Source organism: Centruroides vittatus, unplaced genomic scaffold, assembly GCF_030686945.1.
Source record: "Centruroides vittatus isolate TY-2023 unplaced genomic scaffold, ASM3068694v2 contig_1154, whole genome shotgun sequence".
NCBI lineage: Eukaryota > Metazoa > Arthropoda > Arachnida > Scorpiones > Buthidae > Centruroides > Centruroides vittatus.
In genome coordinates, this window is record NW_027120741.1 from 1,050,463 (window position 1) to 1,184,237 (window position 133,775).

The 133,775-nt window shown below is 26.5% G+C and overlaps 2 protein-coding genes and 1 long non-coding RNA gene across 5 annotated transcripts; 2 read left to right on the plus strand and 1 right to left on the minus strand.

The window, feature by feature from the left end:
* Window positions 1–2,243: 2,243 nt before the first annotated feature.
* LOC136978822 (muscarinic acetylcholine receptor gar-2-like) lies at window positions 2,244–65,887 on the minus strand. Of its 2 annotated transcripts, none has more exons than XM_067274643.1 (2): window positions 65,795–65,887; window positions 2,244–4,597 (listed from the first exon to the last, which is right to left on the minus strand). In XM_067274643.1, the coding sequence occupies exon 2, from the start codon at window positions 4,490–4,492 to the stop codon at window positions 2,384–2,386; it is 2,109 nt and encodes a 702-aa protein (XP_067130744.1). In that variant the 5' UTR covers window positions 4,493–4,597; window positions 65,795–65,887; the 3' UTR covers window positions 2,244–2,383. The 2 variants fall into 2 exon arrangements, with proteins under 2 accessions (XP_067130744.1, XP_067130752.1); XM_067274651.1 differs by lacking the exon at window positions 65,795–65,887 and adding an exon at window positions 6,894–7,053.
* Window positions 65,888–100,014: 34,127 nt separating this feature from the next.
* Window positions 100,015–109,451, plus strand: LOC136978837 (patched domain-containing protein 3-like). Of its 2 annotated transcripts, XM_067274667.1 has the most exons (5): window positions 100,015–100,829; window positions 101,308–101,368; window positions 106,417–107,447; window positions 107,519–107,842; window positions 107,929–109,451. In XM_067274667.1, the coding sequence occupies exons 2-5, from the start codon at window positions 101,322–101,324 to the stop codon at window positions 109,296–109,298; spliced, it is 2,772 nt and encodes a 923-aa protein (XP_067130768.1). In that variant the 5' UTR covers window positions 100,015–100,829; window positions 101,308–101,321; the 3' UTR covers window positions 109,299–109,451. The 2 variants fall into 2 exon arrangements, with proteins under 2 accessions (XP_067130768.1, XP_067130760.1); XM_067274659.1 differs by lacking the exons at window positions 100,015–100,829; window positions 101,308–101,368 and adding an exon at window positions 104,345–104,620.
* Window positions 109,452–114,125: 4,674 nt separating this feature from the next.
* On the plus strand, window positions 114,126–127,017 carry LOC136978451 (uncharacterized). The gene is made up of 2 exons (XR_010881227.1): window positions 114,126–114,488; window positions 126,684–127,017. It is a non-coding gene; the product is annotated as an uncharacterized lncRNA (long non-coding RNA).
* Window positions 127,018–133,775: the final 6,758 nt, after the last annotated feature.

Below are 133,775 nucleotides of genomic sequence, written 5' to 3' on the forward strand. Positions count from 1 at the left end.
GTGCGTGTTTGTTATTGGAAAAAGATAGGATCAGTACTGAAAGCTACACTTATCTACTAGGATTTATTTAAAGATCGTTATTTAAATTTCATCCAAGTTTTCTTCCTATAAACAAGCTTAATCTTGTTTAGGAATTTATCTTTACTGTTGCTTTGTTATCTCTGTATAATTTTTACATAATTTTTCTAATAAATTTTGTATTTTTTAAATTTGCATACAAACATAAAATGATCTTTAAAATTTTTTATTATTATTATTGTAAATATTAAAGCAATTAAAATTGGGATTATTTCAAAACTTTTCTTTCTTTTTTTTTATTAATTGAAATTTATATTTTATTTAAAAATTTTTATAGCTAATTTTGTTAATTTATTCTTACATGAATTGTCTTCTATATAAATTAATCTTTAAAAAATACGAAATAAGACAAGAGAACAAGAATATAATTAGGGCACGCTTGTTTGTTTTCTCGAAACGTGCAAAGAAAATCTGAAAGTGTTTCTTTTCTTTGACATTTTTCTGCTTTTTTCCCTCATCTTTCTTCCATTTTTTTTTAATTTTGTTATTAAATTGCAAGAAAAACTGCTGGCGTTATAATTAAATTTTTGTTAATTAAAAACTATGTTGTACCTAAATTTATTTATACGAATCAAATATTTATAACAAATGTACGAAACAAATAAACATAGATTTAAAAACTATAAATATGAAGTCTTTATAGTTTTAAATCTATTTTAATGAATGCTTTAAATTAAAATAACAAAAATATTCATATATCAACCATTTATTAATTTCTTTATAATTTCTAAAAAAAATCCATTGATTTATAATTGTTTAACAAAATTTTTATAATTAATTTTATGATACAACATAACATCTAACAGAAACTTAATTATTATTATTTTAAAACATTTTTATCATTAAAATTTTTACAGCTGTACAGAAATGTTATTAAAGCAAACTTTAATTTTACTTTAAATTTTATATTTTTAGTAGCTGGAAAATTTTACTTATAAAATAATATTAAGTAACAACTTAACAAAATAGTAACATTATCATCTTTGCTATGAGCCATTATTTTTGTTTCTAAGAAACACAATTAAACAATAGTGCGTGCAAAACAATTGTGTACATACCAACAAACAACTACACTTTATGTATATGTACTAATACCATATAACACATATAAGAATTAATCTCCGAAACGAGATATGTTTAGTACGATAACGATACTGTAATGTATTGACAACTGTTTTTCTTCACGTTTATTATACAGGTACTGTTGTAGCGCAACAATTACAACCATTTTTAATTAACAGATTAGATGAAATTCCATGCTTTATCTATACACATGTACAGTACATATACATTGAATTAACTGAATCTACGAAAATACAACCCATACAAATTATGTTTATGTGTAACAGTTATATCACAATAATCTGAAGATTTTTAATAATTCAAAAAAAAACTTTTTGTTTGCCAAGATTCAGAAAGATATGTTTGAAGATTGTTTTAAATTTTTGTTTATTTGTTTAAAGTTATTTAGAGAAAATTCATATAACATTTTAGATATAATATAGATAAAGATTATTTTCTTAAATTGTGCCAAAGATAATTTTTAAATTTAATATCTGCTTAATGAATTCTGAGAAACAAACGTGTATTAATGGAACATTTCCATAGAAATCCAATACTCTAAATATGATATGTCACTGAATTAATGGATATGGAAGACGTTCTACTTTCATAGAGTTTTAATTCAGCTGTGATGTGATATATTATATTATTAGAGTTATTTAGACTCTATGGAGTTTATAAACTATAAACAACGTTGACACAAAGTTGATACTTTGATTCTAATGTGAACATTTAGTCACATTTAGTGCTAAAATATGGAAGCACAAATCAGTTTTTCTATATAATAATCTAAGCTGAAGTTACCTGATCTAAACAATTATTTAGAATTAATTATTCTTTAGCTTCAATCTTTTTTCTTTTGGTTCGCTTTCAATTGATAGTACAACGCATTGGTGATTAAAAAGAAAAGATTTTTTTTTGCCTTTTTTTACGAATTTACGGTTTAAAGATAAGTATAAAGTTGTTCCCATATTTGCAGAAATTTAAATCTGACAAAACAGTTCTAAAATAGTCAAGAAAATTGCCTACTATGAGATAATTTTATAATAATAATAATAATAATAACATTCGTTTACATAGATTAGTAAATATGATTTTTTTTATTTTTGAAGAAATATTCTCATTTTAGGCATATTTCTATAATTTAAAATGAAATTTATATACGTATATATACATATTTAATTAAGAAATAAAATAAAAATAAATATATACGAGATAAATGCATATTTACTTTAATCATCAATCATGTTTTATGAAAATCACCCCTCATAATTCTGTAGAAAGTCTTTTTGAATTGCTGATTGGCCATAGCGTAACAAAATGGATTTATGGGACTATTGGCGTAACATAAAAAGTAAGTGAAATAGAAAAGATGATGGTTTACACATCCATTTGGATCTGTACAAAATCCCTGTACCAATGCTAGAATGTGATATGGTGTCCAACATAATACAAATGCTCCCAAAATAAAAGAGATTGTCCTCAATGCTTTTCTGGCACGATTCTCCGATTTCGACTTTTGTCTTCTCTCTCCTCGTTTCTTTTTTCGACTGTTTTTTATTTTCTTTCCCAGAGAACTAACTAATGTCCTTCTGGACTGCAAGTAATCTTTAGCAAAGGGCACTGTTTCGGGATCGACCGTCGATAGCTTCTCGTTTGGTTTAGCTAATCTGATAACCGCTCTGGTTCCCTTTTCGGTGGTATCAACGATGCTATTTCTTTTCTGATGAAGATCGCTATCTTTCAACGCTTTCGTCGACGAAGAGTGCTCGCCTGACTGAGAAGTACCAATTAACATCGTACCGTAAGTAGAAGTTTGAAGTGATGGATTCTTATCAGCGGGAATGGTAGACGAGTCGGATGTGCGATCGATACACGACTTTATTTGTAAAGAATTAGGTGGAGTTGGTTTATCCTGAGTTGCTGCATCTAATGTATTTGGTATGTTAACTGTATTTTGTGTTTTCTCTTCTACGTCCATTAAGTTTTGCACCGGTCGGGGGATAGCTATAGTTTTGAATGGGTCCACTGGCGATCTAGAAGGTGCTCTTGGTGGAGGATTAAGTTTTGGTATTGGTTCACCCGTAACGGGTGATGTGGCAGAAGGTGACTTGGAAAATTTGGGTTTTTTTGTTTTAGTTTTTGTTTTGCGCTCTTTTTTCACGGATTCTTTCTCGTGTATTGTATCGTCGTCGGAATCAAAAACAGGACTACTCGAATTATCATTGTCTTCACTATTTTTCTTTGAAGAAAAGCTTGTTGTTTCCGTAATAGCTTTATTAGTAAGTAGTTTATCAGTTGAATCTAATCCCGAATTTTCTTGTCTGTCAGGTTGTATAGAAAGAGTGAGTGCTTCACCACCATCTACGAGAGAAACGGAGGATGCTTCCTTGCACGATGCAGATTTAGGCTTTTCTAACTTTAACAATACACTTTGAGTATTTTTTGAACTTTCTTTTTTTTGATCGACGGTATTTTTACTAAGAGCAACTAAAGATTGCATTTTTCTTTGTTTAGCTTCCGCTCTCTTATGCATATCGCTGGCTGTTTTATAAATCCCACCGTATAAAACAATCAAAACTACTAACGTAGCGTAAAAATAACCAAATATAAGTGACGTATTAAACACTGGATCCTTCAAAAATTGCACAGCACATTCTCCGGGTGCTAAATCTCTATATCCGATAAAATGTTCCCATCCCATAACACTGATAAAAAATACTAACGATGGTATTATCCACGTTATCACTAATAAAAACATAACTTTAGTTTTCGTTCTCCAGCTTCTATACTTTGTTGCTATTTTAACAGAACAATAGCGATCTATGGTAATTAAAAGTACGGTATAAATAGACACAAGACAAACAGTATGATCTGTTGCTAGCCACAGATCACATATGATTGGTCCTAATTCCCATCTACCGGCTAAAACATACACAGCATAAAACGGCATAGAAATAAGTCCAATAAGAAGATCCGAAAGCGCTAGAGAGCCAATAAAGTAATTACTTGGCTGACGTATAGCACGTTCCACAATAAAAGCAGCCAGCACTAGAATATTCCCAGCAACTGTTAATATAACACAAATTCCAATAAGAATACCAATAACCACCGTCTGCCATAGATTAAATGGCATTGTCCATTGACCTTCAATACGTCCTTCATTTTGCAGAGTAACGTTGCACGTAAGTGTACTATTGTAAGATGTAATATTATTGCAAATCACTTTACCAACTTTCAGAGTGCTATTGGGTACTTCTACCCAACTTACATTGGGTTCAATCATTTTTTCCCAAAGTACGTATACTTCGTCCGTAGTGCTTTCTTTTGAATTTTCTGTTGGAAAAATCATATCACTGCAGTAAAAATGCGTTTATTTTTTGTCCAAATTCATGAAATTCTTCTCGAAATTTTCTTCTTTATCTTCAACTTCTCATAATGATCAAGAATCTATCCCCTGTACAGAAAAATGTTTCAATTACTATAATTATATCTTACATTAAAATGAAAATGCATTAAATATTAAAATATATATATCACATAAAATTTAATTTAATCTACAATGAATTTTAACTAATTTCAACCTGAGATTTAACAGTAAGAAGTATTATTCAGTAATTCGTAATTAGTTCAAAAGGTGGAAATAAGCGTAGTAATACTCCCCATTTAATTATCGCTTCACTTACAGGCCCATTATTTTAACTGAAGTAACCTTTAATTACCATGCAGGTAATTAATTAAAAATCAGATAAAACATTCCTATTAAAGTTCATAAGTTTAAGATAAGTAACAATTTTACAGCGATATAATACAATAATTCGTACATAAAACAATCAGAAAGATATACATCAATAAATCTAATTGTTTAAAGAGAAATGCATATGCAATCTTTAAATGATATATAAATCTTTAAGTAGAATTTTCAAAAGTCTGTACATAAATAAAAGAAATTAAAATATTTTAATAAAAACAAGGATATATAAACTAAAGAAATTAAATCTGGAATAAATAAATATTTAAATGAAATAAATTTTTAAAGATAAAATTACTTAAAACAGTAGATTTAAACGGAGAAAGAAAAACGTTATCAAAATAAATTAACATTTTAAAATATAGAATATAAAATATGATATAAGAAGTATAGATTATATCCTGCATTTGAAGGAAGAGTAAACATTTAAATAAAATAAATTGATATATAGAAGATAATATATATTACTATAAAATATTTTAACACAACGTGTAGAATTTAATCATAAAATATCCAAAATTAAAATAAATAGCACAAAGGAGAAAATAGAAAAAGATGGATAGAAGCATAAACGTATAAGAAAAGTCGATATTTTAAAAAAAAAATTAATCAGAAGAATGTACAGTCTTGTTTTATAAAAGGAATAATCATATATCAATTTAACAGTAGACATTTTAAAAAGAAAGTGCTAAAAATCTAAACATAAATGTTAACATTTCAGTAGATAAAATACAGATAAGATTAAACTGAAGAAATATATCTAGTGATAGAAATTGATAATTTAGATAACAGTTTACATGGCATAAAAGAATATATTTAAACGAAAGAAATAATATACCAGAAGCTGACTTATACAGGATATAAAATGTTTTAAAAACAAATGAAATATTTAACAAAGTATGTTGACATTTAAAATAGCAACATCCTACCGAATCGCCCAAAAGAAGAAATAAGCATTTTAACAAAAAAATATTTTATTACGTTATAAACTTATAACGTAGAATATTTTAAAATAACAAAATTAAATATTTATAAACGAAAGTGTAGTTATAATGAATTCTTTTTTTATCCCAGGAATTTATTTTCTTGCTTCTATTTACAGCTGACGTTCAATCTTCAATCTAAGTTAAGCTTTATCTGGATTACACGAACGAACTGTCGAAGATTTCATCTACAGATTGGAATATTATTCAACGAAAATAGAATTTCTATTAACCTAAACATACAAAAGTTTCATTTAATTTTCTTCTTATTGTTTTACCGCAAATAAATTTCAAAATCACGTTTATAAAACTTCGCAATAGCAAAATTACTATACAGGCCCTATATATTTTGGATTTAAATAAAATAAAATAATTTAAAAATCGATCAAACATAAAAGAATAAATAAAATAAGCATCTACTTAAATTTAAAAAAAAATTATTTATTTAATATCTTCCTTTTTAAGGCAGACTCTCTTCTTAAATTATATGGTAATGCACTGAACATTTTATGAGTTAATTTTAGTAAATATTTACTTTAATAATAACAATAACAAATATATAATAATACACTTTTCGTTTAAATTATTAAATTATTATAAAATTTTAAAATAATAATTGGTTAAATATATTTAAACTATATTATTACTATTTGTAAATAACAATAAAAACGTTTAAATGTTATTTAATATTAAATTATTGCTAAAAATAATCCGTATAAAATAGTTTTTAAAATTAAAAAATTTCGTTTTTATCGACTCTTTAATATTTATTAAAATTTAAATAATATTTCTATAAATGTTTGCAATATAAAAGAAATGTTTGGGGAAATTTTTAAGAAAAGGAGAATACATTAACGTTTATAGAATTGTGTTTTTTTAATTAAAATATTAAGCAGATTTTATTATTAATGCTTCCATTGAGCCCATAATATGTTTATTTAATAATCGTACTATAAATTTATAATAATATCACTTAAATATTTTACAGAATAAATATAACATCTAAACATAGTCCTTACTGTGAAATATTGATTATCCAATTTTATTCTAAACAGCTTATACATCATTTCAAGACATTCATTATTCATTTTTGTTGCTTAAGACATGCTCCTAATCATTATTAAACTTAACATAAACAAGTTTAAGCTTAATTGTTATTAATTAAACTTAATAATTCCATTTAAGAGTAACAATTTACGAATTTCGAATTGATAGTCTTCAAAAATCGAAACTTTATTTAAAGATTACAATAAAAATCATATTATTTTTATTAGCTCTTATTTAATATAAAATTAAAAAATTTAGAAAATATATAATTTTATTATTATTTTTTTTATAATCTGATATTATTACAGAAATGCTCTGTTTTATTCCATTTCCCTTATAATAAATGAGATTCTAAATATGTATATGTTTGTTTCATATATTATAAAGTAATTTAAAGTATTTTATAAATTTAAAACTAATTTTTTTAAATATATCTTTGACAATTTTTGTAAAATTTTTACGTTAATTTACATATTACTTGAAACAATTAACTAATACCATTACATTGTTAAACGAAAACTATCCAAAGTATTCTCTCTGTCGTTTTAATTACATTTTTGCATTTTTAATGGTAATAAAATGATTAATAATTAAAATTTCCTAACGCTTTTATTGGTTAATTAACAAATAAGTCAAATTATTTAACGACTAGAAGAGTCAGATCATCCGCAAAACTTCTCTTCTATTTCTTAAAGGCCATTGCAATGCTGTAGATCAGCGCCTAATTTTAACAATCTCATTAAATGTATGACGTAATATTTATTAAATTCTAGATTAACAACTTTATTAAAATTAAACATAAGTCTTCTGAGACTTAAATTTAATTTGTAAGCAATAAATCGAGTTTAATTGTGTCTGTAACAAAAATGTACATCTTTGAAAAGATATTAAATTATCCATTCAAAGTAATCTTTATACCATAGAATAATCAGCAATATATTTAAAATTAACTTATTTTATTAAAATAAAAACAAGCCTCTAAAAGTTAAAATTGATTTTTCAGTTTCCATTTTTCGTTTACAACAAAAAATGAAGAGGGTGCATTTATACAAGAGAAGGGGAAAAAAGTACAAAGATTTTTATATACTATAAATAAATATAATGAAGTTTGGCTTAATTTTAATTAAATGAACAGGTTGTCAAACACGATACTTGTTCACATTCTTCATTTGTTTGACGTTAACACGCAAATAACTCAGTCTAGTTGACAACACCGAATATTAATGCTTCATAGCAGTTTTTACTAAACCGAAATGATATGTAGAAAAAAGAAATAAATTATAGTTTAAATTTATATCAAAAATTATTTATTTTCTAGAGAATAGCGTGACTATAATACTGTTGTCTACACGAATCTTTATACCTCTTATTACTTGATTTATGTCAATACAACTTCCGCGATTTTAATATATGTCGTTAATAATTTCATTAATCTTTCGAAAGGAATTTAATATGTCGAAAAGTCCTCCAAGAAGTAAATGATTATACCTGTAACAATAACAGTACTTGAAAAATAATTCATTCGTAACATTATACTCTTGAATTATAACTTGTAATTATGAATTCCCCGATTGTAATTTTCTTTTCACTGCTTTACAGATTTAATAATAAAACAATAAATTTTATCTTTTAATTAAGATTTCGTTTTATTTTAAAGTCAATTTAGAATGAATTATTTTTCAAATAAAGAAGAGTAAAAGAATGCTTTATATTTTATTATGATTTTCTAATAGTAAGTTTTAACCGAATTGATTAAAGAAACGTTTAATTATAATAAAGAAAATAGTTACGCAACTTATTATTCTATCACAATTTTTCTTCTACATGTCTATCTGATTATTTAAGAATATTCTAAAGAGATATTATTATTTTTTAAAGGTATGTAAATAAAAGTACAATTAAAAATAGAATATATGAACAGGATATAATTATAATCGTCTTAGTTTTATAATTAGCTAAAAGTTTTGCTCTTGGTTTAGTTTGGGAATACATAGGCTAAATATAATTATTATTGGATATTAATAATACATATTCCTCACTGAATTATACGTATTATATTTAATATTACATTATTAATTTTGAACAAAAAAGAAATCTCTAATTTTAATAATTATTCTATTTTTTGCCTTGAAAAGATGTATTTCTTTAATTTTACACAGCACAAAAGTGAAAAATAAGATTTTAATTACTCTTGTTAAAGATAAAATATAAAAGTTTTCGTGATGTGCTGTTTTTTTAAACATGTAAAAATGCGGAATTAAATAAAGAAGTAGTGATTAAAGGTATAAAATTACATCTTGACCCTTCATTAATAGGAAATGATGTGCCCACTTTAATATTAACTGTCATCAAATAGCCACATCCTACAGATGAAGATAGGTTAAATGATGTAAATAGATAATTAATTAAGTAATTACTTAGTAATTAAATCAGATCATAATTTTAGAAATTATGTTCTTGTATTTCAAGTATACTGTATTTTGTTCTGACCACACCCAATATATAGTGCAATATCAAAGTTATTTCAATGTTGTGAAGTGCAATTAAGTTGTTACATGGACAAGGAAATCGTGTCGAAATACAGAGTGACATAAATGTGATCCACACTAAAATCAAATAAGAAATAATGTTGACATTTTTTTAAATGTTTCAGAATATTAACTTAATTATAACACTATATTAAAAATCTAATTCATTCTAAATTATTTAAATCGTTAATTTATGGAATTTCAAATATTAAATTAGGAATTTAATGACCTTAAAACTAATTTACAATATACAGTGAAGCGTCGAAATACGGATTCGGCCGTCGAAAAATGGATATTAACTCCTTTCAATGATGATTTCGTTGATTCCCAACACTCTCATAATTCGTATTTTTTAAATTTTTAAATCGATTAGCGTATTTTTTGTTTAAACATAGTAATTCTGTAAATTATATTTTGAATCTTTGTTTGTAATCCAACATTCCTTGTGAGATACTTGGCTGTAACTTGGCACATCTAAACTTGATTTACTGTGTATTTGGAGTTTACAGTGATGAAAATGCTAATTTGCACGTATATTTGAAAATTCGGACCGGGTTCGGCCCCAATTAGTTTGGATTTCCGACGCTTCACTGTATTTATGTATGCCTAAACGATTGCTGAAGTGTAATGTTACGTGTAAATGAACTGTAATTCGTTTAGACATAACATTACAAATTTCTGGCATATTTAACTATAAAATATTAAGGTTATTTTATTGACTTAACTACTATTAAACTATGTAAATTACAATACATTAATGTTAATTATGCATAAAACAATTAAACAGCATAACTGATAAACTAATGCAATGACTTAAATCTCGATAATAGCATAATAAATCATTAAAACTTATAATCATTTAAATATAAGAATTAATCAAAGGACAGAATTCACAATGCACAGAATGCTTTTAAAAGTTTTAAAGTTTAATTTTTAAATGTTTATTTCGCGTATAATGCTAATATAATATTAGATATACTCTCATGTTTATAAATAAATATTATTCTATACTTTTTTCAATAGAATATACCTTTCAGGTGCTGATACAGTACTTTTCATTTCAATGTACAGTATAAATATATTCTGAAAGTTGTAAAAAAATTTATATCAAGAAACTTTGAAAGTTTACAAAAATAAAAAATGCACATCTGCATTTTCTTTAAAACATAATTTACTGCGTTGTCTCTTCAAGTCAATACATTATCTGAATACACTTTTTTTTATAGAATAAATCCTTTCTTAGCTCTTAAAATATATTAAAATCAAAAATGATATTTCTGGTAATTATAAATTAAAATTGTAAACGATATATTAATGTATTTTATAGAAATTTAACAAAATAAAAGTCGATACGTCGCTAAATTTACCTTATAAATATGCTTTTCTTGGTAAATGAATTATAATTGAAATTATAGAAGAAAGTTAACATTATACCTTCGAGAGTACAATAACAAATATACTGATTTTATATAACATAATTTAAAATTTCTAGAAAAATTTATTTCGATTTAATATTATATAAGTTTATAATTAAATGTTATATAAGTTTGCGCAGAAAATCAATCGATAGTTCTGTAAATATTCCAAGATATTTTCTAACATATTATAAATTTTTATAATAAAAATCTTTAAATTCGATTCAGTATTATTATTAAATAAATTTATATATTTTTTAAAATATATATTTAATTATGCGAGTTTTACAATGCAAATTTAACGTTTTTGTATTGCATATAATATCCGTTTTGCAAAGCATTTCTATCAGTGTTAGTCAAGCTTGTATTAACACAAAACAAATTTTCTGTTTGGAATAAAGTGATACGGTGACAGATCTAGTTTACAAACCTTTTCTACCAAATCAAACAATGTGTAAGTAATATAAAAGTGTTACGCCATTCGATCTGAATAGTCTTTTCAACAGTACTATGTATACTGCGATAAGAATGTAGCCTTGTTTACATATAGAGTAACAAGCAAAACTTAGAGGAACAGAGAAAATTGACACTATTTTTTCTACTTTAACCTAATTGACTGCTTTCTTGGCAAAGTAGTTATAATAAAAACATATTTTCAGAAATATTCCACGATGTTTCTTCAATGCCTAAATCATATAAATTTACACCAGAGTATAAAACTTTATGATATTTTTTAAATAATAAAAACCATCGTTTAACAGTTTTTCTCAGTTAAATTACAATTTTCCTCGGGATTTATTGTAATTAAACTGTATAAAAATATTGAATATTTCAGAGATTTAATTCTATACTATTTCTGAAAAATACAGATATAATACTAAGAATGTGGTTATTTAAAAATTATACACGACAAAGCCATCTTATATACTGAAAACATTAAATAACGAGTAATACGAGTAATGATTAACAAGAGAATTTAGGCACGACTACGACCTTCTAAAATTAGCTATTAGTAATAGAAATTACGAATTATTGCATTATAATAAAGAACAAAAAGAAATATCGGTTGTTTAACTATGAAATAATTAAATTTTCGTAGAAAACGACGCGGTAACGTTTTGCATTAAGTAGACAATTGATTTTAACACTTAAGTGAATTTTCTTCTATCTTTGTAGCTGTAAACATCTTTGTCAACTTAATTGTTTCTTCAATAAGATACGCTTTTAAATATTCAAATAAATGTTCTCTTTTATTATATATTTGCTAATTTAATATCTATTAATACATATTTTATAGCAATCGAAGTTATATTTATTCATAATTCATTATTTAGCTACCTTGCTACCTCACAACTCTCACACAATGTAATAAAATGGGTGTTAAATATTTAATATTTGAATTGTTTTTAAATATAACAATTTTCAATTTTAATTTTAATAAGCTTGCTAACTATTACAATTAATGAGAAAAATTCATAAATAAAATATAAAATATAAAACACAAACCAATTAAAACTGTTTTTAAATATTTAAATAAGATAGTTTTAATCTTAATTAGAAGTTACATAATAAATGAAGTCGTAATCATTTACCATTAAAATCATTATAAACAAATCAATTATTTATATATTAAATCTTCTCTTAAAAACCTTTAAGATTTTTCATTCTTATTTATTTCTTTTTATTTTACAAAACATTAAATTACAGTTTAGTGAATCTTTAACAGCAAAAGCCAAGGCATCGAGGGGAATATTTAAAATTGCACTGATCATGGAAAAAAATCTAATAGTCGTTTTAGTTATTAAATTAATAACCTTCTTAAATAATTTCATGAAAGTAACGTAATTTCTTCATTAATGTAATTCTCATAAATGCAATAAACTTTGGAATTAGATTTATGAGCTAATTCATTTTCTTAACGTTATTTAATTAATTTGAATTTTATGCGATAGAAAACTTTTAGATTATAAATTTGATCGAAATCTTATTTATTTTTTCTTCTTCGATCGTAGTTTTTATTCAATGCATTTTCCATTTACGATGATTTATTTTTATGTTTATATGATTTATGTATGATCAGTAATATCGTAACCGTTTTAAACTTATCGTTCTGTAATAAATATTAAAAGAAAAAAAAATAATAACAAATAAAGTTTGAATAAAATCGTAAAAGGTGACTCAAGTCATAAATTGTAATGATTTAATCATTAGGTTTATAGACAAGATACAACTATTTAATCGTTGGTTTGAATAAATTTTAAGTAAATTAAATTACATTTTAACTGATTGAAATATATACAATAATACTTTTTGGTAGTAAATGCATCGAATATCATTGCAGTTTTGTCTTGTTCAATATAGATTTGATCTTTTGGACAGTGCAGTGGACCTCTTTCAAGAAAGTTTTGTCGATGAAACAGTAAAGACGAGAAACAAATAGTAACCTGAGGCTGTAGCGGCTGTAGTTGACAGCCTCTTGTATCCTTCGAAAGTTGATGACAGTGACCTTACAGGACAATTCTACCTCTTCACCCATTGACTAAACATGGGCTTCGCCTTTAAAGCTTGATTCCATTTCGTCTCGTTTCCAAATAAAAGAATTTTTATATCACAGGTAATTAATGAATACTTCTTTATAATATTTTAGTTTATTAAATAATATTTTCATCGCTAAGTAGTAATAACAGTAACAATTAAATAAGAATGTTTATTTTTATAAAATAAATATAAAAACGTTGCTAAATTAACGGTTCGTTTTAAAATTAGGTATTTGCTTTTCTCATATATAAAATCTTAAATTTTTTTCTTAAACTGTTATTCGTGTTTAAAGAAAAATCTTTAATTTTGTTAAAGTCTGTGAATTATAATTTAAGTAGAAAGTAAATGCATCAAATTTCGAATACAAAGTTAAAATGATAATTACTGGAGCTTTGTTTGATTTTACTAAAGAGAACTATTACATTGTCATGTTTGAATTGTATATTGCCACTACTATTGAACCACGGTTTAAGTTGTCATTAACGAGTTGGTCGATTCTAGATATAGTTAAAGCAAGAAAAAATTTAGTTTTTATTGGCAATAAAATTTTATTTTTATTTTTAAATAATATATATATATATATAATATTAAACTTTACAATTTAAATCGTATTCTACGTTTTTGAAGAACAGCATCATATACAATTTAAAATATTCGTAAATGAAGTGGAGATCATTAAAACAAGCAGAACTAATTAATTTAGCTTAAAAATATTAATTTTTTACATTTACATAAAATGCAAAATTTCATATTTAATTTATAATATAAATATAATATATGTTCATACTCTTAAAATTGGTTTTTTTTTTGGAGATGAGGAGACTATTTCTATTGCTCTAGTCTTAGAATTGTTAAATATCAAATGAATGAAAAAAAATAAAATTAAACATAAAAATTTAAATGAGTGTTTGGTTAGATATGTGAAAATAAGAATAAAGTTATTCGTACATCTTCCATGAATAATTTTGTAAAATTATTCATGGAAGATATTTGTGATGTTCACAAATGAATGAGCGTATTTTTATGAAAATTAGAAATAAACACATTTTTAATTAATATAATAAATAAAATTCAAAAAAATATTTGAAATATTTTAATATTCATAATTTAATTTGTAACAACGCGCTAATAAACACATGTACACTATTGATTAATATTTAACATACGTCAATCAATCAGCATTTAAAATGCTAATATAATTATAACGTTGTTAAATCATTCAAAATATTTTAATCATTATTTAAAGTACATAAAAATCTGTATAAAATTAATGCATTTCTATAATAGGTTAATTAATTTAAAAACTTTAAATAGTAGTTCTAAAGTCAATTTTTTTCTTAAATACAGTTTATGATTAAAGATTGTGAAGATCTGAAACCCACATCTTCACTTAAGAAAAGACAATTATGGCTAAGCTCTGTTGCACATTTGAAAAATAGGATAAATAAAATCTCATTTATTTTATACTATTTAATGTAATTCTAAATGTAGAAAACGAATTCAGCGTAGAATAGGATAGAAAGGATCAAACTGATAATATTTCTAGCTATAAATTTTTCCTGCTGGTAAGAATATTCAAAGCTGTGAAATTTATGAAATATTATTGAGAATATTATTATTTTATATAAATTAAATGTATCGTTAACAGATCTACTTCAAATAAATGTGAAATCTTCGAACCAACCCATCTTACTGTACTAAATAGGTTGCTATAGTGATAATCTACATCGTATAAATTATTACAATCATTACGATCGAATATAAACACGGAAACGATTTGCTTATGTTTATAAGGTGTATTGATAATTTATGAACTAACTAAATAGCATCATTTATCATTTATACGAACGCAATTTATGTCTATTTCCTTTCTTAATATATATATATATATATATATATAATTTTTAAGAGTTAAAACTCAATAAATAGTTAGTTATTTATGACTTTTTAAACGCTTAAATATAAAATATTAAGTAATTTAAGTTTTAAATAAATTTTTCTAGAAATTAAACTAGAAACAAATTAATAATAAATGAATAAAATTATAAATTCAGCTCCTTTTTTAAGCATCGCATAAATATGTAAATTATTTTCTCCTGAATTATTTTAAATTTTTCTAGTGAAAATGAAAAGTTTTCTATAATTTATTCAATTTCCTACTTTTCAATTGGCTTATTCGAATTTGAATTGACAAATTAGGATGAAAGAATATGTTCTAGAAAACTCGTATAGAACTTTTTAGCAAAGTTAAGGCGTGAATTATTCAGAAAGTTTTTAGGCGAAATACTTATAAAAAAATCTGGAGATGCTAAAAATGATTGCCTACTTTTTTTCAAATTTAAATTTAATGCATTCACTATTATTATTATTATCTTATTATATATTCTAAAATACTTTATTGAATCGTTCTAAACACAAAGATAAATTTCTTGGAGAACCAAATATATATATATATATACATATAAGTATATTCTAATCATATAAACCGATTCTCTTATTAAAGCATTGGGAACTTCAATCAATAAACTTAAAAGTGATCGAATTTTCTTGATGCAATTTTACTACTGAAGACAAATTTTCCATTACAAAAGTTTTGATCAAATAAATCGCATGAGGCTACACTTAATATTAAGAGGAAAGGGGCCTCTATCCAGCTTCATTTCTCTCTTTATAAATTGTATTTTACTATCCGAATGTTATGCAGAAAGAAATATAACATTAAAGTAAATATGCAATATTTATTGAAAAGTGGATGAACAAATAGGATTTAGTTTTCGTAAGCTAACCAACGTTATTGAACTGAGTAAGAGCATCTATATCTCTTATATTTTACTAACTATAAGTATGGAGAAGAGAGAAAATGTGATTTAGTTGGATCGACAAATTCGATTGTATCTAGAAAGATGTTAGTGAAAGTATAGCAAAAGTTGTAGAATAAATAATACCAAAAAACAAGAAGAAAGTACTGTACAAACCAAATACCGAACGAACCGAAGGCCTACTACATTACAATGTCATCATTAATCAATCTTTGAAGTTCACTTGAGTATCATTTCTTCAAAGATGATCTAACAAGAATATAGGGAATAGGTTCTATCCTCACGAAACTGAATATGATTAATATGGCATGCAATTTTAAAAATAAACACTATAAAGTCTAGTTAAATTTCAAGATAAAAATCAAAAAAAAATAAAAGATATAATTTACATTAAGTTAATCTATTATTTATATTTTAATATAGAATAAAGATAACGTTAATTTCTTTTTTTAAATTTTAACAAGGAACAAAAAGGAGTCAACTATAAATAAATACAGTTGAATAAGTATTGACACAAAAACTCTTTGCAATCGAAAATAAATCTGTAGGTGGGAATATGTAAATATGTACACGTCTTCAATTCTGATTGATTGAATGCACCACTCTTAAAATTAGGTCTTTGAAAAATATTTCACTTCTTGGTTGCAACTAAAGTGTTGGGAAATTTACGCCAAACCTATTTCACCTATAGACTGTCGGATAAAAGGAAAAAAGTCATTTGCTTTCGTCTTTGGAAAATTTTGATTGAAATATGTTGACTGTTAAAATAAACGCTTTCAGATAAATAAAAGATTTTTCGGTTGAAAATTGTTTTTTTATATACTTTTTCTAAGATTAATAAGATTTTCACCAAAGTATACTGATTTAATTAATTATTTTTACTTATCTTAGACAAAATTCCCATTCGGAATAAAAATACAAATTAAACATTAATATAATTATATAAGGCTTGTTTTGAATAGTTAAACAGCTAAAACTAGCAAACATTTACGATATTTTATATTCAAAAACAAATGTCTAATATTAATAAACTGACTTTAATCTTATTAATATATAATGAAAATATCTGAAATTTATTTTATAAAATTAGAATATATTAATGTTTTTAATATTTTCAATAATAAAAGTATTTATAGAATTTGATAAAAACAAGGAGAAACAGATTAAGAAAGATAATATATTAGATTTACAGATGATGACAATGATCTTTTATCACGACTGAGTATGAACATAAACAAAAAGGGAAAAGTAATGAATTAACAGTGAAAACAGATTGATGATGACTTATATTTACGAAATATTACAATATTTATATATTATGATTGTTTTCATTTCAAAATTAAAACTTATAATGTGATTATTTTACGACAATATTTTCAAATTTTATAATTTATTATAAAAATTCTATTTATATTACTAAATGTTTTCAAGTTCTTAAAGTTTTTGTTTTCATTATCAAATTTTACAGAAAAACTAATATAAAATGTAAGAAATCAAGTTCGCAAAGAAGATATTTGCCAAAGTAATTCACAACCGGTGACAAGATAAAGTTTGGATACAGTTTTTTTTTTTTTTCATTGCAAGTTTACTTGCATTGAGATGCTAAAGAGATAAGTTTAGAAGATCGTTCAACCTCATCAACGTTTTCCTGTTCTTTGTTTGTATAATTCATTACTTTTTAATCTTTTGTTCCGTTTGCATTATTTAAATTAAATAGCAAACTAAACAAAATTTACCTAAATTTATCTTTAAAGCAGAAAATTTAACATTAAATATGTCACGCTTTAATATTTATGAGTAATTTAATAAATTTAATTTGATAACATCTCAATAAATTCAGTTAATTGCAAAACCGTGAAATTCTTTAATATATACTATAAGTATGCTTTTATAATCGTATCTATTTTATGCTCAAATTCATAATAATTAGCCTATTTAACATATTTCGATATAAGTTAATTGATGATACAACTGTAGAAGTTAATGTCGAGTCCTGCTTTATAAATCTTGAATTGTAATGTCGTTTTATCTGCACGCAAATATATATTATTGCCACTTTTATATTTTATTGCATCAATAATTTTAAGGTCATTCAACAATTATTATTCGTAGATAATAAGTAAAGTTTATAATATATTTTATAAAAAATTTGCATACTTAACAATATATATAAAGACCGATATTAATTTACCTTAAAATGATTTTTACTGGAAAACTGTGTAAAATAGAGGTAAATAAAATAATTTATAAAGTTAAAAACAAAAGCTGTTTATTACCACAAATAAGAAAAGAGATATTTAGCAGATAAAATAGAAAGAATGGTAGGATTATTTGTTGTAGGTTTATTCAGGAGAAATTTTTATGAGCGTGAGAAAAGATCGTTTTATTGACGATTAACTGTTTCCTAAAAAAAACTATATAAAATAAAATAAGGTCTATAGAGTGCTAACCTGCAGGCTAGAAGTCAGACGGAGTGATAAACCTGTAGGGAATAGGAAACCTAATTGGATGTTTCGTGAACTAAAATGATATAAATAGTATCTTCTATTAAAACTCTAATTGGAAAGAAAACTAATGGTTGCTATCGTACGTGATTTTAAGTTTTTCACTTAACACAATTTACTTTTATAAGTTAAATATGAATTTAAATCATCTATTATGGGACACATATGGTAGCTAAATGAATAATTTCCAAACAATTTACGCATTTTAAAATTTACTGCATTCGTTAATGCCTGTTACAAATAGCTCGCTCACTTTGCAAAAATTAACATCTTATTTGATAATAAGTTTAAAAAAATTCTTATTAAAAATCCAAATTTTTATTAACTATATGACTATATTGTTATATTAAAAATTGAGTTTAGATTGCTTTGTAACCTACAATTTTTCAAAGAAGCTACTCGAAGTGTTCTCGAAATGATATAGAAACAATGGACTAAAGTGTGAATCTCAAAGAAAACAATCTCTTCGACTTAATAACCTTCGATCGAAAAGAAATTAATGATTTGTATTAAACATAAATTGCATCTAAATTGTTTTTGTGGAAAGATTGGACTTATATTAAGGTATGAGCATTCATAAATGCGTCCGGACTGTCTATCCATTTTTTCGACTTACATCTGTACAACAACTGTCATTTATAAATTGAACATCATAACCGATTGACATGTTGTTATAAAGCATAAACACCTATTTATAACGAAATGGCATATAATTACCAAAGCTACATGAAAGTTATAATGAGTCTGTTTATTCCTATATTACGATATTTAACACAATATTACGCATGCTAAATTACTTAATGCATGCAAGTTAAACGAGAATACTGTACTATATTATCTCTAAACACATTACTAAATACGTTATACTAAAAAATAATAGCTAAATTAGTAGCAATAGGAATGTACTGTACAATTAATTCTAATTCTAAATTAAATATAATTTAGTAGGTCAATCTTTGTATATCACGCATAGAATATTCTATAGTAGAAAGTTTTATAAAACATTTTGTACCTGATGTTCCTATTAATATTTTAATATATAATATTTAGATTTAGGTTTTAAAATTTAGCGAAATTATCAAGTACAACATTATAATTTTTCCTATATATCAGTTAAAAGATTTAACTTAAAACTTTTTAATAAATAAGAAAAAAATAATGCTTAACTACAAACAAAATAGTAAATTTACTGCTACTTTTGATAACAGTTCTAAAAATTATACACTTAAACGTTTAATCAATAATTTATGGAATATTTTACAAGAAACAACGAATTCGTTTTCCAATTTTCTTCAGTTTAATATTACACAAAGAATTACATTAGATGGCATATTAAAAATTCATAAACAAAATTATTTAAAATAAAACTGGCAAAAAATAAAAAGTATATAAATAGATCTTTTTATAGTCTACAATTACTTAATAAAGCAATTCTATTTGATTTCAATACGAAAATCATTCTTTTAATATTATTTAATTACTTAAAAAATGTTGTATTGCTTGTATTTCAAATAAATAAGTAAATAAATAAAAACATTCAATTTATTTACTATAGAAAAATACTGTTTTGTTATACAATATAAAAAATATTAATTATAATTATTTAATGTTTTATAAATATATTTTCAACAAATTGATCAATTTAGATAATGCAGCGACATATCTATATTTGCATACATGCTAATATAATATGACATTATCTAATTTTGATTAGTTTCGCTGCAATAATAATTTGCTGCCTTCGCTGTCGATACAAAATTGCAATAAAGGAGCTTTGAATCCTGGCAACGGTTAAGGTTTCACAGAGTTATAACAGAATAGCTTTTGAGTCCCAACAACGTTTAAGGTTTCATAGAACTATAGTAGTAAAGCTCTGGATCTTTGTAACCTTTATAACTTTATAAACAAATAAATAGTTTCCTATATAACTTTGGCCTCCTCTCCATAGTAACTGCAGCATGTAATAAAATTATTTATAAAATTGCATAACATTCTTCAAATATTATTTACTCTTTTCAGTTTAGCTACGTAAGAAAATAAATATTTTTCCTTATTTTTTCAACGAAATAAATGATTGATATAGTGAAACCGATATAGTGCAACGTTACATATTTAAATGAATATTTATAAAAAGAAAATAATTCGATCTTTTAGGGATTATTTAAAGAAAAAAGGAGAAAAAAGAAAGAATAAATATTTAAAAAAAGTCGGTCTTCTTATTATTTCCTGTTGTAAAAAAAACGGATATTTTAAATTCCGTATCAAGTTAATCATATAAATAGGATTTTCGATCGACAAAGTTGTTTGAGTAAGAATGATTGAACACGAATAAAATTAAATTTTGACTATTATCGATAGAATTTAGCAACGTTACGTTTTTTTTTCTTCAAATAGATTTTGTCATTAACTTAAAACATTTTCTTGAATAGGATGTAAAAATTCATTTATTAAAAAATTTTTCATGGAGCTGAAAAAACATACGCTTTCTCCTTGTGTCCTGTGTTATTTTGTATAAATGTAAATAAAATAAATAAAAATAAAATTAAATGCTAAAATATATATAAGATTTTTAAAATTAATTAAAACTTACTTCTTAGATGATTACTTCAAACATTTTATTATTAAATTTATATTTGTGTAATAATTTAAATACAAGATTACAATTATGAATTTATTACTTTAAAGTATTACAAATATTTCAATATTAAGAAAATGTAAAAATTACACCGATAAAAAATAAAATTATCAATTTTCATTTACTATAATTCTTTAAATTTTAAATTAAAATACAATTTATTTTTTAAATTCTTGTCTTTTAATTAATATGTTTTATGTTTTCGTTCAAATATCTACATTACATTTGTTTCCATTTATATCATTAGATCTTTTATGGTGTTTTAATTACAGTAGTATTTAAACTAATTAAAAAAAGTAATTACTTTGTACAGAAAAAAAATATTATCTCAATATCGACTGAAAAATTTTATCCACAAATCTTCAATATTCTCTTTTATCAATAACGTTTACATAAGCTTCATAAAATATGCCTAATAATCATTATTTCATTATTTTAGATACGAAATTTTTTCTATGAATTAACTGTTATAAATACAGTGAAACCTCTAAACAACGGCCACTGCCAGGAACTAAAAAATGCTCGTTCTTTAGATATAATTTTGTATACATTTCAATAACAAACATTTCTGAGAAAAGGCCACAGTTTACAGATGAGATCGTTATTAAGAGGTAATTTTTATTGGATTGCAATTTCCAAAAATTGTAGACCTATAAATTCCTACTGTCATCTGCTTGTCTGTCCTTCCTTAATCTCGAGAACGGAGTTAGATAGGTGATAATTGAGATAGATGTGAAAAGCTTAGGGTCAGGAGTTCCTGATTAACTATTTATAAACATCTAATTTCGACTGTTATTTCAATTAAAATATTATCCTGAACGGAGTTAGATAAATGACCGGCGTGACTCCATGTTAACAGGAAAAGTGTGATGTACAGGGACAAGACATTACTAAAATTGAGAGCATTGTAAGATGTAACAATAAATAACCGCTCGTTAAATGTTCGATTTTAATTTAATATTTTATATTGAAATGTGAATATTATTGTTGTGGATTTATTGATCTTATCTGCGTATTATTTTACATCACCCACATTTACTTCGATCCTCAATAATTTATTTAATATAATCTTTTCGGTTAATGTAACCCTTGGTGCCAAAATGGCGGCTCGTCTCTGATTTCAGCAAGAAAACAGTGGGTCGCACGTTCTAACCTAACCTAACCTATTCTAATAATTTGGTTGCTAATAATTATGGTAATTTATTAGAATAGGTTAGGTTAGGTTAGAACGTGCAACCCACTGTTTCCTTGCTGGAATCAGAGACGAGCCGCCATCTTGGCACCAAGGGTTACATTAACCATCTTTTCTATAAATAATTTTGCATATATATACAATATGTATTAGTTATTATTATTGTACCATTAATAAAATTTATATATAAAATACTTCTATGGAAATACTTTTCAAATTTAATTAATTTTCATAGATTAGCTTAATCATGCCAATTTTTAATGTTTATAAAATTTTTGAATTGTATATAAATATTTTAATTTTTTAAATATATAATTCGTAATTAATTTAATAAGAGGCACAATTTATAAATTTGAATATATTTCAGAGATTCCGAAGATTCGAATCATTTTATTACAGCTCATTAGCTACTTTGAAATATAATTTATGTATTTTTCACTTAGTAATTTGTTGACAAACTGTTAAAGCGAGTTTTATATCCGAGATTTTTACATAATTTTACATAAATTATGTAAATATTCGTATTGATTAAGTTTTAAACAAATCTAATATTTTTCTTAATAATGCAATTAAATATATTTTCGATGATATATGACTTATAACAGTCTTACTGTATAAATTTATATTGAAGAGATCCATCAGAGACATAACTAATTTTAGTGACACTTATTTATCAGTATGAAATGTCTTAGCCAATGCAACGGAAATTGCAATACATTGAAAAATCGATAAAATTATAGTGAATGTAATTCTTTCGTACTCGGATGCTACATCTTTCTGTTTGCTGATATAATCGCCATCCGCAAAAATGGCAGAGGTTAAGGAAAAACATTAGCTTTAAGCAAAAATGTCAATTTTGAGAAGTTTCAAAGTAAAAAATGACTATATATTGTTATTAACAACGTATCATAAAACTCGAAAATAAGTTAAAATGTATAAAATCATTTCAAAAACAATATATTTTCTTTTTATTTTACTTTTTCACACTCGCTGTTAAGATAAAGAGAGTGGTTTTTTTTGTGCATTTTAACATAATTTATAAAAAAAATAATCCAACTAAAAACGGTAATGGCTTATTAGAATTATATTTAATTTAAATTTTTTATATATAGTCGAACTTCCAATAACGATCACTTCCCAACAATGGTCCTCTAAACAGAGCCATTTTTTTATAAACGTTTCTTTTTGATACGATAAAAATAACCCCCAAATAAAATCCCATTTTCATGTTATCGTTGTTTAGAGGTTTGACTTAATATAATATGAAATTCATTATTGAAATGTTTCTGTTTATAAGTGATTAAATTGTGATATTTATATAAGATATAGAATAAAAGTACATCAGTATTTTTAATTTAGTATTTAATTCATGACTTGAATCTTCTCTATAAAGATCTGGAAACATCGAAAATTTGGTTAATTACGTAGACGTTTTGTTCTTTTTCATTTTATTTTCTATTTGATTGAAAATTTTTCATGTTCAAAGATTTTTATAAAGAAGATTTTACTTTAAATTTATATACAGTAGAGCGCCGATAAGTGGAACCAATTGGGGACTGGGGTCCTTCCAGTTAATGATTTGTTCCAGTTTCCGACTTTGTACGAAAAAAATACATTAACCTGTCCGATGTTCAAATTTTTCTCCGTTGCGTATCGCTTCCTGTTGAATTTTTCTCCGTTGCGTGTCGCTTCGTGTTGAATTTTTCGTCGATTTTAAGCCTAACGAAAATGTTTATAATAATCATCGAGGCTATCGTATCGTTAAAAATTATTTCTGCATTTTGTACAAACAAAATAAATATATTAAAGAATATAAAAAACATGAAAATTATACTTTAGAAGTAAATTTAGTATCAAAAACATTCGATTCAGCACGACACAGTCCGACTGAAAATCGTTCCACTTTCCGGCCATTCCACTTATCGACGCTCTACTGTATTTCTAATTAAATTCGGATAAAAAAATATATTCTTATAAGCATATATTATAATCTTCTCGAAGAACTTTAGATCTCGCAAAATTTATATATTGATAATTACATTCAATAGTTAAGATAAATTAACTTAAATTATTTTCAAAAATGGACTATAAACAAAAATAAAAAATAAATATAGAATTAGCATTAGAGAAGCATTAATAAATTCAAAAGTTTTTAAAAATAAAGATAAGCGACACTGCAAAAATAAAATTAAACATCGTCTTATCTCAATAAGTTCATGGTAAGTGCATAGTTGTGTTATGTTCTTTGTTAATGAGCTCAAGTAGCAAAATATGTTTAAATTATCGTAGACACACGCTAATTCAAAACTGAAAAAATTAAACATTTTCTATAACAAATGACACATTGTAAAACTCTTGATTTAAAAAATATTCATGCAATTTTGAACTGTATTAATAGATTATAAACTTTTATTTTATTCATACGTTTGAAGAATAATTTCATAACGTTAACAAAGTACAGAGAATCAAACAATTCTCCAAATAGATTATGTAAGAATATAAATTCTTCTAAATTTAGCGTAAATTTTAGAGGATAAAAGGTGTGTACATGATATTGATATATTTTCTTTAAACCTCAATAACTTTTTTTATTCTGTTTAAGGTTATAAAATAATTATTAAGGTTTAATATACAGTGCTTTTTACTTTAAATTCCAATTATACTTAATAAATGAAATTTTAAAATCAAATTCATTCCTTGTTCTTTTTTATATTTTAAAAATAAAATTCACAATCAGTTTATTATAAACAGAATAAAAATTTGTCTTAAATAAAAATAAAAAGTAAACTAACGAAGATACGATACAACTAAAATATTGTATATTAAAATGATTAAAAAAATTAAAACGTTAATTTATAAACGTAAATTTGTTAATAAAAATCAAAATTTATATTTATCAAATAATTATTTAAAGTACGATTAAAGAATTAATATTAATCGAAATATTCATTTTTCAACATTTTCTTTGATAATTCCAAGTTAAAATATCTATAAAATTGTTTTTAATTAACTTAAGAATCGTAAATATCAATACAAACGGTATCAATATTATCTACGTGGAGATTTAGGGGAAGAAAAAAAAAACTTAAAAAAATTAATAAAAAATTAAAATTCAAACCCACTCGAGGCAGTGAAAAAATTCTCTTTAATTACTTTTCTAATCATAACAACTTTATCATTTTTACATAACGATTTCTTTCTTTTTTATACAGTTTCTTTGTTAAATTTCCGGAAATTTTAAGCTGGAAATCTTTTCATCTTTACAAAAGCAATTTGTTTCAAATTTTTTTATTTTTTAGCTCGAAAATTTTAAAGATGAGATTTGATGAACTTGAAGCCTTGCTGTCAAAACATAATTCCAATTTTCTACCAAGTTCACTCAATATCTTCTCCTGAATACTAACACATAATTTTTAAATAAATAAATCTTTTAAAATATTTCTATAACCTCTTTAGCATCTCTTATATAATCCTTTAATTCGTTTTTTTTTATTCCGGAATTTATAACATATTATCATGCATAATACTCAATTGAATTTTAACAACTTATAATGACATCTAATATATTAAATTGCTATTTTTTTGAATTTTCACAGCTTATTTTAAAGCTTTTAATGGCATTACTAACCTAAAAGAAATGAAAGTCAGTTTAAATATACGTAATTTCAAGCTAAATTACTTCAATAAAATCTTCCAATTTCATTTACAGCAGTTAATATTATTCTTTAATCGGATTTCTTTCTTAGTTCTTCAGTACCTTGGGGCCAATAAATACAAACGTATAAAATTGGGTTTGCATTTTTGTTAATCTCCATTTATTCGATGAGATCTTTATCAAGAAATGATTTACTACTGCTTCATTTTAAAATGTCTTTACAGAAGATTGTTAAGATAATATTATTTATTTAATATTTATTTCTAATCCCATTTACCGACGATTAGTTTCGAGTCGTATATATTTAAAAAAATAGGATAATAAAACATGAACACGCAATTAATTTTTTTAAACTGCCGACTAATGTGTTTTCTTCGTGAAAAAATTAGAGAAAATGCAATTATCTACAGATTTTTTAGTTTCTTTTTTCTGTTATATTTTCGAACCGTTTAATCACTATTGTTCCAGATTTGTATCGATAAAGCAATGGGATAATCTGTTTAATGTAATATAAAGTTTAGTTTACGCTCGATAAATACGAAAAAAATGAATTAAAATAATCGTTCTAAGATATTGGATAAATATGGCATAATGGATTTTCCTGATAATCTTATTTTTATCCACTCCAAGCTGAATGATATAAGGTAAGTTGCAGATAAACATTATTAACAGATATCCTATATTCAATTATCATTATTTATAAATAATATTTAATACAGTATACAGTACTAAAAATTCAGTTTGTTTAAAAATATATAGATATTTTTTCCTCTTAAATATTTAAAAATTTATTTTTAGATATAGTCATGTTTATTTTATATAAAAGTTGTCACAGTAAAAAATACGCATTGAATAATAATAATAATAATAAAAAATCTTTCGCTTGTCATATTTATCAGATTTTTTCTGTATTTTGTATTGAAAATCGTGGGATGTTACGAATAAAATTCTGTCTAACAGAATAAAATTTGTCGAAAATTTATAAAAAATGTATCCTTTTCTATCTTTATTTCTTTAATTATTAAGAATTAATTGCTGGAATTTAAATTAAATGATTAAAAGTTTTATTTTTTTATGTGATAATTTTCAGTTTTATATTCTTTAAAAATTAAAAATACTTTTATAAATTTTTAATTTTTAACATTAAAATTTTATTTTAGATATTTTTCTACGTAAAAAATTAAAGTACAGAAGTATATATTAATACAATATTTACTTGTATTATTTAAAACATTTGATTTAAACCGAACATATTTTTTTAACAGCAACTTTTTAAAATAATACATTTTATATTTTTAACAATTTAGAAAGAAGCAATAAACGAATTGTTTCATTTAGAAAATAAAATAAATTGCTATTAAATAAATACAAAATGTAAATAACTAGAAGATATTTTTGTGGTTAATATACTTAATGGTTTCTTTATAACTATGAAAGTAGATCCTTATAATAAATATTAAGAAGAATTTTAAAATTTATTCTCCATAATTAACAATATTTAAGTAAGGTTAATAATGAATTAAATGCAATAATAGTAATAAGATTTTATATAGCATAAACAATAAAAATTAGGAATAAAGAAGAAATATTTGAACAAAATTTAAAAATAAACAAAAACATTTCTCAAAGGAAAAGAAATAAAACAAAACATTTCTATCTAAACCGAAAATGTTTCTTTCCTAATACAATAAGTGTTGTTTTTCACAATTCAATTCCGTGTATAAAAACATACTGTAGGAGGATATTTTATAGCATTTATTTGATAACAACATCAAACATTATTCATTTATAAAATTCGATAATAAAATTCACGATAACCTAATATTTTACATTTTTAATTATTTTATTAAAATATTTCCTAGAGTAAAGATGAAGATTCCTTCGATGAAATCAATGAAGACGAACAAAATAGAATATCAAAAAAAAGAATACAATAGTTTTTATGAAACTCTTCGGATTTACTTTTCTCTCTTCTTCCAATATTGCTTCAGAAGATATCTTCAAAAAATAGAAAATCTAAAAACCTTTTCTTGCATCATAGCTCTTTCGGGTTGTAATATTATGTCAACCATGCCACAAAGAAAATAAAATCTCCAACGTGTGTAAAGTCGTATAAGGTGGTAAGCAAAACAAAAGATGACAAATAACTTTAATAAACTCGAACAAAAACTAAAATATAAACATTCATAAAAAAATATATTGTAAAACTTCTCCTAAACTTATCAGCATTCGATAAAAATCTTGTTATTTTTTGTAATATTAAAAGAAAAAGAATATGTGTAATATTCTATTTATAAGCTATTTAAAGATTTCTAAATACAGTATACTGCTTTTAAAAAAGTTGAAAAATATGTTATTCAAATTTCTAAAGACTTGATTATATTACTTCAGAAAAATTTCAAAAGGATTCTAATTATATTGATGTAGATTTGAAAAGCTATCAAATATCTTGCTTAAGAAGATTTGTATAAAAATATAAATGCAAAATTATAATAAAACTTAGCGTTAAGCTTTTCAACTTTTTTACTTTAGGTATATAAAATATTTCAAACACAAAGGCTTCAAACAATGTCTTCAGTTTTAGAAGGATTGAGTTGGATTGATGGGATAAGACACATGGACGATCTCTCAAGGAGGAGTGTCTTCTGAGAAGAAAATGCCCTTTTTTAGGTGTTAGACACGCGAAGAAAACCCGGAAAACTCCACGCGGTTAGACCATTGGTCAAGTGCAAACTCATGACCAACTTCCAGTGTTCAGTGGTTTTATCCACTCGACCGACAGTTTTAGAAGACTTGCAGTTTTTATATCTTTCTCTACCGTAACTACAGGTATAGGCGCTTAGCGACGTTATGTTTAACGACAGATCGCATTTATGAAGGAGTTTCTATGTCTCATATCCCGTAGAAAAGGGATATAGTCGCATATACTGTACAGTACCTTTTCTATGTTACATATGTTTAACCACACAAATAGGCTGTATGTAACATAACTATAACTTAATTGTACGAGCAATATATGTGATATAATACTATATTGGTTTGTCTAAGAACACTCTACGATGTTTGTTTAACGACGTGTTTCTCGGACGTATTTCTGGTGTTCCAGTCGTTAAGCGGCGTCTGCAATGGCGCAATCTAGACAGGGACAAGGGGCGAGTGTTCCGAAAATTGTCAAAATTCAAAAAATGAAAAAAAAATATACAGTGAAATGATCAACATAATAACCAAGAATGATATAAGACTAGAAATAGCATAATAAAATTGATTAAAGTAACTGATTTTACTATAATTTTTGTTTCCTATTTGTAGTTTCAGGTTAAGTCACCGATTCCTGTATATTTGTTTTATAAAGTTTGTTTTTCTTAATGAATGAAATGTATAAAAACCTTAAGCATACAACTTTAGAAAATCTATAACTGTTTCTGGATAAAATGTTCTAAAGAAAATATTTTGATATTGACAAATATATTAAAAACTTCTAAAAATAGGACACTTTAGAAAATTTCTACAGGTGTACAGTACATATAGTATAGATTTCTAGAATTTATAAATATACTCGTACAGAAAATACACGAAAGTCTAAATATACATATATACTGTATATTCCAATAGATTACTGAATAGTTTATAAATATACTATTATAATTTTTTTAAAATAATGTTTATAAAGTATACAGGGTGAGTCTAATTACATTCGATTAATTTATTAATTTATAAAAGAAATTTTTAAAAAAAAACCCTAATTAAGGTGGAAAAATTTTGACGCAACATCACTCAGAATTTATATTCAGGAAGTAACTTTACATAAATTCAGTAACGTCGATATTAAATCTATTATAATATCACGTCACAGTGACACATTGTGCATTTCAACGTAAAAAAAACAGAGGATATTAAAGAAAGGACATCAGATGAAAAATTAAGTGACATTGCCGATGATGATGTAAAAGAATTTACTAATTTATAACTATCTGAGCGGAACGAAGTTAAAGTGCTGGATGAATAAATTGTTGAACAGAGATAAAATTAAAATTAAATGAAAGCGATAAATGTTATTTATCACTTACAATAATTATCATATTGGTCCATCATCATTATCTTCTCGTCACAGTAGAATTTATAGTATAAAACGAGTTACAACATTCCTAAATAGGAGGGGAAAAAAGAAAAGGATGACAGTAAGATCGTTAAGGGAAAGATAAAAGAAAACAGGAAGAATTGAACAAGACTTTCTATTATCTGTTCAGTAACAAGAACTGAAATTCGATCTTTTGCAAAAATTTTAATTCTTACTTTTACTATTTGTTTATACTATTTTTATTCGTATCGAAATCGACATTTTATTCCTAAAATTATAAATTCTGAATATTTCAAATGAATTATGGATTTAATATTTATTTTTGTAGATTATATTCCCTTTTTTTATAAGAAGAAAAAAGCGATTTGCATGCGAAATGTTTCTTGAATCATTCGCTATTTTATTCTTTTCCTTTTTTAAAAAATTAATTTAAAATTTAAAAATTAGATTATATAATTTCTTAATTTGTTTACCTTTTAATTAAATAAAAAAAATTATAAATTCGGATTATTTTATTACTTTATAAACTTCATTATGCAACAATTACATCATCTTTTTCAGATAAATAAATGAATTCTTTATAACTTATATTTTTTTGTTTTATTTTTTGATTGAAAATAACTATTTTAGTGAAATTTTAAATTGAAACAAACTTAATTTTTTTATACCAAAAATATATATTTTAAAAGAATTATAAAAGTTATAAGAATAAAAGGTAAACTAATGTCGTTAAATTTAATATTTTTCTCAGAAATATAATATTTTAATCTCTTTAAAATTAAAGTTTAGTTGCTTTTCATATTCCTAATTTTTATAAATTACTACGTTTTTCTTTACAAAATTCATGTAATGAATTTTTATGATTACTCATTATGATTCTAATTACTATGATTCTAATTACTATGATCTCTCATTATGATTCTCTATGTATTAATACAGTTTATTAGAATTTATTTTGTCTGTTATTGAGAAGATTTTTTTCAACAATTAAGAGATTATTTTATAGGAAAGAAAACACGAAAAATAGCATAAAACATTATAACTTCTAAACAAAAGAAGAGAGGGAAAAAATTGCATTGCAAGAAATAACACAAGACACAAAACATGTTTTCGAAGAAACTAGAAATGTTGATAATACTATATATAAAAACAATGGAAGAAATGTTTTCTTTTGCCATTTTTTATCTTGTAACCCCGTTTTTATCCTACAGTCTTAAGGGGGTGAGAGGGAAAAAAAAGAGATAAATTTGCCTCCAGCGGGAATCGAACCCGTTCCTTCTGGTGCAATTCTAACGAGCACCCGGTATGTCATCCGAATAGCTCCTTCAGTAAGATCTTGAGGAGAAGAATTATGTTTAGGTCAGAGATATGAGAATTGTTGACAGCAGCATCAAGCTACTTGGCCGAAACTATAAATAAGAATAAATTTATTTTGTGAACTATCAGTGAAAAAACAATTACTATGTTATTATGTACTTTTTTATTACTAGTTTATAATTTTCTTCTAATTAATTAATTATTTACAGAAATATTAATTTTTGAATTTATATATGAAACTTTTTAGAATAGATATTTCATCAAAAATTAATATTTAACAATTATTTATTGTGACATCGTCACAACGCCGGGTTGCAAGTTTGAATCATATTCTTACTTTATTTAATTTAAAATATATGTTCTTCAAGTCAAATTAGCAGTGTCTTGCCCCTGTACATCATACTTTACCTACCAACAATAGAGTCATGCCAGTTATCTAAGTAACTCTGTTTTGGAGAAAAGTTTTGAATTGAAGTAGCGTGACTTCTAGTCTAGACTTCATATATAGTTAGTCGGGCTTTCTTTCCCGATACTTTCCATACCTAATTTCGACTTTTATCTATCTAAACCCGTTCTAGAGATTATGGAAGGACAGGCAGACCGATTGACAGAAAGACAGACGGACGACAGTGGGAATTTATAAGTCTACAATGTTTTCAAATTGCAGACCAATTATTAATTTAAAAAATTATAATTTTGTCTTCATTATTATTTACAGTCTACAATTATTACTAGATATAATTGTACAGAAAATAACAAAGGAGCATTTAGAAGGAATTTGAATAAGTTCATTAATATTTAACGCTCACAAAGTATACAAAAATGTAATGTAGAAAATAACTTTTAAGTAAAAGTATTTATAACGTAAATAAAGTTATTTTTACACTCGAAAATAAATTAATTAAGTAGCAAAATAATTAAAATATTAACTTATAATTTAATAATTGAATCAAAGTTCTGAATTCGTATATATTTGTTTACATAAGTTTCAAACTTATCACTTAAATAAGTTAAATTTGACATTGTAAGTTATTAATTTTATACGTCATTATTAATAATAAGGGATAGAGTATATTAAATACATTTAAAAATCAATAAGAAAAGAAAATTCAAAAAAAAACTATTGAAAATTTTTACTTTGACATCGATTAAAGAATATAGATTGGAGATCTCTGCTTGTCTTTAACTTTATTATTAAATGCAAACGATTTTGTTTTTGTAGTCGAGTTAATTAACTCTCATACAACGTGTTGCAATGAATTTATCTCGAACAAGCCACAAATTAATCTTGAATGACTAAAATGAACCAATCCTTTTTAATATTAATCTTAAACTCGGTAGATCTATTAGAAAATGTAGGAAACATCAATAATTATTTTCTCAATTAAAAATTAGATTTTCTAAAGTGCAGAGCGTTAGAAATGGCAAGATGTGCTGAATAATATAATAAAATTCTTTTTATCTCCACAATATCCTGAAACTAAATTCTAATCTTTTCAAAGATTGGTAATTTTAAAAGAAGTAAGATTAAATCTCTTTCGATAATCAGTTTTCTGCTGAAAAATTCTTGGTTTTTTTAAACCAAAAAACAATTTTCCTTTACAAAAACATGGCTGGATAATTAAAAATTAGCATTAAAAGCAGCGAAAATAAATATAAATATTTATTTCATAGGCTTTTTTACTCAAAAAAGTTATAAGATTTGTCTATAATATATGAAATTAGCACGATAAAAATCGAAATTAAATGAAATAATATAGCCGAAACATTAATTGCAATTTTATAAATTATTAATAATAATAATTTGTATTAATTTTGACAATATAAGATTAATAAACTTGTGTTATTTTCTATTTATATAAACAAACTGTCCATTTAAAATTTCTTATACATCAAATTATTTAAAAAGTACATTAATATTGTATAATGTAAACGAATAAAAATTGTACAACATATGACAAATTCATGAAATTCAATTTTTTTTTTTTTTTTTTTTTTACTTCTTTACGTAATGTTAAGTTATAGAAGCACGAATATGAGAAACATTGACAAAAATTGGATTAGATAGCTTACACGCAGACTATTGATAAGTGTACAGTACATTCGAATGTATTTAAGCAACACCTGGATATAAAGATTAAAAAATATCACGAAAAAATCAATTACTTCTTACGTAACGAATGATATTTATATTCTAAAGAAAATAAAATCGAAGCATTTTTCTGCAAAAAAATATTTCACAGATTATCTGTAAAATTTTCATATCTTGAAGAAACTTATTAATTTGTACAATAAAAAAATAATTACATACAGAAAGATCTCATTTTAATTATAAAAAAAATTATTTTTAACGATATAATAACGATAAATAAAATTTTAATCAATAATATTTAAGTTTCATAATTTATAACATTTCAAATGCCGTATTTTTTCAATAAAATGTAAATAAATTAAATATTTTCGAAAAATTTTTTAATAATTTTGAACTTTAAAATTCTTCAAAACGAAATAACTCATAACTGAACTTTAAAATTATGAATCGAAAAAGCATGGACACACAAAAGAAATAAATGAAAATTATGATTTATTCCACATATTATCATATATCTGAATTTTCATTCATACCTCGTAAAAAAAAATAGAGAGAATCATAAGTTAGATGATAAGTTATTCGAAATATTTTCTATTAATTTCATTTTTTATAAAATATTTGCTGGAAGTCAATCAAATATCTGAAATAAATTAGATTAAAAAATTCATAGACAAATCTTTTTTGGAAGAAAGAAATTGAAAAAAATATATAATCATTTTAAGGATATCTGAAAAAGTATTTTCTCCATTAAACTAAATGAAGTGAATATTTCTTTCTTAATTTTATTATTCATTAATAATAATTTTTTAACCAAAGATAATAAATAAAAAAAATTGTTAGGATTATACAAATAATGATTGTAATAAAATAATTTAATACAATCAAATTTTTACAAATTGATTATAGCAATTTATTATACTGGTATAATAAATGATTATAATCATTACTAGGCAATAAATAATTTCTTTAATTTATATATATATATATATATGTAAATGCACGGAATAATAAAATAATTAGAACATTAATAATTCATAAATCTCTCTTTAAGAATACATTTTAAATTTGGTTTTTATGTTATTAAAATGGGTTTAAAGAAAAATGATATGTTATAATATTAATCAAATTAAATGAAATCCAGCCTTATCGTAATTTCTCTTTGTAAATTTAACATTTCCAGTATGTTAATTAAAAGGGAAAGTTAAGTAAATAAACAATACCAAAAATAGTTTATGGAAATCGATTCTGTAACCATAAGCTATCTTTATCTTTCTCCTCATCCAAATAGAAATGCTTGCTAACAATTCCTTTTCCATTGCCTTGCAAAGGATCAGAAAATGCAATCACTTCATTAATTGGGGTAAAATGGAATAAGGAAATGAATGCAATAATGTATATAGTTAAGAGATAAAATTTCAGGATATTAATGTAAGCGTCTTTTCTTTTATCGTAACTTAATTTATCATCATTTGTCATCGGCAGGCAATTTACAACTAAGAGCTATTAAACGTTAAAATCGTCTTTATTTTAATTTTAAACTAAACTGACTTCTGACGGAAATAGAATATGTTAAACGATGAAGTGACAGCTCGCACTATTGTTATGATAATAATGATGCCAATATACATTATGTAGTAGTTAAAAACCATCGTTTTTCTTGGAAATTGCGCTGAAATTTTACATTATATAAAAATATATGTCTTTTATTTGTTAAAATATTCAAATTTTTACATGATTTTTTTAATGTAACGATTCTGAACGAAAGTAAAAGCACGTAAATTTATGTTAATATTTAATAAAATCTATGATAATTTTTACGAGAAATTTATAGCTTTCATATTATATTATTTTCATTTGCATTTTATTTATCATTATTTATTATTTAATATTTATTTATCGTAATATGTATTAAAATGAACGATATTATTATTGAATAGATTGCTTAATTTTTAATAAATATTAGTAATTTTTAATATTAAATAAGAAATAATTTTATTGCTTGTTAGAGACAAAATATTTATATAATATATACTAATTTACTTAAGAAGATATGTAAATTTTTAAGTTAAGTTTAGTCTAATTTTTAACGTTACGTAAATTTGTTAATATTAGTAACACATTGGACAAAAATTATGTAATATTGCTAATCTTTTACTACTGTAACTTAATGTCATTAATAATTACCTTTGATGTTAATAAGGGTCTAAAATTTTCATAAATTTTAAAGGAAAAATTTGCAAAATTTATTTTACTGAATAAAATATACAATTTTTTAATGATGTTGAGTAAATAATATGCAGATTTATTAAACTATAAATTTGTGTTATTGTTGTTAGTAGAAGAAAGCAATTTATAATTTAATGATCCGGATTTAAAATTGCACATATATTTGTTCTTTTTACGTAAAAATCAGCAAAACTTTCATAATATCGATGAAATTAATTAATAAATTCGAAAGATAATAAAAATTAACTTTATTAAATATTTAACTTTTTTCATATACACTTTTTATAAGATTAAAAATATTAAACAAATATAATATTTTAATTTAATTCAATAAGAAAACGAAATGCTAAAAGTATAATTTAAGTTTTACTTTTAAAGATTTCATTAATATTAAATATCAAGCTGATAAAATATTAATATTTTCTAAAATGTTGCCCTTAATGAAAACGTCATTTGCTGAAGGTTATTTAAACCATCTTTTAATAACAATTATAATTTACGAGTCTTTTTCATTATAAAAAGAGTATTTCGTTAATTAAAATATTGCTTTCTGTGACTTTACGCTCCCGTAATCAATGTAATTAGACCAAAGCTGAATGTTAGCCTTCAGTTAAATCCTGTATGTTTAGAAGCGCTGTCGGATTGATTAGCATAACATCATAGACTACTTTCATTAAGGTAGCGGCCATTGCTTCTGGTAAACAACCTAAGCGTCATTTTCTGACAAATCGATCTGACTCCATGCTTAGCATTAGCCTACCTACTAACGCTTTAACAATATTATTATATTTGCTAAAATTTAAGTGGGCGATTCTGACTTTTAAATTTAGTAAAAAATAAAAATGCGAATAGAAACAAAATCGAATTTTCTTCTTTTGATATAAAACATGTACATTTTTTTTTATCAAGCCATAAAATATCCACTTCATATTGCAAAAGAGAAAGATTGTCTGTGTGGGAATCATCCAGATTGAATGCAAGTTAAAAGCAGTGATTCATATAACTACTTCTACTAAAGAAAAAGCTATACGAGTTGAATTTCGTTGCTGATACAAGTAGATAAAATGTATACGTGTATATTTCTAATAAATTTAGTTTAAAACTGTAAAGGAACCTTACGAAAAAAAGCATTTTAAATCATAAAACTGTGTATGTATATAAGAATGAATACAATATTTATATAACGTATCTAAAAATAAATATATACGATTATAAATTTATATATTTACCATCTATCGAAAATTGAAGCCCGTCAAATTCTGTTCAATTTTTTCTATCTTTAAAAAGTTCAATGGCACACAACTGATATAAATTGTTTAAATTTATTATTACTTCGCTGTTTTTTTATCTAAACTTAATAGCGTAGTTATAAAATAATGTGTACTTTTCCCGAAAAATAAATAAAAATTCATATGTCTTAAATCTATATATATAAAATTAAAAGAATTATTTTATTCTCTAGGTAACAATAAGATAGCCATGCTTGCTTGTTATTGTGGCAATTCACGTACAAACGATTCGTACTAAATTTCTTGGCATGGTGCCTACAAAACAAAAGATCTTTTTCTTATTATAGAGTCTCTGCGTCCTAATATTTGTTCTTTATTGCATTTACCAATTTTTAGTTTTAGTAACAAATTAATTATAGATATTTTATTTCTCTATATTAAAAACTTACGATTCTCTAGTTATATAAAATTCAATTTTTTTTCTCCGAGTTGTATCTGATGCAAGATAATAAAGTCTATAAATTTCAGTAAAAGATATATTTTTCTTCAATTTCAAACCTTTAAAACTCAATACTTTTGCTGAAATAGCCTAAAAGCATATTTATCGATTATTAGAATAAGTTAGAAAAGATCATCAAAAATTTTGAGAATACTTTAAAAAAATAATAATAAAAAGAACAGAAAAAGAGAGATCATCAACATCAAGAAAGTTTCTTTTAACATTAGGTGAGATTTCTAATCTATGTTTTTGATTCTTCAGAGATGACTTAAGTAATCTTCTTCCATGTAATAGGTATTTTATGCGAAAATAATGCATTCATTTGATAAGATAATTGTTGTAATATCACTACAAATATCCTTCAATAAATAACTTTAATTTTTATGTAAGTTAGATAATTACAAACTTATTAATTACCTTTATTCTATTTTTAATCGTATATTATCTGAAAATCATATGATAAAGATACCCGTTACAATGCTGTGATTAATTAATTTTGTATCCGTGAAGACACTTTATGCTATTGTCCCGATCTGTATTGTTCGATGAGGTAAACTACGTTTCTCTTTAAGGCTACGATCTTTTGATGTAGATTAAACGTATTCCTGGAAAGTCTGAATATCACAAATCAGAACGTGCCAATGCTTATTTATTACTATACGACTAATTAATTCTAATTACGCATCAATAGTATAAAATATATATTTTAGATTATGGCTTTCAAATAAGTGCTCGTTTCATATGTGAATTAGATATAATATTCGTATTATTGTAATCTGCTTCATTATTTTAATGTTATGGTTAATTTTATGTTTAGATGCACAGTTTCGAATGATAACTCTAATAATATTTGAAGCCGATTTAGAAATTCTTGATGGATCCACAAAATCCGGATATCCTGATTTACAGTTCGAATCAAAGGCTATTACTTCTCGAGAGAAGACTCGAATATTTGATTATTTGTGGATTATTTTCGCAGGAGATTTTTGCTAAATCTTTAATTCTTTACTTATTGATTTCTTCTGACGTTAATCTTGATCTAAACTTTTTTATACCAGAAAAATTCAATGCTGATATAGTACATAAGTAAATTCTATTCAAATAAACTTAGGTACTGGTATCCAGTTTCACGTATAGAAAGTAATGACGAATGTAAGTTAGCATTAAAATTTTTTTATAATAAAATTTCCTGCATAAAAATAGATTCAATCAAGTATATTTAACTCTGTTAGTTTTAAAGGGAAAGAGTGACTACCTGAGAAAAAAGGGGGTTTTTTTGAAGAGAAATGTAAAAATGAGATTGAATATCATCGTATGAAAAAACACTAAATTGAAAAAAACTGTATTTTTTAAATAAACATTATTGACGGAAAAGCTAGATAAAAATTATATTCTTTTTTTAATCATTAATAAAAAATAGTTACGTCTAGAAAGAATTTTTAAAATTTTACTTATAAAAACTTGCCACATTCTAGTTTTTTAAAAGTTATAAAATTCAATCAATTTAAATTGTCCGTATTGCAAATTGAAATTTTTGCATTTTCTTGACTAACTAAGAGCTTATTTCTCTTCCGTAAGTCAAGTAAACAGTTTTTCTTTGTTACTTTTATTGCCATTTTCTATATATAGTGCATATATTTATTTTAATGTATACAACAACACACCGTTACAGAAAATTTTCAGAATAGAAAGTACCATTATTCTATTTGTAAAGTTAGGACGAATAAACTTTATTTTATAAGCATGCGAAATTTTTAAAAATTCTGTAAGGAAAAAAGAGGAATTCTTATAAGCTATACTAAAAATATGTCATGTTTTTTTCCATTTCCTTTATACACTATCACGAAAAAATTTTTCTGGTATCGAAATTCTACTATTTTATTAAATGGTAAAATTTAACATTATACTGAATAAATTCTAAAATTAATTGTATTAATAATAATCGAATTTTTAAAGTAAAAATATTTCTATTTTATTTTGAAAATTATTAAAAATACTAGACTTTAAATCTGATCATATAAATTGCTGGGATTTTTAATAAAATGGACTTAAGGTTAATGTATACGAAATAGATTTGACTGGTGGGTTTAAGTTAGAATATAATCAACAATAAAAATTATGTTATAATTGGATCTGCAAATCTTGCAGCTACGAAATCTGTAAGATACTGATTTTGATCTGTTCTGTGTTTGGTCTGTTCATCTGTAAGATTGTTTAACAATTTTAAATTTCTCTATTGTATTCTACTGAACTATTGTTAGGAAACTTTTTTCATGCAATTCTTATTTAACCTACAAAAATTTGTGTAAAAAGGAAGATATCTCCGTGACTAGAGTGATTCTTTTTGCCATATCGATAGGCACAATTCTCGACTAACTGTAAGACCTTATTTCTTTTCTGCAGAGGACGGCCCCAAAAGTCAGTTAATCATTGTAAAGCCTACATTGCAGCTCGATTCAAATACTTTATTACTATAAACTTTTCAAACATCGCACAAAATGCAATCCTTCTTCTTCAATGTGCAAATTACAAAGCTATGAGACTCATAAATTGCTAACTTTCTCGTAAAAAGTAATGAATTGCTTACAAAAAGCATATTTACCTGACAGCATGTACAGTACTGTATTTAATTAGCACATTAACTTTTTTTAAAATTGTTTTACTTTTTTAAATATAACAGAATTATAGTTGATGAGAAATATAAAGAAAGATTTATCGAGAAATATTTTTAATAAAATATTTAATATTTGCGTAAGGTAAATATATTAATAATGTTGAATTGTCCTTTATTTATAAAGAAAATTTATGATATTTCTTCTCAACTAGTTGTAAAGCATTCTGACTTCATAAATGTAAATTGCATAATACTAAAGATGACTGACGTTCCTTTAGGGGGAAAAAAAAAATTTGTATTAAAAATTTGTTTAATATTATTTAATTTAGAAAAAATATATATATTTGGATAATATAATTTATCAAATAATAAACTAAAATAACTAATTTAAAAAAAATTCTTAAAATAAATAAGACTTTATATTTCAAAATGGAGAATATATCCTGTTACAAATAAATTACAATAAAAATTAATTTTAAACGTGTCTTCTTGCATAACATTCCGTCCACAGTTATTCTATTTGTGTAAAAAAAAATACAAAATTGGAAAATGAATTCCTACGGTTTTATTTCTTTTTTTAATCAAACAACTTTATAGTTTGTGTTTTTTTTTATGTTGAATTTTGCATACATGAGTACCTCCATGTCTCTATATTTTCATCATACCGTCTGCAATTGAAAGATTACTGTAAATTTTGTAGATTCTCGCGTTACACGATTCTGGTTTTGACACCACGTTCACGAAACCGAAAAATATTCAACGAGATCCGCTTTGACATCTCCTTAACGACACAGATTCCTACGGGTAAAAGATCTTTTTACATACTTTATAAACATAGATTTACTAAAAGAATTTTCGATTTGACATTAATATAATAAATTGAAAAGAAAATTAAACATTAAAATCTTTATAAATAAATATGCTTGCTTTAAAATTAATGTGTTTTTTTTTTTTTTTTTTGGAAATGATGATAAATTGTAACTAAAATTGCTTCGGTATTACGAAAAATCGAAAATTAAGGAATTTTTTTCATACATGAACAGTACAGTACATATAGATTTTATATATGAGGTAATAAAGGTAACTTTGTATTATATACAGGAAAGATTGAGGAAAGTTAATTTTTACTTTAATTTATACTCGAGAAATCTATAAGCCTAAAATTTATTAAGAAAATTATATTACGTATTTAATATAAAAGAGTTTTTGCTTTTCGATATCCTGTACCAAGAGTACTAAGCCAGGTACAGGAATAGATTATGGGTGCGCTAGCATGATGATAGCTGATTTTATAAAAAAGTCATATAGTATATATACTTATCATGCAAACGATTAACAAAGAAACCCGCCATTTCAACGTATGTTTGAAAATAGGATAGCTAGCTAAGTTTCGTACATTGGTTCTACAAACATTGTCTTAGTGCATTGTAAATACAGTATAATATACAGTTAAAATTAATTTTTTTTATAGTTTTCTTTCTGATTTAGTTGTAATTGCATTTTAATAAAAACTAAATTGTTCGCCATAAGATTTTACAAAAACATTTCGCAGTTCTTAACACTCGATTCTTTCATAATGTAAATTTTTATTTTATTTTAAAATATTAATGCAACAAAAATAGTAGTAAAGTAAGTCATTATATTTATTTAAACACTATTAAATTGAAATTTATCTATTTTAAAATGATTTGAAATAATATAGTTAATGTGGATTCTTAGATGATATTCTCTAGCAATTCTCCAGTAATTGTACGATTATCTGTGATATTTATATATTTTTTTGAATTTCTCGGAAAATCTACGAAATTTAATTTTTTTAATTAGTTATTTGAATAAGATCTAAAGTAATATTCGCTCATTTATTCAATAATATAATCTGCTAGCCTCAGTTATAAATGACTGAAATATAGAATTTTTATAGTTTATAGTGAAAATATCATATGTTAATGACTGAATAAACAATTATTTTTAAATAAAATAATTATATAATTATAGAAAAATATTTTATTGAGATTTATATATATAAATCTCAATAAATAATATTTTATGGCCTGACATACAACGAAAGTAAAATAAATAGATTTTTATATTGTTTGAAAGTAAAAACTTTTATGATTAGCATAAAAATATTTTGAAAACATATAAAATTTTAATGATAAAATAATAAAAAATGCATTATGTAAATATTACATTATTAATGTAGATGTTTCATTACATGTATACAAAGAAAACAATAGAATTAGTAAAAATTTAACATTTAAAAAAATGTTCAATATAAATGTTATAAATGTTTTATTGTTATAGAAAATTTATGCCATCACTTTATCCAATTAATTACCGTACAAGCAGGATAATTATATTTTAAACTAGATAAAGATGATGTATACCTTGCTTATATGTAGCCTGCTAATCTGCTCATAATGTATAAATATTAGTATGACTAGTTGAAATTAATATATAGAAATTTTAATAATATATTATAAAGTATTATATTTAGTAAAATATTGTCTATGTCTATAAATTTTATATTATAATATAATAAGCTTGCACATGAAAAGCTACAGTTATCGTAGATTTGTATTATACTTAATGCGCATATATATTATATATTCAAGTAAATTTTTCTTTAAAATTTTAACATGAAGTCGCCTTTACATCTTCTATATATATATATTTATAGAAGAGCATAGAAAATGATAAATTTCGAATATTTTCTTTGTAAAATTCGAAATTTACTTTTGTAGTAAGCATGTTTTTCATAAAATGATGGATTCTGATTTACTTCCAAAATAAATATTACAAAGCATTGAATAAAATCAAAATGTAAAGTAACAGATGTATCTACATGGTAAAAAATAATGCAATTTTAATTCTTTTAAATAATGATATATTAATCATTTTTAAAAATATATTATGTAGAAAAGAGAATAGAGAAAAGCATTATTAATATTAGAACTGAATGAAAGATGTCAGTAAAAAGGTCATAATTTAATTAATTCTTTATTTAATAAAAGAATTTCTACACCAGATTGTATTGATCTAATGTAAAAAAAGGAAAAAATCCATAAAGTTTTTTTTTTTTTACTCAGGATTTCAGGCTGCTGTTATTATTGAAGTTCTTTTAAAAATAGCCACAGCCTGAAATTCTAAGTTTTGATATTTATGGATAACGGATTTCTAAACTGTTATTCTAAATTCTAATACATTAATCATGTGATAAATATGCAATATTTTTCTTAGAAATGTATTTTATAAATTTAAATTACATTAATAACCATAAATTCGATTTTTTGCGTAATGTATGATTAAGAATCATTATTTCTTAATCATACATTATGCAAATAACAAATGACTTTTTAGTATACATTTACCAGTAAATTTAATATTTTTTGCATATAAAAAAATAATATTTTATTACACTTTCTTGCGGATGTTTTTTGCGAATATTTTATTCTGTAAAGTATAAAAAATAAACGTAAAACTCAATATACATGTACGTACGATATATATGTAATATATAAATAAATAAAAAAATTGGAACTAAAGAAAACTGAATTTATATATATATATATATAGATGTTTTTATTGCTGTTTATTTGTAAAATGTGTTTTGAAGTTAGGCAGTGCAATAACATTTGAAAAAGGAAACAAATCATTAAAAACGTAGCAGTGATATAAATTGTAATAAAATGAAAAAATAAAGTAAGAGTTTTAAAAAAGTACTCGAGAGAAATTGTCTGGAATTCAGCAACAAAATATCTGCAAAACTCTGTCAAAATTTATGAACCTGTTTGGTAAAAACTATAGCATTACGGATATCTTTTATCACGAGGTCATAAATTGCAAAATATTTCAAAAGTTTTACCACAATAATAAAACACAGTTTATAAAACATAAATTATATGTATTCCTTTATTTATTTTTACATAATTTAATATTTTAAATGTCTTCATAATAAACGAAGTTTAGCAAAACGTGTGCCAGAAAAATATAAGCAATTGATACTGATGAAAATACGTTGATAAAAACATATATTACATTTTCCTTTTATTTTAAATTAATATTTATACTTTTTATAAGATCTTATAGGTAATTAAACCGTACACACTTTACAAAATTTTCTATTTTCTATAAACTTCATTTATAATGTAGTTTTATAGAAGATTTTGTAGAAATCTGTTGTTTTGTGTAGTTTTTATAAGAATTTATAAAAACCCGTATGGAATGAATTTAAATATAGAAAACAAATAAAAAATATATTGGAAAACCTTCAAAGTTATGTAATTTTATATAACATACCTCTAAGTTTCTGCAAAAATCTATTCTGTTTAAATTCTTTTAAATGGTCGTTTATTGTTAAATTTGTTAGAGATCACAATGATGTAAGTTATATAAAATTATTTATATATATATATATATATTTAATTAAAGACAAATGAAAATGTACAAGCTGCTATTTTTGTTTTATTTTCTCTCTGTTTTTCTTTATAATAATCTTGTATAACTACAGCAATTTTTTTTAGTAAATGGTCACAGACGAATTCTTAGTAACAGAGCATGACCTTAGCACAAGATTCTCGTCACGCTAAAATGAGGTTTACCTTTTTAGAAACCTCGTCTCGTTTGATGGCCGCCAGCAAGTTTGCTTTTGATGCTGGCGATTTTGCAGAAACCCCGCAATGAAATGTGTGGATAAGCTACTGAAGAGTATATGAAGTATCCTAGATATCAAGAAAGAAGATATTTCGAGAGTTTAATTTCTTTTGAATGACTCTCCAACTTAAAAAAAATTAAATAAAATAAAATTTATATAAACATTTTCCAATTTAATTTATGTCATTCCACAATTTCGAATAAGTCTATTTACTTTATTTATAAACCGTAAATTCCTTAAAATATATTTTGTATATTATGTAATTAATTGATTTGTTAAGGATAAATATTAAATTACTTGTTTCTTCTGGATATATTAGATAAATATCATAGATACAAGCAACGTCATTGGATTGACAAAAGATAAAATGATGGTTATGGCGAGAACAACAGCAACAAACGTTCAATAATAGGCAGTTGCAATCATTCGATATATCTACAAAATACCCGTACCCAATACCACAGATCTTTTCAATATTTAGAAAATCGTGTTATGTAACAGTTTCTTTGTGAAATAGAAAAATATGTTTCTTTTTTTTTAAATTTTTAAAAATATTTTTCTTTCTTTCTCATACTAAAAAAATTAAATACATTTTTAAATAGCTATTAAGATAATTTATAAAAAAGTTTTTTTTAAATTATATAAATCGAACGCATTTAAAAGCATAATTGCAATTTATATTTTAACATGTTTAAATGCTGTATTTAATTGTGATTATTGTATAAGGTACTGATAGATATTAATTACAATTAAGTAGGAATTTTAGAGAAATTTAAACGATTACACTAATTGTAATTAATCATTTAAGAATAATGCAAATTAATTACAATTAATACACATTGTAACAATTAAACGAACATTAAGATCTAATTATATTTAATGTTAATACAATGAATAATTTTACGATAAAAATTAAGTTTAGTTTTATAAGTTTTTTGGGTAAAGGAAATCTTTTAAAAGTAAATTATGAAACTATATTATTGTGAAAAAGCATCGTTTTGCCGACATAAGCTGTTATTAATAAATTGAGGTTAACATAAATTTAATGTTCATGAAATATTGTTACGCTCACGATAAGTTTCTATCAGCAAATTGGATGATCATTCGAGATAAATCGATTTTGTTGATAAGTAATACGATGATAATATCTTTTAGTATAAAGTTATGGAAAATATCTCATCCAAGTTTCATGTAATGCATTATTAAATAGTTGAATATTAACGAATAGAATTGAATAGGATTGTTTTGGAACAAAAATATGATGATATTTCTAATGTTACAAATATTTAAGACCTATTCTAGGAATACAAAATGTTTATAAATAATACAAATAAAAAAATTCTTCGCCATCCTTTTCTTGGAAAGTTCGTGCTTAAAATGTTAAAAATAGCATTCGGAACGAAATGACGTTTTCTGAGAACTTAAAAATGGATAGAAAAACTGATCTTTCAATTTTGGAAAGTCTTAGAAGTTTCAAAGACTGCAGAAGGATGTCTAAAAATGAATAACAATGAGCAAAAACAATAGTTAATACCGAAATGTATACAAAACACGATTTCAATTATTTTACATTTTTATTATTTTATACGAGAAAAACTAAGTATAAGATTAAATAAATTTTTTAAAAAAGGATATTAATATTAAGGTTTATCGGCGTATAATATTGCTATGACGAGGGCGTGATAAGAGTAAATGGGTCCGGTTCAGTCACAAACGTGTGACTTCCTCTCCAGAAATCATAAAATTATATAAATAAAGTCAATAAAACAAATAAAAATAGATTTTCCCCCATACTTTTAAAAGCTATTTAGAATCACACTTATGAAGTATCTGATACACTTTCTTCGGAGTTACTTTCAGAAGGGAAGATATATAATAAAAGCAGCCCTTCATAAAGGAAATTTTCAGAAGATTAAAATTTGGAACATAAAAGAACAGAGGATTCTATTACAGTCTTGTATAAATTTCTATTTTATAACTTATATGGGTCTTTTTCAAAATTAACTTTAATTTATTATATTATTAATTTATCATACGCATATATATAGCCTATGTTTTCACATAAAAGACTAAACTTTGACATCCCTCTTTGCCTCAACTAAAGTTGCTAAATTTCAACAACTGGATTAAAGGACACTTAAAAATGATTAATGCTACCACTCTCCAACTTACACTCCATCCCGTTCCACACCAAAAAAGTAAAGACGAATTAAACGATTGTAAAAGGTAAAGTAAAATTGAATGATTTTCAGTTAATAAATAAACATTTTGTTTATATTTTTTAGATCTTGATTTAAAAATTACAGTTTTCATATTGACTATAAATATTTTCAAATTTTAATTTTAATTTAGAGCAGGGAATTCCAACCTTTTTCGTTTATCAACCCCTTTTAAGAAAAATCGTTTTCCATCAATCCTCTTCAATATTAATTATGCTATACTATATTATATATAAATATATATTCTATAGCCTCTTGCGTAATTTTTAAAAACATTTTCCTACACTTATTTAAGAGCAAAAAAACTTTTAACATTTTTAAATAATTTTAAAAAAATATATATTTATGCTTTTGTATGTTTAACACATATTCATTGCATATTGGCTAAAATATATATTTAAAAAAGTTATACAATACTTTAATTAATCAATTAATTAAATAAAAAGTTACATTTTAAAAATTTTAATCAATCTTTTAAAAAATTATTATATTTATATAAGAAAAAATAAGATAGAACCGAGCTGCAAGATTTTCTCTGCTAAACGTAAAAACGTTTAATTGCAGTCGCAATTATCATTATAGCGATAGGATACTTGGTAGCAACAAACTAATAGAAGACGCTAAAGAAATGACTAGAAGAAAATTTTCTCCTTCGTAACGACGACCAGAAGATTTTTGTTATAAACCTGCTGCTCTAATGACCGAGAAAATATTCCATCATTAATACGAAGTTAATAGCTTCAGTAATCACTTGGTTCGATGGCACGATGCTGAATATATAGAATAGCCTCGGGAGTGATGACTATGCTAATCCCAAACCTGAAGTAATATCCTCTGTTGGTCCCCGATCGTGATAGATGAATATTATCAATTTTTCTCTTTGGTTTTCCAACTCATAATATTCCTTTTTTTATATTCATTTTAATTTAAGAACCTTTTATTATCTTTGTGTTTTACTCAATGGTATGTACACGTATGTACACTTATGTTTATAAACTTAGTGCAATAATGAGATAGGGCAATAAAAAAAAACTTATTAAATTTAAGTTCGGGTTTAAAAAGTAATAATCACGTTAAAGAATTCTAGTCACTTCAGAAATCACTTCTCGTGGCAATAATATTTCATGAATACAAAATGTTAAATAGAGAAAAAGAAGAATATTATTTTCTCGGATTTTTTTTTAGTTATTAAAGTTTTAAATTTAATAAAATAATTTTATAAATTGGAATGTAATGTTTATATTTATCTTTTGCTATTTTAGCAGCCTATTGGGTTGGTTATATAAGTGAAATATTTTCTTGATTTCCAAAGTTAAATTTAAACATTTAATGAAGCATTCACAATTTCAAACCTTAATTCATTCTAAAATTTTATAAATACAAATCCTTTCAATAGATGTACTGTACTGTTCTTATTCAAGTATTCAATATAATAATATTTATTTAGAATGATAATCTACGATATTATAAATCTCATTATCTAATTTAAATATGCATTATTAAATTTCTTTTAAATAAGTTGATCGAAAAGTCACTTGATAGAAATATATATATTTTTAAAGATTATTTTTAAAACGTTTAGGAATCTGCGTTGTTATTTTTGATTAATTCGCTTCCAATGAAGCAATTATGGTTAAATGGCTTTTGGGTCACCCTTATTATTTAAAACTTTAACGCGATTTTAAGTTAAATATAATTAAAGACAAAATAATATAAACATTTGAAGTATTATGAATAACATATACTGTAAATTATTTAATATAAATGTTTCTCATTCTTAAATCAAATCAAATCTTTTGATTAGAGAAATTCTATGCATATTATAGTATAAAGAAGATGAATTGATGTTACCAATTGTAGATCATTATATACTCATTAACTCATATTTTGCTGTTTAAGAAAATTATGACGAAACTATTATTAAAAAATAAAGTGTTATCTGCTACCATAAAACCATTAACCGGTATTTCTCTGGCAACAGAAAGAAAGTTTGTATCACACAATGCTTTTATCATGTTTTACTAGCCACTACCATCATGAAAACACAAAGATTGAACGACTACAACAATAAAAATCGAAATATATAAATTAGGGAGTAGAATATTTTTCGGAAGTGCAGGTCAGAGAAATAACAAATATAATTTTTATAAAATCGATGGGGAAAAAAAAAGAAAACGTTAGAAACGATATTTATTTTTCATAGTTTGTTTATAAAATTCTAAACATGTTGACAATATGAAGCAAAATGTCAAGAGTGATGACATCTATAAATTGCTCGTGATCAATTTCTGGGTAAGCCTTCGATTTTCCAGTAGAATAAGTACCACATATCAAAAATGGTAAGTATATTTCTGGCACTTTATGCCAAAAATCTAGATTAATTTGCCAAATCTGCGATATAACAGCCTCACATCAAATTTAGCTGATAGTCTTTATATATGCCGTCTTTGACCCATTTTATATCCTTCCGTTATATATCCCATATTGTAAGCACGATATATCATTGATATCTAAAAGAGCTAATAAAATAAAGTATGATTAAATATTCTAAATGAAGACAATATACTTAAGACTAAAATACTATAAAAAAAAATTAAATTTGTGGCATAATGTTGTTAGTTCATTCAGAAACAAACAAGAATTAATTGATGATAATATTGAATTATATTAAAACTATTTATAGAATTCTGTTTCTAAGCGATAGAAATTAGCAATCTAAATATAAATTTATGCATTTTAATTGAATTAATTCACAATTTAGCTTAATTAATTAAAAATGTAACTAGTATGTTTAAAAAGTGATTATATAAGCTTTAAAAACACTTAAAAATTCTACTTGCATAAAATACATGTATTAAATTTACTAAAAATATGTATTTATGATGATTAGTTTTTAATTGTTATTGTTTTGAGCAGATACCTAAATAAAGTACTGGATTAGCATATTATTATAGGATGTAATGTACTATATTTACAGGCTATTTCTTGGCTTTTTTCGTCTTGTGAGCATTAAGGGGGCCTGTTGAATTCACGAATTGACATTCGTGAATTTAACAGCCAGGCTCACAAGGGCGGAACATCAGGGCTTTGGAGCAACCATTTTTTTTTTTTTTTTTTTTTTAGTTGCTCCGCTCCAGCTCCACTCCGGCATCAAAGTATTTGCTCTAGCTCCGCTCTGTGCTCTGCTTCATGCTCCGGTTAAAATATTCTTACAAAAATTACATTAATTTTTTCTTTGATATAAAAGTACATATAAAAAAACTTGTTTATTTACAACTAATTTATTTATTATTAAAAAAATTAACATACAACCTAAAATTTATTCGTTGATTTTAATAAATAAAATGGCAGACAGAAAATCGTCCTTCATTGACTGCCTATTATCAGTTAAAATTAATCTTAATCCGGAAAATAGACGCTCAACACTTACTTGAGAAGTTGGCATGCTTGAAGCGATTCTGCATGCTCTTCTGATGTGCTTTGGATAATGGTCAATGGTTTCGAAACATTCACCTTTAATCTCCTTACATCCTCTATTGCATTGCAGTCTTTCGCAATATGTTTGTCTATTTCGTTGTCATCTTTATTATGTATAAGGAAATTCGATGACAGTTTTCTCTTCTATCCAATTTTTTTTTCAAAATCATCGTCTTCCGAATCTATATTATATTACAGGTTGTCTGTGACAGCTCAACAATTGTCAGCTTTTCAGCCAAATCAATTAGTATTTGCCTTTTGATTCGCCGTTGGATATCTGAAAACCTTCTCTCATCTTTACTTTTTCTGCTGCACTTAATAAGATTCTATTCCTAGAATCAACATACACTCCAGCAAGAAAATGTGTGTTTTTAATAAGCTTTTCTTTCCTCTTTTTCATGAAAGACAGAATTCCTAACGCAACATATCCTCCAAATTCTTCCATACATTTTTCTAGTTTACACCATTCTTTCATAAACATCCCTGGAGTAAGATCGGCAGCTTGAAGGGCAATTGTCGAAATATTTGGTTTTTCTAAAACAGCTCTGATATCTTTTACTCTGTCCCATTCGGCTTTGCTAAGTTCCAGGTCTTTTGTCCCGGCAGCAGCTACTTGGTCGCAGTAGTCTTTGAAAAAAAAATAATGATCAAGCATGGCATATGTAGAACCTTACCTTGTTACTGTATCTAGGGATTGAGTTTTACCATACATTTTCAGCAAAACATTACGAAATGTTGGCGTTCGTAATTTTACCACAATCTGTCAAATTTTCCCTAATATCTTTATTATTTGTTCATTCTTTAATCCATTCCAAATGGGCCAGTTGAAGAGTGTGAATCCCACACCTCATTAGTTGAATTTTCATATTATCATTACACCATTGGGAAGAAACTTTAACCCACTGTTGCGAAATGTATACATTCATTTCTTCGATATCTTCAGTTTTTCGTCATTTTTATCCTGGGAAATATTTTCATGATCGCCAAGTTTATTTACAGCACATATCATGTTCGCTGTATTATCTACACAAATACTTAGTACTTGTTTGACAAGTTTGCCACATGTTAAATAATATCAGTGTTGTAAACCTAACAATGCAAAATAACTTTAATTTAATTTAATATTTAATGGTTTGTTAAAATTGTTTTTGAAAAATCAAATGTAAGAAATGAATATTAGTGCTGCTCCTAGTGGTGAATTTCTGTACTAATGACTTAAGCCACTTTCATTCTAAACAAAACAGAACTATGTCAGAGGATTTCAAACATGGACTTAAACTCAATTTTTAAATTTTATGACTTATGCCACTTCCATTTTCACCGGCTCAAATATTTAAAAAATATGCATATCGGAGCACTACAAATTTCTGCGCTCCGGCTCCGCTTCTGTTCGAAGTAAAAATCCGTTGCTCCACCTGCTCCATGCTCCAGCTTTACTCCAAAGCACTGCGGAACAGGAGCCAACACCCATAGAAAGTTCCTGAAGAGTGCTCGCACGAATTAGATCCCGGATCTCCCAGTAGTAGTAGACTGACGCCTTCACCTTCTCGGCCATCATGCTGTTATATTTATAGGCTTATTATATTATAATAAATATTAAATTAAAAGGAAAATGTGTTGTTCGTATTGATGTAATTAAGATTAATACTAATTCACGTTTAGTTGTATCATTTAAGATAAATCTATACTTTTGAATCGAAATGCAAATACTGTAGTTTAAATAATTAAAAATATCGAATATTGAAATTTACGTAAGTAATTATCAAAATTAGTATTAATTAAGTTCAAAAATTGTGACTATGATATCATAAATTTGATTAAGAAATTTTCATCAGAAGACTATAGTTTGCTCCAATTAAATGTAACAAGAAAAAATAAATAAATAAATAAAACAAGAGACCAAAGTAGAACAATCGATACCCCGGGAAATCGAACCCTTGCAGTTCGGAAAATATTTCAGTTTACTTCAACTTGTCCAAATGTTATTCGAAAATCTGGAAGAATAGCACTTGGAATATTGAACATACTCATAAAGTTTATCGATCACACGAAAATTTTTGTAAGAATTCCCAACAGACAAGAAGAAAGTTTAGTTTATAATCGAATCCTATCGTGATACAAGTTATTCACATTCACAAAAAAAAAGTAAAGTAATAATATTCATCATTTTAATGCATTTTAATTATATACCCGATGTCTTCACGCGTGAAATTATTAAAGTAGGACAGAAAAAGTTTAAAAAATTGCCATCTTTACATTTTCTACATAATTTAACATCATTTTTCTTACATTTTGCTAAATCCCAAAACGTTATTTACATAATTAATATTGTATTACTTTACATTACTATAGACATTGTTTGTATTTAGAAAAGTTAAATTTCAAAATAAAAAAAGGAAATTTATTATAAGCCAAACATTTATTACACCATAAATCTAATTACTTCACTATCTATGGCTTTCACCTCTGTCGCTGGACAACATGGAGACGAAAGAGTAAATCAACCATTACGTTCACTACCGTTTGAAACGTTGTAGCGTAATAAAAATTTAATTAAGGTTGCCAGATATTGGAAGAATTGTTAATGTTTGGTATTTCTAATCATCCGAAATAACTTTATCCCGATAAGTGCAGCTACCAAGAGAACTATTCGTTTGGTTAAAGATTTATCTTAAACTTTAAATTAACAAAAAGAAACGTAATATCAATTTCCTCTGTAATTCTTCTACTCGAATTACACTCTCAATTTGAACGAACAAAACTAGATTTTTTTTTTTTTTTGGAAAATGTTATTAGAAACGTAATAATTTAAAGTGTAATAATGATTAATTTACATGTTTTTTTCCTTGTAGATACACTTCTAAATTAATAATAATATTTTATTATTGTTTTTTAGTACAAGAGTTCCTAGCCTGATCGCTACTGACCCTCGAGAGATCGCTAGATTTATCTGGGGGATTCGACTAATTACTACGGATAGTTTGGGAGTCGATGGACAAATTTATTTTTATTATATTTTAAAATATAATAATAAAGTCTGTAAAAGGGTCAATAAGCCCTAGTAACAATATTTAGAAAATTCATTAGATATTAACATAATGTTTAGAACACAATATTAGTTATAATTTTAAACTACTTAATTGAAAAGAATTTCATAATTTTTATTTTAATTATTACTAAATATTTAAATTTTATTGATTTTAATATTTATTAAGGATACTTAAAATAACTTATTTTCAAAATCGATAACTTATAGTCTGTAAAAAAAAAATTATTCTGCAGCCTTTATATATGCCTCTTTCATTCTTTTTTACTGCTAAAGATTAAGGATAATACGCCTCATTTCTCAGTATTATCTTTACTATTTTTCGGTATAATGTTTTTCTTTCTATCTACTTTCGAAGGCTGAAGATATTATGCCTATTGTTTTCGGTATTATGTTTCTGTTTTCTTTTTTCCCTCTTCTTACTGCAGAAAAGTTGAAAATATAAGCTTCGCTATATCTACTTTTTCAATTATTTAAGCATTATTTAATAATAATATCCTGCACCTTAATGTTATGCATTTTCTGCGTGTGAAGGAAAATGTTGGTATTTCTTTTTTTTTCGTGAATTTTTAGTAGTTTTTATGTTCGCATTTTATTCATTAGCTCCCTAAAGAATATCTTGAAACTGTTTGGAATTGAAAATGAAGCCTGAAAATTTTGGTTAATTTACGCGACTCAACATACAGTTTCAGTTAACATGAAGAAATACAAGCTTCTGAAATAAAATATTTAAAAAGTTTGAATATATTTTTCAAATAATTTCATGTCTCGGTTTCCATTTCAATAGTTTCAAGCTATTCATTAGATATTTTCGAAACTCGACAAACATTGTATGATCACGAAATTTAAGCTCCTATATATTAAAAAAAAAACGTTAAAAAGTAATGGAAAAAGTTCGATTGTTGTAATTTTAAATAATTATTTACATATTTTCAATATAAATAATTTAACTCATTTACGTTTTTACCAGTTTTATTAATATCAGGAATTGTTTTTATATATTCAACTACACTGATTTGTACATTATTTGAGTTGTTTTTATTGTCATGCAGTCTATAATATTTTTTTGTTTTATATTTTCATTTACAGTCAAAAATTCAAAAACATATTTGTTAGTACAATAATTACAGATAATGTTTTGATATTCTGTTCATAATTCTAAATTATACGATTAAAAAGTTATACAAAGCTATTACAATTAAAAATCAATCGGTAAGGATTAAATAACGTTAACATCTGCTAAACATATTTACTCTTCATTTTTAGCAAGAAAAAAGTCAGAAAAGTAGAAACGACTAACTGGTATTAAGATATTTGTTCCATTTCTAACGACCGTCATTAATGTTTAGCGTGTTTTCTTCAATTCATTAATGACTTTGTATACATTTCCTATCCATTAAATGATTTTTACACAATTTATTCTTAATGTAACTTACAAATGAACAAATTAGTATTATTAGCAACAGTCGAAATTACTCCTCATTCAAACAAGAAAATAAAGTATTCAGAGTTATATTGTGAATTTTTGAATGAGATATGATTAACATTGCTTTTTTTAAACGAAAAAATTATAGGTTTATATATGTTTATTCCTAGCTCTTATTGAATATTTTGAAACTTCATATACCACTTCATCATAAATATCTAGATCTATTTGATTTTATAGATAAATATTTATAAAATCAAGCAGATTAAGTAAAATAAAAATTACAATGTTTTATATAGACATAAATTTAGATTTATTTATTGCTGAATTAATTAAATATAATTTAAACAAATCGATTATACTGAAGTATCTTAGTATCTTCGTGTTATAGATTTGTAATCTTTCAATATAAATCATTCAAAAAATATGATAAATTCTTTAATATTTACAAAATATATTATTCAAAATAATAATATAAATTCAAGATAAAAAATCAATATAATCTTCATATAACAGTTATAAATCTTCAATTCGAAAAGATTCTTATCATTTAAAAAAAAATCAAAAATCGGTTTGAAGTATATTTTAACGAATGATGCCATCAATCAAAACTTTCATTTTGCTATTTTTGATCAGATATACAGAAAGTTGACAACCGAAGCATCTATTATTGTCCACTGGGAATATCCTTCCGAAGGGGGAAGATTTTACAAAAGATACAAATGTCGATAGTGAGTAAGACAACTTATTTATTGTAGAAATAAAAAGTTTTCTGATGTTTTCTCCTCTGAGCTAAGCTACGTTTTAATTAATTACTGTATAATTTATTGCTTGACAAGTTACAAATCTCTAAACGAGAGTAATATAAAAGTCTGTCAATATAAAACTTTCAAAATTGAAAAAGAAAAAAAAATAAAATAAATTAATATATCCTAACTCCGATAAAACTCAAATTTAGATGAGATTACATCAATATATCACGCGATGAAGATACCACAATCTAAATTTTTGATTAAATTTTTAAGTTACTGAAAATCTTACAAAACTTTTGAAAGTATTAAAAAATATTATAAGATAAGTAATAATTCCTTCGTACGAGGAGCCATTTTTTTCTTTCTTCCTTTTTTTATAGTCAAAAGAGATGAAGATCAATTCAATTTTGATTTATATACTCTTACTCTGATTTTAATGATTTCATTCCGATGACGAACTTTGTTAAAATTAAAGTAAATATTTTAAAAAATTTAGCCTTTTGTATCCATTTTCATATTAGTCAATGTTGAAAAAAAGATATTAATAGGAGACTCTACTCATATTAATAACTTTCATCTAATTTAATTTATTTAAAAAATAAAAAATAATTAAATTTTAAGTAAAGTAAAATTTATTTTTAAATTAAGTAAATAAGCTATAAGATCTATTTATTATTAAAGAGAAAAAATTATTTAAATAACTATCATCTAAAGTATATAAAACTATTTTTATACAGCTACATTTAGGACTTGTGAGAGGTGAGACGGTGTCTGAGGCAGCCACAAATGTGGACTTTCTCTTCCTCTGAAGTCAAAAATATTTGAGTAAAACAAATAAAAACGTGTTTTTATTTATAAGCGGCTATTTATAAATACAGCTTTAATTTATATCATGTTTCTTATACAGAAAAAACTAAAGTTTGGAGTGATTCTGTGTCTGAATTCACGGTGAAATGACTCTCCTAGTTTAGCACTTGTACACGGTGACATTCTAAATTCTATTTTAAAATAATGTATATTTATGGCTATATCATTTTTACACTATTTTTAATTAATTAATATCATTTAAGAAAAATAATAAAAATATCAATAAAATTAATTTCGCACTTGAGAGTTCATAAATGTCAATTCCCTTAAGAATAGGCCTATATAAAGCTGTTCTGTCGGTTGTTATAGAGCAGTTTAACCAATAACTTACTTTATAGTCTAGAATATCTTAATATGATTTAAACTTAGTTATTTTATTTCTTACATACATGTAGAAATTTCATCTGGAATGAAACTAAAGTGTTCGTTCAAATATAATTTCCTAGTAGCATTATCTGGGTTTACCAGACAAAAATTTAACTACTTTTAACTTTATTAGATACATCACATCTTGGTTTATGCTTAGGTTGCTTTTATAACCTTTAAATTTTAAGACAGGTGCTACTACTTTCAGGAGGTTGCCGCTGTTGTTTCTTATGGTCTGAGATACTTTCTACATGGTTACTATGGCTTTTAACCACTTGGAAAGATTATATACTTAACTATTTCCGATTTTGCTGGTACTTAAATCCTTTGCAAAGTACTTTAAGTATTTTTGCACTCCTAAAAGAGCAATAGTCTGAATAGAATGCATTTTTTTTTTTTTTTTTATAAAGTTGCTATTTTATCTGAACCTTTATAGAATAAGTATTAAATTATGGTATTAATTTATAAAATAAATATCAATTTGTTAGATAAAGATTTACAAAATTAACTAAATTATGATAATTAGTATAATAATTTCTGCACAAACTCAAAAAGCGTTATATTATTACTGGATTTGCACATAAGCTAAATCAAGCTGCAATTTCAACCTCGTGGTATGAGTCTACAGCTTAGGGCCTTTCCTGTATCATTAGGTAGAAGGGAAGGACCTGCTATATGTTATAGATTAGAGCCATAAGAGCAACTCTAGTAAACGCACCTTAAAATGAAAAGGGATGCGTTTACTTATTCATAAATATCAATTATGCAAACATTTTTATTGTTAAATATTTTAAAGAGCAATCTTAATAGAAAAATTAATTAGTGAAAAGATAATTACAATAATCAAATATTTACCGACAAATATTTTAAAATGTAAAATGCTTACAAATTTTGTATATTGTTCGTACAAGAGATTGAAAATTTCCTTATCAAGTGGATGTCATTGTTCTGATTAATTAACTATCCTATTTCGGAAGCAATTATGCTAACAAAATTAAAATTTACCATGCTAAACAGTAAGAATTATTACAAGCAATTAAATTTTTAATGCATTATTTAAATGATTATCTTTTAAAACTTAATGAATTAAAATAATATCTACACCACGTGATAAAAGTTTAGAAAGTTTATTATTTTCGATTTTGCTAAATCGAATTCTGATTTGTATTAATTAAAGCGAAATGTCTGAGATAGCGACAAATTCCCACATTATCTTCTTGGTTTGTCCAATTATTGGTAATGATCAGCATCGTTCGTTAGGCAATGTTCAATGATAATGAGCAAAAATGTGCAGGGGGGGGGGTAATGTATAAGTATAAAACGGATAAAAACTTTATTAAACGACAATTTAACGCGCTTTTTTTAAAAGAATGAACCTCGATTATATTCTGATATGCGCTATAAAACTCACATTTCTGAACGAAAATTTTTATTTTCGTGTTAAAAACTTCTCAGAAAAATGTGTTTGAGTTTCAGTTTAGCATTAGTTTAACAAAATTTTAATTAAATTTTAACTTTCTAACGTTAATTTTCACGTTTTAATCTCAAGTTTAATCTACTTAAATCAAAGTTTAAATACGAAAATCAAAGTAATATATATTTTTTAAAAAATTAAAAATTTAAATATTAAAAAAAACTTTAATATTTCAATTCGTTTTTATTATATAATATTAGATAATTTAAATTTTATTTTTTGCTACTTAAATGTATAATTAATTAATCTGCTTTAATTATGATTAACTTTAATTTTACTCTAGTTAATTCTTATTAACTAGATTTTAGGATTACCTTTAATGTTTACGTATTAAACTAGATTAAATAGCTTAAAATTTAGAATATATTTTTAAAAACTTAAATCAATTTAATCTAGTTTAAAACTTCATTTTAATTTTGATAGAGTTTAATTTGAAATTTGATTTCTCTTCTTAATGCAGCTATTTTTTAAATAATAATAATAAATTATTTTATATTAAAATTATCATTAATTTATAAAATTATGAAAGTTTTAAAATTAACAAATATAAAATATACTAATTATAATTTTTTTATAACTGATAAACAGATTCAATTGAAAAGAATTAAATTATGAAAATCTAATTAAAAATATAATTAGTATTTGCTATAAAGAAAAAAAAGAAAATATATTAAATTTCTCTTTAAACATATTTTTAAAATTATTTTTACATTAAAAGGCATATAAAAAAAGGATATATTTAAGCTTAAAATACCTGTAAAATGATTTTTTTTAATAATTTAGTCGTCTTAATAAATTATAATAAAGTAAATTTAATACACATGCAGATGATTATAATTATAAAAATGAAAGACAAATTAAATATAATTATAATTTTATCATTTATTGAACAATTAATTACTTATTTTTTTATACGAAACTTTATATTTCTTTCTTAATGTTTGAATTATTGAAATTTAATTTAGCTTAATGGAAGAAAAATTCAAGATAAATTATAAATTAAAGAAAAATTAATGTTGTGTACATATCCAGGAAATTTCTAAATATTTATGTAAAGAAAAAACTTTTCCTGGTTTATCAATATATCTTTCTTTGCCTCTATAGAAAAAAAAATTGTTTCTAGATATTTTTTTCTTTCTACAATTTTCATAAATTAAACTATAAAATGATATACATTAGATGTAATAAATGAGAAAATTATTCTTTATCATTATGGTAAAAATAATTATGAATTGTTTCCTGTAATATTGAAGAATATTTTTATATCTAAACTGTAAAAAAATAGCCAAATTTACAAATATTATAGATTAATTTCCAGACCACTTTAATGTCTTTCCTTAATGGAATAATTTATAGTTTTGATAAAGTTATAATTATTAACTTTAATGTATAATTTTAATTATTTCAAATGTATTGCTATTATGAACGATCAATATTTATGAATAATAATTAAAAAAATCGCTGAAATCGTAACTTATGATTTTATATACATAAATTTAAAAAATTTCATGAATCATGAATACATTTGGGAAGATGTTGATCTATCTTTCTATTTCATCTTTGCTTTCTTATAAGAAAAAATTATGCAAACGTCAGCTAGTAGAATTTTCTTATTCCCAAGTTAACTTTAAGCTTAAAAAAGTTCTTGATTACACTATCCACATTTGTGTGTGTGTGTGTGTGTGTGTGTGTGTGTTTTTTTTCTGTTTAATGGCTCCGGCCAAAAATAAAGTTATTATTATTAAATTTTCTTCTATTGAATAATTTAAATTAAATAAATATTTTTATTCTAACATCATCCTGTATTTATATTTAATCCGGTTCCTTGCGGACTAACATTTAATTATAAGTTTAGTTAGTTTCCAACAGAATAAAACTCTTCAATCTTATAACGATATTTAAGTAGATAGAAATCAATTTAGCGTGAATTTAAACTTTATAATGTATTTAAACATAAATTTTCGTCTAGGAAAAAAGCTGCAAGTAAAATGAAATGCGTGCAGTTTATACGAGTACATATATATATATACACAGGTATATGGCAAGTTAGGAATTACATGCATTGCTTACATCGAAAATTGGTTTCTTTTCTATCGTACCTCGCGGCAATATTTTGAAGCATGAATAATCTAGAGTATTTGCCGCTAAACTAGATCTACCGATGATTAGTGGGTATGCTGTTCTGATTACTTTCTAAAAGTCGCCTCCTAAGCGAAGCTAACTCCAATCTACTTTGGCGTCGAGTGGCAATATAGCAAATTTGCTTAGAAATAACATTCGATTGAACTAAATTTGCTTAGAATTATCGTAATGAGAATTAATATAAATAGAAAAATAAATATACTTTCTTAAGAGAAGCGTTGTTGAGTCACAAAAGACACACCCGAGACCTAAACCAATCGATGATGTCTTACTAGAAAGTAAAAAAGGAAAAGAAATTTGCGAAGGAAACGAGAATGGGTAAAGATATTGTGTGTGCTCGTAACTTCGCTTGTTGAAGAAAAATGACAACTCCTTTGACATTAATACGTATAACAAACCTTGTTGAAAATAGAAGAAAGAAAAGCTTAAAAATACACACGATTGTTGGACACCATATTCGCAATCGATAAGAGAGACGAAGAGCATCCCCTTTTCCATTCAAAGTAATGTTCGTTGTGTAAGATTTGTAATCTCAAAATCAAATCATCGGCTTAACTATCAGTCCTTTTCACTTAATTGAACCTTGTTTACCAAAGTGATTCCTAATATATAATGAAAGGTTTTAATTCAAGTTATTGTTAAGTAGATTTGTATCTAGGTTACTACTATTCGGTTTGTCATCATTAATATATAATATAGCAGTTTAAAATGATTGTATATTATATTTTAAGTGTAACTAAATATTATTTTTATTATTTTTAACGAAACTAAAATCAATATTTTCGAAATATAATATTTTGAGAGAGAGAGAGAGTTAAGTTTTTAAAAATATTTTAATGAAAAAGTAAAAATGTACTAATTGTGTAAACGTAAGAAAAATACTAAGAATGTATAATCTGTTATTGTGTAAGAAATGGGTAAATTAGAAAAAATACATGAGGAAATTCATCAGATTATTTAAAATTTTGTAGAGTTTAATTATCGGTTGTAGAATTAAGATTACCAACTAATTGTAACGTTCTTGTAATTTTCACAAGCAGAAACTTCTAAGAAGATTAAAAAGGAGATGAAGATATATTTAATTAAATAAATTGCAAATCATTTTGTTCTGAACCGAAGAAAGTACAACGTTAAGTAGTAAATATATTGAGTTTTTACAACGCTACTCAAATTCATGAGAAACACTAAAATTTCTTTATTCCTGATTTTAAAAAAAGCTATAAAAATTCACTTTAAATTGGAAAGAACAAATAATAATAATAATATTTGCAAAAAAAGAATGAAATCTAATTTTTCTAGAATATCAGCTTGACAGTAGATTAAGTAAAGGGAAAGCAAATAGTAGACTGCACACACTTTCTTTAAATCAATTCTGAAAAGCTCTTTCTATGGATTCTAGGTAATCGAACCACATTGTAGGCGATTTGTAGCGTTATACATATTGCATCTTTTAAAATATTTCATAGGAAGCCAAATTGGTGTATTCAGATTCAAGTTAAATTTCTTTCTTTGTGCTAATTTTTTCGTATTGCCTTGGTAACGATAACAAAACACGTGTTGAAATCAATAATCTTCTCGACATTGACATTCAATCGAAAACTATGGAAATTCAATAAAAAGAAAATATTTTCGATTGAAAATGCAAAATTTTCCATTGATTTCGATCTTTATTTTTTTATTATTTTTGAGTAAATCTGTCCATTAAAATAGTCGAAATGTTCAAAATACTGAAAAAGTATGCATAATTTTCTTATATTAATATAAGAATATTAATTCGTTTTGTATATTTTGCCATCAAATTCTCTTATAAGTAAAATAGTAAACATGATAAAATAACAATACGAGTAGTGGATATATCAACATGGTGGATATCATCCATAGATGAAGCACGAAAGGAGAAAATTACGATCTATAATTTATTGCTATACTCTAAGCGCATTTTATAGGTGATCATTTAGAGTCGAGAAGGATTTTGAGCGATGGGAAGTGTTCACAAAATTGATAGAACATAATATTAATAAATATAGAAGATTTATAAACTGCTTTTGTAATTTTATAAAGTTCAAGTTACATTCTATAAAATCAAATTAAGAGACTGAAATAAATAAAAACAAATTTTATATAAAATATTTACTATATATTCGAATAATTAAAAGTAATTTTTGTGGATAATTAATGTTTAAAATAAGCAAATCTTAGAATGGAAAAATGCAGCAATGGATAACAATTACGAATTCAAGCAATGCTAATTATTGTCTTACCGTAATGAAGTACAAACAATTGGTCGGGATAACCGGAAATTAAGAAAAGAAAAGAAAAATTCTTTTTTCTCCTTTTTTGTTGTTGTTCTAATTATCATATAATCAAAGTTAAAACGAATATTTTTTTTAATTCCACAATTTTTTAAATCAGATATTTAAAAACTATTTAAATGCCAGAAAGTAGAATTAATGTTATATAAGAGAGAAAAATAATATCAATAGATCTACTATAAATATCGACTTTAAATAGATTTGACGTAAACAGATGCTGGATATTGGCAGAATGTGTCCTCTGCATGGGACACAGCTGCAAACGAGGGATTCGACATTCAACCAAACAGTTTATATTACCATGTTAACTGTCACAATATAAATTCACGCCACTTAATTGCATTTTCACTTTCGAAACGTAAAATAGGACACGTTAGCAATTAGTTAAATAACAATTCTCTACAGAATCAGAAATTATTAATGTTTCTCTCGGCCTTCCGACATCAAAATCACGACTTAAAATTCAATTTAAAAATAATATAAAAGTCGAAACCAACTTATCTTATATTTACTATTCGATACGTTAAACGATGATTTTTGAATTGTTTTCCGACCCTAAAAAATATGTTTCTTATATTATATGCTTATGTATTTATTTATATAAAAAATGATTTATTTAAGATTTAAACTAGAAAGAAATTTATATTAAAAATATTTTATGGCAATTTTCTTCTATAAATTTGAAATTTATTCGATTGTTTTTGCAATCAACATTCATATTCGCCTCACGTTTTATTAGGGAAAAAATAAACGTAGACACTAACATACAATTTTATATATATAGTTTGAGTTTTAATAAATGTTATTTCTTTATATTTATTGAATTCTTTTTGGGGCAGAAGTTGTTTGTCCAGAAGGCGTGTTGCACGAATAATGCTTCAACAACGCACCTGAGTCCAAACTTCTCTCTCCCAACATTAACTTCTGATAAATTTTAAATATATAATAAAAATATGTCTAAAAATTTATATAATAACTACTTTATATAAAAATCTTTTAAAAAATTTTGCACATTTTTAAAATAAAATGAACTTTCAGTTCCTAAGCTATTGCCATTATAGTAGGTGGAGTCGTCTAGAACCAATTTAAAGATGAATCTCCAGTGTGGACTGATTTCATCATTTGACGATTTTTAAATCTTATACTAATTATCTCTTTAGTGACGTTTCTTTCGGTTCTAGTTAAATAATTGCCAACATGATTGATGACTTAATACGAAAAAATGGTTTCTGCAACTGTATTCTGTTTGAATGTTAGTAATAATAATGCTTTTGTGAACTGGCTTGTAAATCGATGATTTTGTCATCCACAATGAAAAAAATAACAGTAAAATAATTATTTATTATATTTTAAATCTATACGTTAATGTCATTTTAAATGAAAAACATCGTTTTTATAGATTTTTAAGCATAATTTTTCTTATTTTAGTTACGTTCATACTAAACTAAATATTCAATTTTTGTTTTCATGGAAGAGAAAAATACATTTTTGACATAAAAATATGGATAATTTCACGAAAATTTCATAGAAAACTTTAGAAGTCGGGCATATTTTTGCCATAAGCTTCAAGTTTTGTGTAGGAAAGTAACGTATTCGATAGATTGCCTATTCTTTAAGAATCACATATAACGTTTTTTATTATATTAAAATATTTTTATAATTATTTCTTAGATAAAATCGCCTAGAGTAAAGCCATGACAATAAAATTCAAGTCATTTTACAGTTCTCATATTTGACATTGTGTCCAATATAAGAGAAAACGAGGTAGAGGTGATACAATAGATCGAGAGTCTTTTGTGACATTTTTTAACGTTTATAATAGTTGTAGATCGGTGGACAGATATTGAACGATAACCGCTAATGATAGCAGAATACGTCATTTACAAATTGGTAACCGATGACAAATTTTCTATAAAATACTAAAGGAAGATAATTTATTGAGGGTATTGTATGTACGAATCATTTTTACATTCAGCTTTAATTATTTTTGGTATGCGTTTAATAATTTATTATCATATTTATCTTAGGTAGCGGTGCGTTTATCTGTGCAAACTAACGAGAAGAGGTGATTAACTAAACACAACTTCCGGAGGATAAACTGTTTGTGTAAATATAATCTGGTGCCATTTTAACTACATCATTGATTCTTTCGGAGTCGACTTAAAGCAAGCAAACCAAAGATAAATTCATTTGTCGAAAAATTCATCAGTTTTCTAAAAAAAATCTAATTTTCTATGTTATCTAATGGATATTTCTCGGATAATTTTACGTTTTTTTCTCTTCAAATATCTACCCACGTCAATGTTGAGCGCTAATTAACATGTGTGGCTCGTATAGAAAAAACGCATTTTAAATGTTTCATTAAAAAATTAGGTGTGTAAATTTTTGAAGTCATCGATTGATCTTAAAAACAACTTCTTTCTAATGATTGCTCGGAGGAAAATCGCTATGTGAGGAACAAGCTCACTCTCATTCCCTTAGAGACAGTAGAATGTCATCCAATAGTTGAAGCTTGCATGGAAATGCCAGTAGCAACAAGAATCAATATTCAAGGCATTACGCTCAAAAATATCTATTTCCGGTTAATAATATTGTGTAAAATTATAAATATCGAGAATAAATTATATAACTTGGATATAATATAACCGGAATCGATACGTGTAAATAATGCCGACGATCTTATCCTCTTCTCTATAATTCGAAAAAGTGGAAGGAAGGAAGAAAAAAGACTGAAGCGAAAAAAAGTGGCAATATTTCATTATCCCACTCCTCCGTTACACGAAAATTGTCGACTCACCTGAACTCATTCCTTAGCTTCGCTTCTCTAGACACAACTCGCTGTGAATCAAATATAGAGCGGATAACACGTGTTATCTCTGTCAGATGGCGCGTCACGCAATACCGACTGAACGTCACTCGCAAAAATCCATTGGTGCTTGTTTAATCACGTGATCAGTTATATTTGCATGGCATTGGTTGCACCCTGGTCCTTTTCGGTTTCTATACTGCGCCTGTTATAAAATATTTCATACAATAAAATATTCATGTCATTTGTTTCTTGGTTTCTTTCGTTGACTGAACATGCAGTTTATATAAGATTTAACATTTTGAATATTAAGTTTTTCATTAACAAATTATTTATTAGTAATGTTAGGATCAAGTGGGCATTATCATAAACATCTTGTTTTATAAACGGTATTAATATGCAGAAATTAAGATATATTATGTATATTCAGTAGACATAAATAAAGCAAATAATTACTGAAAAATATCTGAAATTGTACAAGTGATCAAAAAATAAGTAAAAAATGAATTTAAAATTAATTTTCCCTTCAATTCCCTTTAAAGTTAGCGTGTAGCCTGTACTGTACCTTACAAGTAAGGATAAAATTGATAACTGATATAGATACGCTGTAAATAAAACTACAAAATTTACAAATAATGTATATTATACACAAATACACTACAAAAATAGAATAAAAAAATGTGTATAGAGTTTTCTTAAAATTAAAATTTATTAAATTTCTTCAGAATCTGACAGTTTTCTGCTGATAAATTTTTTTCCCTCCCCATCTCGTCTTGACCTCGTTCAATCATCGATTTTATTTTTAGAACATTTAAACTCAAAGATTAATTCTAACCCTATTCAATATTTGAATATAATTTTTAAATGAGTGATTGTTTAACATAAATATTCTACAATAATCTTGTTACTATACATGCATATAGTTAAAATATGTTCATTTATGTAGAGGTCAAGTAAGCATTTAGGGACCTAATTACATAGATATTCTTTATTAGCATTAATTGTTATTTAAAAAAAATAAATAAATATTCATGTTTTATTCAATATTAGATATAATAAATTCGGTAAAATTTGTACCATTTTCTTTATAAATTTTACTAAAATATTATAAGAAATTTTATTAGATACTTTAACACGTTATATCCTCATTAAAATTCTATACTTGCACATTTTCTCTGCTCTTTATCTGTTCTACTTAAAAGAATAATGAACAAAATAATTCATTTATCCTTATTTGAATGTTTATTTATTACGAAACTTAATTTCGTCGTATTTTGTTTTAATAAGAATATTAAATATCTTATTATAAGAAAAACAAAAATATAGTTTAAAATCTTTCATGGGATTTAGCAACTGGTGAAAATTATTTCATTTAATAATAATAATAATAATAAGAACAAATTTATTTTCAAAATTATTATATAATTGTATACAATATTCAGTGAATAAAGTCTAGTTGAATTCTTTCATTGATCGGTGCGTTTGGAAATTCGCAGGTGCTGCTAGTGTATTAGACTAACAGTTCGAAGTGAAATACAGTTTCTTCTGTACTTTTTCTTTCGTTCGGTATCATTTACGCAAATATATGATCATGTCACTTGTAGATTGAAAATATATTATATATTCTGCTCTATTACTCGCTCTTTAATTAAATTATATGAAAATTATATCTTGATAAAAAGTTATAAAGAATATAGATACTTTCAATAAGATTATTCTAAAAACTTATTATTTTTTAATATTTTAAAAGATTATTATATGTATTTAATAAAAATAAGTAACTTTAATTAGAGAAATTATTCGAAATATACCTTTTAAAACTTTATTTATACGCAAAAAAACTTTTACGATAGTTTCTTAAAACGTTTTAAGAGAATTGAAGGCTTTATTTAAACGTAATTAAATAATAATATATTTTGTTAAATGTAATTAAAACAGCTAAATTGAAGTTAAAGTTGTCGGTATAAAATCTTCTATTCCCAAAATAACCATAGATTTCATTTACATTTAGTGTTTGGTTTGTCTTTCTTGTAGTCTTTCCTTGTGTTTTAAGATAGCGAACGTCACGTACAACCCAATATTGGTGTTATAGAGTCTCACGAACCACATGATTTCTCTTTTCTCTCACACAATTGTTTGACTATCGCCATAGCAACAAATCCCGATGGCCTAAAGCATCTAGTTTGATAGAAGGGTTTGCTTTAAGGTAAAAATTGTGAATAAGTTTTTTATGCACGTGTTTCTAAGCCAAGGTCTTACCTTATCTATGCAATATCGCCTTAAGAGATTGAATGTCAGTGTCATAACTAAATTTCTCACTATTCGATAAAATATAAGAATACAAACTAATAGGAATATTGAAATAAGTTTAAAGTAATTTATTAAATACTTCCTTTATTAGTTCATAATATTTTTTTAAAAAAAAAAGTGTTTTAGTGCTATTTTTATTCTTAGTTCAGTCTCTGCTTTTGAAATTTTTTTCTTCTTTGTTACTTATCCAGGAAGTAAAGTAATCATTGCACTAATTCCAGTTAAAAATAACGATCCGTCTAAAATGCTGGATTCTACTTTTAAAAAATAAAAAGAATAAAAGAAAATTAAGGAAATAAAAAAGGGTAAAAAAAAATAATTTGACTCATCTGACATTTCAGTAAACACAATTAATAAAATTTAAATATCATCTTTCTAGAATTATTTAAACAAAATTAAATAAAGAAATGGCAAAATATATTAAATTTACATTAAAATTTTAATACATGAAATATAATTAAACTTTAAAATAATGATTATTTCTTAGATTAAAATTAAATTTTTATTTATCCTCTACCTAACTTTTTTTATTCTACTATAAATAATAAAATTAAATCGAAAGAAGCATGGAATATTTAATATACCATTATTAAATTTTATTAATTTAAAAATAGAGAATTGACATAAGAATAATAAATAACTATTCTGTAATTTAAAAATTTTAAAGTAAAAACAATATTAATTTTATATTAACATTTAGAATAAAGAATCATATAATATAAAAACTATACTGTATATTTAAATTATATTTTGTTTGTTTGCTTAAATAAGTCATTAAAATTTAATTTATAGAATAAATTAATTATTTTAAAAAATAAATTTAAAATATTTTTAATTATGTAAAGAAGATATAATAATTAAGCTCTTTAGTTTTTGATTATTAAAGAGTATTCAATTTAAAAAAAAATAATATTAATACTGCTATTAATTTATATTTAAAAATGTATTTAAATTTTAAAATGATTATTTTATTAATTATAAATTCAATTTAATAATTTATATCAAATTTTTTATATATTAAAAAAACTTTTATATTTTATATGTAAAAAGATTTTCAAATATTTATTTATTCTCAAAAATGTCTATGTTACTGAAATGTATTGTTATATATTGAGTTTATTTCTTTTATTTTTAATTTAAAATATGTTATTTTTTATATTTGAAATATATTTTTGCATATTATGATATAAGTATACATAAAATAGTGGCATATACATCAATCCATAAGATTTACAACTTTCATTCCTCTTTCTTTTTATCCAACACAGTATCATATTACTTTTCTGGATAATTTGACATGACTCCAGGCTTTCATTATACTCTTTTTATATAAATTATATTACAAAATCTCTATATAAAAGCTATATATAAGTTTAAAATCCCTTACAAATGCATAGTAGAAGGTTATATAAATATTTCTATCAGACAACAGTTGGATTGCTGGAAGATAGAAATATGTTTTCTACATTTCTTAGCATATATATATATATATATATAAGGAATTAAATAGAATTTAACTGCTTAATGATGTAATAAATATCTATTAGAAAAGTATTCATTTCTTTTGTTCCTTCAAAACTGTTTCTTTGGGAAATGAACAAAGAAACTCTTAGCTTAAGAGGGTCGTTCTCTTAATGGTATTAGCTCGACTACAAAAGCAATCTAGGCAACTGTTAGATTCTATTAATACTATTTCTGAAAAAGTATGATCGTCCAAGCAGAAACAAATTATTGATGTCGATATTAATAACTGTAACATGTTAAAAACAATGGTTCGCATTAAGAAGCCATTTTTCTGCTTTTATGAAAACTGTTTATGAAATTATAATTTTTAAATGTTGTCAATCTAGGTATATAAATACATGATGAAGGTCGATTAACGTTTTAAATGCATTCATTAATATTTCTGTACATGATATACGTGTGGCAGTATTTCTAATAGGTAATTTTTTCCGATTCGTATTGTAAGAGATAAAACAATAATTATATATTTTACTGGAATTATTATTGTCATGATGTGTGCATTGATGCTTATAAAATTCGTTATCTTTGTCAGTTCCATAAATTTTTTTTTTGTTTTGAAGTGATCGATTTAACTCTTTTTTGTTTTATTTTTTCCTCTTTTCTAACGGTTGCAACGGGAATTTTTTTTATGAAGAAAAGATTTACTTCTAGCATTTTTCTTTTGTTAATGTAACTATCCATTTTAAAATAACCTTGTTTTTTGTTTTGTTTTGCAAGAATTTCCTTTTGTTTATGTAGAAATTAATTTTATTTTTAATAAATTAATATTAAAGAGGCTACCTTTACTCTTTATCTCTTCGTTTTTATAAACAAATTATAAAAATTCTAATTATATAAATCATAATACAAAGAAATCAAATAATTGGTTTAATGTATAAAATAGTTCTTTTTTTCGATTTTATAAAATTATTTTTTCTTTATAAATATTAAATAAAAGTAGTTTCCAACTAATATAAACTTTCTATAAAATTCTAAGGTGTGACTTTAAACGTGGTGTGTAGGATCTAAGAAAACACAAAGTAGCGAATTGTCCACAGAACAAAGAATGAAAGAAGAACAATGAAAGGAATAACAAAGAGAGAACAGAAAAATAAATGAAAATCTCAAACAACTGGTGTAACAGATATAATAATAAGAATTAAATAAATAAATGAAACTAAACAAAAAAATGAAACTACATAAATAGATTGGAAAAAACCGATACCACTCTAAAAATACCAGATAAGAAATTAAAAATAATAATAAGACAAAATAAAACAGAACATTTTACTGAAATAAACTCAAAAGAACAATTTAAGTTTATTAGAAATGGAATAAATTTATGACTTTCAATATTCCAAAAATGAGAAACATCTGTTTAGTAATAGGTAAACGAGGATCCAACGATAATGAAACCGAATTTTTATAAATATCTCTGTTACAGATCTCTGTGAAGATAGATCTATAAAGCAAGTAATAAAAGCTTTTAAATGTTTTTGATAAGGGTGAACAGGAAACTGCTTAAAACTTGTAGAATTGTTTTTTGTGAAAAAGAAAGAATCACGTGCAACTTCACTTTAATTAAGTATTTCATAAAAATATATCGTTATAAAATAATTTTAACGGGATTTCATAACCGTTGATAAAGAATTTTAATACATTAATATAACAAAATGTAATTCTAGATAAATAACTTTATTCATTTTATAATAAATGAGATGATTTTATAAGTGTTTACATTTCTTCATCATGTAATTTAATCATTGGTTTCTTGGTTAATTCTTAGTTCTTGGTTTAGTGACAATTACTGTACACTAATATAAACATTTAAATTTTTATTTAGTTATTTAATTAAAGATATTTAAATAAATTAATTGAATTTATAAGCAATATAAGAAACTACATAAACAAGAAATAACTGATGACAAAAGATCACTGATTTAAAATTTACATTCAAAAGGAGCATATTATAGAAATGGAATAATAATAATCATTTAAATTTTATCAGATATGTTAAAATATATGTCATTTAGTATTTAATTTCTTGTAATTTTATATTCATTTTAAAAAATGCATTTTTTACTGTAATAAGTAGAAATTTAATTATCGAAAAACTTCTCATTATTCTTGCAATATATTTTAAAAATATATCCTTACAAATTAATTTAGATTAGACTAAACTATAATCGAAAGTTTAGACAATTTAACATATAAATACGCCTTTATCTTGTGTTCATTTATCTGACTTTCTCCTTAGAAACGTAACAATTTAACTTTGTACAGAGAAGAGTTTTGTGTTATCGATTCTTCGAGTTCTACAAAGGGCTGTTGTTCAAAACATTGATCTGCAAATAATTAATACTTTCAGACTATGATAATAGATAATTATTCAGAATTGTCAAAAGTTAGCAATAAAATCATTATGTAATTCTTTAAATTGTGCCTTAACTTTTCATAATTGTTGAAAATTATTTATCATCCTATCAAGGCCGATTACTTTATAGTCCATACTAACAAAAAATTATTTGCGGTAGTGATTTTAGGTTATGAATGACCCTAGGTCAGCATGGCCTTTGCAAGCCATTTTTCATATAGTTTATATAATATAAAACCTGATCTTAGCTAGTACTGAATTCAAAATCCACAAATAGGCTATATTTGTACGTGTCTGAGGTCCCTAAAAGTGCGAAATTTTGGCAAAAGCCTAGGGACTCGCGCTTCTAAGACCTCAGACTAGATTATTTGAGTAATTAAAACATAATAATAAGTGTGAAATATTTGGGTTTACAAGTTAGCAAAGCAACATTTACGAATATAACATAATAAAAAAGAGAAGAAAATGAATCTTCATCATTGTTATACAAGTCACATAATTATTCTTTTAACTAAGCCACAAAGTCTGTAATTAAGACTAATTTTTTCTTAAATAGGAAGTTGGAACGTTCTTAAAATAGGTATTTTATTTAAAATTCTTAATTAAATGAAATATAATATTGTTAATAAGAAAATATTAATTGTTAATAAAAACAAGTTACTGTACATCTTGCTTTATTCCATTTTAATAAAAATAAAATCTAAACTAATTTTAAAAATGTGAACAATAAAAAGATTAAAGCAATGCCTAAAATGCTTTTTACATTAAAAATATTCACTCAATAATCACAGAATTTCTGAATAATTTTATCATATTTTAAAAATATTCAAATTGTTAATACAAAAAGCAATATTTAAAGTATTTTTTTATTGACTTCATGATGTATTTTAGGAAAATTATGATTTAAAATTATGAAAAATATTAATTTCAGAAATAATTTCATAAAGGATTAAAAATAAGTGTTGACTGTCACTTCCTGATTTATAGTATATTTTAATTTTAAAGCTTAATAACATATGCTAAGACATATTTATTGGCAACATTAACTTTTTTTTTTTTTTTTTTTGTTAGAATATAATTGCGATTTATAGATTTTTCTCAAGTTACGAATCAAAATATCTAACAGTCAGAATTAACACCATAGCATATCCATATATAGTTAGCATTATCGACTTATTCAAAAAGGCGCATCCCTTAACGAAAAACTAAACATAAATAAATAAATATATTTTCATATATTTATACACATTTTAGTCTATTTGTAAAAGAAATTTGTCCCTTAAGTCTATCTCTATGCAGACAACAATACTTGGAAATGCCACTAGTTAGCGCCATATTACATTCATCCTTTCACACATTTAATCCAAACAGATGTGTTAATAATTATATATTTTGATTTAATTGATATGATTTAAGTTCTATAGAAATACGACAAAATATTATTCATAAACTATTATGTTATCATTGAATAATATTAAGAACTCATATAAACTATATAAAAATCCTTTGAATCTCGTTATGCTATTACGAATGTATTGTGTATATCATTTGTAGTATTATTCTATAAAAGAGTTTATATAAATAACACTAAACAGAATAAATACATCTAACGTAAAATATTCAGAAAACTCGTTGTAAAGAGTGATATAAGTAATTGAAGCAGGATCTTCAGATTACTTTGCAAAATTGACATAATTCTTTAGAACTTCTCTCTTGGACTTACAAATTTTAGTTATTCATCTTTTGATCTAATGATGTCACGTGTTTTCCGGAAACAGAATATTTCCGAGTATCTGCTTCAGGAAATTCCATTACTATTTTTTTTCTGTTTCCAGAAGGGATGTTGTAAAAGTATGATCGATCAGTACTCTATCAGTCGCTTAACAACATAACCTGCTGTGCAACGTGCATCTGGTTCGTTCATCTAAACAACTAGAGATGTTTCGAGTGTATATCGAGTGATTAGGAGCAGAATTATGACATTTATCGATATCTACTTCTTCGATATAGGTTCTTGCAATTGACATAAACATCTTAGTATGCAAAATTCTGATAAAAAAATATTTTCTGAGAATTTTATTCTAGCTACTACAACTACGATTAAATAAAGGAGAAAGAAACTGAATGTTTACTTTCAAAACTTTTATAAATTTTTGGGGATTTATTAGGTGTTAAGTAATGTAACTTGAAAAATAAAACGAATCTTTATCTTACTAATGTATTAAAATAATACTTCCGCCTATAAAAATTGCTGTTTTATCTCCGAAAACCTTGCCCTTGGTCACGATGTTCCTTTATAAAGTTTAAGACAGCATGAAAACATTATTATTAATATTTCTATACTGTCTTCAAGAAAATATAATATTTGTATTAATATGAACCGATAAAGATAATAATAATATGATTATAGGCTAAATATATATAAATTTTTAAAAACATTACTTTGACATTTAGAATAAATTTACATATACAATTCTTTTTAATCAAAAAAGAATTGCATATGTAAATTTAAATTGAGAACAGAAGAAAGTATTTAGAAGTATAAATTTTAGCATTAAATTTAGAGATGGTACTTTTATATATTAACTCTTCCTGCTCTGGCGAGCATTAACAAGTAAGGAGATTTTTTTCATACCCACGACGAGCTCGACTAGGCTCTCAATAAGGACGACAAGATGGCAAAGAATCCATTCTTTGCCATCTTGTCGTCCTTATTGAGTCCTTGATTGAGCTGCCCAACGTATCCTGGTCAACTCAATCAAGAAAATATCTGAGCCGATCTGGACTCCAATCTAGATTCCTGCCCAGCATCAGGCATCAGGCTGATGCCTCTCGTCTTTGCCACTCGAATTTATTAATATTGTAAACTTACTAAACAGTTTAACTTCTAGACTTTTTTGTTTATCTTACAAATTTTTATTAATTAACACGTTTTCTATTATATGTACTTAAACATCATTAAAATAATTTTACTTCCTGATACATTTTAAGCTGTTTTATTTGATACAGTTCTTATTAAAGATATTATTTTCGTTTTTCGAATATTTTCTTGTAAGTATTTCTTACAATATTTTCATTGACACCGACATACTGATAAAGATTTTCAAGAACAACTGAAGAAGTTGAATCGTTGAGAGTAGTGGAGAGCTTCTCAATTGCTTTTTACCTATACCATAATACCTGTCACTGTAGGATATTGGGACGGTTTAATTTCTTTCTTTTCTAAATTGGCTAAACAACTAAATTAATTCAGACAAGCAATTTCTCTTTAGATTTAGGAGTAAAAGTCTAAGATGTTATTTTTGGTTTCATTGAGTGACTTTTCCATTCCGACTTCTAACGATTCATTCTATTTTCAATGAATGGTAAATTTGATTTTGAATACCTTTATTAAGCATCAGTTTATTGATTTGTAGCAAGAATAACTTAAAAATTATTGCCTAAATAAATAAATATTTTAAGTATATAAATGATACAAATTTAACTCGATTTTTACTATATAAAATTAATTTCTGAATATTTTCTATTTAAACGACTCCAGTTTATTTAGTTCATTTATCCTAATAATTTAGCAATGTAATCATTAATTTGAAATTAAGCAAATTTGGCTTTGAATTATACAGATAACGAAATAATTTTATTATAAAAATTTGAAATAAATTATATAGAACAACTTTTGCATGGAGCTTATAATTTTATTTTGGTTTTAAACATATATAAGTTGCATATTTTACTTTGAAATTCGGAAATTATGTTCATTTTCAGAAAATATGTCGAGTGTAAGTGCAGAATTGTTAGCGTGTCAAATGCAAGTTACATTAAATAAACCAAAAGAGAATTTTTTAAAGAAAATTAAAATATTTATGAATTTGTTGAATATATATATAATTTTATAAGGAAGACTAAATTAATAACGTTTATTCTGCTATCTTTCTATGCTTTTAGTGTTGTGTCATAGTTTCTTCCTAAGCATTACTCATTTAATATGTTTTCAACCATTTATTAGAAACTTTTTAAAGACTTTAATTTAAATATTTTTACAATTTTTAAAATAATATATATGTAAATTTCCATTATCATCATAAATATGCGTGCTAAACATTTTCCTTTTCTATATAACCTTCATTAAAGAGTAAGTTAAACGTATATAATTGCCAATACATTAAAAAAATATATGTCAGAATTCTATTTTGATAAACATTTAACAATTTAAACCCCATTTAAGAAAGGATAATTGTTTTATAATTGATGTAAATATTTTGTCTTGTGAAAATATTGTGTTACATCAAGCAGTATATGCCATCTTCTTTCCTTGGATGGACTTATTTCAGTCTATGCGTGCAATTTTGATTACAGGTGGATGTTAGAATAACGGAACTGTACCCATATTTTATTTAAGACAGTCAGGCGATCTTTCGTTTGATCGCGAAGCTTTACGAACTGCATATTGAAGGCGTTACATTACCACAACAAAAGATCATCAGTCGAGCGACTCCTCCAATAAAAGAAAATTTCCAACAAACTATAAAGTCTAGATAACAATAGTGACTTACTTTTTATGCTAATTTTAAAGAACTTTAGAAATTCTTAAAGAAAATTTTAAGTGCCAAACGTGATGAGCATTCGAAGTGGATCTTAACTCCAATCGGATTCTCCACATGAATAATGCGCAGAATGTGATTTATAATGTGATAAATACTTCATAGATCCCTATTTTAATAAAATTCTATATTTTTTCTAGTTTATATAACTGTTATATAAGCTACAAAAAATAATAAACTACTATGTGAATATATGAAGTATTTCTTCTATATCTTTATCAATTTATTGTTTCTTTTTTTTATTATACATTAAATCTGTTTCTATATATATTTACAAGCACCTTATCTCTATAACGACTGATTTAATTCTTTACATTAAAGTCTTGAAACTATTTTATCAACGTCCTATTGATTTAATTAAATTTTAGTACTTTTGTCTTATTTGTAAACACTTTTGCGGAAATTGGACACCAAAAAGATCCATAAATAAGTCATTTATGATCGACCTATAACCGTATCAAGTATTGAATCCTTTACTTTATGCTGCTTTTTTTTACCACTTATAATTCGAAAATCGATTTTTCTATAGTGAGGAGTTAATATCAGCACACGCAATCTAGCAATTGAGGTAATGCATTTCAGACTTTCGCTAACGAAAGCCAAAATAGACCTTTTCCCTAATATCCGAACAAAATAAAATTTTGAATAAACCAATTTAATTCGTCAATAATCATAAATAAAATATTAATGTAATAATTCTAACGAATAATAAATAAATTACGTTTATTTAAGTGAAGATCAACATCGAAGATACTCGTAATTTCGACTTAAACATTATTGTTATACATAGTTTTTTTTTTTGCTCCGTATCTTTAATTGAAACTCGGCCACAAGGTACTCATTATTCTAATATGTTCCTAGTGGAAAAAATAAAGCTATTTTTCAGTGTTTTTTAAATGTTGAGAAACGTTAATTATAATTTAGAAACCTTCGTTAAATCGTCTACCGTGTCTAGTGGGAAATCATGAAATATTTTTTATCTAGGACATTAAAAATAATTTTTTAGAATGCAAAATTTGAGTAATTATTATCAATAGTCATTTTAGAGCAAACTAAATATTAAAAATCACACCCGTCTTTATCGATATAGTTATTTATAATTAATGCATTACCTAAATTATACAGAAATTGATAATTGAGATATCTCGCTATAATTTTTACTATTTCTCATTATTTTTACGGGTGAAAAAAATTCCTATTTCTACTGGGAAATAGTTTTTAAATAATGGATAATAAATTATTCACTTAAATTTCAGTTAAACTTTCAAGTGTGTTGTATATAATTTAAGAAGAGTTCGTTTTTAAAGAGACATTAACAATTCAGTTTACTTCACCACTTTGATACGGAGGAAATTTTTCTTTTGTAGGAAAAAAATGACGAAAATAATGATAAAATTTCTTTGAACTTCCATCATCTTAAATTCCGAAATATTTTTAACTTCAAAAGAAAAATAATTAAAGAAATTCTTTGTTATATAAGAACTAATTTTTTTCTTTTCTCGTTAATTAGTTTAGATTATAAGTTACATTTATAATTATATTTAATAAATAATGTAAAAGAAATTAGCTCGATTTTTACATTCTTACAGCATCAGTTCTTTTTTTCCTTAAAAAAACGTTAAAATTACATAGGAAAATAAAATTACTAACATTAGGTAAATTCTGCTAAGTGTTTATGTCAAAATTTAATCGAAACTTATCAAAAACATTTAAAATTTTCCGGAATTACATGTCATACGTGATAATAACTTAGGCGGAGATAAAAAGTTTTCTTTATAACATTTCAAGCTCCTTTCAAAAATATTTGAATGAGTCCACAACATATTTAAAAGCATTAAAAAAAGAGTAAATATTAAATAGAGAAGAAAGACAGTTTGACATTTGATTAGTAAAAATATAAAATTTTCTTGTAGAAGTTGTAATTAGCTCTACAGAAATTAAGCTTGTTTATCATTATTTCCATCAGAAAAATATTTCAAAATAATTATAATGCGACATATTTAAATTATATTACCATCTAATCATTTATTTTACTAAGAAATGAGTTTATAAAATCATTATAACTCGATACAGTTTTTTTTAAATAAAAATATAAGTAATTTAGAAAAAGGAAACGTGATTTAGTTCCATTAAAAACGTCGGTTACAGATGATTTTTAAATAGGAAAGAAAATATTTGAGTTCAAAATATCAAGAGAAATATCCTCAAATCTGTTTGAATCAGTAGATGTCAAATAGGAAATTTAAAATGGTTGCTTTCTTTCACTTTGACAACAAAAAAACAATTTTTAGTTATGACAAGTCTTCTTCAAAATCTAAATTTTGAATTTCAAAACTCTTGGATTTATGTCTGAAAAAATTGAAACGGAAGTTTTGCTTTTTGCGACAAAACTTGTTTTCTTAATATAAAACACGAATGTATATAAATAAATAGAACACAAAATACAATTCTATACATAATTTTAAATCCGCCATTTTGTTTAAAAACAGTATAGAGACCGAAATTTTGAAAGATTGCGGACCTTTTTATAAAAGATATATTTTAACTGAACCCTATTTTCAGCTGTTGTTAGCTTTTAGTCATTAATTAATAAACTATAATAATAATAAACATCTGACACATTTGACTGTTTTCGATTGCATTAATTTAAAAAGTTTTATTAAAATAATATAATTAATAAATTATATATTTAATAAAAAGAACACTTTTTTATATTTCTTAAATCTCACAACTTGACAAATGCATAATACAGGATATGTGTTTAGAAGAGCATGGAAAAATTAATCACTTAGAATTGTCGTGTTTATCTGTACTAAATATATGATATTATATATGTCTTTATGTGTTAATATTAAACTAAAAATATAATTTCTTTGTGGCTTTACTCAGGACCAGTTTTTCAAGAGCTTAAGAGGAGTTTAGACCCGAAATGTATACAAAAACGACAATTTAAAGTGATTAATTTTGCAACGCTCTTCTAAACACATATTTTGTATGTATAAGTTGTAAGATTTAAGAAGTACAATTAAATAGGAGAAGAAGTTTTGAACACACAACCCTTTTTATTTTTCATAGTCATTAAAATATAACATTTCAATGTATGATATACAAATTTATTGCATATAAATATTTTAAAATATTTCCTAAGTAATAAAATAAAAACATGTTTTTTTAAATGAACCTTTTTAAATACACAATCCACCCCTTACTAAAAAAATACGTTTAAGAGGTACGTTCTCACGTGTATTTTAATCAAAGTTTAGTCACAACTAATCGATTAAGAAAGAAAAATCTATTTGTGCCTATCTATTAATATAAAAAACACTAGGGGTCTTTTTATACTCTTTTTGAGTGGTAAAGGGCCTTAAACCACAAATTTAAAAAAAATATATATAAAAACACTTAGGTATGTGTTAATAATTTACAAAAAAATTATTTAAATTTTGATATTTGTATGTTTTTATTAAGGTCACATTTAAAAAACGTACCCAGTTTTGAGTCAGAAAAATAAGTTTTAAAAATTCAATCAAAAGAAGATAAAATTTCACACTACCATCAAAAGTATCTCGATCCCCCTGAGGGTGCGTACACACTAAGTTAAAAATCACAGATATAGAGAAATAAATGCTTATATAAATGTTGAAAAACACTTATACATGAACGTAATTTAAACATACAAAACTTATATTGTTATAGATTAGAATGTAAAATCTACACACACAAACCAGCAGACAATTCAAACGGATACAGAAAACACTCCTTCTTTTGAAAAATATAAAAAATAATAATAATAAATATTTTTGCAAAGGTATAAAAAATTAAAGAATGAAAAAATCGTATAAATAAATCAGTATTTTATAATGTACGTATATATTTTTATTTTTTACTCAATCTCATAAGCCATAAAAAATAGCAGTTATCCCAGTTATAATATGCTAATAGTATTTTGAAAGGGCGACAGATGGTGTTAAGTGTACCATAACTTGCCAAACAATCTTCGAATGTTGGAAACCAACAACTGTTACTTCTCTTGCATCGTACGATCGTAACTTCAACTTCGAATACTTATCTTTTTACATTACGAGTAAATTTACACCTTTATAAACAGGGGGGAACATATATGCAAAATCCATTAATAAATTAATGGATAGACTATTATTAAATTATGAAAAAATGTAAGATGAAGATTAGAAAGACCATCAAATAATAATTTGATTATCAGATAAATAATAGTAAAAAAAAAACATTTTTATATTCTTATTTCTTATCAGAAAACTTAACGCTTGGAAGAATTTAATTTTTCACCTGATGATAATTCTTTCAGAATTTGATATAAATTGATAAGAGAATTAAATGCCTTCATAGGAGAAAAAAAATTCATATTTTTTCCTGTTAAAAATTTGATTTTTTAACAAATTTTTTAAATTAAAAATGACGATAAAATAATATAAGCTTTTAAATTTATTAAAATATTTTTTAAATTATTAGTAACTATCCATCTAAGCTTAACTTCTTTTAAATTTAATAATGCTAAAAACAAAAAAATTAAAAATTTTTTTTGAGTTTAACGCTTTAAAATAGTCCAACAATATTTAAAATATTTATCAATTTAATGTTGCTTTTTAAGAGAAATAATTAATAAAATGTGATTATATAGGATCAACATGAATACAGGTTTACTAGACTTCTCCTTAAGCACGTATTTAATAAGAAATTATAAAAAATTCATTGTAGTTTTTTGTACAATTCGTAAAAAATTGTTTAGTTTTTTAAAATTAATATTTTATATATTTTTTTAACATCTTAAAACATCCAATACTTTTGATGTATTGGATGCATCAAAAATGTATCCAGAATATTTAGTAATTTTGTAACCAAAATTCTATTAATATTATCTTAATATTAAATAAATAAAGCAGATTAAATATTTTTTTATTCGTACATTAATTCAATAACTGACTTTATTTCATGAATAAATTATATCAAGAGCGCAAAATTGAAAATATAAACCACATGTCTGTCTAAAAAACTGAAAAGTTTTTATTATTGTAATTAATAATAAGTCGTAAATATCTCAACAAATTTATTCTTTTTCATCAAGTTGCATAAAGTCTGTAAAAAAACCATTAAAAGATAATTTATAAAAATAAAATGTGAAAAAACTACGTGGAAAAAATATATAGGAAAATAAAATGTTAAAAATAAAATACAAAAATGCTAAAAATTTATTTTAAAAAATATAGAATAAAATGGTAAAAATATTAGATAAAATGTAAAAATAAATATATAGTAAAATGTGGGATTAAATTCTAAAATACAAGATAAAATATTTGTTATTAAATTCATTTAATACATAACTTTGTATATTATATTTGAGTTCCTTATTAATAAAAAGAAAATTATTTCAAATTGTAAGAAAAAGGATAAATAAATCTCATTCAATTTTTATGTCAATTTACTTAAATTTTATACATTATATAAGGAGGAAAAATACAAAATTTGAAGAAAATAATTAGTATAGATTTAATTATAATAAAATTTTTAAGTATTGCTCGTTTTGCTCGTTTTAGTTATTATTAAAAAAAACTAATCCCATATTCTCCTTATTTTATTATAGTTTTTATAACAAAATAAAATAAAATATTTAAATAAATTAATCAAGAAAATAACTTAAAATATTCGATTTAACTTGTTTTTCATGCTATCGAATTCCCGAAACGACTTCTGCACTGAGTAAGTTTTTCAATGCCGAACTCAAGTTATCTTGTTCTTAAACTTTCAAATTTTGTCCTTAGGCTTCTCTTGCCTCTAAAATTTATTCAACTTTATTATGTTATTATTCAAGATCCACATAGAGGGAAAGCTTGTAGGACCATTTGGCTCAGATCCCGAATAACAGAGGCCTCTAAATTTAATCTTCCACATAAACACATGATATGAAATGATATAAATTAATTTAGGGAAATAATCTTATTCACATATTTCTGTGATTTTTGGAGAGGAGCGTGGCCTCATCTTACTTCTCTCATACCCTTCTTCTCCATATAAAATTCATAATTGGGATGAAAGTAATTTAGATTTATTTAAAGTTCTGAGGAAACGTGTTAACTCTTATAATTATGTTGTCTTCATTTCTATATTTAAATACCAGAAAAAAAAGAGAAAATTTAACTTTTCTAATTAATTTTTTAAACTTTCTAATCGTCAATTAGAGTGATTAGAAAAAGCAAATGATATACGCTTGCTACTTAGTTAAAATTTATAATTTAAAAAGTGTGTAAAAAATATTAATGAGTTTATAACAGATAATAAAAAATTATTCACAAATTATATCACAAAAAAGTCGAAAAAAAGGATAATTAACAAAAATCTATATATATATATATATATATATATATATATATATATTTAAATTTTAAATCAGTTTGTTCAGTTTATCGGTATAAATCTTATAAAACTTTAATGAATATCTTTAAAAATATCCTTAAAACTTTGTAAGTTTGTTGAACTTTCAATATTTTATAAGTTTATTTTTTCATTTATTGATTTTTCATATTTTTTAAATGGAAAATTTTAAAAGATCTATTTTAAAAAAAGCATATAAAACTAATCATATGGAATGTAATCATTTAAGACTTTACAAAGTTTAAGAACGAAGGTGACTTTCTACTTTTTAACTCAATTTAATGAGTAACATAAATTTATATCTAAAGTTTTCAAGCATTTTGTCGTTCAGGTAAGCTTAAAGTATCCTTAAATTCTCAGTAAGAAAATCTATCAAACTAACTTTTCGATCAGAAAAGCCGTTTGAACATTGGTTAGAAAATAGCATCGTAAAGATAATACTCATCAATGTAACATCTGGTTTGCAATGGACTACCATCTGGTGACGTTACTATTAAGTATTATAAGTAGCTTGTTTTTGGTAATTTCACTAAAAATGAAACCATTGGAAAATATCAAAAATATAAAAGACGATTTCTTAATTTTTTTAAAACAATTTTCTTGTGAAAATAGCTTTTCAACATCTCTTTTAATCTTAATATATCATGTGACTTTTTATAGTAAGTTAGCTATTTCTCACCACTCGATATATCTTTTCGGCTATTGATAACTTTGACCGGTATCATTCGAACTTAACATCTATCTAAGAGAAATGTGTTATAAGTTTGGACTGTCATTTCGACCTTTTGTCTTATAGCCAACATTCTTCTTCATTCTTTTTGATATGAAAAATAGTAAGAGATACAGAAAATCATAATGCCAATTCCCTCTATCGTAAGAGGAATTTTCACTCACAAAAGTTAAAATATACTTTGGCAATTTAAATTTTAGAATTTTTATTTTAAAAAAGGGAATATTTGTGAGTATAATAAGAAAAATTCTTAAAACTTTAATGAGGAGAGTCTCTTATATGGAAGAAAATTTCAAAACTCTTGATAAAATAACCATAGGAAGTCGGAGTTTGAAAGAAACAGCAAGAGCGTAGAATGTCTCTTGAAAATAACAAGAAAACACCTTGAAAAGAATATATCCATGACAAACGAAGACATCATTGAAAGAGAATAGTGCTAGAAGGAAAAAGAGCATATAGAATAATGAAATCGATGAATGGAACCACGTACAAAGAGAGATAAGACCCAAAAAATACTAAAAATATATACAAGAAATAGAAGTTAATTGTATACTTTACTATAAATTGAGTAGTGTTTTTGAATTTTATCAATGCCATGATTAAATTCGATGAAGACTAGAATTACAAAAAGTTAGACGAAGAAGAATGCTGATAAAAATATTTTGAAAGTTTACAAATTAATTTTTAATATTCTTCTTGTTAGAATTTCTTTTTAAAAATGCTGAATTTGTATGGAATAATTACAGTTTAAACAACACAAAGTAGCTTAAACAGAAGGGTCAAGACGGTCATATGTAGTTCCGGGATGCGAAAATGAAAAGAAAATGACTATTTTTGAAGGATTTAGCCTTAATTTAATCAATTTAAAAATGTCATTCTTTGAATATTTTATTTAAATCACAGTTCAAATCAAAATACTTAAATATTTTAATTATATTAAGTAAATATAATTTACTCTGAACAGAAATTTCAAACATAATTGTTAAATTTGTTTTTTAGAAAATAAAATCATTTATTAAACTATTTTCTCACTGATAACTTTCAAAAAATAAAAGAATATATAAAATATAAGACCGTATATAATTACAAAAAAAATAAATATTTACGTTATCTTAATCTCCGATTTTACGAAAAGAAAAAATATTTTATTCGCAATTTATGTAATTAACTTGTTGTTAAACAAGTTTACAAGATTAAAATCTCAAGATGGAGTATATTTTGCTTACAAACAAGCCTAACAAATGTTGCAGACTGGAAAAAAATGCCGTATAATTAAACTAAACAAGAAATTTTGTGACTATATTAAAGTAAAAATATCGTAATTAATTATGTACACTTTCGAATTTAACCATAATTATCGAATTCGCTTAATGTTTTTAATGCTAGAATGGTTTTAAAATGTGCAGAATTTTATTAGGCGTTGACGATAAACAAAAATAACAGAAAAAAAATTCATTAAAGCCGTCGGTCGTCATGAATTAATTAAAGTAACTTAATCTGATAAACTTGTCTATCTGATGTGGTAACGACTTGTATTTACACATAACAAGGTTAGTTATATGTTAACAAGAGACATATTAAAGTAAAATTTGCATTATTAGCAACGATAAAGTCAAAATTACTTCAAAATTTATGTGTAAATATGTAATTTATAATAAAAGCTGGTAGTTTAATTTAAAGATACGATAAATGTGTTATAAATATGGAATATCAATTTTTATATTTAAATAAGAGGGAAAAGTAGAGTAGAAAATATCATATAAATTTTCATTGTCGTCGCTAGTATAAAGTAGAGTAAAGGAAAAGTAAGGAGAAAAATTCATCAACAACTTTGCAGCGTAACATCATGCTTCTGACAGTTGTCAAGATAACAAGAACAAGTTATTTCTCGGATGACCAAAGTGTCTGCTATCCTAACGACAATTTATTGATTGCCATCCCCCTTCGATATAGTTGATTCTTGACAGTCGTAAAGTAGTATAAAAAGTGTTAGTGGCCCGACCAACGTCCGACAATAAACATTTCGTTTTTATCTTCTCGACCTTAACCCGTTCGTCTAAATAAGATACAAGTTTAAAAAATGTTACCGATAAAACACGAAGAAGATAGAAGGATCCTGCAACGATTGAGAAATATAAATCACCAAGTGATGCAACACATGTAAAATATATAACCGTAATAACCATTTAAGTTTACGACTCGGTTAGTTCCTATACAATTCGTATGTAATCTTTATAAATATCCTAAATATTTAATTATTTTTTTAATGTGTCGATCAATTATTTTTACTCCACAATTTATCTGCTAACGTGCTAATACTCAATCTGAACAAAAGCTTAAAGTAAGTGTTACTAATCAATTTAAATCTGTGTTGTATAGGTAATGGCAATTGTTAACATCTCGCTGTAAGTTACGACAGTTTCGACTTCCCGATATAAGTTATTACCTTTCTTGATAGGGATTAATAGTAATTGATTTTCTTATCTCACAATACACTTAATAGGACTTCAATTTAGTTTTAATTCTCAGTTTATGCATTAGCCAGCGATCCAAAACAGATTAACACTATTTCATTTGCAAACAATTTCAATCTTAATTTTCTTAACAGCTTTTTCTTAAGTGATATAGCTTTATTTTCAATAACTTTAATAAATTAATTACATTAGTTACATCAATCGCTAATATTATCATATTCTATTAATATTTATAACAATTTATATTCATAATAACTAGTTTATAGCTACGTAAAACGAGAAACACGCTAATATTAAATTTATAATTAGTTTATGCAAATATAGTGCAGTGCCGCCATCTGATGATGATAAAGCAGAAAAGGTAATCACGAATGGAAACTTTCTCTATAATTATTTATTGAAACTTATATTTTGATAGTATTCCCAACGGAAATTATTTATAATGGTAGGAGTTAAGAGTTCAGTAATCAAAATATAAATTTGTGTTAACAAGCTATAGCAAAGTAATACTATATTACAGTTTCGATACATAAATCAAGTCTGGCACAAATACTTTTCTGTGCAGTTTATTTACGCGATAATTTTTCTTCTTGGTACATAATTTTTTTGTTTTTATTTTCATTGAACCGAAAATGATAAATTATCAGTTTTGCTAATTAATTATTTTCATTAAATACTTTTACATATACTTGAGGAGTACCAAGTGAAGTGTAAACAAGATTATTTAAGTAGATGTAACTTAATGAACAACACTTTTTTCGTATCACATTAAAGCTTTCTTACGGCTCAATAATATCGTTAAATATTTAATGATTATATAAAAAAAAGGATATAAATTTTTGATGTACTAAAATAAATTCAAAGTACTCGTGTAGTAACCATAAAAATATACCATTCCTATAAGTTTTTTTTTTCACGACATGGTAAGATCGATCTTGAAAATAGCAGTTGGATGTCTTCCCATAAATATAAAAATCTAAAATTGAATAACAAAGACAGGTATTACATATAAAAGTTATATGAAACAGCAAAAATGCATTTTCTATATCTCTGAAAGTAAAATTCTTCAATCCGATTATAGAGCCATTTTTCAATTTTAAATTTTTAAGTCGACGTCGCCGTGATTAAGTAGTACATATGGGTTTAAATATTAAGATTACGCATCAAAAATACTGTACTGAAGTATTATTGTGATTGATACTTGTTATAAAGATGTAAACTTTGAATTACTTAAAATTTGTAATTTGATTTTATAATTGACAGTATCAATGTTAATACTGTAATTATAAAAGCGATAATTATTCCTGTAAAAATTGTAATAAATTAAGGATTAAGGGAATGTAACATTGGCTAACATCTATTTCAAATTTCTATTGAGCTGACTACAAAGCTCATCATCCGGAAATGTTTATGATCTTGGAAATAATCAATATGATTGATCGTAACATAAAACTACAAATAGCAAACCAATTTTTACTAAAAAAAAAATCCAATTGCTAAGAAGCATTGACCTATTTTCGACGTAGAAAAGTATCTTTTATTTTTGATTCCCCGTAGTGTTCCTCAGGGAAAATGTTATTTTTCGTCTAAAATTCTGATTCTAATTGAGATATTGATATTTAACTTACGAAATTAAAAAAAAAATATTTTAATTTTTTAAAATCTTTGCTATATAGGTTTAAAGTTGTGAAAACGAGAAAGGGATAAAGTAATAGGGTTATATTATAAACAGGCCCATATACTTCGGATGGCCGAGGCGTTAAGGCGTCAACCTACTGTTCTGGTTTAGTTTGATGGGATACGGCAGCAAGGAGTGTGTCTCCCGAGAGGAATTTCTATGAAAAACTGGCCCCTATTTAGATGTTTACATAGATGAAGAAAACTCTAGAAACTCAACGTAGCCAGCTAGTTGTTGAGGCGCAAATCCGCGACTAACTTCAGTGCTTTTATCTAAAACATTAGAGATAGAGATAAACCATTCGCCTATGGATTTCTTAATTAATTTTATTTATCAAAAAATACAAATATTTAATATGAAGATTCAGATAAACTGATTGCAACGATCACATTGAAAGCATAATTTTTATAGGTATAAATGAAATACAATTGAACCTGTCTATCTCGAATCTCATAGGAACTTGTAAAACATTCGAGATGTAAAGGTTTTGGGAGAAAATTATTTGAGATAAACATGGAAAATATACTGAATTTAGGCTGAAAATGCTACAAAAAAAATAATAAATTTCGAGATAAAGAGGTTTTCGAGATAACTATGTTTGAGATAGACAGATTCAACTGTATTTTCAAAATATTTAGTTTGCATCGTCCATATTGCTAATTATATTAGCGATAAGAAAATTGAATATCTTGGATGCCTCTGGTTTTTAGTGGCATAGGAAGTCTTTGTGATACTACAGTGTATAATAACCAGGACCTATTAAATTATTATATTTATACATAATTAAAACAATGTGAAGCAAATGGACGATATAGAAATATTATATACTACTGTGTTAATGTGTCAGTGTAACGCTCTGAAGGATCCGGGAATGAATCCAGAAAACCACTGGAAATTTTGGGGGTGGTCCATCCTGGATATGTTGAGTTCCGTCTTTCATCACCCGACCACCTCATAGTAGGCTTGGCCGAACTCTTATGGCCCTCTTAGTGTCCACAGGACAGAAAGAATAAAAAAGAACCGATTTCACTCGCCAGTAGGGTTATCATCTCTCCGGATTTTGAAGTTTGGCTTTGGGCTACGAGTTTAATCGCTATTTTTTCCTGATATTACATAATTTAAATGTTATTGAAATTTTCAATTAATTTTTACTTTTCCGGATGTTATAGATAACAGAAGGAAAGTATGGTCAAAAATCGATCGGTCAAAAATGACCTCCCCCAATATTTTTGCAATTTTGGACTCAGGAAACCTTGAAACCTTGAAACTTCGAGAAATGGGGGAAAAATTCGGGGATTTTTTCTGTATTGTAGTTGTGTGAGGGGCACGATTTTGTTTATCCAATTTGTAGCTTAATAACTCCTTTGCCTTTTATCGAAAACTTCTGAAACTTTGCAGGGAAGTTTGTGTTTTAGGGGGATTGCTGTTATTAAATTTTAGTGATTACACAAAATTTTAAATTGTTTTCCGGGAAAGTTTTGCAACTCGTTGATAGCTTTTATAAAATACTCGGTAAAAGACATATTCAATTATCTGATTAGCAGATAATTAAATGTAAATATTGCAGAATATTTACGTTTAATGTAAAAACATAGAGAATTCTAGAATTCTATCTTAATAAATCTACAATACTGTAATTTTGAAATTTTAATTTTATAAATGACTAACGTAAGGCATATGAAAAATGAAATTAGTAAATAAATTCGAATGAAAATTTAACTATTCATTACGATCATTAAATCAACTCTTATATTTTTTAAATAATGGAAAAGTTATACGTATAATCAATTCTTAGTTACATACTTAAATTGTATGTTTAATTAAAAAATAATCGTAATACAGCAAGAAAGTTTAACTTATAATTTTGAAAATCAGCAGATAAATTTCGGTCCATGGAAGAGAAAATTACATTGAATGATCAGGATCTTGTTTAGGAGACTCGGGAGATTTCATAACGGGTTCTATAGGATCAAATGTCATCGCGGAGCAAATAGGAAGTTCAGGTGCAAAATCCAAGATTTAAGAAGTAGGATTAGAAGGTGAGGGACGAGGAATACCCATTAGCATCCCTCCTCCTCCTCTTCCCAAAGGATCTAAGTCATTTCCGCCAATTTGAGGAATCAAAAAGCCTGCTTTATTATTGACTTTCGGTTGATCGCTTCGATTAGTTTCGAGGGAATGTATGTCTGTCAACATCCTATCCATTTCTTCTTCGAGGCTATTTAAATTCTTAAAAGCAGAATGGAAATTTTTGATATCTTCATTTATGAAATTGTTGACATCGAAAGATACTTGAAATGATTGTTTATTATCAAGATTCTCTATTTTTACTTGAATCGAACTACCGTAACTGGTCTATATTCAAAAGATATCGACGATTATTTCTCGCTATATATCGTATGTTATAACAATCTTTATCAGAATTCCAATTTTCAGGAAGAAATTCGGATATTTCTTCTAAAGACCAAGTTTGGTTCGAACGCACGCATTTCATACCATTCTGAATCATAAAAAATGAAGACAAACTAAAAATGCATCCGATTTCTGTTTAATTTCATTTTTCACAGCTGCGTAACATATCTCTAGTATTTTCATTTTCGATAAAATTACATAAAAATTCAAGAAACGGTTTAACTATCTTATTGTTGTTCTATACAACAATTAACCTTCTGAATAATAATAAAACAAAATTAAAATATTATTTTCAGTTATCGTTGATTACGTAGTGTGTTATTTTTTATTCATATTTTTTCTATTAATAATGGAATTTATAAAATAAAACAAATTAAATAAATGAATATGTATCTATTAAAATAGAATAAAATATTTTCATTTCTACTTAAGTATTTTCAAAATTTTCTTTGTGTTCATATAACATATTGAATTGAAGTAAAAATTTAAAGTACTTTCCACAACTCTGACATTAAATTCGCTCTCATACCTTAAATTTTTGCGTAATGTTCAAAATTTAACAAAAAGAATAATTTATACATAATTATCTACATTTGCGAAAGTTGTTATTTAAAAAGAATAGCTTTTATGTGATTAATAGTTCCAATAAAAATGATAAATTATATATCAATACAGCGTAATTTAATGTTATATAGGCCACTAGTGTCCTCGTGGATTAAACCACTGAACATCGGTATCTATTGGTCGCGGGTTCGCGCTTGACCAACAGGCTGGCCACATAGAGCTTTCCAAATTTTATTAACATATTCTAACCTTTAAATAGGAATTTCCCATAGAAAGTCCTCCCGGGGGCAACATTTCTTGGCAGATCATTAGTGTTGTGTCGTCTTATCCCCATTAATGTATAATGCACTAGTACGAAGGGTCTATATTACAACATAAATTTTCTGTAACCTAGCTTTTCTAGTCTACTCTTTTTGTATTGATATTACATTTTTCGTATATATGAAGCTTGAATTAATATTTTAAAATAATAATCCAATAACAATTATATAAACTTTTATAATCACTATTTTAAATAGTATAAAGATTATCACTTTTCTTTTACAGTTTTTAAACTCTTATTTATGCTGAGATCTCTTCTAATAGCGTTCTAGTATCTTAGAAGAACATCTAATGTTGACTAATATCGTGTGAATACTTATTTATTCATGGATAGAAGTTACATGAAAAATTCTATTCTTTTAAAATATTTATTCGTTATTTTATTTATTTTAATAGCAAAAACAAAAATGTAATCGGAACCTGGATGACTGCTGCCATTCAGGTTCCGATTACATTTACATGGATTTTCCATTAGGTGATTTCCTGGACTTCAACTAAAGATGAACCCATCAGTGATCGAGTGGATAACACTACTGAACACTAGTTACAAGTTTGCCTCTTACCAACGGGATTTTCCAAGGTTTTCTTCACATGTCTAATATCTAAATAGGAGCCCGTTTCTTATAGAAGGTGAAGCTTGGTAGAAGCTTGGTATTCTGTTAATTGGTAGAAGCTTACTTGGTAGAAGCTTTTTATTCTGTTAATTTGGAGATTCTGTACATTTTATTGAAGAAGCTGCGTCTGTTTTCATGGTTCATCGGATGACCAGAGTAGATCGCCAGATAGATCGATCTTCGCCATTCAATTTTCGGACGACACCAGTGGCGCACTCAGAAGGGGCCAAGGGGCCTTGGCATCCTTTTAAAAAAAAGGAAAACACTAGAAAATTTTCCAAAATTCTTTTCTAATTAAAATTTATTTTTAAAAATATATATTGTGTTGTGTCTTCTATTTCTACACTACTTATAAATTAGCGATTACATTAGCGAGAATTTTATTGTATTCGCATAAAAAATTTTTTATCCGATCAACTCGGCTCCCCAAGATCAAATTCGGAGTATCGCTAATGGTCGACTCTACCCTACACAATGGGCTGAATGACGAACTTCAATGCTGAATGACAGTAACTTAGGTGAGGGTAATCCATAAATGGCTTTGAATCTTTCTGACACTTCGCCAGTCACTTTAAATTCTTATATTGTTATAATATTAAAATACTTTTTGATAAATATTCAAATATTTTGACGTCTGTGATTGACTTCCTTCTATTATTCCTACAACTCTTCGGCTTATTGAATTATCTAATATACAGGGTGTCCACTTAAACATCTATCCAGGAGCAAAAGAGATCTATTCAGCATTGTTTAGGTTAGGTTAAGTTGTGGAGAATGTAGATTCCAACGGATACAAATACACCAAATAGTGCAAGTAGACTAACCTCTCGCTGCACATTTACAGGATTATTGCCAGGGGATTGGTAGTATTTGAGTGTTCCTACTCATAGAAATCATCAAACACATTTATTGCTGGATAGTCACGCGGTTAAGGTGGCAGCCTACCATTCTAAAGACCTAGATCAATATGAACGGGTCAAAAAACGCCAGGATTTTTTTTGGGGGGTCGTCTTGATATGATAGACTCCATCTCTTACTACTCGGATGTTCCATTGTGTGCCTGCCGAACCCGTAATGGTCTTGCTAAAAAGGTCATCTTAGTGCCTTTTTAAAAGGAGCTTTTCAGAAAGGTGCTCTTAGTACCTCAGCGCGGAAAGTTAAAAAATATCGGATATTACATCGGCATGACGTGCATTCATTCTGTTGCAATCTGCAAGATGCAGAAGATGCCGCCAGCGATTTGAGTGAATATATGAAAACGATGTTCAAGATCAACAAAGAAGTCCCATTCAATTCTCCATGCATGAATTCCTATGTTACAAAATTAACATATCTTCAGTACTTTTAGAATGAAGGACTTTTAAATCAACTTGAAGATGAGTCAAAAGTCTCTTTTCATTCCAACATATTACTAACTTCTTTCATTACTAACATAGCTACATATCTTCTCTTTCTTCTTTATTCAAGTTTTAGAGATATCTAAAGCTTGAATAAAGAAGATATGTAGCTTATATATAATACAGTATATATATTTAAAATAATATTTGTTCTTTAATTTTGGTAAAAATAACTAGATATAATGACATAAAAACTGAAAATAATAATATAGAAAGACATTAATATAACCCAAAAATATATTCTAAAGAAAAATTTAATTTATAAAAATTAAATTAAGAACGTAAGATATATAATTTTATTAAAATTAATTTCAATTTTTATTTAATAAAAACAAAAAAGTTAAAAGAATCAAGGATTAGAGTCATGAAAAGAGACGAATTTGTCATAAAACAATAAAAAAAAAACCCTACCGAATTACGATAAGGAGAAAATTGAATAGCTTTATTGAAAATCACGGAATACAATAAAGTAATTCGGGAAATTGAAATATCCAATAAATGAAATTTAATCTTTGATATACTCAAAAAGATTAAGTTTCCTCTATTGTGAATAAAAAGTAACTCGAAGAAATGAATATTACAGAAATGGCAATATTAAACCAATGATAGCATTGGGCAATAAATCATAACCATGTGTTCAATAAGGTAAAACAAAATAAATGCATATTATAAACGTGTATCTACGTAAATGACAAAGAAAAAAATATAGTAATAACAATAATGTAATATAGCCTAAGTATTACAAAATATCAAAACTGAATCTCTAACTCAGTGTTTCCCAACCTTTTTTGTGCTATGTCCCACCTAAGCCTTTCTAAAATTCTTATGCCCCCAACATATATGTTGAACTCTTGGATGGTCTCTCGTTGCCGTGTTTGTTGAAGTTTTTTCTTGCACTTAATTGTCACACTGTTTTATTGTAACCACAATAAAACCTAATCCTTTCATCAAAGTCTCTTGCACTTTCCAGTCATTGCCAAATGCGACCTGGAACACCACAACTCACGTCTGCCCAACTCGAGGTCTGGGCAAAGAATGTTCTTTCTCCTCTTTCACCGGCCTCAGGGCCTTGTTCATCTCTTTGTTCTCAGTGGTTCCCAGAATTGTTAATTCCACCCCAAGGGAAAAGGGTTATAAAGGAAAGTTCTAGAAGGAAAGGGAAACAAAGAAAATTAAAACTAACTTAAATCAATATTTACAATAAATATGGCATACAGCGGCTATACGGTTAACTTAAACTCTGGATGAGTTTCGAATTGCCCCCCTTAACAATCGAATTGTCCCCTTGTGGGGCGTGGGCCCCACGTTGGGAAACACTGCTCTAACTGAACGTTAGACATAGAAACAAAATTACATGTAGAAATCGCATGAATTTCACTAACAAATTAAGTTTATTTACAATTTGTAAATGTCAGAATAGTTTTGCAACCTTTAAGAGTCGTCTGCAGTTTCGTTGAGTAATTCTTTTAAATTTAAATTGATATCATATGTGCACGTTTAGCAATTATTTGCGTAAGTAAATTATTAACATCGAATATTTATTAATTTGTTAATAGAAATTCTGTTAATGCTGTTAACATTATTACAAATAATGGTCTATTATCTTTTATTTTCTGTTTATCTATTAGTTTATTTGAATTCGTACAATGATTTACCAATAAATACATAGATTTATCCGGCTTTTCGAAATGTTATATCCATAGTTATATCTGAGCAATACATTATACATATATAGATTATAACTCGAATTATAATCTAAGCGTATCGTTAATGTGTTATCTAATCTAAAAATGACGTCTTGGCGTCACTCTTGATATGGAAGGAGACGTAAAGTCGGCCAATTACAAATAGTATAAAAATTCAAGCGCTAAGTACGGGAATTGATATACTAAAAACTTAAATTGAGAGGAGTTACATTCGCAAAATATATTTAAAAAATAAATAAACAAATCTCTAAAATAACAGAATTTTCGAAGAAAACATCAATATTCGATTTATATTTTGTGATTACGACGATTTCACTATTTGCTATCTCATATTCTCCTATTGTATCTCGTAAATGAATTAAGATAAATAAAGTTTTTGAATGAATTTTTTTCTATCTTCTAAGTTTTTATGAACATAAAATTAAAATTAGCAAAATCAGATTAAACTTTAGACAAATGTAACATTTCGTATGAGCAGGCGAAGTTTATTTATGTTCATCTTGGTCTGTTTTTACATTCACTTCAAAGAATCGTGTTTACCTGTTTATAGGCAACACATTCTTTTAATCCGCTAGGAATGTAATATTGAATAATTTCGCCATTTTGAGACTAGGGATTGCAATTGCTGGATCCCTCATTCGGCAATCCAGCTGGATACAGCGCATTCTTCGGCCTGCTGGATCCAGCACCAGGTGCTGGATCCAGCGCTGCGGATCCGCAAATATTCAATTAACTTTCTAAATAATGGCGAAAAAGTCTACGTTGTCGGCGTCGCTGCTTTGCTACGTGCGCTATCGCTCGGCGGCGAGAGTGACGTTGCCGTTCAGTGTGGCACGTGCCCCACTCCCTCTCTACACCGCACCGTCCATCCTTTTACCTCTGCTGATCTAATTATCAGTTGACTTTCCGCTCTAGCTAAATAAAGTGTCTTCGTGCTAAATAAACTAAGTAACTCCTCTCCTAGTCCTGGTGCATAATTCTAATTTACGGTCGGTTGTGACGTCAATGAATCACGTGACGGAACGATTTATGATTATTTGATGACCCTGAAACCAACTAGCGTAGAGGCAGAAAGGGCCTTCTCCACAGCCAGATATATATTCAGTTCATTAAGAAATAGGTTGGGAGACAACCCCATCAATACCATTTGTTTCTTGACATCCTACTTCTAGAAATGTCAAAAAAAATAACAGAAGTGATTGATTTAATTTTATTTAATCCTTTAAATACTTTATTCAAGACAAGACTAATATTTTATAACTTCTACTCTAATTCTATTAAGTAAGAGATTTTAACTTTTATTCTATAAGTGGTTAGTGGGCTAGGCTAGACAATTTTATTGTGAAAATTAGTGAGAAACTCAGACTACCTAGTTAAATATTTAATTAAATTAATGAGTATCAGTATCTTAGATATACGATGATATGAATGTATGTGATTCAAGATTATGATAATAATAACTAACTACTAGACTACTACTCATTACTTACTCACTACTTTACTAACACTAATAATTAAAATACTTATAAATAACTACAGACTGATATGTAGAGCCTATATAAGAAAACTGGTAAGACTTATAGCCACTTAGCCACTGATTAACCGTCTTTACATTATTATAATATATTAATATAAATTAATTAGTAGTATTACTTTCACTGTTATTTAACTTAAAGATTACATTATAATTATAATCTAACTAAACATTTAAAGTTAATTATCTCTATCTCAAGTGTTAAACCGAACCAAAGTTAAGTTTACTACCTAAATGTGTAAGAAGTTTTACTGATATATAGTGACCAGTCTAAATAATAAAAGCTTCTTAAGTATTTAAAAAAATGTTTTATTTCTTTTAAAAAAACCATGAATTGCTGGGTAGATAGATAGACAGATAACGATTTATTGCACCAAAAATACATCCGCGCTGGATCCGCGCTGGATCCAGCTGGAATGATGTTGGTCCAGCAAAAATCCTGCTGGATTGAAAACACTGCTGGATTGCAATCCCTATTTGAAACATTAAAGACATAAGTTATTTAATTTAAAAAATTACTCTTTTTCTTTTTATGAAAATTTCGTCAAATAAGCTCGAAATAAAACTTTCTATCATCATGTTTTCTTATATTATCATTATGCCTTGTATATATACATTTACTTTTTTATTAATAATATGCTTCATTTTGACAGAAACCTTTACATTTTTAGTAAATTTTTTCTTGTTTATAAACCATCCTTACATTTCAGACTCAAAGAAACATTGTTATAAATGTTGTGAATTCAAGATTCTTCTGAACAGCGTGACCAGAATTTCTACCATCGAGAAAGTTGACCTTTCAGAGAGCGCTATCAAGTTTCACCTAACGTATCGTATGTGAGAAAGCAGTGTGGCTTGGATTCTGATAAGAAAGTCCACTCGCGAGGTCTTGTATAAAAAGTACCATAGTCTGCGAACGGTGGAGGTACTGGTAGGTTTTTCTAATACCTGTCATTGCCTCCATCGTTCGCAGACTAGAAAGACTATTATCATCCATAACCGCAACAGCGGAACAGAAAATAATCTCGGACGATATCAGTTCCAAGAAAAGAAGAATAAAAAAGACAATGATATATGGTACGTGATATATTGCGTTTTCATTAATGAAGTTCCAACGCACCTTTTTGCGGCGTAACTTCTTTTCTCAATGAATGTATATTAACATTTACAATTTTCAATGTAAATAATTCATTTATTATATGTACTTATTCGTAAAATAAACTGTGTGCATAGATGCCCCCGGCTTTGTTCTTTTCATTCATCACATTTTAATGGAGACGCACCGATTTTCCTACCTGTGCAACTACCAGCCGTTCGTCCTGCGGTATACTTGCCACAATACACAGAAAATGTTCGATCTTTGAGAACCAACACGACAAAGACTCTCATCAACGGATGGATGAGTACGAGCGCGTGGCTAAGTACAACAAATGGAAGGACGAGAGGAAGACCGATATCATTTATTTTTTTCTATTTATTACTTCTTGCCGATGGCTTAATAACAAGAGGTCCAAATCGATAACTGGGCAACCTTTCGAAATTCCTTTCGCCTGGCTTTCGAAGCCGAGCGAGAAAACGTACGCGACGAGAAACAACGTTTAGAAGGTCGAGCCCAACGATCTAATGAGAGTAGAGACTCGGGACGCATTCATTAGATCGTTGGGCTCGACAGAAGGGGCGAAGAGGAAGTATTTAATGTTCTTATCACCACCAATGTTACCAAGACGGCCGCTTTTATTACTAATTCAGGAAGAGTTGCAAGAATGCTTAAATAACGCGCAACGTACACGAGACGATTTTTGTAGTAGTAACACGTCTCCTTGAACGGAAGTAGACTTATCGAGGGAACCTTCGATGATAGCTAACTGCGCCAACAACGCTGAAGTGATAAGCTCTCGTGGATATCGGGACGATCGTTTCAGTGATGTCCGACATTCTTCGTATTAAGTTACGTAAAATATTGACTCTGGGTTACGGGCGTGGATGGAACGATGCTATATGTTCTTGAACAGTGTACCACGAGGATACTAGTCGAGTTCTTAACGATTCCCGAAAAGCTTATTGTCCCAGAACGTAATAGCTTCTAATTGATGTTGAGTAGAATTTTTTAGAAAGAATTGCCGCTCTCATGGGAATCGAATAGTTCTGTCGGAGGCGAGGAGTCGCAGTTGCTACTGCGTTAGTTGCTGGAATCCGTTTAAGTGAATTGGAACTACAAATGGGCCCACAAATTGTCGCCTGCGTCAACGAGAACTTGCAAGTAGAAAAATCAGAGGAAAATAAGGACGAAAAACGACAAATTCTGCATCACAATGGACGAACTATTGGTCCTGTTGTTGAAGTATTGTACAAAGATCTATTGACTCCCGATTTGCTTCCGGGCAGTTGTACCATAAAAGTGAAGCATCAAATTCGGAACGAGTGATCATCCAGAGCAAACAGAAGCAAACAGGATCATTAATAAAGAAATTGATAGAACGTTGAGACAGAATGTAACTCAACCAGCCTCGATTCCCCGATTTTCTCCAGAAGTTTTAATAAGGAAACGCAACGTAAGCTGGAGTTTTGTGTCCATTATAGAAGATTAAGCTAGGTTACGAAAAAGGATGTTTATCAGCTACTTTGCATAGACGATGCTCTAAATTGTTTGCAAGGACTTAAGATCTGGATATTGGCTGGTGGAAGTTGATAAACAGAATAGGGTCTTTTGTTTTGTTAATTTATGGCAACGCGACACTTGGGCAATTTGCCCAGGGGGATGCCTTCCGGGAGGTCTTTTTAAGGGTAACTGACTCCTATTCAGGCTTTACAGATGTGGAGAAAACCCAGAAAACTCCAAGGGGCTAGCTCGTCCTGGCCAGGCGCGAACCCACGACCGAACTTTCAGTGCAAGGGCGTCGCCAGAGGGGGGCAGAGGGGCAGTTGCCCCTTCCTAGACATGCGAAAAAAATTATTTAAATGCTAAGTCATTTATTGCCCGATTTATAATTCCCGCGCGAAAAACCCAAGAATATTATGTTTTAATTAAAATAATATTCTTAAGCTTCTTAAAATTTATGAATCGTTTTTATTTTACCTACATACAATTCATATCCTCTATCAATTTATATCATCTGGCCCCCCCTGGCCCATTGGCTGGCGACGCCCTTGTTCCAGTGTTCAAGGAACGGAACCGCTTGGTCACTGGCGGGCCAACAAAATAAGGAAAAATGTTTGTTACGACCGACAGATTATTGGAGTTCGGGTTATTTACCATTCTGTTTGGTTCGCGGTCGTCATACTACAGTTCCTTACACAACCTGTAACTCCGGAGAGGAATTTTGAGGATTATCCAGCTTCTCTCGATATAAAAGTTTGAGGAAACTCGAAACCTAGCAAAGGCTCACACTTTGATGTCACGGCGTTACGACAAGGAGCGACATGATGCTCGTCATTGTCAAGTTAATCATCGACCAAACGAATTTGTTTGGATGTACAGTACAGTACATCCCTATTCGTAGGCCAGGACTATGTAAGAAACTGCTATGTCGATATTTTGGCCATTATAATTACCGTGCTTTGCCGGTATTCTAACGTTACCTCTGAGGTAGAAGCTGTCTTTCAACAACAGACCACGAGTGTAATGAGAGAAATTATGCGTGTCATTTGCATGAAACCATATCTTTCTCCTCTTGACTGAACTTCGATATCCTCACTGGCGACATCATAACGAAGAAGTACCCCTATAAACTTGTGCATTTTCATATTCCAGTGCTGTTCGAGAACAACTCGTGCCAACATTCGATTTCTGGCCTGAGACTTCTTCAAATGTTTCATTAGTACGTCTGTATTTATTTCCAGCAGTTGCAAACTCTAATTTTTGACTTACCTTTGTTAAAATAAACTGTGTGAAAAGAAACCACAGTTTTCATTCTTTTATATACAATGTATATTGCATTGTAAATTGTATATAACATACTTGTTATATCATATTATTTAAAAGTGTAATATTTACAATTGCTAGTTTATATATAATAAGTAGTTTATAATTCACAAAAGAAAGCATTTTCTTACATTTTACTTTCGTAATACAGTCTTTTTCTGTATGTTCATCAAACTTCTTACCATTTGATCTAACGGAAGATATTGTTAATTCATCGTTTCTAGTTTACCGTATTGAAGTTTCTGATTCTGTTGTGGACACGGATGTATATGTCTATCGGATATCCAACGTCTATTATCTTTTTGGAAGAGAACAAGAGTCAGAATGGTGTGACATTGCTTGAACTACAGTAGATAAAATAACAACTAAATTTGGAACTGACAAATATCGCAGGTAAGCCGAAGAGGTTAAAGCGTCAGCGTAGTACACTGGAACCCTGGATCGAATCTGGATGATTAAGAAACCCCAGGAATTTTTAAGGGTAATCTATCTCTGATATGCAGTCTGGCCCCGTCTCTCACCTGTCGTTGTGGGCCTGGCTGAAGTGTATGAAGATCCTCTTGGTGCTTCACAGGGCAAAAAAGTTTGAAAAATATCACGGGTGAATATTAACGCTACGTAATTTTAAATATTATCCGAACAAGTAAATTGTAAAATAGTTTTGTTGAAGATACGAGAGTCTTTATCTATTAAAAATACGCATTAATTTTACTATAAAAAAACTCATAAAAAGTAATTAAAAATTTCATTTATTTACATCGTTCACGTTTCTAAAATAATCTAAAAAAATAAAGACCAAGTTTACGAGTCAATGGAATTTTGTTTAACAATCATCGGTCGGTAAAAATTCTAAATATTTTCTAAAATAATAATTTAGTAACCGATACGTTTAATATTTTACTATAACTTTATCTGAAATATTTCAAGATCTCAATTCTGTATTATCCTAATTTTTGTAGTTGTTGTCAAGAAAATGTATTTTTCAGATCAAATAATCCATAGGTGTAATTCAATTTCAAGGTAATACTTTTAACATAAATACATATAAATATTTAGCGTTTTTTACATATTTATATGTATTTATATTCATCTGATATGAATAATATTTAAATATATTTAATTATTGAATGCCAGTCGCCTATTAAACTATTTTAAATTGTGCAATTGAGAGATAAGAAAGTTTTGCCACATTGTTTTGATAGTAAATACACTAAGAATGATATAATTAAATTTAATTTTGAATGAATTTACATCACTCATATATGAATTATTTAAAATCTAACGTTAATTCAATTTAACATTAAATTAGGTAGAATATTCATATCTCTACATTTAATTTCCTGTTATAATCAAAAAACAAAGTGAAATTTTAAGGTGAATAAACACAGAATTATTTATAAAACTAATTAAGTATCACAATGCATTATTTTCAAGAAAAGTCAAAGATGATATTTTTTATGTTATCATTCGTGGAAGAAATGCATTGATGAAAGAGCGATAAAAGTCTCAGAAATGTTGATGCTATAACCATAAAATACTGACTCAAAAGATAATTTTTATCAATATTTTATGGATAATATTCGTAAAATATCTCTCTATTCAAAGACATTGAAATGCAGTCTTTTAGCGAACTCATTTTATAGCCTTGGGAATAATACTTCAATGCGTATATTAATGAAATCAAGCTTGAAATGATTCTAGGAAAATTATAGTTTGATAGTTTAGTAGAATAGAAAAAGTCATCTGTGGCTCAGCTAAACGTATAGAATATAACATACAAACCTTACTTGAGGTTATAAATATGTTTGATGGTCTATTGATATGCGGCACTTACAACGTGACAATAGCAGCTGAGCTCGTGACTGTCAAACATTTGCAGAGTTGACAACAACGTGACAGCTCAGCGAATGGATACCTTTTTTAAACTTTTTAATCGTGTTCTAAATCTTCTAAAATCAATATTTGTTTACGTGATTTATTTTATGATGTGTAAGCATTCTACTAATTTTCTTCTTACAATTTATTGATTTAATACTCTTTCCCAAAAATTTCATTTAAATCACTTTTTACTTATTTATTTCTGCGCATTTAATTAATGGTCGCAGTATTTATAAATGTAGAGAAAATATAAATACAAAAACCAATAACAATTAACAGAAATATTTAAATTAAATATTCTAAATCCCGTAGTCAGCAATTGTAAACGTTGGATTACTGAAATTTAGATTAATAAATTTTTAAACAAACTCTATGATAGTTAAAATAAATATTAATATTTCTCTCGTCTATAAGTCTACATTTTTGCACATTTTGCATAGTAGAAAAATTGATAAATTCATCTACAATAAACCCATATTAACATTCATATATGGCATATAATAAAATAAAAATATAAATTAATCATTCTAAAAAAAAATTCATCATTTAGACTTGATTTAGTAACTTTAAATGTAAAAAATAAAACTAATATATGAAATTTCATATTAAGTTATTGACTTTTTATCATTTTATATTTATAACAATTATAAATATTTATTAAATTCCTATATCAAATATATATATATTTAGATATATTAAATGATATAATTATGATTTAGAAGCCCTTACATTTCTTTTATATTGGGAGAGGCCCTACCAATCTAATTATTTTCAATACTCTTTGATATTTTGTTGTAAAATTAAATCTAATAATAGCAAATATTTTTTAAAAATATTAATATAAATTATTAAAAACATCCAAACAGCATAGGCCCCCACAAATTGGGGAGTCCCTTATTGAAGAGTGTAATACACCGGCCATTGGGCGTGTTTAAGATATGGAAAGATGAAAATCGAACATAGAATCCAGCTTAAATTAAATAATAATGAATATAAGAAGTCACTTTTAATCAATTATGTCTGACTAAAGTGTGTAGAAGTAGAAACAAAAATTTGTTTTATCAGTTATCTATGTGAAAAGGAAGGCTTTTATCTATTGTTTATGTAGTAATAAAAGTAAACTTTTTTTCTTTTATTTTAGAAGCAGTTTTTATAATTTTATTTTAGTAAATTAAATTATTTCTGTTACAATTATATTGGATTTTCACTCTCATTATTATTTCTTCAGAAAGATAAGTAAATTAAATAAAGCAATGTGCTTGATACAAATAACATTACAGAGTAGAAATAATTATTTGCTTTTAATATAACTTTTATTGTTTTTTTCGATTTTCGATAATTTTCTCCGTAATCCGAAACAATTGGTCTCATCTGGTCCAGATTAAAGGCTTTCTACTCTACGGAAGAATTCGATACGATGTTATAAAAACTAAACTTTTTCGTCATATTACACGATTTTAAGAAGAAAAACTATAATAAATTACTAGAAAACTGTTTTAAAAATTAATATTTTATCAGTTAAATGTTATTGTGAAGTTTTTGTACGCGTGTATTTTATATTAGTAAAATTAGGAAATTGAAATCAATCGTATGATGTCATTTGATAGAACGTTGCCTTGTATAAATCCGACAACTTTGTAACTTCTGTATAGTCTTTCCACAGATTTACTTACACATATTCATATATATATAATATAATAAAGATTTATATTTATTCTCTGGCCGAACATTTAATTATTTTATTAAATCATAAGAAATAAAAAGTGCTTTAAGAGTGTAATAATTCTTCGGGATACAACCTTAAAATGAGGTAAGTAACAAGTTTTAGAGATTTTTTAAAGCTTAATTTTACGTAAAATTTTAATTTTTTATAAATTTCCTTATAATAAATAGTAATTTATAGCTGATATGAGTTATTTACAATTTTTTAAATGTAATTTTACTTTATCTCAAATGCTTATCGCTGTATCAAATCATTCCTATATTTACGAAATATTTTCATTTGAACGAACAGAGATTGCAACTTTCAATTATCCATATCTTAACTTTTTTAAAAAAATAATAAAATATATAAAATAATTATAAAAAATTCTCTAAACTTTTAAAACACAAGTTAACGAATATGATAAATTTGTTGAAATCAATTTACATCTAAGTATTAAGAGTGCTTTATATTAATTCTATGGAGCAAATCTTGTTTACACAGGGTTATCAAACAGATAAATTATCTACCAATAGTTTCTACGCTATTTATTATTTTTTATTTTTTAATCTTTGTATCGCAAGAAAGGTCATAAGAGATGTAGTTATTGGTCTATACTGTATCAGAAACAGTCTATTTTTATCTGAGTTGAGCTATCGGGTAAATAAAGTCCATCAATTCATATGTTTTATGTGAGTAGAAAAATTTTTCGTATGAATAATTAATTCCTTAATTTAGCGTAACTTAATAAGGAAATTATTGTACAGTTTATATAAAAATATATAATGAGGAAGACAGAAAAATATTCAGTAATAAGAATCAAAGGGATAATCTGTTGAAATTCAATGGAGGCCTTGAATTTATAATTTTTTTTTTTAGTTTTGTAGTTGTAAACTCGATACTTTTGTGTGTAAAAAATTAAGTTGTAGTTGTAAATCGATATTTATTATATAGGAAGTTGACATATGAAATATTTTATAATAAAAAAAATTTATTTTTTTAAAAAATAATTGAAAACTACTTAAAGGGGATTTGTTTGTATTGTTTGTATAAAATTTATTTTGATATTTTACTTTAAAAATATTATGATATCTAATAAATATTAACTGATAATTAATTATTGAAGATAATAAAAAAGTAGGTTTATTTGATAGGAAATTTATTCAATTTCACAATAATTTTTTGTGATATTTAATCTAATGAACTTGGAGAATTATTTAATGATTTAGATAAATATCTTCCAAAGAAAATATAATTTAATTAGATTATTTAAAGTTTATTTTTTTTTAAATTTATTTCTTAGCTCGGAATTTGATCCTTAAAGATTTCTTTTTTTATGAGAGTTACAGTATATCTGTAGAGATGAATGAACGAATTGAACATTAGTTGAAGTAAATCCTATCTGATAGTGTGAGTTAATACTCAATAAAAATATTTATTTGCTTAGTTCTTTGGCTTTAGACTAAACAACAGAAACTTAAAAAATAAAAATTTCTAATTTTTCTTCTTCAGATAAAATGTAAGAAATATCAATTGTGAAAAATGTAAAGAAATACATGTTCAAATTAATTAGTGACTTAATCTTGATACGGTATTAAGACCATATAAAATATCTTATTTCCTCGAATAAACCCCATGGTATAAAGATGCTGTTAAAAATGAAACCCGGTCTCGAATAAATCCCCGTTGAAAAGCATGTGAAACAAGTTGAAAAACTGCACTGTTAAGAGTGACAGGTATGAAGTTTATCTAAAATATTGCTCCTTCAAATTATCTACAATCGGACAGCACTTTCTATTCCAAGGTTCAAGAAAACATTTTTGGAAATAAAATTACTATATAAATATTGTCGAATATTGAGCGTGGGAAAGTGACGATCGAGTTCATAAGTCGAGAGCTTACCGGCCGAAGGGTAATTAGGAAAATCGAATTGGAAAGAGATGGTGAGTTTGAATCAGAAGATCTTGGTTGTCGAGGTAGTCTGTGGTGATAATCAATGTCTTATTCCTACAAACGCATCGAAGCAAACACGAATGACAACGTAATAACCGAATTAGAATAATCTGAATGTAGTTAACTATGAAAACAGTAATTATTTCAAATGTTATAACTGTAACCCACAAATACAGCCAATAAACGGTTTTGATAGTTGAAAAAATGTACGAATAATTAAGGTATTTCTTTCGATTTTCATCCCCTCGTCTCTTGTTACAAGTAATAAGACCCAGGGCCTTCAATAATTCCCTTGGGATAAGTACTGTACATTTTATAAATAATAGAGGTTTAATCGAGGAAATGTAGCATCTTAGAAACGAAGCAAAAGGCATTAATATAATAAAATTTAGAAAATATTTTATATATTATTCACAAATTTTTAATTATACAATTAATATAAAAAACGAGAGAAATATATTAATATAATTGATAAAATATTTCTTCCTAATATTTGTTTATACCGATTTAAATTAATGCCAATTATTTTTTACAGATACTCTTCTAACACTTCGATATATCTAGAGGAAATGAAGTGGAATTGCGCGCAGAAAACTCTAAGTTTATGTTGCACGCTGCTAGGACATTCCATCTCCAAACATCCCATCCATTTTATATTAATACCTTTCTTTATATCTTTAATTTTATCGACTGGATATTTGCAGATGAAGTATTTAAAAGATGCGGAATATCTATATTCTATGAAAGATAGTAAAGCCGTAAGAGATAGAGATGCTATGGAGAAATTGTTTCCATTTGATGAAGTTGCTAATTTTGATCCTTCGAGAGCTACAAGGATAAGAGATGCAATTTTCCTAATTATTATACCTAAGGATAAAGGAAATATATTAAGAACAGATGTTTTTCGAGAAATAGTTGAGATTGATAACTTTGTACAAAATTTCACGGTTTATATGAACGATAAACATTGGAATTACAGTCAAATTTGTGCTAGAAGGAATGGAAATTGTATCAACAACGTTGGATTATCGTTATTAACGAAGATCGATGATTATAATAAAGGAACATTTAAATTTAAGTATCCAGTAGATATAAACTTTGATAATTTTAAAATAACTCCCTACGGAGCGAATTTAGGAGGAGTGACATTGGATAATGATGATTACGTACAAGAAGCAAGAGCCTTTCGTTTGAACTATTTTTACCATACCAAAACTGAATTAATGGATCATATTGTTACTAAATGGGAAAGTATTTTCAGTGATTATGTTCATAGTACAGAATTTGATAACATCATAGCGTACAAAATTAGTTTTAGATCGGTAGAAAACGAATTTGGAAGAAACACTTCTGAAAGCATTTCTCTAATTGGAATTTCAGTAGTGTTAATGTTGCTTTTTTCAATAATCACATGCATGTCAACTGAATGGATTAGAAGTAAACCATGGTTGGGATTATCGGGATTTATTTCTTCTCTTCTAGCTGTTTCGGCTACTTTTGGGATGCTTATGTATTGCGGAGTGGAATACGTCGACGTGATAATAGCTTTGCCCTTCTTGATGATAGGTAATTGTATAATTTATGTATTTTTACAGATATTTTGCAATAAGTTTCTGACTTATTGTAATTAATTATAGGAATAGGAATGGATGATTCATTTGTTCTAATTTCTGCTTGGAGACGTACAAGTCCCGAAAAAAGTTTAAAAAGGAGAATGGGGGAAGCCTATTCAGAAGCAGCAGTGTCGATTACCATAACTTCACTCACTAATTTATTTTCTTTTTGTTTTGGAATGGTTACACCCTTTCCTGTTGTACAACTTTTTTGTATATATGCTGCAACTGCCGTGTTTTTTACTTACGTGTATCAAATCACATTTTTTGGAGGATGCATGGCTTTAAGTGGACTCAGAGAAGAACAAAAACTTCATCCTTTTACTTTTAGACCAGTGAAATTTAAAGGTATTTTTCAATTTTTGCTTATTTTATGACAAATTAATTAATATTTAAAAAAAATTTATTTGATCTTAGAAATTGATCTTTTTCAGAAAACAAAACGTCTACTTGCGAAGAAGAAGCTACAGTAATACAAGAAGACATATTTATGAAGTTTTTTAAAGAAACCATAGGAGGTTTATTAACTAAGACATGTAGCAAAGTTATAATTATTGCATTATTCTTGATAAACATTGCAGTAGCTATTTGGGGATGCAGTCATATGAAGGAAGGAATGGAACTCAGCGACCTTCTTCATCCAAAAACCAGCAGTTATAAATACATTAAATTAAATTTTGAATACTTTGGTGAGTATACGGGTCGCATACACGTTGCCATTAACGAAACGTTAAATTATGCTGATCCAAAAGTGCAACAAGACATTGACGACTTAATTAAAAATTTTGAAGCTACTCCTTATATAAAAGGTGGTTTCTTCACAGAATATTGGTTAAAGTATTTTAAGTTAATGTCGAAACATCCAATTCTTTCATATTCTTTCAGAGCGTATAATCTTACTGATAAGCAAGATTTTATTGATTGTGTGCATAATGTTTTCTTAAAATTTCCTCAAACTCGAAAATTAAGAAATGATATAGTGTTTAATGAGAACTATACAGAAATAATTAGTAGTAGATTTCATTTTACTATCCATAAATGCGATAACAGAGACAAAGAGAGGGAATTATATAAACACGTGAAAGAGGTTATGAGAGAGTCTAAAATATCTATAATTACCCATTGTTTATATTTTATATTTAATGAACAGATGTTTGTTGTAAAGTCAATATCTATTCAGACAGTTTGTGTGGCTGCAGTGGTCATGATGGTTATCTTTTTCATTTTTATACCAAATTTTACTTGCGCTGTATGTGTTGCGGTAACAATCATTGCTGTGGAAGTTGAAGCTATCGGTTATATGTCACTGTGGGGAGTTAATCTGGATGTGTTATCTATGATAAGTTTAGTGATGTGTGTAGGTTTTTCTGTTAATTATCCAGCCCACATCGCATACGCATTTATCATTTCTAACAAAAAATCATCGAAAGAAAATCTCAAAGCATCGTTATTTGCAGTGGGTATGCCTATATTTCAAGGTTCCTTCTCAACTATATTGGGTATAATTGTTCTAGCTTTTGTGCCATCTTATATGCTTCAAGTATTTTTGAAGACTATTTTCTTAATTGTAACATTCACAGCCATACACGCTATGTTTATATTACCCGTTATTCTCAGTATCTGGGATAGTTTATGGAAGAAAATCATTCCTAAACAGCAACCACTCCTGCAACGGAATTTTTCAAATAATATTAATTCTTGTAAGGATTTAAAGGAGAAAATTTCAGAAAAGAGTCATTCAGTTCCTAGTAATTCAACAGATAACAAAACGGAAGAAATTTGGGTTAAAAGAATAGATTTTTGATCGTAATATATATAAAATTATATTTTAAAATGTATTTAAGTTGTTTCATTCTGAATACATGTAGAATTTTAAATTTATATTTATATTTGATTCAATAATTATTTAATTATTGTAGTTTTGATATAATGTATTCAATAAAACAATTTTAAAATACTTGAATAAGCATAAGACATTTAAAGCTTATATTAAATAATAAGCTTATAATAAATTTTTTCAATTACAATTAAACAATTTATTACATTATTATACTATAAAGTGTATTTTTATTAAAAGTGAAGAGCGATGTATAGATTATCTTTATATACTGAATTTTATTTATAGGTAATTATAAACATACCTATTTATAGATAGAAATTGATAGATGATAACGATCAAGGACAAAGGTCCATAGTGGTTTACCATTAACGAATCTAATTTAATTAAATTGTTCAAAAGATCTGTAATTACGTACAAAGAATCTGGTTTTTCTATTATAATTAATTCGCAAGGAAAAAATTAGTTATTATACACAGGGGCGGATCTGGGTTTTGCGGAGCCTAGGGCTTATTGAAGTCCAATGGGGTCCCATTTTTTGTTAATCCAAATAATACAAAAATTATCATTATTATATTATTAATATTAACTATTTTTTACTATACGATAAGCGCTTGTTGTTAATGAAAAAGTATTAAAAATTTATGATAATTCAATTTTTGTGGTTCCTGATACTTGGGGGCCCGGGGCTTAAGCACTATTAGTTTCCGTGTAGATCCGCCCTTGATTATATATATAGAAAATACATTGTTCAATTTAAGCAGTATTTAGAAGTTTTAAAATATCAGGATATATCAAGCGTGTATCAGACATAATAATTTAAAAGTATAACGATTATTATTCTTATGCTGAAATAAAATTTCAAAACCATTATCCTAAATTATCGTCAGTTGAAACAAAAAGGAGCCTTAGCCTCTTGGCTCCCTGGAGTGCTCCTGCTTTACGCATTTCCGCTGCAAAGTTTATATCTATAAGATATAAACTATAATACAGAAATAGCATTTTTCGATTCGGTTTAAACAATTACACAAAGCTTAAAAGAAAAATTTGACAATAAATGTAACGATTTGAACTCATTCACCTTGAATAAATACAATAAATTTATAATTTATACTTAATTTACATTAAATAATGTAATGTAAGACAAAATTCGAAATGGCAGAGAACTTTATCGCCTGTTTTCAGTAACACGATATAACAACGACATTTGCTCCTTCATAACTTTTTCTGATTGGATTAATGGCTGTTAAATAAGATAACTCGGTAAAAAATTTTAATAAATAATTTATCAACTCTCGGCCTATGATTACTGCTGTTGATAGACAACACTTAAACAGAACAAAATTATAGATATTGCTTACTCGGCGTTAACATAATATTTTATTAACTTTCATTTTTCACTAGCAATTTTAAAAAGAATTTCTGCATATAATTTAAAATGCAAATATGGAAAAAATTGCTTTATCTTTATAACATATATAATGTTAAGCTTATTTATAAGAAACAAAATGTTTTAACTTTTTTTTTCATATTCATAAAAGTTTATTTTGATAGATTTAGGTGATATGTATCCATTTAATCTATTATTTAGCTTGGAAATTAATAAAATAGTAATGAATACACTGTTTTGTAAGAAAAATTCTCTTATTTAATTGAGTTATCTTCAGAATTAGACAATCTTTCTACTGTATATCGAAAGACCTGATCTTACTTCAGAGTGATCTCAAAGAGTCATCTTCCATTGCAGATTGCAGAAGTACTGTATATACATTCAGAAGACATGCACAGAAAATACATACGTTTAGATGGATGCAATATTATTAAAAAATATATTAAAATGTTTTCATAATTTAAAATTTATAAAATACCCAATTTAAACTGGGTATTTATTAGTTTTATGCAGGTTAGTTTTATGCAAAACCAAACTGAGTAGTATAACTTTTTTCCTTTTTCTATATTTCTTTTTAATTTATCAGGCAGCTTTAGAAGCCACAAAACTCTTCTAGTGTGGCTTGATAAAATATAAAATTTGTAGGGTGGATTCGCTACCTCTGCCTTATACATTTTATACAAAAGTGGGAATCTGAAACCTTCAAACTGCTGGTTCCTCGCCTTTGCTTTATACAGACTTGTTGTTTAAATTGTAAACAAATAGTTACCCAGATTATTATAATTTCTAATTATTAAAATCGATTACATTTTACTTTGATGAGTAATTTTTGAGTCATCATCACACTTAAAATCATTCAATTTAATTTGAAATTTTTAAAACTAAAAACTGAAAATTACTTTTATAGCTTAGAAAAATTATTTATGATTTATATAATTATTAAAATTTTGTAGGCTAACTGAAATTTTCTATTATATGGAAAATCTAAATTATACACTTTTTAAACGAACTTTTCGATATAAATAAGAAAAAAAAATAATGTTTATAAATAATATGTAAATAAAATGTTTATAAAATTGTTATTTGTTAAATGAAAAGTTAATTAATTATATATTAAAAACACACTAATTTATTTTAATTATGTGCTTATACATTGTTTAAAACAAAATATATAAATATATAAATATGCAGAATCTCGAATTAAGATAGTATATAAACTGTTTAGTGCTGCCATCTGGAGTCAATTAATTGAAGTTTTTTTCAAATTTTTAAAAATGTATAGTAGATTTTTTTTTTAATTTCTTGTATACATTTTAAAATAAACATTTTAATCTGCGTTATAATAAATTCAAACTTTATTATCGAAATTCCAAATATTTAATTACATATCTTAAATTAAATACTAAAAAAAGTAATATAAATGATAACTAAATTTCATTGATCTCAAAAATGTAAGGATTATACTGAAATACAGTAATTTGCTCATTTAAATAATAAATTATACAAGAAAATACATTAGACCAATAAAAATGGAGAATCTTTTAATGAAAAGAAAAAAAAAGTATTAAGGACGTTGAAAGTTCATTCCTATCGAAAGGAAAGTGTAGAGATAACGTAATCAATTGTATATGACAAGATATTGTACAAGACTAAACGTGTTTCTTATGTACAGCCTAAACAAAAACACGTTACCTTATCGCATTAAATGAGATTAATGTTGATGAACGAGATAAAATTATTAATTTTTCAATTTATTCAAATATATCTATACAATAGAAATACGAAAGTGTAAATACGATTAGAATAATCTTTGAAACCCGTTCTTCAGTTTTGAAATTCTATTGTCTCGAGCATTTTATTTATTTATTTACTTTTCAATAGTCAATATAATTTATTATTGTCTTGTAAACTTCGATATCTTGTATACAGCGTACGAGATGGTAAGAGTTAGTTTATCTCAACGACAAGTATGCTATCTTATTTTAAAATGTGTTCTGTGTTGTATTGTAACATATACTTTAAAATCTGTTGTGTGTTTTAAAATGTATATGTTCTACTGTGAATCTCTTTGTCCTTTTCTATATTCCTCACAAACGATTACATCATAAAAACAAATAAATAAGTAAATAATAATGATTGTATCAATTCTTATAACTTTCTATCCTATAGGAATTTCTTAACTGCCATTCTGTTATTCATACGTTTTACAGTTTCTTAATTACAGGAGGAAAAGGAAAAAAGAAACCGGAAATTGCATTCATTCGTTTTAAAATCTGTTATCTAAACGAATGTTTCCTTTTTAACCGGTTCATGTCTAATTATTTAAATGAAAAATAAACAAACAAGATAAAAAATTATAAGTAAAATATCAGTAGCAAGTCTTTTGTTTTGCTATTTTTATTCTACAAGATTTTAACCAGTTTTTCTCCTTTCTATCGAAAGTTACATTGAAAAAGTCACCAATGACAAATACAGTAGCTTGGTTTCAAAAGATTTTACCTTTTGATGTGTAAGCATGAGATAACTAAGTTAAAACGTTTAATTTTCAGATAAAGAATACTTCTTTCGGGTCTGGCTAATGCAGTCGGAAGATAACGTTTCTCTTTCCTTTTCCATTAGATCAAACGTTTTAGATACAAAACTTTTTGAATAAAAGAGGAAAAATAAAAAAGCTTAAACTTCAAAAACATGCTATTATTTTTAACGTTAATTCCAAGCTTTAAAATATGTTTAGTATTTGTGTCAGTATTAAATATAGTTATGATATTCTAAAGATAAGCTTCTTACTTAAAAATGAAGCGACTTACTGTTAAGAAATTTAAATATTCCGCTTACTTCAGATAATTTTTACATTTGTAGGCAAACATTAATTGTTTTATGGAATTATTCTATTATGTATTAATATATGTCACCTTGGATACAACCGAATATTTTCAACAGCAGAGCAAAGTATTAGTAACTATTAATATTTTTACTGGTGAGATAACTATAATGTTTTATTTTGAGTTCGACCGAATTCTGGCATCGTAACTATTTAAAAATGTCAAGCATAAAATTAGATTTAAAAAATATTTTTTGTACCGCTAATCATTTGATATTTCCGATCACTTAAAAAGCTTTAAAATATTAATATTCTGTTAGATTTAACAATAATAACAGGCACGTAAAAAGCAATTAACATTCTTTACTCGTATACTATTTGCCTACTTTTTTTATAAGTGTATTATTTACAAGCACGTTTAATCTATTTTGCTCTGCTCGTCTTCCTCATTCTACTTCATTCTTTCGTGTCGTACGTCCACGCAAATCTATCTTAACGAAACAATACCTCGAAATGGCAACCTTTAAACACGCAAGTTTTTAAAGAAAAGTCGTTGAAATAAATATTTTCTTATCGAAAAATGCTACGTTACTTTCTATAAGTATCGAATGTACGCCGTAAGACTTAATTTATACTCGAGTCTATTCGAAATGCTAATTTAAAACACGAAAAAAGTGATGGTGTGACGTCATAGGAAACAAGTTGAGAGAGGGCGCACAATTCAGTCGCACATGGATAAGATGCGAAGTTTGTCTCGCTGGTCAGCTTTTATAATGACAGAACCGTTTCGACTTTCTTTCGAGATGGTAAAACTTGCGCCTCTCTTAACACACTAACATAATGATTTTAATATTGTTAGCTCTGGTTTTTTCTACGTCTGCGGAATATTTTCGCCGTCCGGAAATTATAAATAAGAATTACAACTCGACAACTTTCGATCTTAAAGGTAAGAAAACGCAATTTAAAAAATAATAGATTATATATAATCTTCTAACGGGTAAAAACTTTAAACATAAAATGCCCTTTCTTAAAGCTCTATTGTGATGCCAGATTTTTAAGTCGAGACGGATTTTACCTGTTGTCGCTTCATCCATTAACAAACAATGAAAAGTGGAATGCACTCCCCTCTCTTCTGAACTTTTGTGCTTCGGGAACAAAGTCTAAACGCTAAATATTTGCTTCTTGTTTGCATTTAAAAATTTATATACAATAATAATAGTTATTAAAAGGTCTGACGTGTTAGAAAAAACGGGTGGATCGAGAGCGTTTTTATTCATTTTTTTTTTTTTTTTTTTTTTTTAATATTAGAGGAGGGTGAATGAGTTGGTAAATAAAGTGTGCTCTTAAATGACTGAACTCATTTCGGCTAGAAGAGAGCATTAAAACCTGTCCAAAACGTGGCTGGACGAAGGTGACATTCAATCGAACCGGTTAGTTCACTCTATGATCAGCTAATCCATCTAGAAGATATACTACTATTTAATATTTACGATCGAGTATGCTTTTTTTTTTTTTAATATATACTTTTATTCTTTCGCCGGGTTCTTTGGGTACGTCTTGGGTTACAACAGCACGAGTTATCATGACAGTTCACGCTGGGGTTTTTCCCCCTCTCAATTACTTGTTAACAAGCTGAAGTGGGCGTGGGTGTTTTAACGTTTAAAATTTTGCGTAATTTATCTTAGAATTCATATATAAGCGAATTAAATAACGAGTTTAAAAAAATCTTTATAACATATTCCAATTAAAGAGGGAAATGGAAGAGCTTCCTGATTAAAATTGTTGTCTCTTTAGATGAACAAAGATTAAAATTGTTGAGTGAATCAGAAGTGTCGTCTATCTAATCTTTGAACTAGGAAAAATGAATCCAATTGTTCCTTTTAATTTAAAGATGTAAAAGTATTTCTGATATTCCAATTAGCGGAAAGGATAATGAGATCTCGTATTTCCCCGAGCATAGTTTAAATCTCAAGTTGTGGATAGAAAAAATAAAAAAAGTTTAAACTTAATTAGCGACTGTTTAGTATAACATTACAAGAAAACTTTAATTTGGAACTCTTTCAAAACTTCACTTAAACTAACCTCATTCTGTCGAATTTCACGAATTTAGACCTCTTCGGTTTAATCCGTGTTTTAGCATAGATTTTCCAGTTTAGCTCTTATATTTTGCATGTAGTCCAATAGAAAAATATATAAATATTTCAGCTTTTTCTTAGCGATATTTAATATTGATACACCAAGCTCTATTTAATTCTTCAGTAGTTTATGTCCAAGTGATATATGTCGCGACGTGTCCTCTTATAACTCGCATTAGATTATTGAAAGGCTGATAAATAATCTATAAGACTAACTCTTCATGAATTTATTCATTTTAAAATAACTTTCTCGTCGCCCACATTAAGTCCTTTCTAAATTTAGGGATAAAAATATCCAGAACACACATAAATAATAAATATAATTTACTTAAAATGATTGGATAGCTATAAATTTGCATGTTTCTTTTACATGAAATATTAACTTTGCTAGATGAAGAGTGATATAATAAATCTGTTCGGTAAAGGTGTTAAAATATCTGTAAAACATCATTTTTTAAAGACAGTTTTCGCTTAAAGTAAATGAGGAATGAAGAAACTGGTTAAGTGTATATTTAAAAAAATATATTGATTTAAAAGGCTTAAATTATAAAGTGAATGACATAATTCTAGTAAAAAAAAAAATCAAAATTATTTGTAAATCAGGAAATATCTAGATCGTATCTGGTCTAGATATTTCTAAAAATAACCATCTGCAAATTATAAATGGCCATTGTTAAGTTGCAGCTGCGGAAATTTGTACAATTCATCATAAAGTAAAATCTATTTTTTAACTCTCCTTACTTTCTTAAGTTTAAAATTTATTTTTACTTTTAAAACGAAGCGTACAAAGTAATGAAATGTAGAAAAAAAAGTGAAGTAATTAAGTAAAATTAGCTTTTTAAGCGAAGCGATGTAGTTAAGAGACAATGTTTAGAGTGCGTTAGTGAATCTCTAATGTTCTCACGTCACGCAGATTAGCGAACATTTTTCGATTAAAACTTCCTTTTTTTTTGTTAAGAGAAAAAAGCTTTTCGTTATTAAGCCTGAGAAATTTTAGTCGGCACTTTTTGTTTAATAAGTATGAGAAATTACAAGCAGATGAACTGGAAGACAGATCTGCAGGTGGTTCATCTGTCAAACCAGTTCAGCCAGTAGATATAGTCTACACTTTTTCTCATTGACGTAGATGGCTGTTATCCTATAAGCCTAAATGCCCGAATTATTGAAGCCATCTTTCACTGTTTAGACCTGGCTGTAAAATTATCCGAGCTTTTTTCATAGAATAAATAAACAAATCGTTTCTTAACATAACATCCTGTAATGTTTAACGAGCGTAATTCTATAATGACATCAGTTTCCTGTGTCGAAATTGCAGATTATTAAATACAATCGAGTCGTAACTTAAAACCGCCGCTTTTAAATTTATCGATAAATTTGAATTTTATAAAAATTATAATACTTAAATTATAAAACGTAAGGGGAATTTTGTAGGTAGAGAAAGTAATCGAGCGCTTCTTCAGAAGTTATTCTTTGTTGGAAGAAAATTATTCGCTATGCTTCCTGAAATCCAGTTCCACCCAGAATGTCAGCCAAGCAAAAGTACTGTTTACAAATGTATTTCTGCCGACCTGTAATTATTTTCCTTTTGGAAGGACTGACGAGGTGTTGCAAAAGCTGTCCAGACTAAAATTATACGTTTTCCAAAGGCTTCTTCTTACCATTATTTGAAAAATCTATACAAGGTCGGGGAGCTTGTCTGCATTTTCTGAATCAAAACCGGACTTTGGCAATTATTCTAAATTGCCGAGAAAACAATTTCATATATTCTTATTTATATAACTTCTTATAGAATTTTAAACTATGCATCGAAAATCTATTTTCCGTATGTACAGTACAGTTCGTATATTTATCTGTAAACTGGTTACAATCGGATTATAAACTTCGTCTAATTTACGGACGAATAAAGGAAGATTATAATTTCAGTAATTGTGTATATTTGTCTGAAAAGGTCAAATTTGATTATTACGTGAAATTCGAGTAGTTTAAAAAATTATACGTTTACTTTATTCATTTAACACCTCACCACAAATCGCTTGGAAATTAAAATAACTAAACTAATAAATATTTGTGTTCGTTTGAGATGCCAGGTTCTAGACAAAATACTACATTAACTGTAGGCGTGTTATCATTTAACTGAAACGATTTCTGTTATAGCGTTTCGTGTCTTGTCATTTTCCGGTTTTGCCATTAACAGAAACAACTCGGCGAATCGTTTAGCATCTCGGTCAAAAAAATTGGGTGTCGATGATACCGTTTGCTAACGGATAAACAGAATTCTTCGAGAAACAATATAAACCGGAAGTGATGTAAAATATAGCCGAACAATCAGTATTTGGTCAGCTATATAAAAAACAGACGGTATGGCCTATAACGTTAGTTAAAGGCCGTACGGTCGCTACAAGTATACTCATTACGGGCACAATGGAGTTGACTACCATAGGTAAAGAATAGAAAACGATTCCCCGATCCATATTGCTCGTGGTAAATTGTATAGACCTGGACCGGGTACGAACACGGTCCAGATGTCCGCGCGATGGATTGACATTAAGTCCCTACATATCGAAACTTCTAAACATCTGGTCGACAAAATAAAAAAAAACCTCTTTTTAGTTAAACTATAATTAGAATCTACATATAATTATTAGCTGTTGATACAGTCGAGATATTAAAAATGCCGGCTGTTTTAATAATTAATGCAATGAGTTATGCATATAAATTAATACTTTTAGTGAATAATGACATCAATTAATGCCAAATTGGTGTAGAAAAACTTAATTACAATAATGAAGAATTTTATAAATGATTTTCGATTCATAATTTATTCTTTTTCAAAGCTTTAATTCTTCCGTGTCCTGTTTTAGTGTTTTTCCAGTCTCAATGGAAACTTTATTCTCTAAATTTCGAGAGAACTTGCTTCGTATTTTACAGTCAAGCCTGTCTATAACGGAACATGTATATAGCGAAACCTGTCGTTAACGGAAAATTTCTTCGATCGCTTGAATTTTTTGTAAAAATTAATGTAAATTAACCTGCATATAGCGAAACCTGTCCAACATGAAAACGGAAAGAAAAATCGGGCCCTATAACGGAAAAATCGGTATCTTTATCCGATTTAACACAAATTTAACAAGAAGTTTGCACGCCTAGCATAAAAAATGTCAAAAAATACAATACAATATGCAATACAAAATAGCAAAATACGACTAGTGTATCTGTAATACAAATTTACTGTATAATTTTATTAAGATTTAAACGGAAAGTTTTGTATATTTTTATTAACAGCTGTTTTTACTTAACATAAATATGTGGTTTAATTACAAGTTGTAAAATTTAACACATTATTCCCGGTGCGAAATTGTATTCTTTGTTTTGAAGCTTATTTCAAACTTTTTTACGTCACATTTCGTTTGAATAAAATCAAGTCGAAATATTACAGATAAAATGCACATCGGGCGTATTATACATGCTTTTAAGTTTCGTGAAGGATATCACGCTATACAAGCAGTAACTCGTACCGTGTATGGGGAAGATGCTTCTAAATTTCGAGTGTGTCAGACGTGGTTTTGAAATTTTCGTTCGGGAAATTTTGAACTACAGGATAGAAAACGTAAGACTCCAAAAGCTGTTGAAGAGAAATGGTTGTAATCAACGACATTAACCGAAACGATTTCTGTTATAGCGTTTCGTTTAGCGTAATCAAGGGATACCTATAATAGATAACCTGTATAAGCGGAAACCTGTCTACTGCGGAAGAGTTGTTCGGTTCCTTTGGGCTCCGTTATAGACAGGTTTGACTGCATTTCTTATTTTTCTTTTAATGAATTGATCATCGAGTAAAGGAAGTGATGACGAACACCAAGTAATACTTAGAACGCTAGATTTTTGGTATTAAAAATATTACAAATAAAATAAGAATTTATTAGTTTATTCCCAAATACTTTCGATTTACATAATTCAGCGATGCAACCAAAAATTTATGCTTGTGAGTCACTGCTTCGTTGATGACTTGCTTAGATTTAGCATAAGTAGATAGGCTACTGTAAAAATACGATAACTCGAGATCACTATCAACATATTATTGTGCAAGGAGCTGTGTAACATCGGTATGGCAACAAGCAAACCAATGATGCACATGACAATACTCAATAAAAAAATAAAAAACAAAAAGGCTGGACAAGAACTACACTTCGTTGCTGTTTATGTATCCTAATATTTTGAGTCTGAAGTGCATGTTTTCTGATTCGTCCGGTGGTCGACTGCTTGCGACTTTTTTACGTTGTTTAATTTTAAATTGATATAGGGCAGCTCTCGACCGGCAGAGAGTGGGGGTCAGAAGAGCGTTAGTGTGGAAAACGCCCTTACCGCCCCATGGGGCTAAGAAGAAAAATAAAACTGATTTTTCTTATTCCATTTGGCAACACTATATATTTATATATCGAAAGTATTCGAGAATATAATGTCGAGTTTGTTCTACTTTATTTTTCTCATGGTTTTTGTCCACCAGTGGCCGAGTGGATAAAACCACTGAACTCTGATAGTTAGTTGGTTGTGGGTTCGCATCTAGCCAACGGGATGGTCACGTGGAGTTTTCCGCGTTTCCTTCACGTTATTAGCACCTAAATAGAGCCCAGTTATCCATTAAAAACTCCCGGGAGACATTCCCACGGCAAATCTCCCAAATGTCTGGAAACGCGATATATGGGTGTTATCATGCATACAAAATAAACCAACCAATCTTGTGGTTTTTAGTGTTTTTTTTTTTAACACCAAAAGCGATTTTGTAAATATACTAAATTGTTCTTGAAATATAATTTACAAACATTTTACCGGCAAGAAGGATTAACTCCTCAATTTACTCGCATAATTTGAGATGAGAATAATCTATATATTTCATTTTTATATCTATTGTTACAACTCGAAACAAGGAAATGTGCTCATAATATTTGCTTTTTGAAATCTGGAAACGTTTTATTCGAATATTCGGTTAATAATTATTGAAAAAAATATAGATTAATCCGCGGATCCATTTAAATGAACAAAAAAAAAAAAAAAATGACGGGAGAAAAGGTTTCTTGTTCTTTTTGTTTGTTTGTTTAATTATTCTTGTTTATTCTGTTTCTTTTCCGTGCAACGTTCTCCTCTTGTAAATAAAGTGTTTACGTCTGAACTCTGCACCGTCACTTTGTTCTAATAATATTAGCAGATACTCTTCTAGTCACTATGCTAGGAGGACGCCATCACATTTGATGTTCATACACCAATCGTAGTTTCATTTGCAGTTAATATTGTTTTTCAATTATATAAATTGATATTAATTAACACTTACATACATTTAAGACTTCATTCGAATGAATTAAATTTTTTAAATTGAGAACGAACTTTTTCGAAAGAATATGGCAATTTTTAAAATACTTCAATTCGTTGTTACCTGAAGACAAATTATTCGTAATAAATCAATTGATAATTTCGACTTGCAATCCTTGACAATGGTATCTGCTTTGAATTTCGGATTTGAAGTGACTATAAATGAAAAAATTATATTATCTGTCGTAAAACCGTTCTATGGATGCTTTAAATAATTAGGAAAAGAGGAAATTAATTTATATGACATTACATGTATAATGTTAGGCTATATATGATATTATATAGACCTATATAAAATATATAACTTAAATATATTTACGCTCTACACATCTATCCACATTCATCTACATATATCTCACATCTATGTCAGAATGGCATAAATATCTATTTTACGTCTGTATTAGTTCTGACTAACAATTCCTAACGGGTAATTTTACAGATTTTTATTTAATTTCACTTTCATATTATTTGTTAAAAATATTGCATCAAGCTACACAAATGAATTATTCCAAGAGTTCAGCAATTGATTTCTATCATTTACCATGCTTATTCAAAAATAAAAGTTAATACCAGGAATCACTTTATAAACTTACTTTATGGGATGGAATTTTGATGTTTTAAATTTATTTTATTGTCGAATGTTTCTTGAATTCTGCAATTAAAAAGAGTTCTGTAATAAATATAAACTTATTTGCCCAGAATATTAAAAGATTTATTAGCTTTCTATGGTTTTATCAACAGTTTGTCAGTGGAAATACGAGCATTTAACACAGTTCGAAATATAATCATTGATCAAAGATAAACAAATTAATATAAAAAATTTATAAATATGATAAATAGACACAAAATTCATATCTTTGATCAATTTTCTTCAAGGTCGGTAAGGTTAGACTGGCGAAGAGAATTCGTGTCGTAGTACGAATCCGGTTCATTCTCCTAATTTTTCATTTTATTATTTTGTTGTCTTTCCACACTCGTGTTGTCTCATTCAATTTTGTTCGATCGCATAGCAACGTTGTAAAATATTATTCTGCCTCCCGAAGAACCTTACGTTAGTTCAAAGCCGATGCAGACTTTTCCCACAGTTTAGACAATCCCAATTAGTATTTTCATCCTTTATTCATCTTTCTGACTTATCTTTATCGAAATTGAACTTATTTGTAAAAACTTATTTATTCCGATTATCTGAAAACTCTATGAAGATTTATTCATCCAATCCACTGGTGGCAACTAACATTTGTTTTATTTCAAATTCGCAATTTTCATTAACAGTCTGTAAGATTTAAAATATATTTACGCAATATATAATACAATTTCATGGATATTTATAAAATTAATATTTGTAGTCGTTAACATTAGATAGAATCTAGATATTGATAGCTGTTGAACTAAAATTCTTATAAAATATGGACTTCATTGAATTGTCTGGAATGTAATATCACGTATTTTTTCAAATGTAATTATTTATGTAATTTTCAGTAAATCATTTGGTTTTATAAGAGGAATTTCTTAGTTGGGAGATTTGTTTTCATTGCCTATGTTTTTGAACGGTTTTAGATCTAGTTAGATGCAACATGAAGTGCACCGAGGCACCGGTCATTGGGAGGCCCGGTTACTTAATAATATCTTGTCAAGAAAAAATACCGTAATTTTCAACTATTCCGTACAGTTGTGTGGAATGTGTGGATAGGTATGTTATGTAATGAAAAAATAAGTTTTGTTGGGCCCTTTAAGTGATTGTTGCACGATTGCAGTGACAATACTGCTCCAATAACTGCAAAGTTTATTACAATGTTTCACAAAAGTCAATCCATAAATTAACTTATTGATATTTTCATCATTTTCATAATTTTAGGTTTGTGAAACGAGAGAACGAGAAAACAAATCAATTTATACACAACTTGGTTCGAAACTTGAATAGATGACAGAAAAGATTAATTAATGTGTATTTTATTTCCTCCTATATAAAATAAATTCTGGCTATTTTTGCTAAATTGAAATATATTTTGGGTAATTATACAAATAATTTTAATGAGAAAAGTCACGCACATAAACATTAATTTATCAAACTATACCATTTAAAAATATTTTATAACAGAACTAATCCATAATTTCATTGAAACTAAGGTCAAATTTTAATTTAAAAATATCAGAAAATTATGAAAATTCAGAATATAAAAATTGTTATAAATTTACATTTGTAATATTATAGATGCCGAAACATATTTGAACGTGTCACGAAAATGTCCCAGACAAGGATCACTAATATTAGACAAAAATAACTGGAATTTAATAATATATGCAACTCGAAGACAAAAGCAAAAATAATTTGGAAGTCTTTTTAGTATTGTGTACTCTTTTAAGTGCACGTCTATTTATAAATAATTTTTCGTCCTGGATTTTTATTGTTATACAATTTTTAAAAGATTCCGATGCCAGAGGGTCTTTTTAAAAGAAATTTTGTCTAGTTTTAGGCAAAGAAGCGTCTATAAAGAAAGGTCGACGTCTCAAGTGTTGTGTTCCTGTAGTTTGAGAATTATTTTTAATTTCTAAATTATTTTTATGTCTGTCTTCAAATTATGCTTATTTTTAAATAATGTTTCGCGTGTTGTAATGTTTAAATAATGTTTTTGTCCTGATTAATAATAATAATTATTATTACAGAATTTCACAAAGTACTTTTTTCAATAGTTTTGAAGAAACAATTCTGATTTCAATTAATAATTCAAAAGCTGGATATTTTCAAAATATATTTAAACATTAGTTACAATTATTGTAATGATTATATAAAATCATTCTATTTATGATGGGTACAGATGTGATCAAAACGGAATGAAAATAGTAAATAATTATTGAAAACTGTACGTATTGAGTTAATTAAAATTAGTTTAGAATATCAATGTATCGTCTCTTTGCGTGTGGTGTAGAACTGTATGTATGTATTATTAGGGCCTATATCTTAATAAAATCTACGAATATTTGACATTCCAATTAAAACTTTAATAACATGAGGTATTTTTACTTATAATTCGAACGAAAATGTATTAAAAATCAAATTGATAAAAATGAAGCAGCGACTAAATTTTTATAAAAGAAACTATTACTAAATGAAAACATATCTTCATCGATCAGAATAATTTTGTTAGTCTCCTTAATTCAATAATAATCACGTTTAGCAAACTTCGACTACTTGGTCCTACGTGATTCAAATTCTAATTCAGAATAACTTGGGATTAATAATAAAGATTATTAATATGTATAATATTTTAAAATTCTTACTTAAGTAATAATGGAGAATAATTTGAATGAAAAAGTCTCTTTTCTTTACAACAAAGATTACGGATTCCATGCGAGAAACATTTTTTTTTTTTTTTTTTTTTTTTTTTTTTTTTTTTTTTTTTTGTACGAAGGCCAATTCGTAAAAATGAAATGCTCGCTGTTTGCATCTTAAATGACAACAAAAAACATATTTTTTGCAAATTAAATCGCATGATTTATTTAACGCAAAAAGTTAATGAGAAAATTGACATTACTTTTAGCCACGAATAATTAATATCAGTACTTATTTGGAAGGTGCAACACGGATGCAATTATCGCTTGCTGAAATTCTTCTTCAAAATTCATCTTTGAAAAAATTGTTGGCAAATAAATTCCCAAAACATCTTTCCTTGTGTAATTTTTTAAAATCGTTTTTACCAGTAGAATTCGTAGAATTTGAAGTACATATATTATTTCGAAATTCTCTTGTCTTCATTCCATTGTAAATCTACTTGTATAATAATCAATTATTTCTCACCATTGTTGTATCTTGTCCAATTTCGATTGAAACTATCACAATAAACTCTACCAAATATTTTCTGAAAATAATTTCATCTCGGAATGGAAATTCTTTAAATAAATTTAAACAACAACGAATTAAAGTTTTAAATTATGCAAAAGTCATAATTCCAAATTTCACCTCTCTTGCAATAAGCACTAACAAAATGATAAATCAGCTAATTTATACTCAGAGGTTTATAATTATGAACAAGCTAAAAATTGTTAATTTCCCAAGTCTGTAATCATTTTAATCCTTAATTTATGTAGTTCCTAATTTTGTAAAATTTGAACTTATTCTTTATCAGAATAATCATTATTTCCTTTCGAACTCTAGAATCACAATTTACGGTAGTGAATTTGCCAACAAAGACAATTCACGTTTGTAACATCTAAATAGGGACCAGTTTTCCATAAAAAGTCCTCCCTGGAGTCATCGCTCACGTGTTGCATTGCCGTGTGAACGGACAAATCACGAAGCAGGAAAAAAAAAAAAAAAAAAAAAAAAAACGAAAAGAAAACGAAGAATGACCAAAATAATTTCTGTAATGGATTGCTTAATTGATGTTTCAATTATTTGAATTTTTTCCAACATTATTATGCACTTTCAACGAAAATACATTAGTAATAAATTAATAGTCAAATAAAATAATTTTCATTCATTATAAGTTAACTACAATCCTTTCCTTTCATCAATATAGTTTCGCGTGTTTGCCATATTACTATTATTTCGAAAAATCGTTTCATTTGCTTTTTCGGCGATTACCGATAACCTTTTATTAATTTTTACTACAAAAATAACAATTCAATTTTACTTTTGCAATGTATTATTAACGTTTTTTATCGTCCAATCTGCATTTGAATATTATTCTTATACGCATTAATGTTCTTGTTCTCGAAAATATGTTAGAAATATTACTAGTATTATATAAGATAAAAGACTTAAAGATAACAAGCAATACCAGTAATCTTTTAACAATCAAACAATACAAAAAGCGTTTATATCAACCTAAAGAACATTGACAATATAAGGGATGTAATGCAGTAGTTTTCAACCGGGGTGCTGCGGCATACACTAGGATGGCACAAAAACATTTCAGGGATGCTGCAGTTCTGAGCATTTCTTACGAGTATTATCAAAAATACGAAAAGCATAATGACTCTACATTGATAAAGAGCATCAATATCCACCTATATAAATATTGGGAGTCGAGCCAACGCGTATGACTTAAAAAACTTTCCCGTTTCTGGAACATGAGTGAATATAAAAATGAAGTGTATCTTTTATATATAGTACTCGTTTCTTCTACTAATTTTTTTAGTATGGCATAAAAAAACTACGGTTGGGAAGGAGACAATTTACTGGTATAAAAACATTATTGGAAGGGTACGTCTTTCTGTCCCCTTATACGCCTATAATAAAATAGTGGTGGTTCCGGAAAAAAATTACTAAGTCGAGTTACCAATATCAGAAAATAGTTGAAAAACACTGGAGAGAGCAATGTTTATACCGATAAATATTGAATTGTGAGTGCCGTTTCTGTTTCGTGTACATATTACCATTATTTTCATTATTAAAACAGAAGTTATTCAGATAATATACGTTTACAAAAATAAGTAATTATTATTTTAATTAACTACCATTTAAAGACAAATAGTTACAATTATTACCCATCTCATAACGTTTCATATCGGTATTTTTAATACAAAATAAACTTTCCGTTTTGTCATTTCTTACATTATCAGTGCTTTTTGGTTCATTTTTAATTACTGTAGAACATTATAGTAAAATATGTTTTAAAATTTTGTACTTTTTATTATTACAGGTGTTCAGTTAGGATGCAAAGAATTGCGATCGAAAAAATACATATCCGACGGTTATTGTACATCTGCTAAACCAATAACGGAAGTGGTATGTGCAGGTGTGTGTCTACCCGTTGCAGACTTATTTCGTTATACGGAAATCATGCAAATCAGACCTCGAACTTCATTCGAGTGGAGATGCATCAACGATGTTACTAAACGCGAACGCATACATTTGGTTTGTAGAAACGGTAATAGAAGAAGTTATAAGATTCGTCTAGTTAAATCATGTAAATGCAAGAAATTTGCAAAAGTCGTAAAACATTTTTCGTAATAAAATAATGTTCCTATTATTAATTATTATCAAGCTTAATTTTTATTATGCATGGGATTGTTGCAATGTGTTTTTAGGTAGAAGTTGTGGATATTTTTATTTATTTATACGCAGTTATTATTGTAAAAACTTTTAAAAAATTAAATGAATATATATTTTAAAAACCTGAAACTCTTCAATTCATTTATATATTCCGTACTATAAAATGTTATAAAAATTATCGTTAATTTACTATATAATATACATTTCACTTCGAATGTTTTTAATGCTATTTAAATTGTTTTGGTATGCACACACTATTTTTGGAGGAAAAAATTACTGTATTTTTGAGTAGGGGAAGGTGGTGCAAGATGGGGCCATGGGGTAAGACGGGGACGTCTGTTTATTCGTGGTTAACGCGCTTTCATCTAGCTGTTGTTTGGGGAACTAAATGTCAACCTCAAAAGGGACGAGAGAACGTCCGAATCGCTTTCTTTATTTGGAAGTAAGACAGTTTTCCATGCTTCAGCAATACTTCATCTAATTTTACTCCCGCTACAAAGTTTCTACAAAATAAGTATTATTGTGTACGTTTATATTACCTTTTAGATGAAGATATTATGGTATTCGAAGTAACCTTTAAGACTGAAATTGTTTAGTTTCGAAATAAAGTTGACCCGTGTTTGCGGTCAGTATGAAAAGTGCACGTTGGGGCAAGATGGGGTACCCCATCTTGCCCAAGGTTGGCCATGAATTCTGCTGCTGGCTAGAGGCACTGCAGTATAGTGCAGTGAATTAGTTTTAAATTCATTGTCATTGATAATTAATTCTATATCACCTTTTTGAATATATAAAATAATAATTTTAAAAATGATCTTCTTATAGAAAATGAAATATTCCACTTTTAAATCATATCTAACTAATAAATTTATACACAATATACTGTATTACTTTATTATTTATGTTTTTACGTTTTATTTTATTTATGAAAACATTTTTTAAATTTAAATACTATCTTAACAAGAAATAAAATGTGAGATAACAATCGAAATAATAATTTTTTTCCACGAAAAAAATATCGTCTGTTTACAAAATAGCGAAACTGAGCATGCGCGAAGTGACTATCGTCTGGTAAAGTAAATACGAGTAAGTTCAAACTTTTATATTTATTTATTCGGAAAATAATAATAAATGTAGCCGTTGTGATAAATGGGCACACTGTTCTTGTGCCAATATTAAAGAAAACTACAGTTTAATCGTTTTAATTTGACCTTCTTGTATATAAAAATAATATCCCCATCTTATCCCAAGGGTGGGGCAAGATGGTGCATTTACATATAATTTTAAAATATTAAATTTTCTTGTTTTTAAAAATTAAATATTGTATTATATATTACTAAATGTTGTAGTTGCTGAGAATAAAAAAATTATTGTTCTCGTTAAAGTGGTTTATCTTATAACTTTTCAAACCTTAACGTCCTCATCCTGCCCCACCTTCCCCTACTTAATTTATGTAACACTATAATTTTGTTTTTAAATTCATTATTCATTAGAACAGAAATCTTTTCTGTGAAATAATGACATTTGAAACGGAATATTTCAAGATTTCTCCAACGTAAATTTGAAACATTCATAACAAATATAAATTTTACAAGTTTTATGTCACGAGTTATACCACGTTAATTCAATAATTTCTTATCTCTTTAAAAAGCTGGATAATGAGTTTATCAAACATTTATACATACAAAACTTATTACTGTAACTAAATGCTTTCAAATTACTATTAATCAGTAATTAATGATTCATAATGAAACTTTATATTCTAAAACAGTGAAAAATCTACCTAACTATAATAAAACAATAATCGAAGCACGTCAATATTCCATCAAGTTTTCTGGATTTCTATATCACTAGATATAAACAGGAATAAGTAAGCGTAAGAAATAGTTATGAGAGGTGAGAGCAGAGTTTTTATTAGCTGTTTAAATTTTCAAAATACAGTATAGCCGCATTTATCCGAAAGCCGATCAACCGAAACGTCGGTTAACCGAAAGCTTTCCAGTCGGACTGTGTCCTGCTGAATCGAACGTTCTTGATACTAGATTAACTTCCAAAATATAATTTTTTTGTTTTTATATTTTTCAATATATTTATTTTGTTTGTACAAAATAAAGAAATAATTTTTAATGATACAATAGCCACGATTATTATTCCAAAAATTTTCGTTAGGCTTAAAATCGACGAAAATTCAACGCGAAGCGACACACAACTGAGAAAATTTTCAACATGGAATAAATAGGTTAATATATTTTTTCGTACATAATCGGTTATCCGAAAAATAAGTTATCCGAACTGCCCCAGTCCCCAATTGATTCGGATAAACGACGCTCTACTGTATACTTATATTCAACACTTTCACTAAATCATATAGGAGAAGGTGGTATTATGGAACACCATTTTCATTATAGTGAATTGTAAACAAGGTATCATAACTACGCCCACATTTTTTGTGCGAAAAGTACTGGTAACTATTAAACTAACAAGGGAACTGTCGGAGTGTCATCTAATAGATTTTAATAAAATTTAGTTAATAATTACGTTAAAAGTATACAAACTCTATGACAAATTTCTAGTATTCACTAAAAGTGTTAATCAGAGTTATTAGCAATCAAATGTCGTACTATTTTATAGTACTTAAACACAAATATGCAAATTTTTAGAAGTGAAAGGGTCGCGGAGGAAGACGGCGATATTACATTTAGAATAAATTCTGGAATTTTCGAAAATGGGAGAAGAATTAATAAAATTTAGTTTAATTACGTTAAAAGTATACAAACTCTATATTAAATTTGTAATGTTTACTAAAAGTGTTAATCAGGATTAATAGCAATCAAATGTCGTACTATTTTATAGTAGTTTAACACAAATATGAAAATTTTTAGTAGTGAAAGGGTCGCGGAGGAAGATACAGTAATACCTCGATTTTCGTTGACTTTGGTTTTCGTCGATTTTTTGCAAAAAATTTGCCTCGGATTTCGTCGGCGTGCCACATGATCTCGTTGCTAATTTTGCGAAAACAAAGAGCGACCCACGCATTTTTCTGCTCACAAGTCCTCGTGGCGGTGTTTTTTGCTGTACGAGCATTACTCCGCGCGTCTAGCCAAACAATTCCATTGCTTCCATTCTTTTTAGTTCCATCGTGGGACCAAAGAAAGTTTCCAGAGCCAGTAGCCCTTCGAACAAGGCCAGGAACACGATCGAGTTGAAGGAAATCATTAAAAAATACGTGACTGGCATTAAAATTGCTGAAATCGGTCGCATGTACTGTACTTTTCGGGAAGTCATCATCCACGATAAGTTTCGTTGTGGCGAAAAAGGAAGCAAAAAGGAGGCTAATGTAGCGAAAGGCGTAAATGTGCTAATGAAACAGAGACCGCAAACAATTGAAGAGGCCGAACAGTTATTATTAATTTCGATCAATCAAAAACAGTTAGATGGCGATTCTGTTTCGGAGACCATTGTATTAGTTTTTTATACTCATTTTATATTAATTCCTTAATTTTTTTAGTATTAAACACTACGAAAACAGAGGTATCACTGTATTACATTTACAGAGTAGAAGAAGGAATAACTCAAATAGGAAACTCAATAACTCAATAAGGAAACTCAAATAAATATTATAAAAGATTAGATATATATACTAGTTTAACAATGAAATTTAATATAAAAGTATTGATAGAATAAATATAAAGAAAACAATCGAAACGTAATAAATAAATACATTTTAATAGATATATTTAAAAGTTATTATATTCACAAATTATTAGATGGACAACTATTTACATGATATTTTTCAACAAAGCAAAATAAACAAAGAATCTGTTGGCATCGTGCACATTTAACAAATCGAAGATTTTCGCAATTACTCTCGACACAATTTAAACTGTCAGTGTTTAAAAAAGAAAAACAAACTTGTTTTACATTTAAGAATTGACACTTTTCATTTATGAGTCCAGAAGCGAACCATGCATGTTTAATCAAATTATTAAATATTGGCGCAGATAATTGATGATGAAGAATCGAATGTAATTTTATAATGCCATTTCTAGTTGTCCAAAACAATTTCATCGAAGAATCATTACAGAATAATTGTATAGCATTTAAAATTTCTTTAGCTAAAAGTTTTAATTGTCTATGAAATCCGACATCTAAAGGTTGGCATATAGACGTACACTTTGGTGGAATAATTAATATTTCGCATGAATTTTGATTTGTAGATGTTTGAAATACTGTATTATAAATATTAATATTTGTTTGTCCACTCCACGAGTCAATTATTAATAAAGAGTTTTCTGTTATATTTGGAGATAATACGTCTTTTACATAGTTTGTAATAATTGCTGTAGATAATTTGCCAGATGAGCTAGCTGTAACAGTTACGTTTGGGGCATTGAACAGCGATGCTTGAACTCTACGTCCAAAGGTTCCATGAGCCTCTTGTAAGCAAATAAATACATTACCTACAACTTGTCCGTTAGCATTAATTAAATATTGAACAGTGTAGGAATGCGTTACTTTATTACTTGGAGAATGTGCAAATCCAATAGTGTTTTTTTTCTCCTTTATATGAAAGTGTTCTTGGTGAAATCATTTCGTATGAAAAACCACACTGATCCGTATTGAATATGAAGTTACGTGAATAAGACGGCAATAAATTTTTTACTGTTGTTTGAAATTGCGCAGCTTTTACTAATATATCCTTTTCGTTCACTATTTCTGTTTTATTTACAAGTTTTGTAATCTTTCGAGATACTAATCTATATTCTTTTTTAAATTTTGCAACCCAAGAATCACTAGCGGTAAACTTAATTGAACTATTCAGTTGAAGAAATTTCTGTAATGCCCATATTTTTAATTGATTTCCTTTAACAATTTTATAGCTGCCTCGAGCTTCGTCAAACATTTGTTTAGTATGTTCTTTAATGATTTTTAACGTTTCAATTCTATGCTTTCGAGATTTAAATTGTTTTTCCCATTTATATAAATCACTAAAACGTTTTAATTCTTTAGCTCCTTTCCGCTGTAATGTGTGTAATTTCCATTTTGGGTGTTTCTTATGCGAGTTAAGAATTTCTTCTTTTCGTTTTGTTGAGATTATATTCTTATCGAATTTTTCATCATCTGAATATCCCGATTCACAGTCAGTGTCTGCGTTATCAGTTTCTTTCTCTAGAAGCAGACGTGTTATTTTATTATCTGAAATAGGCCTATCTATAATCAAATTATTATTTTCCATCTGACAAAACTCTTCGTCATCTCTACTTACATAACTACTTAAAATATCGCTAAATGCATTAAAAAGCAGTTTGGCTACCTGTTTATCAACGTCTGAAATATTAGGCCTACAAATATTTTCTGTAGGCCAAACATTATCACATAAACGTTTAAATTCTGCTATAATGTTTTGAATATTTACATTTAATTCTCCCATTTTCGAAAACTAGAATTCATTCATAAATGTAATAGCGCCGTCTTCCTCCGCGACCTCTTCACTACTAAAATTTTGCATATTTGTGTTAACACTTTTAGTAAACATTACAAATTTAATATAGAGTTTGTATACTTTTAACGTAATTAAACTAAATTTTATTAATTCTTCTCCCATTTTCGAAAATTCCAGAATTTATTCTAAATGTAATATCGCCGTCTTCCTCCGCGACCCTTTCACTTCTAAAAATTTGCATATTTGTGTTTAAGTACTATAAAATAGTACGACATTTGATTGCTAATAACTCTGATTAACACTTTTAGTGAATACTAGAAATTTGTCATAGAGTTTGTATACTTTTAACGTAATTATTAACTAAATTTTATTAAAATCTATTAGATGACACTCCGACAGTTCCCTTGTAAGTGTTCCTAATTGGATTTTTCGCTAGCATAACTATAAATATGGTTTTTGAAGGCTTCTGTAAAAAAGTCAAAAGGTAGATTTTGGATAGTGGGGTGGTAATATGGAACCCCATTGTATGTTTTCAAAAAAATGCTTTAATGTGTTCAAAAACAAATAGAAAAGTACAAAAAAGTTAATTAACTACAAAATCATTTACTCCAATGTATTTTATAGAAAAAATGATTTAACAATAAAAAAAAATATGACCTCCACCAACAATATATATTCCACCAGTTCATTTTCGATATTCTCAGGAAGAATTGGCTTTCTATCTAGTGTCTTTTTCGCTCCGGACGAATGTCTGCCTGCAAAGAGAGAGTTTTCAAAGTAGATTTTGGCACCATAAAATTTTGCAGCTTTCTTCAGCCCCATTTTCTTGTTTCTTACCATACCGCCTCTGCCATTTTTCCCAGCTCCACGTTGGTCTCTTCGGGTTTTTCTTTGGCTTGTTCAGCTGGACTTTAAGCATCTGAAATTAAAAAAAAAATCAAGTTGAAAAAATTTGTTTAAAAGAACATTTATCTATCCAGAACAGTTTTTTTTTAAACCAAAATAACTTCGAATTTAGCTAGATCTACTTATTTAGTTTTAGGTTTCTATTTCTAATTTTTTCATTTTCTTTTTATTTTTTCATTCATCCACCACATACTTTCACATAAATTATTCCATGGTTTGAATTTGTGACTAATACGAAACTCGGATTCGAGGAGTCGGGTTCCATGTTAAAAGCACCAATGGGATCCGTATTTCACGCATCGCCATCTTGGGTTAACTTAATTTTTGTCGACACCAAACTTTAAAAACGTAAACATCAGAGAGACTAACATGGACTCTTAGGCCTCTAAAACG

Bases quoted from the DNA above. Each gene is read 5' to 3' on its own strand.
- LOC136978822 (XM_067274643.1), bottom strand. From the start codon at position 4,492: ATGATTTTTCCAACAGAAAATTCAAAAGAAAGCACTACGGACGAAGTA.
- LOC136978837 (XM_067274659.1), top strand. From the start codon at position 104,409: ATGGAGCAAATCTTGTTTACACAGGGTTATCAAACAGATAAATTATCT. The intron at 104,621-106,416 runs GTGAGTAGAAAA...TATTTTTTACAG, and splicing joins CATCAATTCATATGTTTTAT to ATACTCTTCTAACACTTCGA. The intron at 107,448-107,518 runs GTAATTGTATAA...AATTAATTATAG, and splicing joins TTTGCCCTTCTTGATGATAG to GAATAGGAATGGATGATTCA.